The 144179-nt window shown below is 42.6% G+C and overlaps 1 protein-coding gene across 1 annotated transcript; it reads left to right on the forward strand.

Moving 5' to 3' along the window:
- Positions 1-14278: 14278 nt before the first annotated feature.
- Positions 14279-107639, forward strand: Pax3 (paired box 3). The gene is made up of 9 exons (XM_040753248.1): positions 14279-14697; positions 15847-16082; positions 17340-17469; positions 18559-18693; positions 76491-76696; positions 86587-86752; positions 87564-87778; positions 105347-105593; positions 106082-107639. Exons 1-9 carry the CDS (start codon positions 14613-14615, stop codon positions 106114-106116), a joined length of 1455 nt encoding a protein of 484 aa, XP_040609182.1. The 5' UTR covers positions 14279-14612; the 3' UTR covers positions 106117-107639.
- The last annotated feature ends 36540 nt before the right edge of the window (positions 107640-144179 follow it).

The following is a 144179-nucleotide window of genomic DNA, read 5'->3' on the forward strand; positions in this document are numbered from 1 at the left end:
AATCGTTAATATCTGTTTATTGCTAATAAGCAATATTAATGTCTTTACATTTCTGCTTTCACACAAACATGATTAAATTCAGATTGCAGGCATGCATCCTTGTTGAGGATACATCTCTCTTTCTTCCTTTGAAGTCATATTTTATTGTGCATGCTAGAGTGTGGCTTAGAAAAGTCCTACTATTGGAGCAGCCACTGTCTCTTCTCTCAGATGAGTGTCAGAAGCAACTGGAGTCAACCTAAGCTTGAAGCTATGTGGATGATTCAAGTGTGCAGGAGAGATTTTATCTGTAATTCACTAGGTCTCTTGATTGTCTGCGGAAGATAAGGTTTGTAAGGATTACCCTATCACTATTCCCTTCAAACAATTTTGATTCTGAGGTTTCTCCTCTCTTAAGTAGACCCAGCATTTGCCAAAGAGAAGCAATTTTCTTTCCGTGATAAATTTGCAACCATTCCTGATCATAAGACATTTGGGGAAGTGAGTGTTTATAATCCAATCACCAAGAATATTCCTAGGAGCCTCGGAAGAATGCACACATTTCCTTTACAAAAACAGTTGTCTTTGCATGTAAAATTGGATTATCTTTGGTTTAGAAATGCCAATTTCCAGGGGGTCCAGTGTGTGTGGGAGGGGCTGGAATGAGAAGAGAAGGGATGGAAAAGTCTTCCTAACCTATATAATATTTCAAAACAAATCCCAGCATAAACATAAAAAAGTGTCTAATCTATACAGAAAAACACTTATTTCAACAGCTATTTCAGAAGCCATGGACTGTGGTCCCCTCTGTCATTGAGTAGTCTCCATCACATATAAATTAATATTTACTTTTTATTGTTTGCTTTTGTTTTTCCGAGTCAGGGTTTCTCTGTGCATGAATTAATATTCCTATTGTGTGCTCGTTGACAAAATCATTTTTCAATCTAACTTGAGGGGTCAAGAGGGTGTTGCATCTGCTCTTAGAGTTTTCAGGAAGGAATTACAATTCCCAGTGAGAATTATAAAGCTTTTGTCTCGGGGGAAAATCTGGGAGGAGCAATCTCGGCAAGGAAATGGTTTGTCTGCAAAGGCCTCTTTTTTATGAGACACACAGAGCGACTTTATTTCTCGATGGGTTCCTTCGTACAGCTCCACACAGGTCCAGAGTTACCTGGCGGGCTGGGAGAAGTATGCGGAAGCGCCCTCCTTCAGAGGCCTCTGTTGATTGGCCCGGGGCGCGCGGTGGTATTTCTAAAGGGCGCCCCAGGTGATTTTCTAAGCTGATAAAATTGGGAGCCATATATTTCACACCTTAATGAAACGCCACTGTCTCCCTAATCTGACTTTAATGAACTCGACCCTGCCACTTTTGTTTTTTGTTTTGTTTTAAATAGAAATTCCTGGAAGGAGAGGGGCAGTACTAGAATTTAGGAAGTGGTTATAGTTTCGAACTAGAGGAGGACTATTTAATAGTTGAACCCGTTCTCTCTCTCTGTCTCTGTCTCTCTCTCTGTCTCTCTCTGTCTCTGTCTGTCTCTGTCTCTGTCTCTGTCTGTCTCTGTCTCTGTCTCTCTCTCTCTCTCTCTCTTTCTCTCTCTGTGTCGGTGTGTCGATGTGTGTGTGTGTCGGTGTCCTGTGATTATTGTAACCTAGGCTCAGTGCTTCGAAAGTGAGGCTTTTCTGAGAACTTTTCTACCCATCTTGGCGTCTGTGCTCTCACACAGACCCCGAGGAATGGAGTGATACCTATAAACAAGCAAAGATTTGGGACAATTTCTGAATAATCAGCAACGACTTTTTTTTTTTTTTTTTTTTTTTTTTTTTTTGCGTAGCCGAGGCCAGCGACAGCCAGGGGCTACATCTAGCTCCTCTGGTGCTGGGGACAGGCGCGGATTTTGGCTCCAGTTTTGGTGTCAGAGCTAGCTAGCTGGGTCTTGAAATAATCACTGGGAGAGATGTTAGGCTCCTTTATCAAGTTCCTCATGCACATCAATTCCATGCCCTTGGAACCAGGTGTAAATAGATTTGCCCTGACACAGACCAGCCTTCAGTCCCCCCAAGCAAAGCAAGCCTCTGTTTGAGTTCAGTCACCTGTCATGACTCCCGGTGGGCCTATGGACTTGGAAGAGCTTGCCCTGGATCCACAGGCGTCGTCTGCCACAATTGGAAGACCTATGGGCAGCCTTTGCAATGAAGATGCAGACTGGGGTGGAGAGTGGGAGGGGGGGTGGTTGCTGCCTTAGAGTCAGCAGGGAAGAATCCAGCATCTGGGACTGGGGTCCTCTCTGTTGTCCCACCGGGCCGGCTGCCTAAGCAGAACAGAATTCCTGACCTCTAGCAATGAAGCCTGGAATTTGCAAAGTCCCAATTTTCGGCCCACGTACAGCATTTGAGATCCAGAAAGGAGAGAACCAGGACTACTCCCAGGCTCAAAGGTACAGTCCAGAAATGGGAGAAGTGAGCCATCCATCTCAATGACCTATCTCTTCTGCAAGAGATAAAAGGAGAAGGGGAGGGAGGGAGGGAGGGAGGGAGGGAGGGAGAGAGGGATGGAGGGAGAGAGGGAGGGAGAGAGAGAGAGAGAGAGAGAGAGAGAGAGAGAGAGAGAGAGAGAGAGAGAGAGAGAGAGAGAGAGACTCATGAGACTCACGTAGCCCTAGCCTAGCTGGCTTGCTTGCTTTATGCTGGTCTACAGGTCATGTCACAGCCACCACACCAGCTTTTATTCGGTGTTGAGGGTTGAACCTGGGCCTTCCTACCTGCCAAGCAACAATTAACCAATTAAGTCACACCCCCAGCCCTGTCTAAGTGTCTTATCCCCTCAGTCACCCAGATTCCTATTTAGCTAAGATTGGTTTAGTCTCTCCCTGCCTCCACGGGGTAGCTCAGGCCTTTCCACAGCTAAGCAAGAGCTCTCTCATAGCCACACCCAGACCTTCTTTGTATAAACTTGGTTTTCAGCCTCAGGTCTCTTTGGGACATTTACCATCTTCAGGGTCTGGAGAGTATTACTATTGTTATTCTTCTTATTATTATTATGAGTAGATGGAGTTTTTAACACCTCTGGGTTCCCACCAGCCACTCCCACCCACATCTCACAGAGGTACCCAGTCTCTTTCCTTGGGTTTTCCTGCTTGGTGGAGATCTAGGGTTGTGGAATCAGCCCTTGGTGAGTGCCAGCTTCAGTTTTGTGCCTGTCCCCCTGACAACTGGGGAGCACTGGACAGCTGTCAGTTCAAAGCCAGGCTGGCCTACAAGTTCACAAGGTAGAGTTGTCAGATGGGGGTGTCTATCACCTGGGAGTCAGTGGGGGATAGAGATGGAAACCTTAGGATTTGTAAATCCCTCCTTGGTCCCCCAAAGGTGTCGGGGCTTTCATGCTGGTGCCTAGAGCTGAGGTCCTCTCTGTGCCACCTTGCTGGACAGTGATGCAGAAGCAGGTGGGGTGGTGGTGGTTAGTAGGAAGGCAACAGGTGCTCAGTGCCAATGGAGACCTCAGGAAGTCCCAATGGTATCGCTTCCCAAACCCAGAGCTCTTTGCTGCAGGGAAGCCAGAAGTCTTTGTGCAAATAGTCTTGTGCCTATTATATGTCTCATTTGCCTGTTACATGTCTCGCTAGAATTCTTGGCTAAAATGGGGTCCCCAGAGAAGCAGAAACACCTGTGTAAAATAATCAAAAAGTTTGTAGTGGCTTTACACCAGGATATGTGTTTTTAAAAGTTCACCGAGGTTAAATAAATTTCTGAATTCTTTTCTATCAAGATGAGCTCGCTTCGTGCTTTCTTGAAGCATCAAAGGCAGCCTTTGGCTGAGGGTGATGTCCTATGTTTGGGATCCCAGGAGTAGAAAGACTGAGGCAAGAGGCTGTGAGTTCTAGGCCAGCTTGGGCTACCGAGTGAGTCCCTATCATCCAACAAATAAACAAACAAACAAATAAGCAAATTTGTTGAAAATTATTTACAGCCAGAACAAGACAAACAAAGAAAGTAAAATTTTTAGGTAGCTTCCTGATTTCTGCTCTTATGGATTTGATTTGGTTGAAAATTGGGGATTTCTGGCTGTCAGTGATCTGCAACTAACTGATCTGAATTCAAAATAGTACCAGAGTTTCCTAGTTGTGTGTCTTTGGGCAGGCTTATTAGTGCCTCTGAGCGCTTTACTGCTAGTGAACTGGTCCTTTTGAGCTGTAAGTGAATTGAGAGCACTGCCAGCATCAACTATACAGCCACTAAACGTATTAGTCTTACAATTAAGTAACATTGTCGGTACATATGGATTCCTCCAGTTCTGCTGAGATGGTTAATTTGTTTGCTAGAGTAGGAAAATTGGGCAGCTGGACCAGGGAACTTTAGGCTGTCTGAGCTCCGAGGCTGCCAATGCTAGGACTTTAGACATGTCCTTTGAGTCTAATAGAATAAGACAGAAGCTGAGGCAGGATGACAGAAGAATGCAGGGGATGTGGCTTATCAGATTGTGGTACTGGAAAGGGGATGGTGACATTTTCTTCTGGAGTCCCCACTCTGACACTTCCATAATGTTTGTTTTGTTACTTTGTTTATTGTGACTCTTGACTTTTGTTGTTGTTGACACAGGGTTCATGTAGCCCAGGTTAGCCTTAAGCTCAATATGAAGCCTAGGTTAACCCAGAGCTCCTGATCCTACTATGTTGGCCTCCCGAGGGCTGGAATTATAAGTATGTGCCACTAGGCTGGGGCTCTATAACTTCTCCAAGGACAGATGTTATTCTCATGTTCCTTGTATGCTATTCACATATACTCATTTTTCCTAAGAGCCTTGTATTTCATGATTTGAGATGGCAGCATCCAACCTCTATTTATCCTTTCACTGTTTTTAAACAAAGGAACTTCTCAATCTTGAGAGTGAAACAAATTGAATCACTAAGTCAATGCTAAGTAATGTGGCTGTCGTGTTTTCCTTCCAGAAGATCCTTTCACCTAAGAGTTCTGCTGTCCCCAGCTATGCATTCCTTGGGCATACAGAGTGGGAACTGAGATGGGACTCAGTTCCCATCTCCAGATAGTGGTATGCTCTTCCAATCTGAAACAATCAGTCATCCTAGCCTGCTGACTGTGATCCTTCCAGGCTCCCTCTACCCAGTTGGGAATAATCTTCTTTCCAGTATTATTATTATTATTATTTTAGCTTTGAGCTAAAAAAAAAGATCTTGTTTTGTCCTTATCAGCCTGCTCTGACATTCTGCTCCTGAGAATTAACTCCTGGGTCTGGCTCCCATTTTCTTGGGTCCCCTAATGAAACCACACAGTTTGCTCCTGCTCTTCTGACATTTGGATCAATATTCTCTAACCCTAGGAGAATCTTGTTCAGTGTTCCAGAGATGGCCCTTTCCATTACAAAGGGTGACATTCATGTGTCTATTGTGACAGGGCTGGTGGTCGCTCTGAGACTATCTCCAGCTCTGGAGATATTACAGTGATTCCCTTTCCACAGTTTTCTGTTCTTCGGTGGATACAGAGCCAAGCTACTGGGACATCTTACTGTGTCCGGTGTTGGAGACAGAGGAGAGTGGTCCTCTTGAGGCGAACTGTCACAGTACTGAGAGTTTGGAAGCCTCTTTTCCAGCTCCCAGCGTTGTCACCTCTATCTATTCCTTCTTGGCTCCAAACTCCCCAGGCTTTTAAAAGATGCTCTGATACCCAAGCCTTTCTGGTAACAACTTGCAGGGTCCTATGTGCACTGTTCTTCCTGCCACAGATCTCTCTCCTTGTGTCTTTTCTGCTTGCCTCGAAAATCCATAAGCCAGGGGTTGATGGCTGACTCCTTAGAATGGCCATCTCCTCTAATTTTCTGGAGAGAATTTTTTGCAGTTTAGTGGATGAGAGCAACAGGTTCAGGGGGATGAGGACCTGAACACTGCATTTTATTTTCTGTCAAATAAAACCTCCATTTACAGTCAGTGGTGGCCAGGATGAGAGATGAAAATATCCGAATTTTGTGACTGCCTGTGGTTGTGGAGGCGACCTGTGAACAAATTAATTTTCCAAGGAAGGGACAGCAGCCCAAGTGTCACCTGGCCAATGAAGAGGCAGGGAAAAGGAAGGGGCTCCTAGCATGATCAGATTGGGGGTGGGGTGGTTGCTGCCCCCCATTCTGCTCCAGTCTCACCCCCCTTGTTTTTCCAGTCAGTAGTTGCTCAAAGCAGGCCACAGGGTATGTTTCTCCACAAGACACAGATACCCAAGTCTGTGGGCCAGGGTGGGGCAGCTCCTTCAGCTCCTCTAAAGACAGCTAGGCTTTTCCACTTAGAGAAGTTCCAAAAGGAACATCAGGCTGAAAGAGGAATAGTGCAAGGCCTCTAAGGACAGGGATACCCGGAGGAGGACTGTGCTGCCAAAGCTCGGCTTCATATAGTGTTTATATACCTGGAGCTTCATATAGTGTTTATGTACCCGGAGGAGGACTGTGCTGCCAAAGCTCGGCTTCATATAGTGTTTATATACCTGGAGCTTCATATAGTGTTTATGTACCCGGAGGAGGACTGTGCTGCCAAAGCTCGGCTTCATATAGTGTTTATAATTGGGTTGCAAAACCAGAGCAAAGTGTCCCTCAGAGTATAGGAATAGGGGTATTCAGGTCATACATAAGTCATCCATTGGGGCCTTGGAGGTCATTATTGGGTTTGGGCCCTGAGACCCACACACACCCTTTAATTCTTACAGAAATGGGAGACTTTCAGACTCTACAGTCTAAACTCAAGGCACCGGGAGGACATGACTTGCTAGGGTGTTGTTGATGGATGAGCAAGGAGAGGGAGGACAAGAGGCCAACTCCGGGCAGGTCAGGAGGAGTGGTCATAACAACTACTCCTTGTCAGAGCATCCTTCCATAAGCACCTAGAATCTCCGCCTTCCCAAAAGCAGAGCACCATAGGGGTGAAGTACCTGAAATTATCCCCCAGCCCCCACCCCCATCCCTGCCCCACTTCCACCCAGCTTTTTCACTAGCTACCAGAAAGCTGAGATCTTTCTCTCTGCCAAGAGCTGGAGCGCCCCTGCCTCAGCACAGGCACCTGATTCAGGCACTAACTATGTCCTTAGGGGACCAGAAGGCTTGAACATCTAAAATTCTCACTACCTCACTATTTAGGGAAGATCTCATAATTGTCCTGGGGAAGTAGACTGGACGAGGCCTTTACTTCCTCTTCCTACCAAGAGGGCCGAGCGATGATCTCCCAGGATGACAGCACTGCCAGAGTTTGGGCCCTGGGAGAATCGGACTTGTATCAGGCTCTTCTCTGCACACCAGAAGTTGGAAGACAACCGGGAGTTGCAGGAGCCAAGAGAGGACACGGATGGAGGGTGTGTATGGGCCAGGACCGCTCCCGAACGCTCCTGTGCATGCAAACAAGCAATACCCAAATAAGGGATGATCTTGGGAGGAGGCTTTTCCTTTGCCGAGGCCAGGCAGCGGGAGCCAGAGGCAGGGAGGACTCGGGTTTGTAGCAAAGGCATTCGCGCTGCTGGGTCGCTGGAGCTGACCGCCGCTGCGCTGCGGGCACAACCCGGAAAGATGAAAGCAGTGGTGACATTTCTAGTCTTCCAAAAGTGCTCTGGGAAAAGATCTGGCGTGCGCGGTACTTTCGCTTTGGGCGTGATTGATGCGAGCCGCGCTCTGAGGGCTGAGTAATTAATAAAGATTACACTCGTTTTGTCGTAATGTCTCTCTTAATTAATGGAGAAGGGGGGTCGCCGAGGGTGATTTATTTGCATTGGGAATGTTCTCTAGGCAGTGCGAGCTTGAGCTCCGCTGTGGAGGAGGCCAGTAGCACTCAAGGCTAATTGGCAATAAGTGGGTGAAGGGGTTCTCGTAGGGATCCGGGTACTCCACCTTCATTTCTTCATTTCTTCGTCCCGCTGTCTAGGAAGGTCCATTTCCGGGGCTCACCTCTAAATTCCCTCCAGACCCTGTGCTCTGGATGAGCCTCTCTTTCTTCTGAAGACGTGGCCTGCCGGGGAGGGCACTCACCAGTTCCCTGTGGAGGACACTAGCCTTTTGAGCTGCCTCCGACCCCCCCCAGAGGGCACCAGCTGGATCCCTAGCCCCACACACACCCAGAATCACCCACTTCTGGCTTTTCCTAGGTCTTTGGGAAGTATTCTGGGAGCCGAGGCCGAGGTGGATGAGCGCTGGCTCCCTTTTCCTGACGTTCAGGTTTACTCGGAAACCCACCCCCTGCGCGTTAGTGTGTCTGAGTTTCTAGGTATCCGAGTGTGGTAAGTTCACCCCAGCTCCCCCCCCCCCCCCTTACAGTTCATCTCCACCAGTCCTGGAGAAAAGGGGTTCTTTAAAAATCCTCTCTTGTTCTTAGGTCGACTCCACTCCCTCTGCAGTGGAATAAGCCAGTACTTCCAACTCTGCCGAAGGTGGCGGTGACAGAGTGGCCCCTAGAAGGGCGGCAGAGCCAGGAAGCAGCTTCAAAGGTTTCGGTAACGACTCTTCGGCCTTTATTTATGTCCCTATTAATACAATATCCATCATATGCAGATATCGATCTTTATCCTTTAAACTGATACGCTGAGAATCAATTAGCCATGCAGATTACATTTCCTACGTATCCGAATGTTAATCTTTCAGACTCAGAACCGGTGATATATATTTTTGCAGCCAGATAGTATTAGATTTCGTTTGGAAAAGAAAAGAAGAAAGAAGAAAGGCTCTCTGACGCGCATTCCTCTTGGGGCTACTTGTCTTGACTCTTGGCTCTGTGATGGGAATTGGAATACCCCTCGCAAAGCTTTATCTTTTTTTTTTAATCTGTCTCAAGAAGGGACAAGTCTTCCACAGTGACTTTAGTGATTTGCCACCACGCGGACCCCGGACAGCTATCTGCAACACGACTTTGAGAGGGCCTTGTCGGCGGCGCTTGCACGGCAGTTGCACGCGCTAAATTCTGGCGTCTCTCTGGCTGCTGCTTCGTTTCATTGTCCAAGATGGTCAGTTTTCATCTGTTCAGAGTTACGCTTGGTGTGATTCTCCTGTTCCCAAGCTCAGAATTCAAGATAATTCTGCTCTCACTCTTGCCTAGAGAAAAGAAATTGTATTTTTAAAGGGGATGAGTATTTTCCTCTGGCGGGGGCGGGGGTGAGGGTGTGAAGAAAAGTTGGAGATGGAGAAACGGTTTAAAGTCTAGATAGGAACTTAACAAGTCATGTCTATCGAGTCTGCCAACGCAGGGTGATTCTGGTTTTCGCTCCTTCTTTCCTTTCTTGCACTCTTTTTTACTTCTTTCTCGGTGTCTCCCACCTCATCTCCCCCGCCCATTTCCTCTTCTATCTATCCTCTTCACTGTAAGAAAGTCTTAGGATCTTGAAGACAGCAGTCCCTCCCTGCCTAGCTAAGTTGCCTAGTCGCTGCCTTGAACGCACTCTCTGGCTGTGAATATCTTCCAGGCAGGTGCACATGGCAGCTTCCGGTTGTCCCCTACTAGCTCCGTGCCTGCAGTGCTTTGGCCAGATCGAATCCAGCTTGGAGGCTGGAAAGCCTGCCTCCTCCACCTGTTGAGATTCCTCGGCCCAGTTGACTGCAGCGTCTCCCGCCCCAGTTTTGCCTTTAATGCCCCAGGGTTGCGGGACTTGGGCACACAAGGGCTGCCTCCAGAAGTCATGATTCCCCTGTGACTAGCGGCCAGGCTCGGCGGGGACACCCTGCACTTGAACGTTGGTTTTCGACTTTTCTCCTTTCTTGTTCCTATTAGTCAGTTGACCCTCATCCTTCGGATTGAAATCATCCAACACAAAAATCTGTGGGTCGAAGGGATCGGATCCAGAGGAGCGGCGTCAGCCCACAGCCCTGACGCCAGCACCGGGATGACTCAGAAACAGGTCTGCACTCATTCCAGCCATACGCCTGTTACCTCGCCCGCCGGCCACCTCACCACTGTTTTCCTGCTCCACCACCCAGTCAGCCTCCAGAGCCTCTAGAGCAGGATTCGCAATAGTGTCCTTATGTCCATTCTCTCTGGAACCGGAATTCCTGGGAGGGTCATTCGCCTACCTTTTTATTCAAGTCAGCAGTCCTTAGAAAGTTTGTCGACCTTGCTTCTCTGACTCACTCCTCCTAACTATTCTCCCCCGGATTTAACCTCTCCGCCTGCCTCTGCACAAAGGCAGCTTGGGCTGCTCCGGGTCCCAGTCAGTCAGTCAGCCTGTGCTCTGGCTAAGGAAAGCCCTTTCTCCTTACCCTCTAACCACGACATATCAGAGCCAGACCTACATGCACAGACAGTCACGGAATTGGATCTTTTAGAGATCAAGTCCTCCTTCTCAGTTTACTCCCATCAATGTGTGCAGAGAGGATTAATTTATTATTTTTATTAGCATTATCGTTATCATTATCATTACTTTACAAGACTCCCCTGGATGTGGTAGGTCACCATCCGTGTATACATAAAGATAAATCTTGCAAATGAACTTCTGTAAGACTAGACAAATGCAGTTTCTGCCTGTTCTGCTGGTTTTCGATTTTGCTTTAAAAAATTTCTCTTCCTCTCTTTTTCTTTCCTTTTTCCTTTTGCTTTACTCTTTCTTTCCCAGAAACCATATGTTCTTTATTGCTAACCCGCTCACCAGTTCCCTAAGGCCCTCTCTGCTACAGGGGCATGACAGGGACAAACCCTGTGGCTCACCCAGACATTTCAATGCGGCGCCCAGATCTGCATCTTGCTCCTAAATCCGAGCTCACCCTTCCTGATTTTTTGATGGAGAGAAGAGCGGCGCCAAGCTTTTGACAAGTGACTGTGGAGCTGGGATGCGAAATGACCGCCGTTGATGCTGTGGTGGCGGAGCTGCTCCGCGGGTTTAACCCATACATTCACCAGTAGCTAACACTGTTGGTCAGGAAGCTCACTGCCTGGAATCTAGAGTTTTATTTTACTCCTTTTTGTAGGACTGGGGGTTCCTCGGCAATTGTCCCACTGTATCCTGCCGCCCAGTGGCGCAGTCAAGCAACCTCGGCAATCTCTACGCGTCGTGCCCCCCCCCAAACCCCTGTAGGCCCGTTCTTGTCTCAGCGACTCTCCCACCAGATCCAGCAGAAAGATCCCTGGAGGCCTTCATCACCACTTTACTCGCCTCTCTCTAAACATTCTTTTACATAGATTGTAATTCTGGGGTAAGCAAGGTTGTCTCTGGGAGGCCTGGAGAAGCTCAAGCATGGTTCCCCCAAGTAAGGAGGATGCATAAAGAAAAGTGTCCCCATGGCCCACGCCAGCAGAAGTCATTCCAGGCCTTTGGGATGGAGATCCCCAGATTCATACCCACTTGGAACTAAGAACTAAGCATGGGCTGTCAGTCTAACCTGTGTTACCTGAAACACCTCTAAAACGTGGGGGGGGGTATAGGAGTCAAGCACAAAGTCCCCACTTGTTGCAGGGGTTAAGTTATACTGTTTTTGTACTCAAGACTCGAATTTCATTTTACAAATATGTGAATGTCAGGGATAGATGCCAGAATTATTCACAGGCTTCTTGCAGTCACTTCCCTGGACACATGTGAGGTTCGCCATGTACCTGAGGAATAGTGCTGCTGGCTTCTCCCTCCTAGAGCCTCTGCTGTCACGTACTTGTCCAATTAGTGGCTGAACTGTGGACAGATTGAGCACCTGGACTGGCTAGCCCAGCGGCTCCTAGCTGGGTAGAGACTACTGATACAGGCTGTTGAGATAGGGTGGTTTCAGCTTCCAGACACATTTGAGGGAAAAGGAAGAGGGAAGCCCAAACCAAACCGTCTAAACCTCTGGGAACCACAAATTGTCAGACAGGGGGCAGTAACCTGTGTGGGCCTCTTCCAAGTCTCGTTTGCCTGCTTTGGTTTGGCAGGGTGGGTGCCACTGTCAGGAGATCCTCAGCCAACATCACTACCTTGGCCTTCACCATGGAGCTTTGGAAATGACCTAGCTGCTGTGTCTGCTCAGTGCTCTCAAGATCCCTGGGGACTTCTGGATAGAGATGGCTTGGCCTTTATTCTTTGGTGGCATGTGAACCAGAGAGTGCTGGGCAGGGAAGGAAAAGAACCCAGTCTTTGCCTCTGCCCTTGTCCCGGTGTCCTGGTCTCTCTGCCTCTGAGAATACATTTTCCTAGCAGGTGGTTAAGTGGTTTGTGAATGTACTCTTGAACTGGCACCCATGAGCTGTTCAACTGGCAATACATAGGTGGAAATGTCCCAGAGGGCTTTCTGAACCCAGGAAGGAATCTGCAGTCACCCACTACAAACGAGTCACCATTGCTGGCTCTCTAGCAAGATCAGTCCTCGGTAGAACTGGGGTCACATCGCTGAAGCCTTGAACTGAATAACAGAGGAGACTCTGTCCCAGAGGGCTCTAACCTCAAGGAGCCATCCCTTTTCACTGAGTATGCAGCCTGAATTTACCCTCTTGAAGTTCACCTTGGGTCCCTCCTCCCCCACCAATTAAAGCTGACCTTACAAAGTACCAAACCGACTCTGGCTCAGTTATGGGGAGGCAAAAAACTTGGGAAAGTCAACGTGACCTACAAAACGAGTACCCAGACTTTGAAGGATTCCTGTCCCAGAAAAGGAAGTGAGAAAGTGTTGTCCCTTGACAAACTGAATCATTTAATATAAAACTTGGTTAAGCAGGACAGGGGAAAAATAGCTTCTGGGCTTTCCACTGTGAACTCAAATGCTCCTCCCCCAAGTGTGGGTGGGTGGGGGTGGGGTGTCCAGACATTTTCTGGAGTCCCCAGAGGTCTGTCTCGCTTGCTCCCAGGGTCAAGGAAGCCTTTTGACTTCTGGGGGGAGCACAGAGCTACCCAGCTTTTCCCCCTGGGAGTGAACTCTTAAAGGGCCAGCTCATGGAACTTTGAACAGCCAGCAGCACCCGCCCCCGCCCCCCTCCTGCTGCCACCACCGCCACCAATCTTGCCTCTTGAGTTTGCCTTAATTAGGGGGGTGGGGAAGTAGGATTGGGGGCCTGAGTTCACGTCAAAATTGTCAAAGGAGATGGGGGTAGAGGGACAGAGAGAGAGAGAGAGAGGGGTGGAGGACTCAGGGGCAGGAAAAATTCAAATATCATAAAAGGAAAAGGGGGAACTTGAAGCCCAGAAGTCATTGTTTCCTTTATTTCAAAGGGAAAAAACCTGCCCGATTCTCATCCTTTTGATTGATTAAGGCCCTGAATACCTCTGGGCCCCAGACTGACAGTCCCTGAATAGACTCAAGGGAATAAAGAGCAGTGCAGAGCGCGGGGCTGGCACTCGGGGGTGTAAAGGAGGCGAGTTCGCTGGCACTTACCAAGTTATAAATAAAAGGCTATGCACAATGGTACCTTCTCTAAGGACAGACAGTCTTTACAACACTCCTGGCGTCATATCCTGCTGGGGACACTTCAGCCCCTAGCCAAGACTTTGCTCCTTTTATTTTTCCAGCAGTTTAGTCTGAATGCCATAATAAATTCCTGAGAACAAACGCTGCAGCCGGGCAAAACTTCAACATATAGATGCATGCGCATCGGGGATCGATGCGTATGTGAGATTTAGAGTCCCGGCTTCCCAGAAAGGCTTTTAAACCAAGAAAGGGAGCTGAATCCTCCTCCCTATCTTGCAACTTCTAGTGGGGGGGGGGGGGGACTAGCCACGACTGTCTATGTTGAAGGCTACCCCACCTATCCTTTAGCCCCAGACTAAGGAAAACAAAAGGATCTTCTGGGTACATCCTGGACTCTTCGCGAGAGGAGCCGCTCTGGGAGGCTCAAATAGCAAGCCCAGGCCCAGAGAAGACCAGGGAAAAGAAAGCTAAATACATCCGGGACTCCATGTGTGTTTTTATGTGTAACCCTACCCCCACCCCCCCATGTTAGTAACCCTAAAGAGAAAGCCACAGGTGAAAAGCAGAGACACACAGAGAGAATAAGAGACAGAGCAAGCCTATCAGGGAGAGACAGACAGGAATGGAAAACCAAAGAGATCAGAGGGACGCACTCATAGAGTGATAGACACAGTGAGCCCTTCTCCATCCTCAGCCGCTCTCATCCCCAGACAGCCTCTTCCAGTTTCAGCCTGTCTACCCTTCTTTCTCGGGAAAGGGACACAGAGCTGGTCCCTCTTTGGGTCGATGGAGGCCTGGGCACTGTCAGGGATGGGAAGAGAAAGTAGCCTCTGTCGCCCAATCAGCGCCTGTCTTCGCCACCCGGACGGTCTCCTCGTCGGCCAATCGCAGCTCAGGGCTTCTGACCAAGCTTTGGGTGAAAGAACTAATAAATGCTCCCTAGTCTGGATCCCAGCACTCGGTGTCACGACGGGAGGAGACTCGGGTCGTGCTCCCGCTTCGTCACCGCCCTCCCGCCCCCGAGCTTCTTGGCTCTTTGAGCACTCTTGCCAGTGGCCCCGGCTGAGGGGCCAGACTCTCACCAAACTTGTCCGCCTTGGGTTTAGAATCCTTCATTCTAGGGACTCCTCTGGAGCGGGTGAACTTAGAGCTAGCAGCCCCCCCCCCTGCGCCCCGCCTCTCTCTCCTGCCTTCTTTTTGGGGAGGAGCTCTCCGCGATCTGGAGAGTTCCCGAGGGTCACCCACCGCATTGCGCTCCCTCTTCCGTCTGGCCTTCACCTGGATATAATTTGCGAGCGAAGCTGCCCCCAGGATGACCACGCTGGCCGGCGCTGTGCCCAGGATGATGCGGCCCGGCCCGGGGCAGAATTACCCACGCAGCGGCTTCCCGCTGGAAGGTATGTTAGGGCCTCAGCCCATCCGGATCCCGGGGCCTGGGATTGGCTGCCGCACCCCATTCCAGGTCTCCAGGGCCTTGGAGTCGTGCGTTCCCCGGAGCCTCTTCCTCCGTACTTCCCATCCTAAGGAGCAATAGTCGGGAGGGGGTCTCGCGGAGGGGAGAGAAGCCCTAGTCCACTTTCAGGCTGCAAACGCAGCACCGTACTCTACACAAACCCTCGGAGCTTGCTCGGCCTGCTCCTGACGGCTCCACTTTACCCGGCTGTTTTGGAGTTGCTGCCGTGATGAAGGTGGACAAGCTTCGCAGCAGCGGAAACAAGTTCTTTCTGTCCACGCAAAGTTACTACGAAATTGTCCCGGCTGCGCCCACTTTTCAAAAACTCCAGTTAGTTCGGCAAGAATTTTCCTGCTAGGGAAAACTGAGGTGGTCCGCCCTAATTGGAAGTTTTGGTGTTGATTGATTAGGTTCCAATCAACTCAAGAGGCATCTCGAAGTTTCGAACATGTTTGGGGATGTCTTTTGGCTTGTTTGAAGGTTTGGGTAAATTTCGGGAAGGTAGAAATTACTGCAAACCCAAACTCTATCAAACAATTTGGGAAGTAAGAGCAGTCCACAGTACAATTCAGCGTGCAAGAGCGGTAATCGCGGCCGTGGTGGTCACAACCAGGCTCACCGCCAGTTTTTTATTTCCGAGGTGTAACAGGTGATACGCGCTGTCACCCGTGTCTCCTTTCCGGATCCTCCCTGATTCTTGCCTACTACACTCTAATCTGGAAACACTAAAGACTGTCAGTGTGCTCCAGCAGGATTTAGTCCCAGTCATCGCCAGACATTCTAGGCTTCCAGTCCTCCAATTTACCGCACTCACGCCCCCACCTCCCAAAAGAGAAAACTGTGTCTCTGCAGCAAGTTATCTTGCAGCAATTACTCAATTTCCAAAAAAGATTATATGCCTCTGCAGTGGGTAATCAAACAATCATAACCGTAAGGGTCCGGGACTGGGAGTCCAAAGGCTGGTAGTTAGTGTTTGACTGTCACCGGAGGGCTGGCCGGAAGGACGCAGAGTTAGGCTCTTTCGTCTCTCTGCTGCTTTCGAGTCTTCCTAAATGATTTTCGCCTGGACCCTGTCTTTGCGTTCTCTTCCCAGTGTCCACTCCCCTCGGCCAGGGCCGGGTCAACCAGCTCGGAGGTGTATTTATCAACGGCAGGCCTCTGCCCAACCACATCCGCCACAAGATCGTGGAGATGGCCCACCACGGCATTCGGCCTTGCGTCATCTCTCGCCAGCTGCGCGTGTCCCACGGTTGCGTCTCTAAGATCTTGTGCAGGTACCAAGAGACGGGCTCCATTCGTCCTGGTGCCATTGGAGGCAGCAAGCCCAAGGTGAGCCTGGGGCCTAGTTTCCTGGACTTGGGGTCAGTGGTCCAGCAGGTGGGGAGTGGGCACTGTCTAGCAGGGAGTAAGGGGCTTTCCAAGGGAGGTACTGTACCTTCATATCTAGGAAGGAGTGATGTGTGTGTGTGTGTGTGTGTGTGTGTGTGTGTGTGTGTGTGTGTAGAGCTCAGTTGTGGTTACTGGTGGTCCTTGAAATTTGGAAAACTGCTAGCATTTCTTTGGCAAAGGAAGGTAACAGTTTTTAATGCCTGGGAGCCTTGGAGCCTTCATCAAATTATTGTAATAAACGCCTAAAGCAAGCCCACCAGTTGTTGATTTTCCCGTGTCTTCCCAACCCCCACTCACTGTACCACCTTCCTAGAATGAAGCTAAAAATCCCAATTTGGTTCTCGAATAGTTTTCTCCCAGCATTGACGCCCCTCAACCACCGCTCCCGACCGGTGCAAAATGTTTTCAAGAAGTCAAAAGTCAGGGCTATTAGTTTTCTTTATAATAAGCCTCTTGACTCCATTTTTTAAGAAGCAGTTTGGTGAGTTCCTTAAATCATGTTAGTTTTCTTTAATAAGCAACAAAGTCCCGCTCCGGAGAGGGAGGAGATTATACGAGGCCTGCCTTCTCCTTGGGTTATGCAGAGAAGCCAGTATGATTTTCTAGTTGCCAGCGGGGCAAAGTCAAATGGGCACTGATGACTCCCAAACCCAGTCTCCCTCCCTCCCCATTTTCTCTCTTAACCTGAGCGAGAATCATAGGAGTGAGTGAAAGAGACATTTTTCAAGCTATCTATGTTTGTCTAATTAAAAACAACAACAATACAACCTAGATAGATGGCCTTTGAAATCTCATCCTAATACTCCCATAGCTTAGATCTGACCTCTTTGGAACTGACCTAATTTGATTTTTCTGTGGTTCTTTCAAGCATTTTCCTTTCAGTTTCGTTTTTGTGTGGATTCGGTGGGGTTTCTAGTGGACCAGAAAATACAACCTTCACCTCCAAACTTACAATTTTTTTAAAAAAATTTAATCTGGTCCCCCTTGTATCTTCAGGCAGAAAGAAGGTCTCCAGGCTGCCCAGAATGAGAAAATTTCCGGTCTACTCTTTTCTAAACTGAATTAAAGTTCTTTGGCTAAGCAGAGGGACATTCCCAGAGTATATAGGAAGGGTCATCCGACAGGCCATGAAGCAGAGGCACCGCATCTGGTTCTTAATATTGGGTACCAACGCACCACCCGCCTATTCTCTTAAAGCAGGTGACAACGCCTGACGTGGAGAAGAAAATTGAGGAATACAAAAGAGAGAACCCGGGCATGTTCAGCTGGGAAATCCGAGACAAATTACTCAAGGACGCTGTCTGTGACCGGAACACTGTGCCCTCAGGTACTGGATCCTTTAACTTTTCCCGGAGGCGCGACCGTCAGTCTCACACTCCAACGGGCCATACCAGTCATAAAAATCTCCCCAATTATCCATCGTGGCTATTGGGAGGCTGCCCTGAAATATTTACAAGCCAGACATTCTTGATGTTTTATGGAGCACTGGGTGAACTGCTGATCGCCAGGGTGGTGGCTTTCAGGGACGACCTGAGGTTTCCCACAAAGGGATTTCTACTAAGGAGGCTGGGACGGAAACGCGGGGCACAGGCCTAATAATTATTAATATTGATGTTTCCTTCTAAAGAGAAACAAATGCTTTGGTAACTTCCACTGAAGGGAGATATCCAAGCCCTACCGGTGGAGAGTTGGCTGACACAGTAAAGGGGTGAAAATTCGACCCGGACCCGATTTCCCGGGAGTTCCAGGGTCCGTCCAACATCCTGGCAGCTGGGGAGAGGTTCCGGGGAAGACAGGCTAGCGCTGGGTCTCCGCGCGGGAAGAGTTTGTTTTTAATTAAAAGGAAACTCCCTTTTTCCCTCTGTAAGAACGATATATTTCAGAGCATGGATTTGTTTACCAGACTGGAATCTGGAAAAAATAAATCGGACAGAGTGCGTTTTCTTTTGATTTTTACAATAGGGAATGATTCTGCAGTTGAAATTCAAACCCTTTCTAGCCTCAAAACAAGTTGATTTGCAGGCGACAGGCCCTCTGGAGTTCTTCTTCCCAGGACTTTGGGGCCCAGTGTCTTCGGGTTGGGAGGAGATACGGTGAAGTTTCTTAGGGTGTTCAGAGGCCAGTAGCCGAGAGGGACAGCGGTAACAAACATTTCTCGATTCTGAATTGGAGGTGCTGCGAGATTTCCAGTTTCTAGTTCCAGTTTAATGAAAGTGTGTGTGTGGGGGGGGGGTGCTTAAGAGAAGAGAGAATGCAGTAGGACCGGGATGCCACCAGGTGCGGGACTCAGCAATGAGTCCTGGCAGGGAGTGGGTTGAGAGCCTAGGCTGGGCCTTTGAGGTCTCTTTTGGGTTCATTCCTGACTCCTCTCAAAGCCCCTCAAGCAATTGTGCTCCCTTCCTCCTCTTATCTCCAGTGAGTTCCATCAGCCGAATCCTAAGGAGTAAATTTGGAAAAGGAGAAGAAGAGGAGGCGGATCTAGAGAGGAAGGAAGCAGAGGAAAGCGAGAAAAAGACTAAACACAGCATCGACGGCATCCTGAGCGAGCGAGGTAAGGGGCCCCAGTGGGCCGTGCGCTCCTACAGCGCGAACGCTGGTTCTGAGACTTGTGGGTCTGCGCAAACGCAGACCGGCCTGGCTCATCTCATAACTCAATTCCGGCCTTGGTCACAGCTACTACTCTCGGGAAGGACATTCAAGCCAAAGACCAGAGAGGTACTTGGCATTAAACAAAAATCTTCTCTATTCTAACCTTTACTTTATTTTCCTGGTGCTCAAATCTGAGACTTCACATACAATCAGCAAGTGCTGTGCCTCCGAGCCACACTCCAATAATACTAACTCTAAGGTATTGTGAGTTTTAATCTCCATCACTTCTAGTTCCTTGGAGTTAAGAAGTCTGAAATGTGTTGCAGGTGGATACTTCCTAGATGGAAGCTAAGCTCTCTGAAGGAAATTATATGGGCTGAGACTATGGAGTTTGAAGTAGCTTTCACACTCCGGGAAAAACTGTGCGTGTGGGTGAGAATTAATAAGAATATGATTCTCCTGGACAGTGGGAGCCTAATGTTGCCCTAACCTCTGCTGCCTTCTACATGTGTGTTTGCACGTGTGTGAACATAAGCTGGCTACTTTTCAGTTGTTTTCAAATGGGATGAGGTTATAACCTGTGTGTGTCTGGCAAGTAACTGACCATGCCCAAGTGTGCTATAGGGATCTGGGTCAAAGGGATCTGTGTTCTTGAGCTCCCAGTCCTGTCCCCCTCTGTCCCCCAGGGGTACAGACCACCCACTCCTTGTTGGCTATGGCCTGTCAGCACCAAAAGAAAAATCTCCCTCCAGGGGATGGAGAATTACAGGCTGTTTCCCTATTACCTGCTTGGAGTCATCTTCAACACTAAAGGTTTACAGAAAGAAAGAACCCATTTCTACCAGGGCTTTCTGAGATGAACTAGGAGAAACTTGGCTCTAGCGCACAGATTGCTGGATCTCTCTTTTTTACCTTCATTGTGCAGCCTTGGGACAACTGTACAAAAGCTGCACACTCATATTTAGAGTTGGACGGTAGCAGCCAAGTGCCCGACTTCTAATAAACGGGAACCCAGATGCTTTAGGGCTCACATATAATCAAGAAAAGGCACCTCGAATGGAAGGGGGTTGAGCAGGGAGAACGAACATACTGCTACTTCTGTGTTTACAGCAGGGGCTTCTGTGAAGTCTGTGTAAGCCTGGACAGATGCATTTGTGGTCACCTCTGTTTTTCATTCCAGCCCTAGCTGCAGTCTAAAGGTGCTATGACAAAAGAAGGCTGAGGACCCAGGCCCAATGAGCTCCTAACGCAGAGGCTAGTAGAGTCCTTCCTTATGGGACAGGCCTTGCCGGGGGCCCATGGCTTTGCTACTTGTTGCTAGACGTGGCAGCCAGGCAGAGCAGCCCGTCCCTAGCAGCAGCAACAACCAAGGCCCAGGAGACAAAACGTCTCAAATGAGCTGGTCAAACATTTGTACAACTTTTCCAGCGTTTACAAAGAAGGCCTTCTCTACACAATCTACACTTGGAGATGAACTTGGGAGACAAAGCCTGGAGAGTCCATTGAAACTCACACTTTAGCTTGGCCCAGACAAAGCTTGGGCTCGGAGCAGCTTGATGTGAACAAAGGAAGGCAGCCTTTTTATAATTCAAGGAGAAAAGAAGAGAAAACAGCCCCACAAAGGGCCCAGAATAGACATTATGGGCTTGCAATGAGGGATGAATTATTCAATGAGCCCCAGTAGCTGCTGAGCCAGGAAGTTTTATGGACTCTCCAGCGTGGAAAAAGTGGCCATTTCACCTACAAAATGTTTCTAGTCTTTTGGGTCGCCTCGCTGGGCCGGCTGCCATTCAAGGCCAATTGCTACCATTTTTAAAAATCAGAGTGTTTCCCCCAGTGGGGGCTGTGTTCTTGAAACACACACACACACACACACACACACACACACACACACACACGCCCCTCCCTCAGAGGCTGAAGTCTAATTTAATTTGGGGTTGTCAAGGAAGACTCAGCCTGGGTCCCTCCAGTGCCTCCAGCTTCCTTTCCGGATGAACCCTGGAGGGCAAGAGGGGCCCAGATAAAGGATAGGGTAAGCTGCAGTTTGAAGTCTGGAAACCTCAAATATTCCCCTCTGTTGTTTCGGCATCAAAAGTCTCTGGCGGTTCCACTTGTAAAATAGAATGGATGTTGAGAAAGGGCTTTCTGAGTCCTGGCAAAGGGGAGGGAAAAGCTGGCGGAGGAGGGACTTTTGGGTGTCCCCACCACTGCTGTGTGCTCTTGCCAGATGGGCCTGGTACCTGCTGCTGAGATTGGCTTTCCTGGACACAAATTTGGCCTGGGGTCTGCTTGGCAGACGCTTGGATGCTGGGGGAAAGGCACCCAGACAGAGGTCAGAACCTTTACCTCCCTCCCTCCCTCCCTCCCTCCCTCCCTCCCTCCCTCCCTCCCTCCCTCCCTCCCTCCCTCTCTCTCTCTCTCTCTGTCTCTCTCCCTCTTCTGTCTCTCTCCTCTCTCTCTCTGATCCCTTTTGCCTTCACCAACTTTCCTCCTCCCTTGTCCAATCCTGCTCAGCACCAGCAGCGGCTGCGTCTACCCCTGTGCTCCAAGGGAAGCCCAGGCTCTGTACACCCCAGCTGAGTCCATCCTTCCTGCTGCAGCACAGTAGTGAAAGAAGAGGGATGTGCGGTCGGGAACCTTCCACCCTGTCCTTGGCCAGCGGTGCAGACAGAGCAGGCGCAGCCGGACCAGCGGAGTCCGAGCTCAGGCACCCCAGGCTGCGGCAGCTCAATGGGCGCCTCTGTTCCTCCCCCGGCGCAGCAGAGCGGGCCCGCGGGCGCCGCCACAATAGCCGGGGCCCCCGCTGCTGCGCCCTGCGCCAAAGCGCCGCGCCGCCCCTCCCCGCGCTTCGGCCGGCCCGCAGCTTAGCTCGCCGGGCTGCAGCCGACTCAATTGCCTCCTTTATGTCCCTCTCACTTTCATCTAGACACAGCCCGCCTCCCCCTTCTTCTCCTCTTTTTTTTTTTCTTCCCTCCCTAGCCTGAGGCTCACATTAGTGAAATTTCTGCAACCTCCCCCATTTTTTTTTCTTATTTTAAAGAAAGCCCTTAACACAAAAGCGGTGACTAATCGATAGAAACTGCTCCTTCATCATCCTCTCCTCCTCCTCCTCCCCTCCTTTTCCCTCCTCCCCCTCCCCTTCCTCCTCTTCCTCTACCTCCCAACCCCCTCCCTTTCTCTCAGCAGGGTGACGCTTTTCCTGTTTGTGAGTTTTGGGCAACATTTTTGCTTTGTGCCGTAATGGAATTACCGGACAGACGGGGACTGTAGATGGACACGCGACGGCAAGACTTTCCGCTTAAATATTTAGATGTAACGTTACAATTACGGACTTGTTGCCGTGGCTTTGAAGTGGCCGTGCGGGAGCGCAAGGGGAAAGAGGCCAGATTGCCAAATTGATGTTTTGATTGGGCCTCGAGACATGCTTTCACGGGACTCTTCCCCCCCCTTTTAAAAATAAAATCTCAAATAAGTGTGGGAAGTTTGCAACAATCGCAAGGATAAAACCGAGAGATTTCTGGCACAGGACCTCTGGGAGCCTATATTCCCTTCACCTTCCCTTTTTCTTTTGTGAAAAAAATTGCTTTTTTTATTTTCAGAAATTAAGTTTTTCTTGAGCTCGTTTTGTGTGTAAGTTCACGATCTTTACAATAATTAATGACAAATGACGTCAGATTAAAAAATGAATGTCTATAAAGACCAAAGCGGGCGGTGGGGGGGGGAGGAGTAAAGTTCTTGCAATATTTCGTTTCCAGTGGATTGTTTGAAAAGCACTCTCGGATGGAGGGAGTAGTGAGGGAAAAGCAAAACCGTTTGCTTCTTCCTTGTTGGTGGGGAAGGGAACTGGTTGGTGTGGTGGTGTGGGGTCACAGGCTGAGCCTCCCCACAGATTAAAAAAAAAAACAGGAGCAAGATCACAGATTTCTGGACCCAGATCTTTTATTACTGGTCACTTCCTGACCATTCTCAAGTCCGTTTGCCAGGACAGGAGTCTGCTCTCAACGTCATATTTAGAGCTGGAGATACATTTTAAAGTTTTGAAGGCTTTACAATTCTACTCAAGGAAAGTGTCCCATTTAAAAAAAAATGTATTGGCGATGACAGGGCCACCACACCGCAGTAACATTCCCTAGCCAGAACAATGGGGAGGTAAGGGTGGGGGGTCTGTCCTTAGCCTTTCTTTTTCCTCTTTTTTACTGGGGTAACTGCTGTATACTTACTGTGTAGCTTTATTGAAAACATACAGATTTTCTAATTAATGCACGAAATCATATGTTTATTTTGGGGTTTTGATGTGATTGTTGATAGCACCGGAACAGGAGGTAGGGGCTTCCAGTGTGTAATAATTACTGAAGGGTCATTTAAGAGTCTCCAGGGCTGAGTCATAAAACTCACCTGGGCGGTGATGTGGAACCAGAAAGTGTGCCTCCGTTCAGGCAAGTGGAATATACAGAAATCAGTCAAAGGAACAGTAGCGTTGCATTTAACTAGCGGTTTCAGCATCCATGAATATTCTGAGGACAAAACAAAACACAATCATGAGATTAAACGTTCAAGTTATACAGAAATAATTGGCCAGCAGAATGAACAGCTCAGTGACGAGTTGCCTGGCCTGGGACCCGGAAAGTTTCAGTTCAGTGGGGCCCTATGACAGGTAACTTATTTATTCACCTCAGTAAATGAAGATTAAGGAACTATTAGGGACAAGAACCTACCATGTAACTCACCAGCCACTAAACAGCAATTAAGCAGTCAGCTTGGTGTCTTATCTCACTGGCTGCTCTAGGGTTGTTTTACAACCAGGAATTAAAATCTGAAAGGGGAGTTTTCTGCAGCTCTGGCCAAATATTGATTAAGGAGCTGTTTGTTGATACCATTGTCATCCATTAAAAGGCCCTCAGTGGCCACCTTCTTTTGTGAGGTCTTCTTAACCACACAGATCAAAGCGGGGATCATTTCAATTTATCTGTCTTGGAAAATCCTCCTTTTCCTCGGAAATCTCTAAGGAGGAACCGGCCAAAGTCCCCTTCAAGAATAGGAACCGAAACCAGTTCCATGTTGTCTCCTAGAGAAGGCTCATGGGGTGTTTTTTCAATTATCCTGTGGCGATTGAGATAGTGACTTTATCAAGTTGATTCTCCTTGGAGTTGGGGGGGCGATTATCTGCTATGGAAAATTTTCTATATATGAATTTGTCACTATAATTGCCTCCCAGGATGGAGTGCTATGCAGAAAAGATACCAGATTTTTTTTAAATGTAAAATTAGATGGAGAGTATATTATGCAGAAGGCGATGAGACATGGTGGCTATATCTCTCTCTGTATGGCATTTTCATAATTTTGTGTTTATTTTTAAATCCCTGTAATACAGGTGTAGATGAGATATGTGTTCATGTATGTGCACAATGTGTGTCATAGGGGTTTATTTACAAACTGGTAACTGAGAATTAAGTTGGCCCCGGGCTTTATAAAGGCATATTTATCCTGCAAACTGTACTTCTAGAGGCATCAGAGTTGGAAGTAACAGCATAGATCTTAATACATTCGCAGATGTTGACTGCTAGGAAAAATACCTGAATTCCATCATGACTTCTGTAGTTGTTGACTTTTAGATCAGCTATTAGATTTTTGTTTGTTTAAGAATTTAGTATATTTGTATTGGTTTTTCCTTCCTTTATGACAGCAAAAAAAAGTTCTTTCAAGGGCTTTTTTGGAAATATACCATCTCTGCGCTTAATTTGCAAATTCCAACCAATTACTCTGAGGTTCTCCTATTTATACCAGAGTCAGGCTTGGGATACTTCTCTGTATGTCATGTATGTGCCACTGTGTGAGGCTTTGTGCATGCCCTTGCAGTGTGCATTTCAATTCTAAATAATGGTTTTATAAGGATTTACATTTTTATTATTTACTTTTTCTTTTTAAACAAGGTGTGTCTTGACATGTGGAACTAAGTCAATGCTGGCTATATTTATCTTATAAATATTAAAAAAATTCTACATCAGAATCCCCTATGTTAACTCATTACGAATTCATCCACCTAAATTCAAATACCTAGTGGTATAACATAGCACTAATCAATCATTAGTCTGAAATAGCTTAGGCTGCAAGTTAGAGTCAGCTTGAATATGTGACAATGACTTGCCCTTCCTGGGTCAGGTACAGCATCATTCAATCCTTTGTTGCATATTTCCAATATATATACATTTTTTTATACACACACAGAGTTGAAGCGACTTTCTCCTCTTAAATGTTAGGCTGTGTGCTCAAACATTGCCAGGGAGACTGACAGTGGATCCCAGATCTTAATACCAAGGTGAGCTTGCTGATCTGAGAATGCTTACCCCTGTCTGAGGAGCTACTCTCTTACATTCTGTTTTCCCTGAAATCCTGCAGCAAAATTGGAAATGTCATAAACTTTGCTATGTGTCATATGCAGACAGAGAAAGTGAAAGGGAACTTGCTATTCTGTCTGCAGAGGAACACCAAGGTGGAAACAGTATTGTTCCATGGCCCTCCCATGTCCTACAAGGCTTCTCAATCTTCCTAATGATGTTGTGGTGACCCCCAACCATAAAATGATTTTCATTGCTAATTTATAAGTGTAATTTTTGCTGCTGTTATGAATCATAAAGTAAATATCCGATATGCGGGTATCTGATATGGGACCCCAAAGAAAAGGTTGTTCCACCCCAAAAGGGTCACACCCCACAGGCTGAGAGCTACTTACTTACTCCCTTGTGGAAGGGAGACATGAAAATCTAGCTGAAGACAATCACACAGGTTTTATGAATTCTTATCTTCAACTCCCTGCTTTCCTTTATTCCTGGTGAAAAGGAACAGATCATTTCTGCTGTGTAAATGACCACCTCTCTCCTTTTTTTAAAGGAGAAATTGTATTGCAATAAGGAGCATCTGTATAAAATTTAGATTTGATTTGATACACTTTTCTCCCAAAAGGGAAAATGTTGAGAAGGCAAATTAGTTTATATGGCAAATAGCAAAAAAGTTTACAGCATTTAGAATTCAGTAGCAGGATTTTAAGTAAAGCAAAAGAAAGGAACACATCCCCTTTGGGTCAAAGCAACTTGATCTAAGTCATCTGAATTTTTATGTCCACCGTCTACTGAAATGACAAATGGCCTTTTCTATGGAGGCTAGAATTCATGACAGGCAGAAATCAATCTACTATGTGTCTATGTCCTTAGGCCCATTCAGTAGTTTACTGGGTACACTTTCTTATGGACTTTTAGCTGTTCAGTTCTATAGGGTCTATAGCAGCATATTAACAACCATTTCTCAATTCTAGGAGTCAATTCTTCTCGTTCTCGATCCAACCCAACAGTTTCCATTCAGAAATAGCTGATTAAAATGCTTTGCAATGAGCAAGGGAGCCTCTTGGGCACTGACCAACAAGGTTGAGGGAGGGGTTACAACGGTATCTTCAGCTTGTACCATTCATAAGATCATAGTAAAAAAATTAAAAAAATATAGATTTGTGGAAATGGGACATTTAAAAAAATAAAGTCAATAAGTATGGCTCTACGGAAGAGCTGCAGCATTGAATCTGCTTGGTCTTATGCCATTGGATAGACACCACAAGTAAATTAGGGTAGACCAGCTAAGGAAAGAAAGTTAATTGCTTAACATGGAATCCATTCCATTTAGTTTTGTTTTTATAGTGAATGTTGATACAGTCACACGTTTGCATTTAAGTGGAAAGTCAACATTTTTATTTTGTGACTTTTCTATGAGTGACATAGATACATTAAAACACAGCCGTCACATGTCTCTTTTATTTCTTAGCGTAAAGTTCTAGAACAAACATGGAGTTTGTTTGTTTATTTAATTCCTCTGATGCTAGGAACTGAACCCAAGGATTGACAATGCCGGGCAAGCATTCTATTACTCAGTGCATCTCCCTCTAGTCTTGAACGTATATCCTAAAGTTTAGCCTTCAAATGTATCATTATCATTAAGAAAATTATATTCAAAGGGTGAGTGTGTTTGTCTCTCCATTTTCATAGCTGAGTCTAATTTGAACTAAAGGAAATTAATTGGTGTAATTTATTTTATTGTAAAGAAGGTGGCAGCCTGGACAGGACAGTTTCTTGGTTTGAAGGCTGTTGGAGCACTGAGTGTTTTTGTCACGGCTGATTTAGTACTTTCCTACACGTTTTTGTGCTCTAAACGATATAATGCCCAAAGTGAAAGTGACCTTACCCAGGAATCTCTGAAATGGAGACCTAGCTCTGTTCAGGTGTGACCTCCCCAACTTCATTTTTGATCCTTTTAAGATGAAGTGGGTCAGACCAGTTTCCAAGGGGGTTTGTGAGAATAAGATGAGAAGATACTTGTGTGCAAATGATATCCACTTGTAAAACACAAAGTCCTGGTGGGGTAGGGGACACAAAACTCTGAACATACTGAGAAAGTGACCAGCCTACAGACTAGCAGATGGGCTCTGCCCAAGGGCAGATAAAAAGCTTAATTCAAGGCTTAGCAGCAACAATGAAGACCAAACACAGACACACACACACACACACACACACACACACACACACACACACACACACATACACACACACACACACACACACACATACACACACACGCTCAGCCTTCACACACAGCAACACATACACACTCCACACTCTCCACTTTCCCCAGAAACTCGAGTTCACAAGAAGCTCTTTAATAGAGCAACTTCACTGATTTCATTCAAAGGTATGAAAAATGACAACATTCTAAAACTTTCACCAAATGTCAAAGGACATTTTTAAAACTCCTTTCTCCTCCCAGGCTGTCGATTTGCTCTGTTAGATGAACTTGTTGTTTGCAAACTTTTGTTTGTTTATTTTGCCCAGTCAAAGATGGGTAAACTTCTGAGTGATCCCAATGTATTTTTGCTCCTGCAACTTGCTAACTCGTTCATGTGGTCGAGTTCCCCACTATTTCTCATTATGCCCCTCTTCAGCCTGCCCATGCTTAAATGTCCTTGCAGGTCTGCACGTGGGATTGAATGCTTTCTCAGTTCCTAGTGCACGGCTCTTCTTAAGACTGGAGCTTAGATGTGTTGAGGAGACTTTCCAAAGTAGCCATCTTAAGCTGGAGGATAAATTACAACGACCTTTTAATTTGACTTCCTTCTATTCAACCCCACCCCTAAAATGGTGGCGAGGCTGTGTGTGCGTGTGTGCTTCTCCTTGTGGGTCTTGTGTTACAGGCGTGCACTCTGAGGGAAATGAAAGTAGCTTGCACATGAGGCTCCGGGGACCCAGAGCTCCTGCCCATGTCTCTGACTTGACAGTGCAGGCCCTGGCTGCATGGAAGGCTGTTTTCTTATCCCCACATGCACTGCTCTGACCTGTCTCAGAGATAGGTCAAGCTGGGGCATGGCTGGTTTATGCAGCTGTTGCGGCTTAGGCGGCACAGCAGGCAGTCTCTGCTCCTTGGCTGGCTGGGCCCCAGAAAACTGATAAAAACTTATTGGAGAGCATGCCACCTTCCTTCTGGATGTCTCCTAGCCCCTGAAGGCTTTCAGATGCGAGGGGACTTCTTGGTTCTGTGGGTCAACTCTCAGTTCCATGAACAGGTTGAGGATCACATTCTCAACAAATCAACACTTCAAATGACATAGACTCTCTGTCAGTTTTAGCTTTCTGACCACCGTATTTATTTTGGGGTTGACAAAACACTTGCTTAGTACAAAACTCAAAAGCTGTGAATGGAAGCAGGGTGACATGTTTTCTTTGTCTGTATGTCAATCAGTACCTTTTTCCCCCTGGACACAAGCATGCAATTAATCCCCTCTCCACGCACCGCTCCTATCTCTCATGTGTGCATTTGTGTACACAATGTTTTCACCTCTTGTAGACATGGCAATCGTCTGTGTCAGCTCTCCTGTACCTCATTTTATGTTTTTTCATTTTATGCTCAGCAATCACTCTTCACCAGGGATTTCTCAGCCCTGTTTGTATAGCTGGGTAGTATTCCGTTATATTGGCAGAGGGTGATTTATTTTACCTTTAAAATGTTTCCAATGTAGCGGCACCATTTGGCACAGATGTAAGTTTATTTATACAATAAGGGGATGGCGTTTGTGATTTTGAGGGCTTTGCTGGCACTTGGGTTCTGCATGGAGAGCAAATGGCGGAGGAACCGAACGGTTGAAAGGCGGGAGGGCGTTTGCTTTGTGGGGGACACTCTCCTCAGTCACAGTCTGAGTGGGAGCTTTGAAATTACTGCTAAGAGTCGTTCCACCAATAGTGACTGACTTCTAGAATCTCCAACATTCTATTGTTTCTCCAAATGGAGCCTCTCCTAACTCTAAGCCAAATTTTTCCCCCTCTACTTATTGGTTCCTTTTAAGATTACTTTTTTTGTTTAATATTTATTTAATTTCACTCCTATCTAAAACAGTATCCTGGTGTTAGGCGTTTTGCTTACTTTTATTATAGGTAGTTTATATAATTTAAAAGCAACTTATTCTAACCATTAAGCTATAAAAGAGACATTGTCTTCCAAGGACCCCAAGCTGGGCTTGAACTAGTAAGTTATAGAACATACTGTTGTATTCTGACTTTGAGGCATGTTGACTTGGGGTTTCTGTGTTTGGTAATGGCTCACTTTTAAGGAAGTATATATCCATTCCCTTCTACTGCACAAAAGACTTGTTATATTTTCCCACATACCTTACCTCTCTCAACTCATTTTGGCCCATTTCCCCTTAAATCTGATGCTTGGGAACACAGTTGCTGAGACCCGGCTTGCCTAAATTGGGAGATAGAGTCTGAACCAAGCCAGAAAGAACTGTGCTCCAACTCTCCAAGAAAGACCAGTCACCCCCAAGTCCCAGAGATGGGGAGCAATGATAGCAGTACATATTATGAAGCAAATATTTCAAGTCACCCCTACTCAGTAACAGGCCATCCTGTGGCGGGAGAAATGAAGGGATAGGGATTGACTTCCGAACATTAGAGCCTTAACTGGGGAAAGCAAAAACCGAAAAAGAAAAACAAGATTTGTCTCTTGACTCTTCTTGTTGACATCCCAAGATGCCCAGCACAGAGTCTGTCAGCACGGGCCAGGAAGGTGTGTGATCTGCAAGCTGAGTGAGAGAAACTGCTGGCTTCCCCCTTGTCTTGCCTGTGAGATCTAAAGTGGTCAGTGAGGCAATGTAAACAGGCTTGGTGTTAGGAACAGCTGCAAGAGTAGGCAAGGATCAAAAGCAGCCTTGCCCCTCTCCCCGCCCCGCCCCGCCCGTGCATAATTTGAATCGAATAGGGCCCATACAAGTGTGGCCTCTCTTTCCTACCTGCTAGAGTATCTGGTTCCCTACTTAGGAGGGAACATCTAGGGGTGGTTAATCCGGAAAGGAAGATCCTGATGTGTTTTCATGTTGCTCGGATGTTGTTCTCAGAAGAAACTTAGACCATGTATCATAAATTATTTCAAGACCACCATGTGCAGAGTGATGGAATTCTGGATATATGACACAGTCTTACAGTGCTTTTATTTGTAATAAAGAGATGACGAACAGAGTCAGTCTCTAGAGGACTAGCTTCACAGCCCTGAGTAGCTGTCTTTTGGAAGTGTTACTTTAAAAAAAAAAGATTCTAATCTTATTTTTTTGTATATGAGTGTTTTCCTTGCTGCATGTATGCCTGATGCCTACAGAGGCCAGAAAAGGGCTCCTGATGATCTGGGACTGAAGTTGAGGATGGTTGCTGGGAACAAGTTCTTAGGGTTCATCTGTCTCTATCCCTCAGTGCAGGGGCAATAGGTACACATAGCCATGTCTGACTTTTTAAAAATAGGTACCAGGGTTTCAAACTCAGGTCCTCATGCTTACAAAGCAAGGGCTCTTACTCACTAAGCCATCTCCACACCCTTATTCCCAGAACTCCTGAATCCATTTGGGAGGGGGTTCATTTCATGATTTCTAAGTAGATGAGATCTCGGTGCCTGGAAATGTCGGCTCTGTTTTGGAATGTTTAGGACCTTCTGACATCCTGTCAGACTGTTTCTAAAAGGCCTGGCAATCCATTCCGGGAAGGAGAGCAGATGAAATGGTGGGATCCTCACAATGCCTGGGGTAGACTAGTAATCTGCCAAAGCAAAACAGGACTTGGGAGCTCATCCATTGTGGATGTGTTCCAGGTGGTGGATTGCTTGGTTTTATGCAGACAGGACACAACTATGGCATGCGTCTGTGTGCAACACAGGTTTATTACAAAGTGGTAGAAAGGCAACTTCTATAGTTTCTTACTTGAAGCCAATGGCTGCTTGTGGTCACTGGTCCTGCCAAGGTCTGAATACTTGCTGAGTGTTTGTCTGGGAGAAGAGGGCAGTGAATGACTTGGGATAGAGTGTCAGGTCAGAAATCCCAAAGAACCAGACTTCAGTGTGCCTGAACTAACTAGAGGGACCCCTCAGTATTGGGAAAACTGCCCTTAGATGGCAGATATTGCTCCAGTAGGAGGTCAGGATGGCAACTCAAACTTTCACCTATTGGGAACCAGTTTTGAGGCTTTTATCAGCTTACTCAGTGAAGGCTGGCTTCTCTGTATCTTCCCCTTGCCTGTGCTGATCTGTTTTGGGCATCCTTGAAGACAAAAACCAATGGATACTTGGGATGTAGGAGGTATCATAAGTATTCAGTAGAGTAGGGGGATATAGTTCTTGCTTGCATCAGAGAAGGTTCTTATCTCTTACCCAGTGTATCTCCTATTTGCAAAGGAGATCCAGTATATACCTTGGTCAGACAGGAGAGGAATCATTTTGTTGTTACAAATAACACACAAAACTGATTTTTTCTGCATCTTTGTTGGATAACTTTCATTATTTTATTCAATTACTATACTTTTGACTTTGTTTTGTTTTCGAGACAGGGTTTCTCTGTGTAACAGTCCTGGCTGCTTAAAATTCACTCTGTAGCCCAGACTGGCCTCAAACTCACTGAGATCCTCCTGCCTCTGTATTGGTATTAAAGGTGTGTGCCACCACTGCCTGGCCCAATTACTATAATTTAATATCACCCAGTTTAATGATTTTCCCCCTGAAATGAATACTTTCTATTTTCTAAAAGTGAAAGCCCACATTAAGAACCATGAAGAAAGACAATGACTATCTTTCACACTGACATTTCTGTACAAGGAAAATCCTTTTGGAAAAACCTTAGGAAAAAGAAAACGAACTATCAGACAGTTCTTGATAGGCAGTGATGTTCCCCTAACAAGCTTAGCTTTTTCACTGGCTTCTTTGAGAATCCCCCTGCCCTCTAACCTCCCCTAAAACATTTAAAAATGCTTTCCTTCCTCCACTGGCTTGTGGGTTGACCTTGGGTAGGGGGAGTGGTCAGTTTCGGGGCTGGTCCCTTCTCCTCCCTTCTCTCTCTTCTTTGTCTCCTACCTGCCTTCTCCTGTGAAGCCCTACCTTACACACACACACTTCCACTCATCCTGCCCTTGTTCATACAGAAACTCAACAGTTTTTGTCCTTCAGGGGTGCTGTCACTTACTTTGCAAGGGATCTTGGGACTGGCCAATTTAGCATGGAAGAGAGATGGCATTGCAGGTGTCCATGGAGGCAAGCCACTCAAGGAGGCAAGGAACAGGTTTCTGATGCCCTTCCCATCAGCCCCCAGCAGATCCTGTCTTGAATAAGTGCAGATGGAATCAGTCCAGCCAGGAGAGCCCTCTTTGCTGATGGAGAGGACCAGAAGGCAGGCTGCCCCCTGGTGAAGTCAAGTTGGCCCCAGAGAATTTTCCACTCCAGGTGCTCCATCTCCCACTCCTTTCAGGGAAGGGCCTTGGTTTCAGTGTTTGGGACCCTTGGCAAATAATGAACCCATGCAGGTTCCATAGATCAGGAGTGCACTTGTAGGGCATCTTGTTTCGAAGTGGAAAACTTTTCTTATGGGGCCACAGTGATCTGAGCTCTCACACTTTCAATGGCTCCAGGACACTTGTAGAGGTCTGAGGAGATGCATCTACCCTCCTCCAGAGGACTCTAAGATGTGAGGGGTGTTCTTCTTGGGTGTACCAGTTGAGAGGGCTCATATCCTCGAGCCTCTAGAATCTAGAGTGTAGATGTTGGGTTATGCGGTGCTGGGGACTGAACCCAGAACTTCATACATACTAGGCAGGCGTTCTACCAGCCGAGCCATATCCTCGGTTCCGGAGCCCTTGAGAACCTCAGAAGCTCATCACTTAGGAGGACACAAGCCAAGAGACTCTGAATTAAACAGCTATGCTATATTTTGTCTGTTGTAAGTTTATGTACTATTAAATTTATCATAGGTTACTTTGGATCTTAGAGTTAGTACTTAGATTCTATTGGTATTATGTGAATATTGAATTCTGTTGGTGGAATTAAGACTGTAACAGCAGTCCACCTGATAGAGGGACACTTGTCAGAGTGGGTTCTTTCTATTGGTTTTTGTTGTTGTTGGTGGTGGTTTGTTTGAGACATGCTTTTATGTTAGCTTAGGTTAGCCTTAAGTTTGCTATGTAGTGGAGAATGACCGTGAGAGCCCAGTTTTCCTGCCTTGTACCTTCAGAGTGCTGGAGATTGAACCCAGGGCTTCATGCTCGCTAGGCAAGCATTCTACCAACTGAGCCACACCCTCAGCCCCCAGAGGCAGATTCTCCACAGAGCTAACGCACTTGTTGAGTTGAACCTGTGCAAGTCCCTTTGCGTCCCTGACAGGGGCCCCCAAGATGTTTAAATCTCCTTAGATTTTTAAAAATGATGCAAAAACTAGTAAGTGATGGGTCTCCTTCTCTATATGGGCCTCTTGAGTCTCAAATGCTGTATCTGCTGCCGTCTGTCTCCAGTGAGATGACAAGCATCTGGATGTGACATGGGGACATGGCCCAGTTACACAGGAGAACAGATGAATCTCAGTGTGGATGCTATGGTTTCTCCATGTTTGCTTGAGCCTTTGAGCTTCTATTAAGGCTCTTTCTGCTGTGTGCCTTGTGTTTTTACCTCAGGGGACCAAAGTGGGAGTTAGGCAACTTATCCACGTGTCTTTCCACTACATGGCATCCTTAGCAGTCACAGAGAACCCTCACAAACAAGCAAAAGAGTCTTCACTAAGTGTAGAAGAGCAGGCAAGGAGAACCCTACTTTCTCAGGGGCTTAGTTCGACTGGTTGTGAAGGTGGCCTGAAGCACTATACAGATGCTTCTAATAAGTCTCTGGAAATATTCCTGTGGCCAGTTTGCTGCTGTGACTCTCTGGCCCTTAGTCTCTTGTCCTTTGGAGCATGCAAATACAAGACAAAGTGAAAGCCAAAGTCTTCAACTCTGGCAGGCCGTGGTGGCCACCAGCAATTCTAGTAGGCCCAGGCAGCTGTTCCAGGAAACAGTGAGGCCACAAGGAGTCCCAACATTCAGGACAAGGGTGGGCAGACCATGACTTAGGCAAGTGATTGTCCTGCCTTGTTTTGTCTTTGGGGTGGGGGCAGGATGGTTTTGGGGTGGTGAGTAGGATCAGAAGCCTAGAAGGCACATCTCTGTATGCTCCTACAGGTGGTCAGACAACCATGCCCTATCCACCCAGGGATTACATGCTTTCTTGTTCTTGCTGACTTATAGAAGAGGTTGGGAAAGTATGGGCTATTCTTTAGAGAATGCACACAATTCTGTATTTATACAAAAAAGTTACTGCCTTCTGCAGAATGGTAGTAATTTCTTCCTGTTTCCAGAGAGGGACACAGATTTCTCATCATTGACCAAATCAGAATTTGAAATGGTCTTGAAAGAGAGAAAGGGAAGGAAGGAGAGAAAGAGAAAGGAGGGGGAGAGAGGGAGGGAGAAGGGAGAAAGAGAGGGAGGGGAGGAAGAGAGTGAGTTAGAGAGAGAGAGAGAGAGAGAGAGAGAGAGAGAGAGAGGAGAGAGAGAGAATATATTAGACAAAGTGCACTTCACTTATTCTGACTGACTCCACATACTATTTCAAGTGTAGGTTAAGTAAGTAACTAACTGCCTCACATCCGGCACTGAACAGTTGTTAGAAATAGAATTGGGCAAGAAATTTTTCCTTTTGTTTTTCTATTTTTTTCTTTTCTTATTTGCCTTAAGTTGACACACAAATACACATCCAAAAATTCTTTGAAAGTCTTATCTGAGTCAATGAACGTTTTCTATACAAAATAATTTGAGAAAATTTTTGTAAAGATTCAGCAAGAAATTACTTAAAATCTGAAAACTATTTTTTCTTTTCTCTTTCTGCCTTTCTTTCAAGTTGCTGTGAGCATTTTAGAAACTTGGAAAGAACGTAAGACCTTTTCCTTTTAGACTGGAAACAACACAAGGCCCAATGTCATGGTCTATCAAGAGGAGATTTTATTAAGTTTTCCCCCTCTCTACCTTTTTACTGTTTTGTTTTTATGGAAATTTATTTCAACAGTTGACATTTAACATATGGACTTTTAAGCTGTATATTTTGAAAATGGACAGAAATTTCATTCATATATTTCAATCCTTCACCGGGAAGGCTGAATGATAAAATTAACAACACACGGTGCATTTTGAAAATGTAATATTTACATGCAAAACTTCTTAATGCATCAAATATCTCTGGTTTAAATTTTGTCGTCGTAGATTTCTTTATCTTGAGCAAGTTTGTGGGAACACATGTAAGTGAATGTTGCAGTATTTACTAAAATCTTTTGAAATCGAGTCTGAATGCTATAAAATGAGACTACCAGGAGGAGAAAATATACCCCTTATACAACCAGAATAATAAGCACTACCGTTTACCATATGAAAGAGTTTATTTCTATTTTTCTTACTGATTATCCCATACTAAGATCAAATATATTGCAATTTTGAACTCTGAATTGCAAATTAAAAAAATTTTATTTGATAAGAGTGAAAGGCAGTGCTCGACCTTTAGATTAAAGAAGAAATCTGATCTTAGCCACTTCTAGTCAATGCTTGACTCTTTTTTTTTTAAAGTAACTCCATGCAAATCAAACAATCGAATGTATTGAACTCCCTTTTCTGATCTAAAAGCAAGCCTTTTCCTTACACTGATACATGGACCAGTTTCCAGCAGGTTGTTGGGAGTTGCATTTGTGCGAGTTAGGCATAAATTTGTTTAATGTAGTTTGAACAGCAAGATAATCATATGACTTTTAAAACGACGGTGTTCATACTGCTGTGCCAAGTCTGGGGTGGTGCACGGTACTAGATCTGAGTATTTCATTTCCTTGACTTATTTTTTTCCCATGTTTTCTTAGGGAAGTGCTAGTTGAGATTCGAAGAAGAGTTGTTATTCTGTCTAACTATATAAAAACATTAAAACATTTTAGGGAATGCAAAAATACATATGCTTCAAATTAAAATATTGAGACATCTTGGATATTTTAATAACATTTTCACTCTAAAGTAGCAAAAGCAGATCTTTTCTTTTTCTTGCTTTTTCTCCTTCCTTTTGACAGGAGTTGCATTCTGATCAAAGTGATCTGAACACTTGTGGGGAGCACTTTGACTGCACAATGGTGAAGCGCTCACTCACTACCTTCTTTGCTGTTAAAGGAGTTTTTTTTTCTTTATAGGGAAGTCGCACTTTTCAAGTTATTTTTGCAATCAATTTTAAATGAAAATATAAATTTTTACCCACTAAAGAAGTCAGCAAATTCTAAAGTGATGCTGTTGGATTATGTGCTCTGGTGTGTGTGTGCGAGCCTATGTGTGTATTTCATCAAGGTCATTCATATTAATTATTTGCAAAGATTTTGTTCAATAGTTCATTTTGAATATTAGAGACTCGGAGAAAACAGACCAGCATAGTAGAACCCAGGGTGGTCAACACTTCTTCTAAATGTTCTCCAGACACCAAGGGGATCTGTATATTTTGTCTCACGAGCCTTTTTGTGAAATAGATTTCTCACATCAGATTTAAAAGACCTTCTCCACAGGAACCAGCTAAATACCTGACTCTGAATTCACCAGCAGGGCAAAAAACAATTTAGACCAGCTCCAGTTAGAATGATGGGAGCTGGTTATCGAGGGAAAAGGAATCAAGCAGTTACTTGAAGTTTCATTTTTCTTTGGCTATAGTCTCAAAATGTGTTAAATTACCTGAAGAGGCTTGTAGGTTTCTCAGAGGACACCCAAACAAATCGACAAATATGGAAAGAAAAAGAAATTATCCAGAAATGCTAGAAAGGAATATTAATTTTATGAGAATGAGTTGACTTAAAAACTAGGATGGATCAGGAGCTGATTTTTGGCATTCCTTCCTCCCCCCACATTCTTTTGTTCACTTGACACCCAACTTTTCGTACACCAGCTTTGCAGGCACCTCTGCCGTGATCACCCGACAGTATGTTCAAGGAGCCTTGAAGAGTTTCTCTAACCAGCAGCCAGAGGTTTAATTACATAGTGTCCATCCTGCCTACCTTAAGCAGCTGAAGAAATAGCTGTTGGCGTCAAGGGACTTACTGATGAACTTATGTTCTCTGGTGTTAATGAGGCAAGGGGTGTTCTTGGTGGCTAAAGAGAAAGAAAAAAATAAAAGTAGAAAAAAGAAGAAACCCCTCCCCACAACACGCCAGTCATGTGGTTATTATTACTGTTAGAAATTAAAAAGAATCATAGCCTAACAGTGTATGCTGTTCGTCTCCTGTAGAGGATGCACAGGTTGAAGAAATTATTTTGTTTATTAATTCTGCTTCCATGTTCTGTCCGGCTGGCTCAAGAGAAAGGAAAGAAAGGTGTAATTTTAAGCACACCCTGATTTGTTCTTATTACATAACAAAGGTCCATTTCTTTATCATGTTATCATTCCGTTAATAAAAATTAGCTACAATAACAGCATCAACTTTAAAACCCCTCCAAGTCCAGGGGATTTTCTTTCACAATGAACATGAATACTGTTCAGAAATACAAACAGTCAGAGGATAACTTTAGGTCTGAAAGAGAAACCTGGCGAGGGTAATTGAATAAGCCTGGGTCCCCTGACCGTGTCATGGTGAGGGCAGTCAACATGTCATAATTAGGTTTATTGAGGGCCATTCCAACAATCTGCTTCTATTCTTCCTTCCTTATTGTCCACAGCTAGGCAAATAGCCAAGGGACAAAGGAATCAAGTGCTGACAAAACATGAAAGAGGAAAAAGATTTAGCTGCTTTTATCAAAGAAACTGAGAAGGACTTTGTGTAAATAAAATAAGTGGCTGGCCATCCTGCATTTAGGCAATGCCGTTTTCATTAGAATTAATTCTTGACATATTGGAATAGTTCCAAGGAAGGATTTCTACTTCTGACAAGTTTAATTTGTAAATTAAAAACAGTTGGTTAAACATGAGCCTCCATCAACAAAACTTAACCAAAGCCATACACGGTAGAGGCCTAAGCAGGTGAAAGAGAGAATGGCTTTGAAAACAGTCTTTCCCCCAAATTATGCAAATTCTTACTATTTCATAACAAATGTTGTCCATTGAAACCTACAGCAGGATACCTGCTCCTGGAGCTTTGCAGGGACTCACATTTTCTTCCCATTTAGACTGCTTTAGTTGAAGTCAGGCTTGGACAACCTCTCCGGTGCTTGGATGAGGTGGCGGGATGGTTAGAGGAGGAAGACGTACATTTTTAAAAGGAGCAGGCCAGTAGAAGCTCAGTTTGCGTACAGACTTCCGATAATTCTGTGGTTGTTTGCAATGGAAGAGGAGGGATTTTTCCAAATGTGCCTCTGAATCCTAACTGGAATGAACCCTGGGCAATCACTGTGCAGTGGTTCTTGACTAAATAGTCAACAGGTCTTAGGTCAGGGTTATCTGCTAGGACGCACGCAAGGACTGGGACCCAGGGATGTGGAGAGAGCCAAGTCCGTATTATGAGAGGTCCAGCAAGCGCCTGGACAAGGCTTGCATTGAAATCTCAGAAAGTCTTTTACTCCAGCAGAAGCTACTTGTGAAGTCCAGAATGTTTCTGCTGCATGATTATAGCTTGCAGGTTGAGCCTGGGGGAAAGAGTATATCCTGTGGAGCTTCAGAAGCACCCCTTCCAAGCTGCAAATTGGAAGCCAGCTGGAGAAGACACAGCCATCACCAAGAATGATTTGTCCTTTGGAAGAATAAAGTTTACTTGGACATCAAACGCCCCTCAGTTTTATTGATAGTTACATCAGATTTGTTACATGATTTGGGTAACTTCCCTGAGTAGGCTATTCAGATTTACAAACTGAATCCCTCTGCACTTGAAATTTAAAAAAAAATGACTCTCTCAACTCAAAGAATCAAAAATGATGTCAGATACTGGATAAGATACTTTTAGGAAGTACAGAGCCCCATGGCTGAGAATTGTAGCTCAGCTGGTTCAGACTTGCCTAACCTGTGTGCATGAGTTTGATCACCAGCATCAGATAGATACGTTTGGTGGTACATGAGTATAATTCCAGCACTTGGGAGGTAGATTCAAGATGACCAGAAGTTCAAGGTTATCCTTACTTAGATAATTAATTGTGGGCCAGCCTGGGCTACATGAGGATCTGACTCAAAAAAAAAAAAGATTGTGATGACAGCTACAATGATGATGACAAAAATGAAGAGGAAGAAGAAGAAGAAGAAGAAGAAGAAGAAGAAGAAGAAGAAGAAGAAGAAGAAGAAGAAGAAGAAGAAGAAGAAGCAGCAAGTGCCTAGACAGATGTAATTTCTAATCAACAGCAACTCAGAATCACCATTATCAATGGCCATGTCATGTACACACAACTGTAGAGTTCTGGGCAGGCACTAAATATGTGGTCCAAATACTTTTCTTGTGTCTCATTAAGTTGGATTTGCAGCACTTTTGAGTTTGTGCCACTTGTGGATTTTGGTAGAGAAACCACAGAACATCGGTCTGCCAGCATTTACTTTTGTGTTAGTGGAACTCTGATTCTACAAGCGTCTGGGATTGAGACTGGTTTCTGTGATCAGGAGAAAGTCACTGCCCCTTCTGTGCTGGGCTCCCCAAGGAGGGAGATGGCAGTGTTTGTTCCCCTACCCCCAGACTTTATTGTGATCTGTTTGTGATCACAGACATGTGAGAAACTCCGAACAAATGGACAGTTACTATTTACTTGAGATCTGCTGCTCCTTTTAGCCTTTGCTGGAACAAGATTGCTCCCTGACTGATTGCTTTACCTTCATACTTTCTCAGAGTCTAGTTTAACAAAGATTAAGTAGCTTTTCCCCTGGTTAGTTCAAAATACACTGAACTACCTCCGTATCCTGCAAGGATGACAGCTTGTAGCTGGGGCTGGCAGTACTGTTTTAAAGCAGTACCCTGGTGCATTGCTTGCATAACACTGGGGTTGCAGAAACAGTCTTTGAGAGTCTAGATTTGGGCAAAATAAGTCCTTTGCTTTGTACAGTGTTTTGATGCTTCTTGGCTCATGTCAAAAGATTGGAAGGCCCAGCAGGGCAGGAAGAAGTTTCTTGGGATAAAATTGGAAACTTATACAGATCGGCTGACTCCCTGACATTTATTTGCTGTCCTTTCTCACTCTCTTCTGGCAACTCAGAACCAGATAGACAAGTTCATGGAAAATAGAGTCACTGAGGAAGAGATGCAGAAGGGAGCTCTCTCTCTCTCTCTCTCTCTCTTCTCTCTCTCTCTCTCTCTCTCTCTCTCTCTCTCTCTCTCTCTCTCTCTCTCTCTCCCTTGTTTCTCCTCTCCTTTAGCATAACACTGGCAAGCTGGTGTACTGGAATTTAAAATTAGCAATGTACTTTTGGGGACCAATTGAAGAGTCAGAACAAGGTCTTTCTGTGTTTGTCACATGAACTCTTTTCCCAAGGCATCTAGGGAAGGGACAAAGGTCTAGGCCTTGGTCAGTCTCAGTGTTATGTCTACAAGAGGCCGACTTGGGTGTAGTTGCGACCCCAGGATGCTGGTCCAAGCTGTGGCTAAGATTGTAATTCCCCAGGACTGGATTCCTTCCTTAATCACCAATGTCTTTAGAAGGAGAATGAGGGAGGGGAAGGGTGGCTTACTATTTCACTCTGTAATCATGATGATTTGAGTTGAATTTTACCTTACATTGACCTCTGCTGCTGTGGCTTTGTACGTGCCTTGTAAAGTTGCAACTACAGTGTTACCAGGGGATCAGGATGACAGTGTCCACTATTTTTTTTTTTTTTGCCGATTTCTTGGGAAGAAATGTAAAGCATGGTCCAAGTAGACAAACAAGCAGACAGAAATAAGTTTTAGTATTTTAGGTTCAAATTAAGTTCTCTGTATAAAAGAATCAAATGTGAATAATTTAAGCACATTTGTTAGTATCTGTATCTTGCACCTTAGGATATTTGTTATAAAAATTATCTTTCCTCAGGATTTTAGGGTCACACATTTATTTTCCCCTGGTATTACTCTTGGCACAGCATTTTAGAATGACAATACTTTCAGGCCTGTTCCTTGGAATTTCAGTGTTGATACATGGGATTAAAAATGGCGGGTGGATTTGCTAATGAATTGTAGCTTTTTGTTCTTTCTTTTGAATGGGTTTGTGAGTGGGGATTGCAGTTTGGGATTTCAGCTTATTATTTATTTTGTGTTGTCTCTGTTTGTAGACTTTTTTAAAATTTGTTTACTCTTGTTTGTTTGAACTAATCACTACTTAAGGAAAAAGCCTCTCAGCCTCCCCTTCACCAAGCCTTTAGCCATGGTGACCATTCAGGCATAAAAACGCGCTTATCTGCAAGTGAATGGCAGTTCTTTGCTTCATTAAAGCCCCTTTCTCTTTTGGCACTCGCATTGTGACCCTTTGATATTAATTCAAAGGCCAATTAAAGAATGCGGCCCATCTTTGAAGTAAGGCATTCAGGGCAAGGGTAGGGACGAACCTGGGCCTCTGATGGACTGCACATTCAACAGGGCCCTTTTCAAGGCAGTTTGAAGAGAGTCAAAGAAAATGGGCAGGAGAAGGTCAAAGAGAAAAAAGGGGCTAAAGAAACAGTCTGTATTTGTTCGGAGTATTAGCCAAGCAAACTGCAAATAGCAACAAAATGAAACAGTTAATAGAGCAGCTAGACAGAGCCATGTCAATCACTTAACTTGAACAGCCTTAGGCTTACGAGGCTCCTTCCACTGCGTTACCTAATTATCTTGGGAAAGGCAGTAGCTGGAAGTAATGGTATTGTGCGTCTTTCTGCTTACTGCCCAGAAGAGGTGATAAATACCCACTACTCTATAATTATGCAACATATATACATAAAGGAGTGGGAGGGGGTGGGAGGGCACGGGGGCCGAGGAGGCATTGAAGTCCCTAGTCATAGGTCTGAGGATGGCACATTCAAATGTTAGCAGGCCGGAGGAGAGCTTAACTCATTGCATCTGGAGCTGGCTGAAATATGTACAATCCTTAGAGGCAAACACCTTCATCCATCTAGAAAAGTTTTTTTCTAAAAAGAAAATATCCATGCTCCCATCATAGAACGCACTTGGTGAATACATCCTTTCTGCCGTCAGGGCAAAGAGATGTGGAGTGAAGTTGACGATTCAGTCTGAGCATTGCGCTGCTCACTGTGTCTGGCTTTGGGGGCAGGCAGCTGGGGAGCCCTTCTGGCAAGTGAACAGGGTTGCACAGGTGATCTAGACATGGGGGTGGGGAGGAGGAGGAGGTCTGGGGCCCTGATTGAGATCTGAATGGTGAGGATGGATATTTTTGCATTCCACTTCTATTGCTCATTATGGCAAACAAAAGGACAGCACCAACCCAGCATTGCCTTGAAAGTGTGAGTCAACAAACGGAGTTTCAAAAATGATTTCCAGACTTCCCCAGGGGTGTATGGGTAAGACAGGGGCAAAAACTGGAGTGCTCTTACAAATGTCTGCAGATAAGTCGAGTGTGTTTCTGTAATTGCAAACCGCAGCGTCTTTTAAAGAGGCCCCTGCAGACTTGCTCTGATGACTATTAAGGAATTGCTGTTTGATGTCACATTTGTGCATAATGGGTTTTGTTTGGAGGGACAGTAATAGAACAGAAGGATCTGTTATGCAGCTTTTGACAGGCTGTACCAGAACATAGCTATTAATATGAACGTCCCTGTCTTTGCAAAAATGTCAGTTACCAAAGTATATGTAACCCATCCACTGTATGCAAGAGTTTGAAATGTTCTTTTTTTTTTAAACAAAATATTCCCTATTTTCAGGTCATTCAGTGTACACTGACTGTTAAATAATGAAAACTAAGTTATGCCTCAGCTGCTTGATAGGATTGGCTAGTAAATGATCCCTCCCTCACAGTTTAACATAATCAAGGAACAGGCCTAGAAGGTGTGACAGTTCACAGCCCTATAGCTGATGAACCACTCTTGCGGGACAAGGATGACAAGATAGCCTAGGTAGTTACAAATGCTGAACAAGAAGGTACAAAATAAGGGGAAATAAAACTGTAAGACATAGGATAAGGGGCTGGAGAGATGGCTCAGAGGTTAAGAGCACTGACTGCTCTTCCAGAGGTCCTGAGTTCAATTCCCAGTAACCACATGGTGGCTGACAACCATCTACAATTCAATCTGGTGTATATGTAATAAATAAATAAATCTTTAAAAAAAAGACATGGAAACCTCCTTGTTTAGAAGAATACATTTATTTATTTATTTATTTATTTATTTATTTATCGAGTCAGGGTCTCACTATGTAGCTCTGACTGTCCTGGAACTAACTCACTGTTGTAGGCCAGACTGGTCTCAAACTCACAGAGATCTACCTACCTCTGCCTACCGAGTGCTGGGACTAAAGGCATGTACTACCATGCCTGGCTTACTCTTCTTAAATAGTAACCTAGAAGCTTTTTATTTGTGTTTTAAAAGCATATAGCTCATTTTAGTCTTTCTTTAACTTTAACCATACCCCCAGCAGTGCTGGCATTAGGCTCAGGACAGTGAGCATTCCAAGCAAGCAGTCTACCACTGCGTTATATTTCCAGCCCCCATCCTGTCCTCCTGCAACCCCCCCCCCATTTTAAAGGGTGACCGACAATCACAATATCTGGTAAGGTCAGAAGTGCCCATCTCCTCAGGACACTGGAAGTGCTCATGCACCATGCATGTCACAATCCACAATGCAAGGTGTAGTTTCCCCAGAGTTCTCCTCTGCTCCTCCCCAGCCCATTGCAAACTGCCAAATCCTTTTACTGATACCTCTGTCTCATTTCCCCCACAGGAATCTACACTGTTTGTTGTAGAGAGGGGAATCTTGGAGGAGCACTTGGTTCCTTTCTATTCCCTGTTGTATTTACCCTCCTTCCCCATCTGTTGTCTGAGAGGACGAATTCTCTTTGGGAGAGACTGAGCTCAACCGGCCTTGATATTTGTTCTGTCTGGGCTTTGGGGAGTTTGGGAGACAGTGGCTACATCTGGTTCACAGAGGACACCCATGGTCACCACACCTGCAGTTTCTACCATCTACAGCTTCAGCATCTACAGCTTCAGGGTCATGTGTTTTCACAGGGTTTAAACAAGGCAAGCCAATTCTTCCTTTCTGTAAATGGTTCACTGGAAGTGCAGGAGAAAGTTGTGGAATCTGTATGCCCTTGGGGTTTTATGGTTTTAGTGGGTCTCTCATATCAGAGTGGGAGAGGGTTTTCTCTATCTCCTACCTCCTTTGGGTGTAAGTTTATTGTTAGATCTGTCTAGTGGCCCTTCTAGTGCCAAGCAACAACAGTAACAATGTAGGTTCTTGTTCACAGCCAAGGAAACAGGATAGACAGGCTGATGACCACACCCAGTGAATGTCAGAGTGAGATGGCTGGGATACAGAAGGCAGAGTTGCCTGATTATAGAATGTGCACCACTCACTGTCACATGTCACATGATATAACTGCCTGGTGGCTTTTGGGAGGACAGTTGGCAAACCATTTTGCAAGCCCCAAATGCTCACTTTTTGAACCTGGTTTATATTTTTAAATCTACATGAATTTTAGAGTTCCCCCAAATTTTACAAGCTTCCAGCCAAATAACTCTTGGATCGCTCAGGCGCTGTCCCAAGCACTTTGAGGTTGGCCCTGCCTGTCGAGTATGGTTTTCTCGAAGGCATTCATGGAGAGTTCTAGCTGGGGAGTTGAATTCTGTGTGTGTGTGAATGACTCAGATCTACCGCAGTATCTGAGAGCTATTTGAAGTTTCACTTGCTGAGCATTGCAACACTCAGTATCTTGAAAGAACAGAAAACCTGAGCGTCAGCTAGTGATGCACAGTAGTTGCTTTAAGCTAAGGAGAGACTGGACCCAGATGCTGGTGCCCACTGTGTTAATGTAGGTGTAGGATAGCCCACGAACCCACTGGAAGTTCTGAAAGCCTGCCCCATGCCAGTTGCTGGAGAGAATAAGCATGAATGAGCTTTGTTCTCTCCCAGGGCCTGTAGCCTGGAGGGAAAGGCAATCACATGAGCATCTCATGGCAGCTTCCAGGGTTCAGTACTTTCAGAGCCCAAGGCATCATGGGAGTCCTGCGCAGCCCCCCCCCCAGCACACACAAGGACAATTTAATTTCTATTTTGCAGCAACGAGGCTCGCACCCAGGAAAGTCTCAGGTTAGTGATCTACCACTGAGCAACATTCCAGCTCTCCTTCTACTCTTCTTGCTGTGGACAAGGTTTTTCTAAGTTTCCCAGGCTAGCCTTGAACTTGAGATTCTCCCATCTCAGTCTCAGGGTAGCTCAGATTACAGGTCCACACCATCAGACTTTTTTAAAAATTTATTTATTATGAATACAACACCCTGCCTCCATGTACACATCAGAAGAGGGTACTAGATCTCATTACAGATGGTTGTGAGCCACCATGTGGTTGCTGGGAATTGAACTCATGACCTCTGGAAGAGCAGTCAGTGCTCTTAACCTCTGAGCCATCTCTCCAGCCCCACACCATCAGACTTAGTTCTTTTAATTTTTAAAAATTGGGACAAGAACATCTCCTACTGTGAGGAGACTGTGAACATTTTTGGGTTGGGAGACCCTCTGGAATTTGACAATTTAGGTCCCAGCCATGATTTGTGCTGTGTTCAAGATGCTAACTTGATCTTGGGGTTCACAAACTATTATTCCTTTTTGTTAATTACTGTGTTCTCATGGCTTTAGATTGATCTTTGGAAAAGATCATAGTGAAGTTGACTTTTTGGATTATATCATATTACAGTGAAATTCACAGAGCGTTAAGTATTGGAAAGTGAACAGCAGGCTGCCAATGTAGCTCAGGTGGCAGAGGGCTTGCCTGGCGTTAATAGAGGCCTGGTTCAGTCTCTGGCACTGTATGAACTGTGCATGGGACCATATGCCTGCAATCTCACACCAAAGAGGTGGAGGCAGGAGAATTATGAGTTTGAGGTCAGCCTGGGTCACAAGACTGTGTCTCAAGGAAACAAAACAAAAGACTTCAGCAGTTTCCAGGCATTTCATATATTCCCAGTGCTGTACACCAAGAATTCTAAGTCCAAAATATTTTTGTTACTCTTAAAACAAAACCTTGTACCATTTAATCAGTTGTTTCCCAATCCCCTGTTGGTCCCAGACAAGTACCAGTTTGTGTTGTTCATAGGGACTTAACTTCCCTGATGAACTCACAGACATAGAATCAGACAGCATGCTATCCTTTGTCATCAGTGTGATATTTCAGGCATTAACTCATGTTGGGGCCTGAATCAGCCCTTCATTACTATTTATGGCTGAGTACTATTCCATCAGAGAGTATTTACAGATTCTAAATTGATCTTTTATTCATCTGCTGGTAGACATTTGAGCTGTTGCTACTTTTGGGTTACTATGAATGCTGTTGCTGTGAACATATGTATACACGTATGCTCTAAGAAATTTTAATGTATATGAATTCCAGGAGTCACTGTCACAATCAAGACAGAGAACAGTTCCATTATGTTGCACACTACTTCCAGCCTTATGCCTGAGAAATAGCTTATTTTGTTATTTCGTTCTAAGAGTATGGTATGAAGTAAGTCATAGTATATATGACTTCCCAAGACTCACTTCTGTTCCTCAGTACCACTGCCTTGAGATCTGTCCAGGTTGTTATTGTATTAACATTCCACCCTTTTGATTGTTGGCTCGAATCTGATACACTGGGGGTATGCCCCAGTCTGTCCCTTTTGTGACCAGCTGAAGAACATGTGAATTATCTCCAGTTTGGGGTCATTTTGAGTAAAGTCACTTTGCACATCTGTGTGGAGGTTCTGTGTGAGTATACATCTTAAGAGTAAAAGCCTCAAGTCCCATGTTAACTGTTAAAAACTTGTGGATGTTTTTAACTAGCTGGGACATTTGCCTTTTACCATAACACACGGGAGCCAGGAGTTCACGGTATCAGTACCAACCCCCACTCTTCTCAATAGTTTTAGCTCTGACCCATCTGAGCTGTATATGGTGGTGTGTGGTTGTGGCTGTCCTTCATGCTTCCCAGGGGGTCCCACTGCAAAGCCTCTCCTACACTGTCTTACTGTCTCCCGAGTCATCTTTGGTGAGAACCCTGCTCCATGTTTTTGCTCTTTTTGTTGTGTTTTTATTTTTATTTTGAGACACAATCTATTGGTACCCATGCTGGCATCAAACTCACTATTTGCCCAAGGCTGACCTTGAACTCATGATCCACTGGCCTCTACCTCCCAAGTTTTGGGGTTACAGTTGTACACTCTTGTGTCCAGCTCTTTTGTTCATTTAAAAACTGTCTGTATTGCTGAGTTCTGAGAATTCTTACGTTCTCACTACAAGTTCTTCCATAGATACGTGCTTTGCAAATGTTTTTCTCTTAGTTTCTATCTTGTTTTTACATCCTTTGAACAAAAAAAGAAATCAAAGACCAGCAAGATGGCTCAGTGGGCAAAGGTGATGACTGTACAAGCAGGATGACATGGATTTGGTTTTGGAAGCCCATGGGAAGGACAGAACCAACTCCACAAAGTTGTCCTCGGACCACCACACAAATTTTGTGGCATCCATCTCTCCCATATTAGGTGCATACATAATAATAATAATAATAATAATTAAAATTTAGAAAACAAATGCAATTTCATTTTGATAAAATCTAACTTGTTGACTTTTGACTTATGGACCGTGGTTTATCTAAGCATTTTTTTTTCCTAGCCCTGGCTCCGAAGGATTTTCCTGTACAACACAGATTTCAGGTCTATGAGGCACTGCAGTTGACTGCTGAATGCAGTTAGGCATTTTCATGTGTGGCTGTCTAATTGTTCCAACACTGTGTATAGAAAGTGCTTTCCTTGTCTCACGGATTCATTCTTTCACTTTGGTCCAAATCAACCAATCTTGTTTGTGTGAGTTTGCTTCTGAGCTATGTTCTGTTCCATTGGCTCACTTCTGTCTGTCTCTGGAATCATGACTCTTCTCATTTTATTCTTGTTTGAAAATGTGTGTGTGTGTGTGTGTGTGTGCATACACATTGTTCATATGTGTGAACTTCCACTACTCTTCTTTAAAATGATGTCCACATTACTACTACTACTACTACTACTACTACTACTACTACTACTACTATTATTTTTGATAGTAATGGCTTGAGACTTTCCAAGGAGGCTAGGCTGGGCAGCCATTGAGTCCCAGAGATCCTGCTGTCTCCAGCTCCCCATCACTGGGATTACAAGAAAATGCCACCACACCCAGCTTTTTTACATGAGTTCTGCCAATGGAACTAAGGCCCTCTTGTTTGCACAGCAAACATTTCCCTAACTGAGCCATCTTCCTGATCCCTGTATTCATCTTTTCAAAATTATTTTTTGGCTATTTGCTTTTCTACCTGTGTTTTAGAGTTAGTTTATGTTTACAAAAGGTCTTCTGTGCACAATCATCTTAATTAATTAATTTTATAGTGCTGGTGAGTCAAACACAGGACCTTGCAAATGCTATGCAAATGCTATGCAAATGCTTTGTTACTGATGCCCAGTCCACAGTGTACTCACTCATTTTTAATTGGTGTGTGTGTGGGGGGGGAAGGGAGTTGTGCTACACCGCATTTGTGGAGGTCAGAGTTCTCTCCTTCTACTATGTGGGGATCCAGGATCAAACTCAGGCTTGGCAGCAAGTGTCTTTACCTGCTGAACCATCTCACTGGCCCCACAGTTTGCTTCTTAAAAAGGTGTGTTATTTTGCTTTCAAAAAGTTTGGAAATCTTTGAATTAGTGTGCTGATAAAAGGAATTTATTTATATCATCTACGAAGTTAATGAAATTATTTACCAAATTGGGGGTGTCATTCTATTAGAAATATTTCCCCATGAAACTGCTCACTTTTAGTAAAATGTTTGGCTGTAAGTTCCAAAGGCGGGGCAAAGCTGTGATATCTACACCAGAGAGAAACCTCGGATTACCACGCGTGTTTAAACCCGCTTTATTCATTTGTCATGCGGTGCTCAGAGACACTCTCTGAGAACAAGGAAGGCATACACCAAATGTTTAATGTACATTCATAAAGAACAGGTCAGCTTGCTCATGGCTTTTATACCATTTATTTAATTTATCAAGTTTTAAGCACTTGGACCCTCAAAAGCATTCGCAAATGCGCCAGGTTCTAGGGTTTCAGGGCAGCGTTCAGACTCAGCATGGTAAAGCTAGCTTATTAGGAACTCACGGAGGGAACAGGAAGGTAGGGGGTTTTGGTTTCTTTCTGCTTAAGTTAAGGAAGAAACCCAGCTGCTCTTCCGCCTCTGAGGAGGACATCTAGAGAAATGGTCAGAGAGATGGTCCAGCCATCCTTTGGGTCTGTCTGGAGCATCCTGTCCAAAATACTGCGCAAGCGATGCATGCACTAGTTAAGATTCCCTTTCCCTGCCACCTCTTCCCAAATGAATTGCTAAACTTGACCGACTGTTAAAGTTTAACAAGACAAAGTCAGTGTCACAGTTAAGAAAAGAAATCTAATTTATTATCAAGAACTCAACGAGTTAGTCTCAAATTTGGCCAAGCATCCCCCTATCCCCCAGGAAACTCTAGGCCTTCGGAAGCAGAGTGTCAGTTGCAGTAGACATATCTTGGCAGACTTCTGACAACAGGCTGATTCAGGCCGGGTGGTGACTTGCTGCGATCAGTTTGGGTACTCCCTTAAAACTGTACCTTGAAATGAACATACAAGGCTAAACTTGATTTGTTATAAAAATTCTGGCCTGAAACTGCTCTGCATTAGAAAAGATGCAATGCTGAATATATGTGGCTAAAACCTAAGCCCTTATTAATTATTTATACAAAGTCTAGATGATTTTTGTGATTAAGTATTGCTTTGCTAGAAATAATTTTTTCATCCCTCAGCTGTGATCTTAGGGTGTTGAAATGACGGTGCGTGCGGATGAGAAGTGATTGTTGCCTTTCTCTTCTCTCCTCCCGTCCTTTCCCCAAGCTTCCCTCCTCCTTTATTTCATTCATGTTTTTATTTTTGAAATGGGGGTTTCTTTGTATAGCCCTAGCTGTCCTGGAACACATTCTGTAGACCAAGCTGGCCTCCAACTCAGAGATTCGCCTGCCTCTGCCTCCTGAGTGCTGCTGGGATTAAAGATATGGCCGTCACGCTCAGCTTATTTGGTTTCTTTATTGAGAACATGCAAAAAAAATTCACACTCTGCTGCAAGCCGGCGTGTTTTGTTCTCTGGAAACTTGGGGTAGTTCTTCTAGTATAGACCTGATGATGGGGTGCAAAGGGGCGCTGCTGTCCCTGAGGATGAGAGACGTTAGGAAGGGGGCTGGCAGGGACAGAGTGCAGGAGACCATCTTGCACTTCCCTCTGAGACAGAGTGACTCTTCACAAGGAAAGAGAAAGGGTAGATTTCAACCTCTGCCCTTCTCATGCTAAGGCAAAAAACTCTGGAAATTTTTAATTTTTACCCCCTCCCCGTAAGATAAAAGAAAGCAAGAAAAAAAGATAAAATTGCTGACATCTATAGACTCAGTGCTGAGTTTGAAATGTTCCAAAAGATATGACCACTTGCAATTTTTCTCCTTTCTCTATTTAACTTCTCTGTTTGGAGCAGCAGGTATAAGCATTTTATTTTGATGTTCGTAACAGCGGTTGATTGGCCTAACACTGTACTAGATCACATATTACCTGCAAAGGGCTTATTTGCTTTGCACAGACTCTTGGTTTTACCTTTTGATCTGGATACGAAACAGGCAGAAACAGTGTGATCCCTGCCGCTGATGAAACACGAGTCCAGGAGCTAGGGCTTTCCATCCCAGAATGTATCAGGAAGTGGGGAGTGGGCTTATTCAAACAATGATGCTGTGTTGGACAAGTTCATTGCTCCCAGGTACTTGTGTGCTTGCTGTGTGTGTGTGTGTGTGTGTGTGTGTGTATTTGTTTCTAACTAGTTAGAATGGGCTTCTTCTGTTACAAGAAGACATTCTTGGAAGTCAGATCTGAACTGCTGTAAATGAGGTAACATACAGAATGCATTTTGTGTGGAAAACTTAACATACGACTGATTAAAAGCCCAAGCAAGATCCACAGATCTCAATCCTCAGGAATTCTCAGTTTGAGATTTTTATAGCTATTGTTAAGTCAGGATCACACAATCAATCTCAGATGTGATTTAACTCTAGAGTGTGTGTGTGTGTGTGTGTGTGTGCGTGTGTGTGTGTGCGTGTGTGTGTGCGTGTGTGTGTGCGTGCGTGTGTGTGTGTGCGTGTGTGTGCGTGTGTGTGTGTGTGCGTGTGTGTGTATCTCAACATTACAAGAAAGGCGATATTTAAAAACAACAAAACTGAGTTTCAGATCCACAGATTTAGAAAGATGTTCTCAGTGCCCGGTAAAACTCATATTAAAGAAATTCTTCATCTGTCCCAAATATTGTCTCTCTGCAGACAATACTCAAGATTGAGGAACCAAGTCCAGAGGGTAAAGCTTGCTGGCTAGCCAAGGAAGGAGAGTAGGCATACACTGAAGCATGTCAGTTTCCTGATTCCGGGGTCAAGCTGTTCTTCAAAGGAACAAGGCTCCTTCAGAAAAAGTGCGATTATCAAACGCCCAGGTCAAAGTTTATCTCTAGGTCAATGGAAAGGAGTGTGTATGTATGGAAGGGGGTGGGGTGGGACCATTCAAGCCCTGAATATGAGCTCTGTATTGAAATAAATTTGCAGCCAAGTATTCAGGTTAGAAAAACCCAAATTCCCCTATCAGGCTTATTAAATATTATTTAATAATATTCAGATAGAAACACTACCTTATGAGGTTTGTTAAATATTATTTAATAATAAAAACAAAAATGGTCTCATGTATAATAATCTAATAAGAGGCAATAAAAATAAAATTTCACATGCATTATATAATTTAACCCTCACCACAAGGCTGAAGTAAATAGCATTTCTATTTTACAGATGAAATTATTCAGATTTGCAAGCATGACTACCCCTTCTAAGGTTGCAGTAAAAAGGGAAAAAATATACTGGTATATTGTTCTTTCCAACACGATAGTTCCCTCTTTTAAAAAAAATTCCCCCAAACCAAAAGTGAGTGGTGTGTTATGAATTAATACTAACGTGGATTTTATTTCGGCTAGAACTGTACTTGACAAGAACTGTACAGAAATCAAGTCAGGTTTAGGATGGAAGGTTTATTTCTAGAATATTCTTCATCCTTTTGGCAATCCTTTCTTTTTTCTTGGCTTTGTCCCCTCAAAACATGCTGTGAACTGCTGAGGTCTAGATTTTTTAGTCATTGTTAAGGAAGCAAAATAATAATAATAATAATAATATTTATTTATTTATTTATTTTGGTTTTTCGAGACAGGGTTTCTCTGTGGCTTTGGAGGCTGTCCTGGAACTCGCTCTATAGACCAGGCTGGCCTCGAACTCACAGAGATCCGCCTGCCTCTGCCTCCCGAGTGCTGGAATTAAAGGCGTGCGCCACCAACGCCCGGCTCTAATTATTATTATTTTAAATAATTTTTCAGTGTTTTGAGACAGGATCTCTCTGTGTAGTCCTGGCTGTCTTGGAACTCACTCTGTACTATACTAGGCTGGCTTCAGACTCAGAGAGATCCACCTGCCTCTGCCTCCTGAGTGCTGGGATTAAAGGTGTGGGCTACCATACCTGGCCAAGGAAAACAGTTATTTTAACACATTAAAATATATCAGCCATTTGTGTCCAGCTCTAAGAACTAAAAGCAAAGGACAAACAGATTACTCGGTGAGTTGCCATGGCAACTTCAATGCCAAGTTTCAAGAGTTTCTTGTGTGCCCAGAGTGAGCTGGTCACTTACAGACATTCAAGCAGAGTACAGGCAGTTTAAAAGTATCCTAAAAAGGAAGTCATACTCCACCTTACCGTGTTTTCTTACCATAAAAGAACTTGTACTATAGCATGCCTGTAGGAATAGTCCCCATTGTACCTTTTGTATTTACTCTTCCAATCTTTTTTTAGTAAACTAAATTATTTTACAACTTCAGGCTGCATTTGCATGATGCAGGACAGCCAACATTTAGAGTCATGTGGGGTGGCCATATGTGTCATTTGAGGGGTAGAAGAGATTTAGGGGATAGCCCGTGAAATTTCAAAGCAGGAAACCATTTCTTCAATGACTGCTTTTTGCCTCAAAGTCAGGTTAGTTTTTTTTAAAACAAGCTGTATGGGGAAGCAAAGCATTCGATATAGCACATTCATTTCCGTTTGAAGATTTTTTTTTCTTTTAGAAGATGGAAATTCAAAAAACATTGAGAATTTTAAAATTGATGTTAAACAGTATTTAATTTTATATTCATGAGAAAATGAGACTTTCAGGCTACCAGTAAAGAAAAGTTAATTCCTTGCAGTAGAAAAATCAAAGAGTCTCTTGGGATGAAGGACTGTGGAGGAGGTTAGGGGGTCTTTGTGCCTGAGGGATTGTCTCTGTGGGAGTGGAGAGGGAGTGGGGAGGATCAGGAAGGGCCAGGCCTTCTCAGTGTGAGCCTGGGGGTTGAAGGAAGGACGGCCTCTAGCTAGACTTTGGAGGCCGTCCTGCTCAGCATCCAGGGATGACAGAGTGGCCAGTGAGCCAGTCACAGAGCCGCGCTGAGCTGAGTAATGCATTTCTGTGAACACAGAAAGCCCTCTTAGCAAACCCTGAAACCCCTTTGGAGGATCTCATAGCCAGCCTGTGTACCTCCTTGGAATGTGACAAGGACAGGATCTGGTACAAGCCAAAGAGAACGGACCGCACCTACCAAAATTAAGTACTAAGAACTGCAGGGAAGTAATGTGCTTGGCATGCTACTGTTATTACAGTACAAGTTTCCTAACTGCATGCTGGTGCCCCCTGTAAGACAGCTTAAGCTGATGATGGCCAGACAATCAGGGACTAAAAACTCAAGCACGCTTGGTTGGCCTGTGACCTGTGACTACTAACCCGACACCTCCCAGCCCTGATGCAGAATTCGGCCCTACATACAGCTTTTTATAAAGTTTAGATAGGCCAGTGCCTCAAGAACTGCAGGAACCTACAAGTTGTACAAGAGACTGTGAGTGAGTATATGTGTGTGTATAAGATGCTCAGAGCATCATCATGGTAGATGCTAGATAAGCCCTAGCAGCAGCAGACACTCTTCTCTGTGGTCCTTGTTTAAAAACACTATTTCTAGGGGTCAGGAAGGGAGGGAGATCACTCAGTGGATGAAGGCACTTTCCTCCAGGCCCAATGACCTGAGTTCAGTCCCCACGATCCACACGGTGGAAGGTGAAAACGAACTCCCACAAGTTGCCTTCTGATCTCTACATATGTGCCACGTGTGCCAACACTTACTCCAACACAATATAAATGGCCAGTAAATGAATAGATATTACATAGAAGTAGCACATCAATAAAGCTCTCAAATTCACCCTCTAGCAGCCCCAGCGAGCCACAATGTTCTCTTGTATCATGAGTAAAAATGGTGGAGATGTCAGTTTTAGGGAAAGATCCAAGAGGAGTCAGAGTGGGAAAGTTAGATTTCCAAAGGCCTTCCTGGTCACCCAAAAGATGCTGAGTTCCAGCTGCCATGGTGATTTTATATGTCTAAAACATTGGGTGATGCTGATCGCAGGAGAAACATGTCCGAACACACGCCACAAAACCCACATAAGCATCAGGTTAGAAATGAGTGCAACAGCAAGTCCCCATGCCCTCTGAGGCAAATAACATCTACATATACAAGATGGGATCAGAAACCCAAGTACTATCTGGCTGTCTATGGAACAGGTCTGGTTAAAAATCTGAAACTCACTATTAGGGTGGAAAACTATTTGCAATTGCCATTTCCTAGAAACTGACTGCTGGAATAAAAAAAATGATATTGACCATACTATGGGCTATATTCAGCTCAGTTTTTTTTTTGTCATTGCTCTGCACAGAACTGGATATGAAATAGGAATGAAGAAAATTGGTGAACAGATGAATTTGAATTTAGAGAAAAGTTGTGCAATGGAGTCAAGGAACAGCTCAACCCTTCCTCACTCTAGTCTTTTGGAACTGAAAATGTATGCTTTACATTGTGTCTGACATATGTTTCTGTGTCCTGCTCCCTAGACTCTGGGTATAGCACGGAGAGCTTGTTTCCTTGACATTTTGGACTGTGTCTCATCTAGGTCATTCACATATGTAGAAGCTTGGTTAGCACATAGTTGCAGATGCTAAATCATACCCTAAAATGTCTATAGGGTTCGACAAGGTTAAATTACTAATGTCAACCCAGAATATATACTTGATACTTCAATTCTATAATTTACTTTATTTTACATCTGTGGTACTTGGCATTTTTCAAAGGCTATTCCTAACCCAGGAAAGCAATTTCTCACGATTACCAGTGGGTTGTTATTACTCCTCAGAGCTGGGGAATCTGGGAGCCATGTAGTTTAGGCAGCTTGCCCAGCTCACTGTCTGGGTCGAGAATAGAATCCTGGGAATAGAGTCACAGTTCCTCCTTGCTTGCGTCCTCTAACTTTTTTGTTTACTGAAGAGGTAAATTTGCTGGCCCGACAGTTGTTGTTTGGTTAGAAATGATGGAAGTACCATATGGAACACCAGGGTATAACATTAAGGAGGGAGGTGACAACTTTAGCCTGGTATTTCTGGGGGGTGTAGCTCGTGGTCTATGCAAACGCCAGTGAGTTTTTGGCCTTGAACTCCAAGATAATCCAAGGTTCAGATGCAAAGAAGCTAGCATGAAGTTGAAGAAATCACAGCACCACAGACCCCACACCACCTAGAGATGTATTGTTGAGCTGAAGGACCCCATTTTCATCCTCCTTGTGAACTGAGTGATAGTGCCAATCTCAGATATAATTCATTCTAGAATTAAGTTTGGTACTGGCTTAATTAAATTGAGTAACACCATAGAGACTTACCCCTTCATGGGAGAAAAATCCAAGCTGACTCTAGTTTCATTTATGCTAGAACACAGTGGCAGCAAGGACAGAGACTTTTTAAATCTCTATACCCACTGGAGAAAGTTTCGGGAATGTGAAGGAGGGAATGTGAGCCCATGTCTTGCCTGCTGTCAGATGATGGTAGCAGGATGGGCTTCTGCAGTGACAGGGAGTGTGAATAACTCTGGGATTCATAAATCCCTAGGAAGAGAGATTTGATATCAGTTTTTACTTCTATTATATGATAGCTGTATACCTATATGAGTCTCATTGTTTACATTTCTAAATGAGGAATGATCCTAATGTTGGTTTGAAGATTACGTGAAGGTAAGTAGTGAAGGTATATGGCATGATTCATGGAGCTTAATAAGCACTCAAAATATTGCCATCCTGTAGACTAGGCAAATGTTTTTCATCAAGGCCTATAGAGTGAATATTTTTGGGCACTCTTGTCTCTGTCCTCTTAGAACTATATAGCTGTACTGCTGTAGCACATGGTCATGAACAGGTGTGACTGTCTGTCAGTGGGTTTTAAAAAAGACACTAAGGTTTGATAGATTAGAGTTATTTTCTCTTGACAGTTTAAATATGTAAGAACCATTCTTGGGTGGGTGATATGTCATAACAAGAAGTGGTTCATGATTGTCTGACCTGTGTTATACACTTTAACTTGTTTAACTCAAAAGTACTATTTGGTTTCCTGGTAGCATATTCATGTTCCAGGTGATGGTTGTCAGTTCTGTTGGTCACCTCTGGCTTTATACTACAGCAATCTCAGAAAGCCCCTGGGAGCTCATATGGGTACCCATAGACTTCTTCCTGCCTGCCTTCTTCCTTCCTGCCATACAGTGAAAGGTTGGAATAGATGGCTGGAATGCAACATTCTCAAGGTGGCCAGGCACCTCAGGATTTCTATGGTCAATGTATTTTATTCAGATAACAAGTTAGAACTGCTAAGGTATGTGAAAATGGATTGTCTGCCAGCTTAGATGCATGGTGACACAGCTCCTGCCAATCTGTGCATTGTAGGGCCTGACATCTAATCTAAGAATAAATCCACATCTTCAGATGCAAGTCAAGGAGACCTAGAAGGTCACATTTAGTAAGTGTAACTCTAAAGTCGCCGTGTTAGAATCAGTCATCCATTTAACCAAGAGTAATGTGCTGTCTTGTAATTTTCTAATTGCCCCGTTTCCTCTTTGTTAGTTTCTAGGGTATTATGTCTGGTCTATGTCTGATGGTATTTTTTCATAATAACTTCCCAAGCTCATGTGGTGTAAATATTTCTTATGCAAGATGGTGGTGAAGGGTTGTCATTCATAGAATTTTCCACAGTGTTAGTGATCACAGTTGTTTTAGCACCCAGGGCATTGTGCAAGCATGCTGAGTACTTGTTCTATGAGTGAGGCATATCCCCAGTCTTCATTTATTTTCAAGTTTGGGGGGTTGATAGCATTTCACTTTTAGATACAAAAGAATTATATGTACTCGTTGGCATGTTGAATTTACTCTGTTATTACAAAAGTAACACAAATTCATTACAGAAAACAGCAACAGCAATAAAAAGACCAAACCAGAACTTTTCCATGGCTCATTTTAGCTATACCTCACTCTCCCTACATTCCTCCCCTCCCTCTATCTCCCCTCTTTCTCCTTTCCTTCAGAGATATTATATTACTATGTTGTCCCTGATGGCTCTGAGCCTCTGAGCTAGATAGTTATGATTATGGTTTTCCTTAGTTATGATAATAAGATAAGTTACATATAAAACTTTAGACTTACAAAGATAGGATAGATGATAAAATATTTTCTTTGAATTTTTTCCCAATGTTAATACAGTAAATATTATAAATATAATTCTTGCTTAATAAATGTTTTGTTATATACAATTTTACTATGTTAAAGTTAAAACCTTCCTTTTTATTTAGACAGAAAAGAGGAGATAGTGGGGGGATGTCCTTTTGTATGCTGTGAATGTATGTTTCTCTTATTGGTTGATGAATAAAACTGTTTTGGCTAATGGACAGGCAGGATTTAGCCAGGTGGGAAATTTTCCAGAGAGGCCCAAGGAACACTGAGAAAGTTTGCCTGGGGGAATCAGTCCCAAGGGGGTTATTCTAAGAAAGCACCATTATACCTAAGGGTTCTTTACACTATTCCCAATTCCCACACTCTTTTCTAAGGCTATATAAGGCAATGTAGCTTCCCAGATTTCAATAGTTCTATGAATTATCCATAGTTTATGTGGTTTCATTATTCATGTGCTAAGATGTAAAATTTGATTTTAGAAGAACAGCAGAAGAAACCTTTCATATGGAAGACTCTAGGACAGTTATAACCCTGACTTCTGTATCTGTCCTTTGGCGGTGGAGTTCAGGAGAGCATTTCTGCCATTCTTTTTGTTTAGGGACATTTTATACTATGTTCATGGCACAGGGACTTGATTTACTTGGGGAACTATATGATTTCACCAGAGGTGGAATTACTATGAAGAAATGTCAAGGCGGGAGAGATGGCTCAGTGGGTAAGGGCACTGGACATTTTTCAAAAGGGCCAGGGTTAGATTTCCAGTACCGACCCGGTAACTGCCATCCTGGGAAATCCAATGCCCTCTTCTGGCCCATTTGGGCACCTGTAATGTACACAGACATATAAGTAAATGCATTTAAAAAAAGGAAATGTCAGGGGTTTTCCTGGGCCAATGTTCCTTCTGGACCCATGCAAAGGCCTCTCACAATGTGCTACATTGTCATAGACCTTTGGACAGTATGCCAAAGGAATCTAGTTTTGTTTTCTTTTCATTGTTTTGCTTTTATTTAGTGACAGAGTTCTGCTAGATCATTCAGATGGTGACGCTGAGCCAGATGCCAGTTATCACCTCCTTGAAAAGGTATCCACAAATCATAAAAACTTTAGCTACCCACAAAATATGGATCCCTTTCTGATACTAGATTGGAGCTTTCTTAATCTCTTTTGAAATAGAAGAAGACATATATCTTTGTTGACAGATATGTAGTATATTAGAGGTTGAAGCAAAAACCATCCTTAAAATCCCACACTGAAGATGAGAATGAGACAAGGAACAATTTACTCCAGGGAAGAGTTGCTAGGTTGGGGGAGAAGTGCTTCAGTTGGTTTCTTCCTCTGTAAAAAGAAAGTAACAAGTCTGAGACACAGAGAGGCAAGTGTCTCAAGTAAGTTACATCTCACTCACTCCAGTGATTTAAAAAAAAAAAAAGATCTCATAGCCCAGGCTGGCCTCAAACTTGCTAGGTAGCCTAAAAAGATATTGAATCGGTTTCTGCTTCCCAAATGCTGAGATTACAGGCATTCACCACATTTAGCGCCTCGTGTTTGTATTTTCTGTCCTGTAGGAAGGTTCATGCAACTCCTCTTTAGTAGTAAATGATGTTTGTTGATTTGTTCTCCCAGTGCATACTATTATCACTAATAGCCACCTGGTTGTGGTGGTGGTGGGGACGTATCTTTTGTGAATATTAGAGTTTAGGAGGAGACACACTTACATTTCCCCCCTCAGCTAACTACTGAAACTGAGAAGAGCGTCTTGATTTATAACCTGGGCTGCCTCTAAAATGAACTGGAACCCTGGAGAGATTGGAGTAGAATGTACTTGAGTGACTTATCATCTTTTCTGATGCCACATGATGCCATCAGCCAGTCTCTCTTCCGGGAATTCACTGGCACTGTACGTCAAAACAGCCAGCGGGCTGGAGAGATGGCTCAGCGGTTAAGAGCACTGGCTGCTCTTCCAGAGGACCCAGGTTTGTTTTCCAGCTCCCACAAGCCAGCTCACAAGTGTCTGTAACTCCAGTTCCAAGGGCTCTAACACCTTCACATCAATACACATAAAATAAAAATGAAATAAATTATTTAAAAAACAACAACAGGAAACTCGGTTCTGTATAGCCATTTTTCTCAGAATGACCTCATTTGCAAAACTATTCAACTGGTAAGCAAGGAGCCAAGTTCCCTTCAAACCTGCTTTTAGGAAAGCAGTACTCTTTGCCTTCTTTTGATTGGTCTCTAAGCCTCTGAATTGCTTTGCTGGCCCCTGACTGATTGACTCTTGAAAATGAATCTAGTACCCCTGGGACACACAGCCAACCCTGTACAAATTCAAGGAAGTGGCCCATCAGAGAAATGAACCCGGTGGCATCAAGAGTTGACATGTAAGTTTTAGTCACAGTTCAATAAGGAAGGAAAGTTGGCAGACACTTGGGGAGTACTAATGTTCTTGGCAGTGCCAGGAAGGGAGACAGGGAGCATGGAAAGAGGGAAGAGGAGAGGAGGCAGGGGGGAGGGGAGGATAAGGGGTGGTCCTTAAATAGTTGGTTCAGGTAAGCTGGACCTAGACTTTCAGGGCTACATATGGCATTGTGTAAAGATAGGAAGAAAGAAACCCTGCACTAGGGAAACAGTGAAACAGATTATGAGCCACAAGATGTGATCAAGCTTTGGTCTTTGGGACAATCACGCATGAGCTTCTGGAAATGTGTTTGTTCTAGTCCGCTGATAAATTAAAACCATATCAAAGTTTTTTCTACATGTTTAATTTTGTGGTAATACAAGTACTCTATGTTTTAAAGCTTCTATGCGCATATATCGATTTTAGTCCTTATAAAATTGGTTATTAATGATTATTATTTGACCATAGATGGGACTTGAATGGAAAAAAAAAACTGGTTGATACAAAGTAATAAATGGATCCAAAATCATTTCTGGTAGAGTTTTGAGTGAAGATTGTTTTTGTAACTCTGACATCTAGCTGACTTGTGGAGACTTTGGGCAAGCCTTTTTTTTTTAAAGTACATCAAGTGTCTAATTCATTTTAAAAACCAGGATGAGAACTTCTAGCTCACAAAGCTCTATGAAGATCTAAAGGTGAGTGAAGCTTTAGATGTCAGAAACAATAGCCACATATAAAGGTTAGTTCTTAAAATGATTGAAACGCTGGTAGTTTGGGGCCCAGTGCAATGTAATGTACTTCAGTGTATTTCCTTAAGTTTTGTGGTATATGTGGGGTGGGGGTGGGGTTCTTTGGTGGGAGGAGTTAGTTACCACCGCAGATTGGAAAATAGAAGTCAATTCACCAACAGGTCTAAGAAAAACACTGATTTGACCTTGAGGCAAGCTGGAAACAGCTAGATATTAGAATCAGAAGGCCTGGGTGGGAGACTTTGCCACTGACGAGCCAGGAGAGAGGGATCTTTCCACCCACCAAAACTCCATGTTGTGGTTTTGTTTATACTTTCGGGAGAGGTCTTGACACCCCTTGAAGTGATTTTTAAAGTTCTAAGACAGGCAACTTTCAGGATAAAACAGGAGTGTCCTGAGAAAGCTGGGGAAAGCAGTTTTAAATAGTGGCTGGCCGGGGTTTTCCTCCTGCCGGTTAATTATGTTGCTAATTATCAGGGCTGTTGTCTTCCTTCACCTCAGTTGGCTGTTCCTCCCCAGTCAGTGGGCACAGGCTCACACACAGGCGCTCACACTCTTCCTGTTCTGGCTCCTTCTCTACTGAAGAAGAAAGCACCTCAAGAGCACTCCTCCCACTTAATTGCAGCCTGCTAGCAATGGGGGGTGGGGAAGGATGGCCATTATTGACAGCCACCTCTGATGACTCAGGCCTTTGGCAAATGTTCTTAAAGTTGTGGCCTGTGCCTAGGGAGGGCAGAAGGAGAGGCAAGTAAGAAGGGATTCAGTGCTCGCTTGGATGGACTCCATGCCTCATTATATAAACGTATTTATTATAGCCCTCATACGGGGATGAGGACATAGTCCACTGGTACATTGGCTGCAGCTGGAGGTGATGGGCGTATATGAAAACAGTGCCTCAGACCCCAAAACTCAGCTTAAAATTTCAATATTAACAGCCACCGGACACTTCTTTGGTTATTACTAAAATAACAAAGGCAAATTCTTTGGTTGGAAGAATTGTGTTTGTTTCATAACTTGCCCCTTAGCAAGAAAGTTTTTTAAAAAAAACTTATGTTATTAATAATATACACAAAACAGAGGAGGAGGATGAAACGTAGTAGTTTAGTCTGACCCCATGTAAAGATGGCTCTGTTATCCCTCCACCCACACATCCATCTACATAATTTAATCGTCTAGTTTAAAATCAATATTGGTTGTTTTAGATGCTGCCACTGCTGTTTCTGATTTTCAGACACTACCTGGATTGTCTTCTGTAATGCTTTTTGTTAAGAGCCCGGAAACAGGAACAGTGAAACAACATAATTGATAATTTTGCTTGAGATGCTCTTTGGTTTCTTTGTTGTTGTAGTCCTCCCTCCACTCCCCCTCCCAGGAGTTTGTCTGTGTAGCCCTGGCTGTCCTGGAACTTGCTCTGTAGTCAGGCTGGCCTCAAAATCACAGAGACGGGCCTGTCTCTGCCACCCAAGTGCTGGGATTATTTAAAGGTGTGAGACTCTTACTGGCAGTGAAGTATGATATGACTGGAAGGTGAATCATAAGACTAGAATGTAAAGGGCACCACACAACAGTGTCTTTGGATGCTGGCTTCTATCCTGATATGTCCCTGGGTGACTGTAGTCAAGTCACTAGAGGCTATTGGTGAGAGGGATGGGTAGCACCATTTTGGGACCAAGATATATCAGTCTCTCATAGAGATCCTAGTTCTTTGGAACATGCTATGCTAACCCAAAAAGTTGTTCTTAGAAAAGATGGAGGAAAAAAAGATGGCTGTGGTCAGTCTCCTGACTCCGAAACCACTTATTTATTTACTTACTTATTTATTGTTTACTAGAAAGAAAAATTTACTCTTTTTTCCCCACCTCTCTGCCCCTCTTCTACTTTCTCTCCCTATTCTCTTCTTCCCTCCCTCCCTCCCTCCCTCCTCCTCTTTTTCCCTCTCTCTCTCTCCCTCCTTCCCTCTCTCCCTTTCTTACTTCCTGCTTCTGTGTTTTGCTTTTCATTTCCTGCTGGTTCTACAAGATGTTTCCTAAAAAGGCAACAGAGATGGAAATGAACTTGCCAGTGTCACTCATAAAAATTTTGCTACTTACAGAGTCTTGACTCCACTCCACTTTCTGGAGCTGGGTACCTGACCTATTCACAGTGGCTGTGGTGGCTAGTCAGACGATCAGATAGAAATCGATCAAAACTGCTTCATTTTGCCCCTATTGCTGTTTCACTAGACATAAGATGAAAACTTGTCTCAAGCAAAACTAAAAAAAAAAAGCACACTCAAAACTAAACATAACAGCGACCTGCCCAATAACACAGCCACCACCAAAACCTAAAGCTCCTCCCTGTAAAGACCCAAACACATGCCACCATAAAAGGAATTATGCCCAGTTTGTTTTAGGCTGCTTGCTTTCTTTTTGTTGAGTTTAGGCTTCTTGTCCTGGAGTATCTGGGCACTGGGATTTACTCCTCTTCCTAGCTTCATTAATATTGAAGCCTGAAGTGCAGGTGTCTACCCCATGTCAAGTGGATTTGACAAAGCTTGGCTTCCATTTTGTATGTATGAATGAGGCGAGCTGGCTTTGGTGGCCGCACGGTTTGGTTGACGAAGGCTGGGTCTTCAGAAGGGGAAATGTCACTAGACTGAACAGTTCAAAAGAGTGCTTCATTTTGCCCCTATTGCTGTTTCCATAGACATCAGATGAAAACTTGGTCTCAAACAAGCACAGATAAGATTGTGTTTATTTCACAATCTTGGGAACCCCTCACAAGCTGTCAAAGTTCTGCTCTCATTTTTCTGTCTTGGGATCTAGGAAAGGTCTTTCTTCATGCTGTTCACCCTCCCCTGGAGGGAGTAAGGGAGGGCATCAGAAAGGGGTGAGGATGCCAAGAAGGGAGTGAGGGGACTGGCTGAGGATTCACCATGTAGGAAACTTGTCTCTGTGCATTTTTTGTTTGTGTTTTCACAAACTCTCCATCCCTGATAGCCAGCCTTTGAAACTGGTACTCTAAACTCTATCTTACTGATAAGAAAACTAGTTCAGAGAGCTAAGAAGCTACCTCCGTGTTATACCAGAGGAGGCTCAGTGGGTATTTGAACTACCCTGGCTTTGCCCTGAGTAGTTAAGGTTGCCACTACAGCATGGAGAATCCCTTATTCGGAGCCTTGACTGTTGTTTGGAGACAAAGGGAAGACAACATTTCAAGGCAGCCATTCCTACTTTGAACTGTTTACAAAGTCCTTCGCTTTACCCATTTTGTAGTCTGACTGGCTTGCCTAGTCTTCTGAAGAGCCCTTTGGTGGGCTATGACACCAGTCTGGAAACCCATATCCTTACTGGACTAGGACACTTTCCTGAGACACAGGAGGGGACCACTGCATCTCTTTACTTCCGATGGGTTATCCCTCCCTCTCTGCACCTATGGAAGTGTTTCCCTTACAGTGCAGAACCCAGGCATTATTTCGGATGATGACCTGGATGTTGTTATTAATTCCTCTGCCACAGAGGATTAAGCCAAACTTCGCTGTTTTCTCCAGGAAAAAGAAAAAGTTTCCTTTTTCATTTATGTTCGGTTATTGCATCTTGCTATTTTCAAACACGCAATAATTGACCCAGATAAGATTCAGATTTTCAAAACAAGCTTCCTGTGCCTACTGCCCTTTCTTCTTTACAGAACCCAAGAGAAAACGAAAAGCCAAGAGTCAATCTTAAAATGCCATATGGGATGTGTCAGTTACAGCAAGGGCATATTATTTTGATCTCTGTATTAAGGATCTTAGGCTCACAAAATCTAAAGCTCTGTTATTTAATAAACAGTGTATCTAAGTTTTTCAGCCTTGAGAGGACTGTTTCATCTCTGTTGCCCCAGGGCATGGCTCCGCTTTCTCTTCTCTCTACTCTTTCTTTGGCCCTGGGGAAGGATGCTAGGAAAGGTATTTCACTTTTTGAGTTTAGATTCCATAAATTATTCATAGTCACATCCCTGGTACTAAGGATATCAGCCACATCGTAAACATCCAATAAATGTTTGTTGAGTGATGTGTGATTTGGGGGTGACCCTGTTTGCTCGGCAGAAGGGGATGGCCTCGGGGCTTCTTAGGAGGCTTCTGCAGTTTTGTGAAAGCTACGTGTTACAGTTTAGTTCACTTACTTATTATCTTCTTACTTTGCACAGCTCTCTGGCGCACAAAGCTCTAGAGTAGTATTTAACTTTCTCCTTAAGTCTGTCTTTCTTCTAGTTTTCAAACATCTTGTGTCATGCTAATCCTGGCCAAGCTTACGTGTGGATCAGGCTGTGGGGTTTTGTGTGCCTTTGGGTAGTCTTGTCTTAATAAGGGCTGGCAAAAGCATTCTTTTGTTTTCTACCCCCTGAATGGGTCTCTGTGTAACTTGTTACCTAGTCTATATATGGAGCCTTTGTTTATTTGATAGCTTTAAAGCAATTTATGCACACAAACAGCAAAAGCATTTGACAGTGGAAAATAGGAACGAAGGCCCGGCTTGCTTTTGTCTTTGTCAGTTTGCCCTTGGCCTTATTGAACACACTGTGTCTTATTTAAAGTTCTGTAAACATAACTTAGGTTTAATTTTCATAGTCAAGAGTTCTTGCTTAGCAACTGTGTTTAACACAATTTACACACACACACACACACACACACACACACACACCAACCCCTGCTGAACTTACCCCTCACCTTTCCTGTTCATGTTTTCACAACTGATTTCTAGGGTTCACTACCAGGAAGGGAAAAAAAAAAGACTTTGGCCCCATTCCTTTTCTGTAGCTCCTTCCTGACTCAAATGACAAAGCCAAGCAGGCCTCACATTAGGGTATCCAAGTTTCTCACCCTCGACCTCATCTTTTCTCATCTGTATCTTGGGGATGACAAAGATAAAGGAAAGTTTGCACAGAGGATCTGGCTGTGAGCATGGCAGGCTAGGACCAGATATCGAGGAGCCAGTTTGCCCATCTTGGTGAAGAAACAGTCACAAAAAGTTTTTGAGACCCATGCTCTGCCTCTGGTTAACCACTTTACAGTGTGATCTATGGCTTTGGAGGTAAATTGTCCTACATGACAAGGAATGAACCACACTTGGACCGAAAAAAATATGGTTTCAATTCGGCCGCAGTAACAAAAACAAAAGCTAAATCCCCCTTTGAAACGGGTCCTTTGCGACATGGATTTTCTTTTCCTATGGTGGAGAAATATATATATATATATATATATATATAAAGAAAGTGCGTTTGGAAAACTCATGCATCTAGAAGTGATTGTTTTCTCCTTCTATCATCAGTGAAGTTACTGGTTATCAGTCCGAGATGAGAACATTTCTAATATCCACAGTTTTTTTTTTAAAGGTTTCAATGGATTCCAGATATGCTGCAACTGAATGGAGCGTGGCTGTGTGTTTAACATCAGGGAGTTTAGTGCTTCATTTGTGGCACCTTAGAAATTCGTATTTATCCGTGAGAGATAAAAATGCCCGCCGTTCCAATGATTTGTAGTGTGCCTCCCCCTTTCCCGAATAAATTCGGTTGAATATGTACGGGTTGTCACATTTTCGTCAGCCATAGCTGCACCAAGCTGTGCTGACAAAATGTCCCGACATAATTGTTGATCAGCATTGTCATTTTAAGCATGAAACAGTTTAGCTAATGATTTATCTCTTACAACGCAGCACTCGGGGCAGCTGTACGAGTCATCTCTTTAGCAAATCAAGTAATTTCTTTAACAAAATGTTAAGCACAGATGGGCCGTAAGCTGTCAGTTAACTATTCTCGAGCCTGCATCTGCCGGCTTTCAATGCACTGTTTTACGCATCCATCCAGTCACTTAGCTGCAGCTCAGTGAAAAGCTGAACCCACTCTGATTGGCAAATAAAATGTTCATTTGTCTCTTCTTCCTATTGTTTTGTTTTGGTAACACATGTCAGCAGCTCAATTACCCAGTTCATTAACAGCTCCCAAAGGACACGATGGCCAGCCTGTGATAAGAGGGCAATTGTGGCCCATATGGCCAATAATGGCCTCTTTCTTGGCAATTGTAAACAGAAGTCACTTGGCCCTTTGCCTTTCAGAAGTACCGTTTTCCTGTTCCCCGTCAGTGTGCAAATTACCTTTCTTAGCTAGAACAGGCTAGCTGTGCTCTGGGAGCCTGCATGCCTGGTGCTGCCCCAGCTCTCAGGTTTAATTATGACTGACTTTTAAGCTCTTGAGGGGAAAGTTCTTATCGTGGGAGACTATTCTTGGAAAGCTGTTAGCCGATTAATTGGTTAACTAATCAGTTTTCCTAATTGAATAGCAACACATTTTCTTGGAGGGATTTAGTCTCTTTTTTTTTTTTTTTCTCTTCGAAAGGCTGTAGTGGCAGTTACCATAGAGTTTTAAAAGCTGTGTGTGTGTGTGTGTGTGTGTGTGTATTTAAAGCATATAGAAGTCATTTGTGGGTGTGTGTGGAGGTAGTTCGATAATGTTGTTAAAGAAATTTACACACACACACACACACACACACACACACACACACACTCCACGTCCCTCGAGACAAAGGATCTCAGAAGTCATTGGGTTAATTTGGGTCAGTGTCAGTGTCTCCTAAACCAATAAAGAATTTTCCCTTGCTTTGAACTCTTGAAAGGAAGTACTTACACAGGTACAGGTTGACTAGTTGTCGCTCCCCTCAGCAAAATGTCACTTTAAGGGCATTTTCAATGATTAAAAATAGCTCGTAGCAGAGCCCCACAGATGCATGAACAAATTGAGGGGGACATAAACCTTTCTATCCGGCAGCGTTGTGACAGAAAGCCACTTGAGTGTCTAATGGGCAGGCGTTAACTGATGGTGGAGACTGCCACCTAGAGAAAGGTGTCTCAGGCACCTCAAATGAAAATCAGGTCAGGAAACCTTAGGATGCAGGTGTGTTTGGAGTTGAGCAGCTCAGAGCCTCTGAGGCACGTGGCCTTCCTGCTAGTCTATTTGCTAGCCCTTATCTTAAGTAAACACCCAAGGGCTCATGTTGTGCATTTGAAATCTCTCCCTGTGAGGGGAGAAGAGGCCTTCCTGGACCCATGCTCATCGAGGCATATTCATAACCAATCTGTACTTTCCTCCCAGGGCAGCGGGCACTGAGGGAGTTGTTGAGTGTCAGGGTCTATTTGTGTTATTTTGATTAGCCCCAACCTGGCAGGAGCTTATTTTCCTTCTAATGACCTCATGCTGTGAGGCGACAGCTTCGAAGGGAAGTGCTTGGGTCTGAGGGGAAGGGGAATCCAGGAACATTTCTGTATACTGAAAGACGAGGGACCAGGCAGGACCTGGGTAAGTAAGGAAATGCAGGGTCTTAATTAGATTTAAGTGTTCTTGAAAGTATCTTTCCTCGAGAAAGCCCTGCACAGCCTTGTCAGAAACAGCTCAAATCCACCCACTCCCCAAATGCAAACTTGCCAAGAATCCTTTTGTTATGGTATTTGGGATGGAAGTAATAGATGATATTAAAAACAAAACAACAACCATTAATCCCCGTATCCAAACTATCGATTGGATCATTAAATCATCTCTCTTTGTCTATCAGCTGAGAAAACTGCAGTCACTCATAAAGATGGACTGGCTGGAAAGAAGTATGGGGAGGAGTCGAGAGGTTAATGGGGAGTGAAAATAATCAAAATACATTCTATTAATGTGTAGAAATATATTTGACCTGTTATGTGTAATTAATATAAGCTAAGAGAAACTTTGGAAAATCAGTTATTTGAGTCTCAGAATAGGATAAGAATTCTCTAAAGAATGATTTTTTGCTTGGTAGCTTGTTAAATCACATACCGGTCTTAGTTCTTCTTTGGGTTTTGTGGTAAATCTTTGGTTTGCTCCTGTCAGAGGTATGCTTCTTTTATTTTCTTGACATATGTACAGTTTAAAAACAACGTCCTGGTTTACTTTGTAGCTTGTGAATTAATGTGGAAGAGATGCCTGCAGGTGCCTGCCCAAGTCTCTGAACTGGCTTGGATTAACCCCTACTGTGCATCCATTTCAAACTCCCCCTCCTCCCTCTCTAGGAAAAAAAAAAGAGAAAGAAAAACACCCAACCTCTTCTTTCTCATCCACTCCGGTTTTCTTTGTGTCTCCTGCACCCTGCCAGGCAGGTGTCAGAACCCTGAATGAGGGTAAATGCCCCGTTGATGGATTCCACAGATGGAGCGTGGAAATCGCTAGAATAGGACTCAGCCACAGGCCATTTCTTGGGATCCAACAAAAGCCTCCAAATAAGTCAACAAAAATCTCAAAGATCACAAAGGGAAAATGTCATTTGTCATTTACTCTGGGTCCGTGAGGGAGTATCAGTCTTGCTTCGTTCCTGACTTTCACCCGAGGAAACACAGGAGAGGTCATTCACGTCTCTCTCAGTGTACAGGGGCTACTGCAGATCTGAAAACCGCTTGCTGGCCCACGGAGCCGCAAAACTCAAAGCACCGGAGACTCTGCAGTCAGCCAAGGGGCTGTTAGCAAAGTTGGAGCCAGTCTGCTAAAGACTGCAGAATACACCATAGTCGCCTTCAGACACAGTGTGAAATAGTTCAGGAAGGATTCTTGTTTTTATCTTGTCCTTTATCAGTGGACTAAAAAAGGGACAAGTTTCATCCTGAAAGAAGAATGCGGGGGTCTGGTCTGGGGCCATCTTAGGGACATAAAGGATGACTAGAAAGCTGGGCCCCCAGAAATATCCCCACCTTCTCCCTTGTCTGTAAATCCCATTGTATTATATCTAGGGCAAACCTAGAGTTTAAATGGCTGTCATGTTTTGAGTCTTTAATTATTCAAATAAAAGGGCTTGCTGGGAAGAATGACAGTGTGCCAAATGCATGCCTGTGAATTACTTTGTTTCTGCATCTTTTTTTCCTGTCTCCCATCTCTGAATTATATTTGTCTGGAAACCAATAATTAGGGAATTCCACGTGACTAAATCCCTATAAAATTGAGGCAAGATTTCATGTATAATAGTGTTAACTAGGGTGAAATATTTCCCGAGGCTACTGAAGAGGTCACTAGGGGTTAAGGGACAAAGACACACTCTCTAATTCTCTAATTCCGTCTTTAATTAAACTTCATGGTTAGGCCACTGGTGGTAATACTTTCGCCTTCTCTTCCTGGTTTGATTTGTTTCTGCAGGAAGAATTTGTCTTCCTGTGGGGTGTGATGGTTGTCTCATTCTTCCATTCTTTTTTAGTAATGACACTCATTTGCCCAAGTTCAACCTTAAGAGTTCATGTGAAATCAACGGGATAACTGAAAATTCTCCTCTGAAAGCATAAAATTAGCTGGAGGTAGACAAAGACAGTGGATTTCTAAAAATGCTAAGTTGAAACAGCCAGTTGCCCAGGGAAGGTTATGCTTTCCAAAAGTCCTGGTTTTTTATTTGTTTGTTTTGCTGACTATAGCTGCCCCTATAGATTTCAAATTCTTTATTCTTTCACTTTTCTTTTGAAGGACTGTACAGCTCTTGATAGCCTTTCACCAAGTTCATAATAATAATAATAATAATGATAATAATAATAATAAACCTCCCTGAAGACTGTAATAAAGATATAAAACGAATAATCCCTTCAACTGGTTGTGGCCAGTGCTGGCTTCTAACCTGGCCCTGGAGTTAGGCCCAGGAAGGGGTTTGTGATGGCTCTTAACGGAGACTGCAAGGTTAAACTGTTTTCATCTTACATCTATTCAGTATCTTGGCAAAATGGGCTTGCTTCTTAAGAATTTTATTGTTTTTAAAAAACTAGACCTTGACCTTTGAAAGAACTCAGTAAAGTTCCACTGAATGGCATTCCACCAGGAAGATCAGTGCAGTCATACCTTTCCTGTAAACTTTGGTTTGTTTCAGGGAGTTTGAAAACCAGAGAAATGGTAACAAAAGTGGCCATTAGCTAAATGATTGACACCCGAGTTGCTATTTTGGTTCTTTTCTGCTGTGCCTCTTCAAAAGGACGTGTGTGTGTGTGTGTGTGTGTGTGTGTGTGTGTGTGTGTGTGTGTGTGTGCGCGCGCGCGTGCTTATTTGGTACACACCAACTGACAAGACACAGAGCAAAGTGTGTCTTCTAAAGTCACACAGGCCTGGGTCAAATCTTTAGCTGTGTGAACTGAGTAATCCTGGGGTCCTCAGTTTCATTTGCTGTACTCAAGGCTGAGACATCTAAGCGAACCGATGTGAAAGTCAGAGGATGGATTGGGGAGGGATATTGAAAACAGAGGGAAAAAATTCATAGATGACATCAGGGTGGGGATTAAAAAAATCTGTGAGTTGTGTTAAAGGTCAAAACCATAGCATTTTCATTTTTGACTGTGCAATGCACACTGATGTGTATTTTTTAAATGAGAGCTATTCTGAAATTTGAACACTGAAAACAATCTCTTTAATGAGTCATAGAGCAAAATTTGCATGTGAAGATATCAGTGAGATTATATAGAATCTAATTTGTAGAGCATAGGAAGGTTTTGCTGAGATGTTTACCTGTCTAGTCCCCAAGTCTCTCTCTCTCTGTATGTGTATATATATCACACATGCAGACACCCACACACACTACACACATGCACATACACAGACAAACATCACACACACAGACACACACATGGACACAGACACAGACACAGGCACACACAAATAGACACACACATACAGACACACATAGAATATTCAGGAAAACCCTATAATTTCTATAAAGCTGCATTAAAAAGGCTTGTTTTCCTTTCCATATTGCATGAAGGACACCTTATACAGTTCATTCTACTAGCTTGAGTAACACAGAATATGGTTAATACATGAGTTACAAGGAAATGGTCTCTGTGTGCTGAAAAATTGGGACTTAAAGTTGAGATTTGCTCTTGGTGAAAAATGAATGATCCAAATTCACTCAATTACTGGGAGTTAGATTCTGTACAAATATTAAGTTTCATTTCTATTGAGTGATAGAAGAAATAGTAGTGTTCCATCTTAGAAAGCTAGATTTTCCTAGCTGGTCAATTAACCTTGGATTGCTGACTACACATATTTTAAAGCCCACATCCTTCTGGGTTTACAGATGGGGAGAAGTTACAATTAACTTGTAAAATTGTGGCTTTGTATTGCTAAAAATTATCAGTTGGTTCAAATAATTTTCCAGTAGAGAAATCAGGGATTGTTTTTCTCTCAGTCTCCTGGAATGCTATCTAGAACTTTCCACCGTTTCTTAGTGTTCAGAAGCAAAAGTAGCCATTTGCTAGTTCATTAGAGAATTTTATTTGTGGTAGAAAGATTTTCCTGTTGAATTAAAAAAATTCTGAGTCTTTTATTTGCTTCCTTGAGGTGATTCCTGAACACACACACAGACACAGACACACATGCAGACCCTCACAGATACAGACACACATCTCCCAATCTTCTTTTGAAAAAAATTAATAATTATTCCCAAGACACATACAAGTATACAAATGCTTAGAAAAACTTTGAAAGTATTTTTTAAGAACTTATAGACCCACCCAAACGGGCAAACAGAGAGCAGCAGACTCTCCATCTTAGAGAAGTAGATTAGCAGAGAAATCAGTATTAGGAAAAAAAAATTGAAAATTTGTCATGCACTTTCATTATTTCAACTTGCAATTATCAAGCACCTACTGTGTGCCAAGTCCTCAGCATGAGCAAGTTAGGGAGAAGGCCTTGACTACACAGAGTTTATTTGCTGGGGATATTGATCGTTAGGTACAGCATGGTGGTCTTGACCCTCAGGATTAATTCTTGCTGTTACTTATAAATACAACCACTCTTTTTCTTCAGAAACCAGAGATGATTTTGATTAATTGACCTGACAGTGCATAGCACATCATATTTACTTGGGGGAATTTGATAACCCCAGAGAGTCCCCGAGGAAAACACGAAAATTTCCACATACCTTTTTCCTAATGGGATCATAGTAGAGTGTGATGGTGAGGGTTTAGGGTTCTCACAGGCAGAGGAAGCTTCTGGAAAGACTTTTATCTCTTGTTGACCCTTTTACCCACAGAAAGAGAAATCAGGGCAACAGAAATCTGGAATGGGAAAGGAAAATGGTCCGTGAAAATGAATTGTCTCCTTGAGGAATAGGCGATTTGTTTCTCCAGGAGTGTAGTATTTACAATTTAAACATACATATGAAAACATGATGACTGCGAATAACATGTGACAGGAAGTATTTTATATACTTGGAAATTTTGAGAGGTAAAGAGATAATATGGAGTATTTGCTAGAAGTTGTTCTTCGATTGCTATGACCTGAGATTGGGTCAGATATTCAAAGGGCTTAGTTCCAACTACTGAATCCCAAAATGCCAACCTGTGTTTCTCGGAGACCTCTGAGTGATTCTCCTGGTCCATACTCCCGAGAAACACTGTTCTAAAACTGGGTACAAATCATTGCTTTGCTGTTTGTCTCACTTTTATCAAGTAGATGTTCACATAGGTTTTTATTGGGGTAACACATGACTGTTTTATTTTTCATGTTGCTTTAAAACATTATCACAGTTAAAGGAAGTCAGTTTTTAAAGTTAATGCCTAAAATAGGATCTATCTCAAATGAAACAATCTTATATTAAATTAGGTGAGGGTAAGTTGAAAAAACATACACATGACATAACACACACTAAATGCACTGTGTATGTATGTTTTGTTTTTATGTGAAGTGCTTTTGTTTACAGGTGCATCTTCTTAGATTTTCATATTGGGTGGCTAATTTGCTGCTTCTTTATTTCAAATCTTTAGGTGTGCATCAAATATAGAATTATTAAAATAATAGAAAACTTATAACTACACCAAGGGATTTACTTCACCTCCTGGGAAGTTTATAATTTGTGCTAAAATTCTGTTGGATAGAATTAGGATTGATCATAAGAAATTAGAAGCACTGGGGACAGGCGGAGGGCTCCAAGGTCTGACAACTTGAGTTTGATCTTCAGGACCCACATGGTGGATGGAGAAAACTGACTCCCAAAAGTTGGCCTCTGACTTCCTTATGTGTGCTGTTGCTCTAACTCTCTTTTCCCCAACTCCAAATACATAAAATTATAAAAAAATAAAAAGAGGCCGGGAGTTGGTGGCGCATGCCTTTAATCCCTGCACTCGGGAGGCTGAGGCAGGTGTAACTGTGTGAGTTCTAGGCCAGCCTGGTCTACAGAGTGAGTTCCAGGACAGCCTCCAAAACAATACAGAGAAACCCTGTCTCAAAAAACCAAAATAAATGAATAAATAAAAATAAAAAGAGCTAAGATCAGTAACTTGGAATGATAGTATATACTTATAATTCCAACTGTCTGGAAGCTGAGGCAGGAATATTATGAATTGGATGCCAGCTTGGACTACACATTGCATTTGAAGCTAGCTTTGGCGGAGTAGTTGAACCCTATGTCAAAGCAACAACACTAACAAAATTAGAAGTGTAGAACACATGATATTTTCTTATTGTCTGATCCTACCAGCCTGAGTTGCAAATAAATTACTTTGATGTTTATAAAAATTATCTTCGTTGTTTGTATATATGGTTGTGTGTGCATGCATGCATCTGTGTATGTGTGTATTTGCATACTTACATGTCACGTGCGTATGTGGAGGTCAGAGGACAACTTTGTAGAATCACTTTTCTCCTTTCATGTTGACGTGGGTCTTGGAGATCAAACTCAGGCTGTCAGGCTTGTGTGGCAAGTGCCTTTAGCCACTGGACCATCTCGGCACCCCAACCTTGATGATGACATGAAGAAGCTGCAGGTTTTCCGCTGGTGTGCCCGTTGCTACAGCACATCTCAATCCCTTCTCCGAAGGCCCCCAGCTCTTTGGGGGATATTTGAATGTGCTCAGGAGCAAAGCCACTGTGTCTCAGACTCTGTCCCTTGTCCACTGTCTGGTAAGGGCAGCTCTCCTGCTCAGTGTCCTAGTCTTGCATGTCTTTGGATCACAGAAGCTTCTCTCCAGAGATTAACCGGTGCTCGGTTATGGGAATGGATAATTTGCTATGGAGGCACTAACACTTTTAGTGGATACAAGGAGAATCCTGTACTGTCTCTTTCCCCATCAACTGATGGCCTAGAAATGGCACCACTGGTGTCCCACACTTTTCAAGCCCTTCTTGTAGCTTCTTCCTTTCAGAATTCAGATCTTGCTTTTATGGGAGAAGTGGATTGTTCATTCCATTTCTGTTTCACTCTCTGGTCCCCACTTCTTTTTCTAGTCACCTGCATATTAAATTGTAAATCTTTACCCCACCCCCACTAATATAAAAAACACATAGGTTGCTTGGAAAAGAGTCACAGTAGGGTCAGCTTCAGGGTCTTTGGTCCTGTGCAGTCGTGCAGGGTCCTGAGAAGGCTCTAAGCACTGGTTAATGCTCTCCTGAAATTTGGAATAACTTTTGAACAAGGGCCTACCCTTCCCTTTTTGCCCTGGGCTCCTGAAGTCAGGCAGCTAATCCAGACTGCTACCCTGCCTCAGCAGAGACTCAGGCTTTGAAATTCTCTATAGGGTTGCTTCACCAGGCAGCGTCTCCCTTTTGGATTAATTTTTTAGATTACCATTAACAAACAGAAATTCTCTTTAAAGCGTTTCCCAGTGTCTGGCAATGAGAGTTACTGATATTTTTTATATATAGGATCATTGAAGCCTATAGTATATGGGAATCCTGCAATAGTTTGCTATTACTCATTATTTTTAGATACCAAATCAATTTTAAAGTGTTTCTAATAACAACTTTTCGAACATAAAGGCTAATAGTGTATTATTTTAAAATTAAAATTTAAAGCTAGCATACAAAATAATGGGTTTCATTATGGCATTTTTCTTTTTCTTTTTAAATATTCTTATTTTTATTTTGTGTGCATTGGTGTTTTACCTGCATGTATGTCTGTGTGAGGGTGTTAGATCTTGGAGTTACAGACAGTTGTGAGTTGCCTTGTGGATGCTGGGAATTAAACCCAGGTCCTCTGGAAGAGCAGACTGGGCTCTTAACCACTGAGCCAACTCTTCAGCTCCCATTATGGCATTTTCCAGACAAACATGTTGTTAATCTCTCATTTGTTCTCCTCCACCATTAGTAAGAATTTATCAGAAAACAAATTAAAAGCTGGATATGGTGGCACACATCTGAAATCCCAGTCCTTGGATAGAATGAGGCAAGATTTTAAGTTCAAGGCCAGCCTGGGCTACGTAGGGAGACCATGTTTCATCTATTACATAGACAGATGTTAAGCGAGGGCTGTGGAAACAGAACAAGACAAATCCTTGTTGAGCTCAGAATAACAGATACCCAGGAGGGGTTTCTGCATGGAGACAGAGTACGGGAGGGTCCTACATATCATTTAATAGACCTATAGTGTTATGTGGAGGGGCTTGGTGTCCCTGAGGTGACAGTAAGGAAAGTACTTCAGACTTGCAGTCGCTGCGGCTGAGGAGACTTGCTTTTTGATTTAATTTTACCATGTTTTGTTTCCCCTGCTGTGTTTTTAGCCTCAGCGCCTCAGTCGGACGAAGGCTCCGACATTGACTCTGAACCTGATTTACCCCTCAAGAGGAAGCAGCGCAGGAGTAGGACCACCTTCACTGCCGAGCAGCTAGAGGAACTGGAACGTGCTTTCGAGAGAACCCACTACCCAGACATTTACACCAGGGAGGAGCTGGCCCAGAGGGCGAAGCTTACAGAGGCCCGTGTGCAGGTACGGATGCCCAGATGTCAGAGACTTCCTCAGATCTAGGGGGTGACCCACCCTCCCCAACCCCCTACCGCGTGTGTGCAGGAGTCTCCTCTTGGGAAACATTTCTGTTGTTTGGTGATGGGTTCTCACTAAGTAGCCCAGGATGGTGTGGACTCTTAAACCTCCTGCCTCAGCCTCTTGAGTGCTGGGCTTATATAGAGAGATACAACACAACACACCTGAAAAGTGTTTGAGATAAAAAACAAAACAACAACAACAACAAAACACTAGCATCAGTGCTTAGAGTGAACGCATATCTGCAGGCTTCAGTTATTGCTACAAGGTTACATTTTTGGCACACAGAAGTTCATGTCATTCCTGTGCACTCATCCTTGTAGTATCCTGATTGTGTACCCAGAAACTATGTGACTGTTGAGGGTGATCCCAGATTAACAGCAAACATATTTTGAGTGGTTATTTTGCACCAGGCACTATTTTAAGTCTTGCATTTCACGTGGATTAACTCATAAATCATCGCTAAAACCATTGGTTGACATAGTTACTATCCCCAATCTATTGATAAGGAAGCAGCAATGTCAGCTAGTTAAATAATTACCTAAGCTAGCATTGCTGCCTGCTAGCACAGAAACCACCGGATCTCTCATGCTTCGTCAGTCGCCTTTCCATTAGGAAAATGTGCAGAAGTGCGTAGGGTAGTCCTTCCATTTACAGATTATACAGTTTGGAAGCAATTATATTATTTTCAGATCATTGTGATATCTGATTTTGGACATCAACTTGGCACATCTAGGAAGAGGGATATGTCCAATTGAGGAATTGCCTCTATCAGATTGGTCTATGGGTATGTCTGTGGCACATTATCTTGATTGCTAATTGTTGTAGGAATCTAGCCACTGTGGATGGTGCCATCCCTAGGCAAGTGGTCCTAGGTTGTTCAAGAAAACAGGTTGGGCATGAGCCAGAGGCATTAAGCCAGTAAGCAGTGTTCTTCCGTGGTCCCTACTTCAGCTCTTGTCTCCAAGCCCATGCCTTGGCTTCCTTGAGTGCATGATGGACTGTAAAGCATGAATGAATAAGTCTTTTCCTCCCCAAATTTTTGGTTGTGATTATCATGGCAACACAAAGAAAATTAGGACAATCATATCTAATACTCTTTCATTTTTTTACATGACTCTGTGTGTATGTGTGTGAGTGATGTGTGCTTGTGTGATGTGTCTGGGTATGTGGTGTGTTTGTGTGGTGTGCTTGTGTATGTGGTGTATATGTCGTGTGTGTGTAGTGTGTGTGGTGTATGTGTATGTGGTATGTGTGATTGTGTGGTGTGTATGTGTGGTGTGAATGCATGTGTGTTTGTGTGCTATGTGGTGTGTGTTCTGTGTGGTGTGTGTGCTGTGTGCTGTGTGTGTGTGTGTGTTCTGTGAGTGTGTGTCACATGTGGAGGTCAGAGGACAACTTGTGGGATTCAGTTTATCTTTCCTCCGTGTGGGTTCTAGGGATTGAACTCATATCAAGCTTGGTTTCAAGCACCTTTAGCCAGCTGAGTCATTTTTCAAGCCCTGAGTTATCTTTTGAACTCTTAGGTGAGCTTCTAGAAGGGGTTATTTAAGTTACTACATCTCTCTTGAGTGTTTTCATAACCGGTGGTGAACTTTCACTTCAATTTTTGGGTACATTACCAAGACTAAGGTATTTCCAGAATGCCTTGTCATCCCAGAAGTTGATTTTCTCTATCTGGAAGTGCCATGTGACACTGGCATTTCATGGTCAAAGTCAGGCTGGTACTTTGGCCATGAGCTACCCAGCTGTTGACACAACACTTTCACCTATGCACTACATTACTTGTCTATTGAAACAGCGTCTTCAGCTGCTGAGTCTAGGGAGTGGAATTGCTTTACTTAGCCTTCCATATGATCTGTCATCCCAGAACAGTCAAGGAGTAAAGAGATGGACTAGTAGTTCTCTCCAGGAACTACTAGTCCAATAGGGATAATGAAGTCACCACACAAATAATCATAACAAACAAACAAACAAGCAAACAAGGCAGATGTGTCAAGTACAGATAGAAATGCATCATGTGGGTAGAGATAAAGAAAAGATGAGATCTTGGAGAAAATAAGAAAAATACCAAATATTTATCGGTCAGAGCCAGGGAGGGGAACATATTAATCCTAGGGCACAACAAAGGGACAAAGTTTGAAGTACCTGGGCTGCATGTGAGATGACCACTCAGTTTTCCATCCAGGCATTCTGGAGAGACCAGGGACTAGTCTCTTCTGGTTGGAGCATCAACAGAGGAAGGGCAGAAGAAGGGATGGGTGCAGAGCCAGGCCTAGGGTATCCTGTGAAGGCTTAGCTGTCATGCTATCTGGCTTACATTCACAAAGAACACTGGGGTCTGTGGCAAGTAGATCATGGCGTTGGCAAGGATGGGATGATGGTGAAAGTATTCTGTGGCAGAAGGTAGGCAGCTGTCATGTAAGCCAGAGGTGGGTTGGAAGGGTGAAGGGAAGAGTCAGGGACATACCAGGCTTCTCGAGACTGATAATTTAACATTGGAAGTATTAAACTGGGGAGATTGCTCAGTGGTTAAGGCACTTGCTGAGCAAGCATGAGGTCTATAGCCAGGATCCCCAGAACTCATGTAGATGCTGTTGGGTATGGTGGCATGTCTAGAATTTCAGCCCCAGAGGGAGGAGACAGGGCATCACCACAGAAAGCTGGTTGGCACCAGACTAGTCCTATTGACCAGCTTTTCAACTGAGAGATATTACCTCAGTGAATAAAGCAGAAGAGATTGAAGACGATTCGGAACATTAGTGTTGAACTTTCACATGACTTCTCCATGTGAAACACACACACACACACACACACACTGAGACAGAGAGAGAGAGACAGAAAGAGAGACAGAGAATGGGATGGTTGAATTGCACAGGAGACAAACCATGACCGTGACCAGGATGCTTTTACTCTGTATCCTAGTGAAACGGGTTGAGGGCATCAATAGTTCTCTTATGCTGTAATACTATAACCACAGATATAACGTGCATCAAGAGTCATATCACATCTATTTTGCTTCTGTTATTGTGATTGCCCCACTTAAATGCAAGATGAGATCCAGTGATTTCCCATTTAGCTCTTGCGCTTCATGAAGAGTGAAAATCTGAAGCATGCTCATCCTTGTTGTATCTCATTCTTGCCTTTGTTAAAAACGAAGGAGGAGACAGAATAAGTTTCAAACCCACATAGCTTGTACAGTCCCCAACATTCTCATCTGGCTCAGTGAAGTCCAGAGCACAATAATAATAGCCTATTAACTTTCAGAGGACATGGGATCAAACCAATAAAGAGTGGTTTATATATTTCTATATGGTCACCTCCCCTCCAAAGCAGGGCCCTCATTAAAGTAACAGCTGTCTTAATGTGGCTTTAACCCGGTGACTCTTTACATTCCTTATGGCTTCTTTAGTTCCCTTGAGACACATCATGTCTTGCACCAGGCTATGATCTATAGCCTAACAAATTCCCTAGAACAACCAGCATATGGATCTTTTACTTAACCCAGCAGGAAAAAGAAGCAAGCAGTTAATCACTGATTAAAATGCCAGCATAAAATGCTGGAGTCCTTGGGAAGAGCTGGGAAAGCGGTAGCTAAGTCAACTCACTTTGAATGATAGCCAGAGAGTGTGAGTTACTTTAATTTGGGGGCACCTGGGAGAAACCAAACCTCAAACCCTCAAAGCCCAAACCATGTCTACATTTCGTGTTTTAGACCTTTGAGGAAAAATATTTCCAGTCTCTTCTGGATAGAGATGAAACTAAACCTACGATAACTTAGGTCTTTTCAGGGTTGCATAGAAATTCATTTGGACACTTGTGTTCCTCGCTGCCAGATCTGAGCACACAGCAAGCTAAGGTTCTCTGTTGTGCAGCAAAGGCTCTGTCTAGAAATAATGTCAGAAGAAGAGGAAGAAGGAAAGAGGAATCAGAAAAAAAGAAAAACAAAAACAAAGACAGAGTATTTGCTGCATTCTTTGGGTAGATGTTCAAAAGCAAACAATGGGAACATGAAGGTTTTATTGAGACAGAATTACTTGCAAATATTTATGGCATGCAACATGTTAGTATTTCATCTCAGAAAGAAGTAGGCGAGTTTCTTACTGTCAAGAGGAGAGAAGACATGAAGGACAGGTAACCGTGGAAACAGCATCTGACCAGGAGATAGGAGGTGTCATTTTTGGTCCCAGTTTGCCAAGAGTGTCTTGTTTGTGTATGCACGTGTGTCTGTCATCTGTCTGTCTGCTTAGACAAATTTTAGCTTTGGACAGTGTCTCAGGATTTCATATTTTCAAATATCATCTCCCCCATATCCCTGAACTGAAAGCTACCGTTCAGTGGTTATGAGCACTCGGTACCCTTGCAGGGGACCCCGATTCAGTCCTCAATATGTACATGGCAGCTCATTACCGTCTCTAACTCCAGTCTCAGGTGATTCAGGGCCGTTTTTTGACTTCTTGGACACCAGGCACACGTGCGGTGCACAGATATACAGGCAGGCAAAATATCCATGCAATACATAAAATAAAACAAAATAAGAAAAAGGAAAAAAACCCTATTAGGCAACAAGATCTTGCAGAACCTTCTGCAGTAGAAGTTTGGGATTCCTAGAAGAGCCCAAAGGAGTCTTAAAGTCACCTAACACATCTTTACAGTTTAGAAGGTAGGATAGGTATAGAAAACCCTGACTCCTGAATGTAACAAAATTATAGTCACCTGCCACTTTCGCAAGGATCTTCCTCTTGATGCGAGAAGATGCATGTGACTGGGCTTGGATGTGTCCATGGACCTGTGACACGTGTGATGACATGGCTGTCCTCCTCCTCTGCCTGCTCTCCCTCCATATGTAGGATGGGAGGGAGGCCTGGGGAGAACTGGCACTGGAAGGAGATGGGAGTGAATGAGAGGAACCAGCAGCATGTCCTGAAGTTACCTACTTGGCCTACACTCTCCTTGGCCTGGTAACAGTACACATCACAGAAGCTAGTGTTCAGTGAAGCATTTTACAATCCAGTGGAATTCTCTTTCAAATGATGGAGTATTATGCTTTCCTTCCCATTTTTCAAGTTGCATTTGAAATAACCCATCTGGAATAATGTAGGTTAGTCTGCCTTTGAGGACAAACCAAAAATGTGAACAAGTATTTTATTGATGGGTAAAATTAGGCTCACACCATGGGACAATTAGCACTAATCCATGAAACTTGGAAGCAAATTTGACCTAAGCCACCATTCAAGTCAAGCTGGCTCTCAATTATTTGAGGTGTTCTGTGGGCACTTCTCTGTTTACTCATTGGCACAAAAGGCTTTGGCTGTTGACTGCAGAGTGAAGGACACCCAAGCCAGGCTTTAATTAGGTTTTTTCACAAGAGTCCACATGAGCTTTTAATTTAATAGTATTTATTGAATGTTTAATATCTCCTAAACATCCTTTTAAGTGCTTTGTCACATGCTTGCAGTAGTTTTATGTATTTCTCATTTAGCAAATGAGAGCCAGAACTCCACAGACACTAAGCAAAGTGTTCAAGGTCAAAGCGATGGCAGGAAGGGAGCTGGGGTTTGATTTTTGACTGGTCAGCACGGTGCCTAGCTGAATAAAAAGCATTCCTGCATTTTCACTGTGGGAGTACTAACTCTCTCTACCCCAAGCCCACACTCAAGGATGAGTCTGAGCAAGTTGGTTACTTTACTCATGGAGGGAAATTTTATGAAAATTGCATTCTTATTTTGAAACCCATTATCCTTTTCATCTCATAGTTATCATGATGTTATAGGGAACTTTTTGAATGGTTTCAGTTTTACCCCAATAACTGCTGGATGCCTTAATATTATAGGAATCCACATGAAAGATCATTTTTAAACAAGTTTATTGACAGGTAAGATGAGTCAGGCTGCTATTCATCAATTGAAATAAAAGCTTTGGAGGAATATTTAATGTATTTGATATTATACAGACAATTACAGGCAATTAACTGTACATGATAGTAGACTATCAAGCAATGTATGCCTCCTGCTATCACTTGCTTAGCATGTTAGCAGTGATGGGAAAGCCAGAAGAGGTGATGTGGAGAGAATAAAATTACATTGACTTTTAGATTATAGAATTATACTTAACAGACAGTAGCTGATTTTGTAAACCTTGTTGTTTCTGCCTTATTGGCAAGGGCTTCTTGGAACAGCAAAGCTAGTTTGTTTCTGTTGCTCCGGTTACTCTTTTCAAAATATGGAGAAATATCTTCAATTTTTTTATGTGTGTGAGTATTTTGCTGTGTGAATGTCTGTGTACCACGCGAGCATCTGTGCATGAGGAGCCCAGAAAAGGGGTTTGTATTCCCTACAATTGGAATTGCAAACAGTTGTGAGCTATCACATGGGTACTGGGAATTAAACACGGGTCCTCTGCAAGAGCAGCCAGTGCTGTTAACTGCTTAGCCCCTAATAAGACAACATTTCTAATCATTGTAACAAAGTCATAAATTCTCTTGTCCTGTTGGGGATGGAACCATTCTGGGTTATGCATTCACACGATACAGTAGATTATGTGTTGATTGCCTGTTAGGAATTGATAATTCAATGCTGAGCTACAGGAGGCATCTGAGTAGAGGGATTGTTTTTCTTCTTCAGTTAAGTATAGGGTGATGACCACATTCCAGTATCCCAAAGTTGGTCAACAAAGGCATTTAAAATGAAGGTCATTTCAAGGGCAACTTTTCTTTTTCCAAGTGGAAATTGAAGACGCTTCCTGAGTTTCGAAACAGGAAGCAAAGGCTAAATCTCATTTTCAGCACAGTGTGTTTTTCCTTTAGTGATGCATCTGACTGGCATGGGTGGGTCTGGAAGCACCGAGGTTGGCATTGGCTAGATCATTAGAAACCTCTGATGAAGAGGCCAGAGACAAGCAGGTCAGTCCTCCTGGGCCTGCTTTTCTCTAGAAAGAGCTTGGATATAGGGAGCTTCAGTTTAAACGTTAGGATTATTTCTTTGGAAACTCCCAACTTCCTGTTGAAAGTTTATTTTTTTAGTAAAGGTTTGCTTCTCAACTATTTTTCTTGATTTTTTTTTATTGTAATGCTTGAATTTGAACCCGAGACATTTTACAAGCTAGGAAAATTCTTTACCGTTGAGGTATACCCCTAGTTCCTTCCTGTCAGTTGTGTTCTTTTTTAAGTTGTAGCTATAACAGGTACTATACAACAAACATAAACTTTTAAAAATAAACCTCTCATGGGTTTATGCTGTATCTCTAGTATTTACTAGTATCAGTTTGGAGAAATAAAATGAGAACAAACTTCAAATCCGTCGCCACTTAGTTTGGATTCTGTCTTTTGAGGGTAATTGTGGAAAGGGGTGAGGTTTGTTCATCAATTTGAGCAAAGATGACCTCTATGTTTCTTTTTTATTTTCTTTTTTTCCCCTAGACAGGGTTTTTCTGTGTAACAACTTTGACTGTCCTGGAACTTGCTTTGTAGACTAAACTGACCTTGAACTCACAGAGATCCACCTACCGCTGCTGGAATTAAAGGTGTGCTATCACACCTGGCTTTAGACTTCTTTACAACTTTGGTCTATGGCATTGGTAGAATGCTCTTAGACACTGTGGTATGCTGAGCTTCATGGCCATAGACGACCCTGGTCAGTCCAACCTGGCTTATTTATCCAAAGGTTATAGAAAGAAGGCAATGGGTAGAGATCTGGGCAACAGGCTTCAGCAATATGCAAGTGCAGATTTCTGAGTGCTTTATGGAGGGTGCACTGGAATTCAGGGTGGTGTCTATGTGAACGAAGTCACCTCAGGGCATCTAGGAGTTTTCTTCTTCCAGGATAGCACAGAAATCTGGAACTCTGTGGCGTGCAGTTGATTTTAAGTAAGTGATGGATCAACCTTCCTTGAACCAGAAGGGTCTTTCGAACTTGTCTCTTTATCATGTAAAGTCTGATTACAGTGGGTGGTAGGGTAAGTACTTGCAGGCATGAATTCTCACCCCTAGGCTTTTCCACTAATACAGAGGATGCCAAGCTCTGCCTTGCTTTTCTTCCCATTTCACCAGTGGCAATGTATTAAATGAAGTGAATCACTAACTCAATTACTTATCAATATGGGAAGATACTGGATTATCTTATTTTCCCCTTGGAAACATAAGGAATATTAAAAGGTAATATTTGGGGCTGGTGAGACGGCTCAGTGGGTAAAGGTGCTTGTCACCAAGCATGATGACTGAGGATGTGGGTTCACGCTCTGGAACGCATAGAGTGGAGGGCATGGACTCTTGCAGGTTATGGCCAAAGTATGTTCTAGGCAAGGACTTTTCCAGCTGAATTCTCTTTTCTTAGTCAGGCTGGTCACATCTTTATATTCACTACTGTGACCTCTATCAGGAGAGATACTCCTTATGACAATTACATCAAACTTTTTTCTTTTTTTTTTAATTTTTACATCCAACTTTTAAAATGAGCAGAAACTTTGTCCTCACTCTAAAGTTTTTCTGATACCTTAGCTTCCTAAAACAGAGCTTCTGTGTCCTATGAGCAATTCTTCTGGGCTCTGTGAAGGAGACTGCCTGAATGCCACACTCCCATTGCATCCCCTCCACCCCTTTGACTGCAAATGCTATGTGTTCCTCTGTGTTAGGTTTCAGGGAACTTTCTATAAAAATGATGAAGTTTTTGGTTGGTAGGAATCTTCTCTTGTGGTGTGGTAAATACTATGTGTGCACCCTGGAAAATTTACTCCAAGTTTTACATTTTGGTTATGCAGATTTAAATCATAGTTGGGCACGATCTTGAAGCATAATAAAAACCTGTATAACACCATTCAACACGGCAGACATTCAGTTAGATTTCTGGTTGGTAGCCTTTTCTGTTCTCCATTGACACACACGAGGAGCAGGGCTTTGAATTACTGAAAGATAGATTAATCTCCAACAGATTTTTCTGAACATAGTTGATTAGTATAATGTTCAGCACAGAGCATACCAGTACAGAATATATTGCAAAATGCTTTCCTTTTTTCTTTGAAGCTCTTCATCAGCAGCTATTGTAATTGAGATGAGTGTGATGTCTCATACTTTGAAAAATATGGTAAAATGGCTCTACTTGTATGAATTTGTGTTCAATGTGACTATCTAGAACAGTGGTTCTCAATGTGTGGGTTGTGACCTCTATGGGGGGGGGTCAAATGACCTTTTCATAAAGTTTGCCTAAGATCACCAGAAAGCACAGATATTTACACTATGATTCACAACAGTAGCAAAATTACAGTTATGAAGTAACAGCGAAAATAATTTTATGGTTGGGGGTCACCACAACATAACGAACTGTTGTATTAAAGTGTCCCAGCATTAGGAAGGATGAGAACTACTGCTCTAGGACCTATACTTACACTGATTATAGATATACAGAAATAGACTGATATGAATATAAAGCCTAAGGCTTGGTGTATATAATTGGCAAGGTCAAATTTAGGACATGAGCCATATTTGTGTATGTGGGGGTGTTCAAACGCCTCATGGACTTCCTGGAAGGCTATGATATGAGTGTGCAATGGCATTGGTGGCAGTAGTAAGGAATGCTTACTGTCCTGAGCCCTGCTTAGCAGTCTCAGCCCAGGGCCATTATCAGCTTTACTGATGCAAGTCCGCATAGGGTCCCTGCAGCCCCCTTCTTGACCCCTGACATTTAACTCTTCTTTCACCCCAACATATTACAGAAGACAGAGGGCTCTTGGTTGTATTTGCCCTGTCAGTAAGGGGCCTTTAATCTGTTTTAGCATGAAAAATTCATTAAGAATGTACTATTATTTCATCAGTGAAATCCTCAAATTTTAAATTAAATCCATAGGTCTGGTTTAGCAACCGCCGTGCAAGATGGAGGAAGCAAGCTGGGGCCAATCAACTGATGGCTTTCAACCATCTCATTCCGGGGGGATTCCCTCCCACCGCCATGCCGACCCTGCCAACATACCAGCTGTCGGAGACCTCTTACCAGCCCACGTCTATTCCACAAGGTATCTAGGAAGGAAAACAGGGTGATAAAGGTGTAACTCCCAATCGCTTCCCGTGGGCTGATTCACACAGTTAATTCTGCCTGAGATGCTGACATTGATGCTGTTGGTGTGCCAACCATGTGACATCAGTTCTCCCTGGACATATCTACCATGCCTCAGAAGTAGTATGTGCTATATTTGAATTTCTTTAGATAAAATGTGCTGTGATGAAACACTATTTCAGTGTTTAAAAAAACAAAAGAAACATGGGATCCCCCCACTCGCCTTTTGTTAAAACCTGAGCACTATATTTATATTCCTGGTTGCACTCAACTGAAGTTCAAGGGTCATAACTAGTTGCAATAGTAATTCAGGGCACGCAAGCTTTGGTAAAGTCATAATGTGTTAGGGCAAGAGGGAAATGGGATAATGTTAAATTGTAAGACTATTTCAGGGTTGTTCAAGACAGTGTTTTCAACATTCTAAACTCTGATGTTCTATTCATGCATTAATGCTTTAAGAGTATATTTGATGAGAAATTTGGTACCTGTAGTGATAATATTGTGTTCACTACGCAACTTGGCTTGTTAGTATTGCTAGTGTAGTATCTCTGTGTGTGACCTGGGAGTTTATGACAAGATAGATAGATATAACTTATTGGTTGGGTGGTTTTACAACTGAATAGTAAGAAATGCACTTGGAGTTCTCATAGTATCTGACCAAATGGGTAACTACTATTGGGAACTTTTGTATTGAACTTGCTCTGTTGGCCTATCAGAGAGCATCATGGTCTAACAGAAAGCATCATCGTTGGTCCTCTTCTTTGTTTCAGCTGTGTCAGATCCCAGCAGCACTGTTCATAGACCTCAACCGCTTCCTCCGAGCACGGTACACCAAAGCAGTATTCCTTCGAACCCAGACAGCAGTTCTGCCTACTGCCTCCCTAGCACCAGGCATGGATTTTCAAGCTATACAGACAGCTTTGTGCCTCCGTCGGGGCCCTCCAACCCCATGAACCCCGCCATTGGCAATGGCCTTTCACCTCAGGTCAGTCCTGTGTTTCTAGATAGATGATTTGCCGTTACCAGAACCAAATAGCCAATTCCCCGAGGCAGTGGTGTAATGAATTGCCAAATGTAAACCATAATGTATTCTTTATACAAGCCACATGATTTCAGTTTTCGGGTTTCCTTTCTTTCTTCCCTTTCTACTGGAGGCTTCAAAAGTTATAGCTTAGACTTAAAATTCAAGTGACTTCTAATGCAATCATGGAGACTCTGTGTTTATACTTAGCTGTCAAGGCGTTTGTCATATGTCTTCCTTGTCCTTAGCTCTGAGTTTTGGTTGAAAGCCTTCAGACTTGCCAGGGTTTCTTTTCTTTTGGCTTTTGTTTGTTTGTTTCAAATGGTGTTTGGTCAGCTGACAGAATTTTGAGGAAAAAAAATCCTCATCAGAAAACACCAATGCTCTGGCATAACAATTGGAGCGGAAGCAGCAATTTTTGTGTAGAGAGAGAGAAAGGGAAGTGAAGAAGGGGAGGGGGAAAAGGGAAGGAGGGAAGTGGGTAAGTAGAAAAGGGAGGAGGAGAGGAAGGGAGAAAAGGAGGGAGGGGGGAGGGAGGGAGGGAGAGAGGGAGGGAGGGAGGGAGGGAGAGAGAGAGAGAGAGAGAGAGAGAGAGAGAGAGAGAGAGAGAGAGAGAGAGAGAGAGAGAGAGAGAGAGAGAGAGAGAGAGAGAGAGAGACCCAGCTGAAGACTGCAGAACCTGGAATGAATGAGTTATAAGAACACAAATTAGGAGAATTGCTAGTCTTTGGGACTATATAAATATTTGGACGTTGTAATTGTTTTTCTAATTTGCATTGGACTATGAGTTTTTCTTGGGGGATTGCATTAATAAATTGCCCTGATAATTGCATGTCAGAAGGATGGTTAAATTTCCTACATGTGGCATCTGTCTGAACTTGACATTATTAGCAGTTGTTTAAATACAGATAGCTTGATTTTATTAGAGAGAGAGAGCAGTTGGCCCAGGTGGCAAGGAGAGCCACCCACTAAATTTGGAGAAATGTCACAAAGGGATTGCAATCTATAATTGCAATCGAGGATCTCTTTGGGGCCGAGAGTGAGAATTTTAACAGCTTTATCTTTTCTCTACCTCTTTTCTCCTCTTGCTGGCTAGAAAAACAGAGAGAAGCTCAGAATGACACAGATGAAAAGTGAAAAGACAATTATACTCAATTACACACTAATCACGGGCTATCACCGCTGCCTAAGCACTGAGAGAGGATTCTAATAGGCAGAAAATGAGATTTTAATGGCACAAAGGGTGGCCAAAATAACGACTCATATATCTTTGCCTTCCCCGGCTTCTTCAACTGGTGGTGTGCATCTTCGGAGTGGAGCTCTTGGGCTCTGTGTAATGGTGATAACTCTGAGCAGCTGAGGAGTTCAAAGCCACAGGAGTTGAAAAGACTGGATGGCAAAGGCAATGAAATAAACATTTCCGCCTCCAGGCAAAAGTTCATAAATCCTTTTTTGTAACAGTAAATGTAATTAAGTTTTATAGATTCCTATAGCACATCCTGGGCTTAAAAAAATGTAAGAGGTGGCTTTAAGCCTCAGCAGGAAAATAACAACATGAAAACAATGGAAGCCTTCCTATAGGACTCCTTTGATTTCCAAGTCCTGGCATTTGGGGATGCGATTTTACATGACAATGACAGGCTTCCACTAAAAGAGCCAGCTTTGTAGCACTCATTTATAACCCTCATTCCCTGGGTAGAAACTTCTTCCAGAGTTTAGAAGCAGCATGGAAAGGTTCAGCAAGTTTTAACATCAGCCAGTCACTAAGGGGCCAGAAAACAGCTTTTTAGTTTCTACTCATCTACTTTATTTTCTGTGCTCTGGTGTTTTGCCTGCATGTACGTCTGTGTGAGGGTGTCAGAGTCCCTCCATAGGCGTTACAGGCAGGTGTGAGCTGTCATGTGTGTGCTGGGAACTGAACCCAGGTCATCTGGAAGAACAGCCAGTGCTCTTAACCACTGAACCACCCCACTGAGAACAACTTTTTATGGATGAATTTCTTGGAAAGTTTCCACGGGAGTAACGTGTGACCCGAACTGCTTCTGTGAGCGGCAGGATTCCATCAGAAGGTCTAAGAACCTTATTTTCTTGAGTCGTATTGAAAATAGCACAAACTCGAATTCTGTATTTGAAATGGTTAGTTTTTTGCACACAGTGGTCTGGGAATAATGTTATAGCAGTATTACTTAAGATGATGTGTCAGAAGTTGATCTTCCAGCCACCAAAGCCCATCTTCAAGACAACTGTCAGTTCTCAACTGTCAGTGACTTCAGAGTTGGTGCCAGGATGGGGTCCTTTCATATCTAGCGATGGAAAAATCTCGTAGGCAACTTCCCCTTGTGTTTCTTTATTTCATCTTACATACTATTTCAGTTTCGTTCTTAACCTTTGTGAATAGTATATTTTGTGTTTCGACTGTAGACCAGTAGAGTTCCATCCTGTTTTAGTTCTTACTGCCTTCCCAAAGAGCCAGAAAAGAGAGAATAGTGTCCCTCATGAGACAGGGAGTGAGTGGATCTGCATCATCCAAACACATTTATAAAATAAGGAGGAGAAAATGGAGACTAGAACTCAGATTCCTACACCCCTTTGGACTAATTGCATCTCAACAATGCCTCTGTTGAGGTAAAAGATGCCTACAGTGGTTTTGGTTGTTTGGCTTTATTAGAAACCAGTATAAAGAAAGTTATGACAAACCCAATTCTAACAACTTGGTTCAGCTGAACCTGAAGTGAAAATAAAAAGACAGCTATGACTGTAGCTTCTGCTTTGCAGAGACCACATTATTGATGTACTGATCGGATCATTTGATTCTAAAAACAGAATTGGGTGATTGTCACTTTTCTTATTTGCCTGTCTCTTTCCTACTCCTTCCAACTCTGTTTTGTCACCTGTTGAGCAGGCAATCCAGGGCAGGACCCATCGTTTGGAACCCACCATTAGTGTAAGGGAGTTGGAATTAGAACCCGGGATTCCTGGCGATTGGGTTAGGATCTAGTCTATTACTGAGTAGAAAGGAAGAACACTTTGAAACAAAGCAGAGACAGGATTAGTCACATTTGGAAATATTAATAGAGACTGGTTTCCTAAGCTTTTTATTTTATTTTTTCAGTCCTGGGGATTGAATTTAGGTTTTGGTTTTAGATTTATTCATCTTATTTCATGTGCATGAGTGTTTTCCCTGCATAGATGTATACGCACCACTGTATTCCTCGTATTTGCAGAGGTCTGAAGAGGGTGTTGGAACTGGAGTAACAGACATTGGTGTGTCACCATGTGGGTGCTGAAATCTGAACCCAGGTCCTCTGCAAGAGCAGTCAGAGCTCGCAACTTCTGAGTCTTCTCTCCAGTTCCTGAATTTATGCTTTAAGTTAGGTTAATTTACAATTTTTTATAAGCCTGACTGATTTTCATTCATCTTTTAATTTCTACCAGTAATAAAAACATTCCACGTTGACTGTATAGTTTTTTTAGGACAACCACTCATGATTTTTTGGTACATTGACTTTGAGTTCTTTTTGCATCTGAAGGCCTTTCTAAAAATTGAGATAGATGGTAGTATATAGATTTTCCATCTGATGGAATGTCCTTTTGAATTATTGTGGCCAATTCATTGCAGCTTTCTTCGGTAGAATCTATTTGGCATATTTCAAATATTTGTGTGTTTTATTTGACATTTTCTTCAGTATCACCGATGTTGGCCCATTGTACTATTCAAACTGGTAGGGAGTAACAGAATGTATGAGAAACAATGTACAATGGGGTTTTCTAGTATTTTGTTTGTTTTTTGTTTCATTGCTTTTTTTTTCTCTCTTGATATAAGGTTTCACTCTATACCAGGTGGGCCTGGGACTTGTAGCAATCTTTCTACCTTAGTCTTTTATTACTGGAAATGCAGGTATGAGCCACTATGATTGGTTTATTTCTAGTTTTTTGATAAGGAATTGATAGACACATCATTCGCCAAATGATACCCACCCTTTTTATTCTTCTTTGAACACGAGTCACACATTTTTGTTACTAGTCTCTGCCACTGTCCTTGACCTGCTTGTTTTGGGAGCCTAGTCAAATGGTTTCACAAATGGAGGGCTGGCCTCTCATTTGCTAGCAAAGGCTGGATCTGTCAGGACACTTGAGGCAAGATTCTCAGAGATGGACAGGGGCAGGGCAGGTTAAAACCTCAATATTTCCTGCCTTTTGCATAGCTGTCTGACATATTTAACCTTTCCAGGAGATGGGGATCAGAATGAGGCTCCAGTATGCCTTGAGAAGACCACCCAACTCACCCTAGTAAGAACTTTCCCTGGCAGCAGCATCCTTCTTTTGAAGGGCTATATATATTCTCTTGCTGCAAGAACAATACAGAATTCATACAGAGAGAGACACTAGTTTCAGTATGTTACACACATGTGGTCAAAACAGAGGACACTGACTTGGAAGTTGGATTGCAAGGAAATATTACTATACACTCAAGACACGAGGCTTATTAACGTGTGGCCCATGTTCTTTTAATTAGCTTTCCTTTGCATGAAATACTACCCTGAACGCTTCCCCACCCCCAAAACACACATAGCCAACACCCCCAACATGGGCAATTAGATTAACAAACTTGCATAATTTCATGCTCCACCTCCACCTATTCCTATAAACTTTGCAGTATTTGTCGGCAGCTTCCAACAAGCTCTTGAGTGAAATGCTCTATCACTAGGTTACAGGGGGTCTGGGGAGATTCTCTGTGGCTCTGTCATCTATGAAAATGGGCCAACTTGGCAGCATTTAGGGCTCATCAGCAATTGCAAATGATTCTTCAAATGTTTTGGGTTTGGTAAAACCTAAAACACATTCTTGCCAAGCACTTTTTCTCCTTAATTTTTCAAACTGTGTATTTCAGGGAACATTTGATCCATATGGTTTTGATTCATTTACTCTTATATCATTGAGGGGTTTTCCCCCTTTGGAGCCATTTGATATGGAAGAAGCTTTCCTAAGCTCAGTTTAAAGCCCCTTCCTCCTGAAAAGGAGGAAGTCCTGTTTGCAACTTCAGAGGCCATAAATTCTGAGACCCACTCAATCCAGAAACACTCAAAACTACATTTGGTATAAATCTGGTCATTTATGAGCACATTTTATGTTAGGAGCAGACAGGCAGGGCTTCATTCTCGCTTATGAGTGAAACCAATGACAAAATAAGAAAATAGGCTTAAATTAGCAAAAATAAAAAATAAAAGAAGAAGGTTTTGTTTTAGAGAACATTTAACTGTTACTAACAAATTCTGAGGTCAAAGTTACACACAGAGGCTGCCTTTCAAATTTTGTCCGGGTCTTGGGTAAGATGTAATCAAATAACCAGTACACCTGTCCTGTTTTACTGCTAATCTACCAAGGGAAAAATTCTCATAAAGAATTGTCCACCAGCTTGAAAATGCTCGAATGTCCTTTTGGCACTCAGCACCTCCGGAAGAAAGGGTTGGTCTGTGGATCTCATCAGATCTGTTGATCATCCATCTCGGTCTGGTTGGACTGTCACACATTTGCAGTGTTAAGATCCCAGGCCTGAAACATAACCAGAAAGAGTGACTGGATCTCCACACTAATGTGGTGGCGATTGACGGTGTAAGATGCCAGAATCGACTTCTGTTCTCATTCACACTTCACAAAAGGAAGACTTTTCCTCAAATACCCATCCAGTTGCTTTTAAAGAAGAATATTAAAATTGAGATTATTAGTGTGTAATGTATGTAAATTGCATATTTGGTGTCAGCTATGCTTATTAGGCAGTTTCTCCATTTCATGCATATGTGGATTTGACTATCATGGTCCCATTTCAAATTAGATTTCAATCACTCAGTACAGTTTCTTTTGACAAACATTTGTTAATGCTGAAGCTTATTAAGGTGAAGCAGCTAAGGGTTAATATGTATACCTTAAAGTCAAGACTGCTTTTGATTTTGCTTGTGTTTTTCTTTTGACCACAGAGTTAATTATGATCTCACATTCTTTAGCTGCAAGGCAGGATGGTGGTGGTGGCTTGTTCTTAAGATATAAGGACTTATTATATGGATAGTCTACGGCCATTAAGATAAACTATTAAAAATAGTTACAATGGGTGCTTCTCTATGGAAGTTTTTGTGCTCCCCCCCGATTTTTTTCTGGACATTTTTGGTACACATTCGGAAGCTATATGAGGCTATTATTATTGATAAACCATTTATTTTGTGCATTTGACACACAGCTTGCTGATCCAGTGCTGTACTCCCAGCTTACCTTTTATTGCTTCCAAGAAGCAGACAGACAGGTGGTCTGCCACACTAACCCAGTTCCCTAAGGAGCAACTTCCTTCCTTCACACTCTCCAGAAACTCATCCGTGGAAGAAAGAGGGGTGATTTTGATTAAAGAGATTTGTTGGGTGTCAAACAAAGCTGGGATGGAGACATGTTCCGTATGAAAGTGGCTGTCTTGCCAAAGCCCCACATCTTTCTGGTTCTTCTCTAAAGCAGCCCATGAGCTCATTCCCAGGGCTTGAGAAGCACCATATGTTTACGAAGACTCAAGGCTGTTTATGATCATAAACGAGCCTGTTTCAGCTACATCAGAAGAGCTCTGGGTCATTTGTGTATTTCCAGCAGGCCGTATTCTGCTGGGGGCTGAGGGGCATCCTCTCCATAGTGAATGTATTGCTGTGAATGTCTTTGTTGAATCCATATAGGCTACCACTGACTGGTGCCTTGAACATTGCTCTACAGGCTGAGGTCCCTACCCTTAAAAACTTGAGGAGCACCCTGGCTTATGTTGACTCTAGTTGAGGCCTCTGGACTTATGTAGATTAGGACAGTTGTGAGAATAACAACGAGTTGGCCCAAATCTCCTTTTCATAGATGGAGATGACATGGCAGCCAACGACAGTATCCTGAACCAATGATCCCCAAGAGAGCCATAGGCAAGCCTTTTCTGCTGAATTCATTTTTGTGTCTGCCGAGCTGATTTCGATAGCAATTCTGTCAGCTCTGTCCTTCTGTACATTAGACAAATTAGACAATGGCCTGTGGTCTTTTAGGCTCATTTGAATTCCTCTAGCCACTGAAGAGGAAAAGAAAAATTGAGTGTGATTGCTTAGTTTATAGCTAAACTACGAGAATAAAAAGTTTGTCTTTGTAGTCAGCAGCATACAGACGAGCCATGCTTAGTTCTCGCAGAAGGCCTATGGTCTGAATCAACCCTTTATATGCGGTTGGAATGCGATGTAAAGCTTTTAATTTATTACTGCATTTGCAAGATGGCAATATCTAGAGAAATCTGAATACTTGCATATTTATTCAATTATGGGCTGAATGTATGCTCTGTGTTGCAAACACAGAAGACCTGATTCAGTCATTAGTTGTGTACTGTTTTTTGTTTTTGTTTTTTTTTTCTCTTTCCCCTAAAGAATCTGTCTGGGTTTCATCAGAGGTGTATATTTTTCAGTGTAGAGTACAATATTTAAAAATTGCTGTTGGCATTCAGCTTGAGGCTGGTAAACTAGAATTTCTGAAACTGGTGATTACAATGTCGCAGTGACCAAGGGAAGGGTAGCAAGCTGGGAGAACTTTTACTGATGGAAAATGTATCTCTCTCTCTCTCTCTCTCTCTCTCTCTCTCTCTCTCTCTCTCTCTCTCTCTCTCTCTCTCTCTCTCTCTCGGTACTGTGTGGTCCTTCAATACATGTAGAGAATGTGCAGTGCCTGGATCAGGGTAATTTGTTTTCTGACACTTCAACATACAATTTCTTTGGACCTGGAACATCCAGCTTTGAAATATTCAGCTAATTGTTGACAACTGTAATTGTCCTACTGTGCTCTAGGACATTCTGTTACTTTTTATACCAAATTGGACCTGTGGACTCATAACCCATCTTCTCTGCTCCCCTGTGTCCCCCTATTCTTTCTCCCATACCTTTCTGGAAATGCTATTCTGTTCTTTTTCCCTTTTAGATGAACTTTTGAGCTTCCACATGAAGTTGAGAATGTGGGGAGTTGGGCTTCTTCCACTTAACATAGGAGACTGTGCATCTGGGAGATGGGCAGACGGCTCAGTTGGTCAAGGGCCTGCTGTACAAGCGTGTGGACCTGCCTTAAGAGCTAGGCACACAGCATGTGCCTGTAGTTCCAGTGCTGGGGAAGTGAAGACTAAAGGACCCCTGGGGCTTGTGGCCATGCAGACAGTCTAGTTGAATCTGTGAGCTTCAGGTCCCATGAGTGATTATGTCTCAATAATAAGGTGGAGAGGGACTGAGGAAGACACTCAACAGCAACCTCTGGTCTCTACATGTGTGAGAACACACTTGCATCCACATACCATGTGCATTCATGTGTGCATTCACATACAGTGTGCTTTGTGGGATCACAAGTTAGTATTTCTAGACTGAAGGGATTTTTTTTTGTTATGAGACACTGTGTAGCCAATCCTTAGTGCTGAACTAACAGTGGTGTCTTTTAAAGAAATGATGGTTCTTTTTTTTCCTTTCTCACAAAATACTCATGTGTCATCGAAACAGCTTGTACTTACAAAGTTCTAGTTCATCTATTATAATCTGTTCTGAGATTCATACATGGCCCCAGTGGAGCTGGTCTCCTGCCTGTGCCTCTGTGGACCAACCCCTCCTCAGGTCAACTCTTCTCTGATTCTCAAGCAGGATTTCTTATTTTAGCCTCTGTGAATGCCACAGGACTACATTTATAAGTTGTTGGATAGCAAACTGTCAACGTTTAAAGGAACATTTCCTAGGAAGGGATGAGTGATTGATGACACAGGTGGAGACCAAACTCATGGTCCATTTATCTTTAAACGGTTCACTTTTGCACAGGTGAATAAGTGTTTTTAGTTAATGTCAGACGTGCCATCTACCTCCCCACGTTCACAGTCCTCTATGTAAGAACTTGGGGGTGGGTAGGAAGATGACTACTTTTAAAGAAAAGGCTAAAAACTGCTTTCTAACATTTAGTTAGGGCATATAAAGAGACAAAGGGAAGAAAGAGGTCCTTGCTAGTCAATTGACTGCGGCTTGGATTCGGATCTAGACAGAATCCAAGATTGAAACCACTAGATTGCAAAGCTAGTCTATCTTGTCTGAGCTCTGGAAGGAGGGAAAATTTTAGGGAGAAGGGATTGCACCATATCCCACTTCCTTACTTGGAGAAGCTGAACTTGAGCTCATTGCAAGGAGGCAGTGTGGGTTTCTAGTTTATTGGAATCTATTTGTGAGTCTCAGACGGAGCTATGTAGACAGTTAGGGTTGGGTGAAGTGAAGTTTGCAAAGATGCTTATCAGGGTGGATCTTCTCTACAGTTCCTTAAATGCAGGTTTAGCTTACAGGAAATTAGAGAGAAATTCCAAAATAGCATCTCATTAACGCACAGAAGGATGCCTGAACATAGAGATTTTCTTTTCTATAGTTAGAATCCTGAGTCCCAAAGGGTCAATTAGCATTTAGCAAACATATCCTGAAGCAGTCACAGGCCAAAGCTGATGTATGTTTGATTTTCCACAGTCATGTTTGCAGACAGGTTGCTGAAGTGGTCATGGGGTTGAGTGCACACTCTTTAGAGGCTACTGTGATTGTGAGAAAGTTCCTGAAATGAGAAGTGTTAACAGCAGGTAATGCCATTCCTTGTGGAAAGAGTTCGGGACTCTGCGTTAAGTGATGAATGAGGGTGTCTGACCCACATCTGTTTTGCATTAGAATGGAACATTGCCCTGACATCCTCAGGAACATTTGTCAAGATTCCCTGGACAGAGCTTCTGTAAATTACATGGTGCGAATGTGTCAGGGTCAGATAAGAGGATATCATTAACTTCCCAAGTTTACTTAGGGCTCTGTCAGCCCACCGTAATATGCTACGGGCCAACAAATTTTCCTTGAGCTATTTTGTTATATTTTTCATTCATAGAAGGAAAAAATGTGTGCCTTTCCCCCCAATATTGAAGTGTTCCTTTCTTATAAATCATATTAATTATAGACATGGTCCCAAAGCATATTAAATGCAGGCATGCGTAAATGAATTAAAACATATGAGAATATTATGTCCAGGGTGGGTCTGACATGGTCCAGTATCTGTTGTGTTTAGCAAGCACACTTTTTCATCTAGGTAGACTGATTCTTCTTAGTGGAATGTATCTACTTATTGATGATTGGTAAACATGGCATGACAGTTCATCATTGTTTAGAAGGAAACTAGATACACACATATGCACACGTGTGTGTATGTACCTCTTGCACATTCTTTCTAGGCTATTTGCCTTTATAGTTTATTCATTAGTCCTTAAAGGAATTTGCATGGCTGAGAATGTAGCTCAGTGGCTGAGTGCTTGCCTAGCAAATCTGAGGCAGTTGGTTCAATCCCTAACCCAAGGCTTGATCCCAAGCCCTTCAAAGTCAAAACAACAACAACAGAACCAACAATAATAACAACCATAAAAACAATAAATAGTGCATGGCTGTCAACTTAATAACCTAGCTCTACTGAGAAAACAGGTACTGGAAATAACTCGGAAACTGGATGTGATTTCCGTGTTCAGTCTTGGGAGAGAAGTTAGAGTTTAGTGGGGACAGTTCTTATTGTGCACTTTGCAAATAACACTCGGAAGTCTGTGCAGCATGGAGCCACATGTGTCTGGCACTCCTTTTCCTTTTCACCCAGCATTAAACATCAATACTTGTAACACGTGAGTTAAAATTTAAGAAATAGGACCCCGGTAGCTAGGCAGCTTGCATGCTTCTCTCTCTGGTTATTTAAAAGTCCCTCTAGCCCTTTGCCTAACTCTCATGATGGGTGAGAAGGTCACCACACAGACCTCAAGAGAAACTCCTGCCTGTAGGCAACTTCCCTCTTTCTTACAGCTTTCAAACAGACAGGACCCCAAATCTAATTATTTAGATGCTAATCAGTTGCAGGATAATTCCTAAGGCATTGGAATCGGAAGATGTTTTCAGAGAAGTGTGCATCATTGAAAATTGAGGTTTTTCAACCTCAAAGGTATACTTGTTAAGATTTAACCATTAATGGACTCCAGGGATACCTGTGTTGGCAAAAGGCATTCAATAGACATTTGATTTTTTTTTGTTTGACTTTGGAAATAAATCACAACTAAAAATTGTATGGTCAGTAGGCTTTGGTGGGTAGGGTAGAAGGATTAACAAACTCGACAGCTGAACAACCCTGTGTATCATATACAACTAATTTTCCCGAAGTTTTTTTTAAAATTAACTAAATGTGTGGTGTTAAGTGCTAAATCTGAAGAACATCTGATTACTTGAGAACAAGAAGGAGAATGAAGACAGGAACATGGATTCCTCCTAAGGCGAAAAGAAGCGCCTAAGCATACCCTCTAATTTGCTTAGTCATTTTGATTTCTGATAAGCTCCGAGCAAAGCCATAATGTTTGTGCCAAGGCAAATATTTTCCAGACACATCGTTTTCAATGTAAATCTTAATTTGGCCCATAGTTGCTTTTTTTGTCTTTTATATTTAATCTTACAATAGGGAAATTAATTCAAGAGAAATGCGGCATGAATCAGTCGTAAAGAGTTGGTCTTTCCTGAGCCGTGTAATCTTCCAATCAAGATGTAAACAACCTATTCAGAAGCCCGAAACTTGAGAAGGAGCTGGAAGAGATCTTCAGAAAGTGTCTCTAATAAAGCGGGCGACTGCGAGAGTGGGCTGAGGAAGTGTGAGCGCCGAACTGCAAGCTTTCGCATTTGTTTTTAAAGGTCACCTGTAACACTGGCTGCAGGCAGAGCCCAGGCAGCCCTGCAGGGGCCGTTCCCAAATGTGCTCAGCACAGTATTTTGTTCAGATACCTTGATTAAGCGCTTTCTGTAGCTGTGCCTGTGGGATGGCTCAGAGTAAAGGTGTTTGCCACCAAGGCTCGTGACTTGAATTCGATCCCCAGGATGGACATGTGGGAAGGAGTTAGAACTGACTTCAGTTTGTCATCTGAACTTCATTGTCATGCTATGGCACATTCCCATCACCCCACGCCATACATGTGCACGTTCCTGCATGTACATGTGCACACACACACATAGATGTATTTGTATATATAGACTCCAGAACAGTCAGAGACCTTCATCTTTTCCCAACAGGACAGAACTTTTATTTAGGGAAATCCCTCTTCCTCCTTGTCAATGTCCTTCGCTTACCTGTCATTTCCTAAAAATGTGGTCAGCATCTGGGAGGCAGAATGGAGTAGCTTTGAAATTGTTTTCTTTGAAATTTATTTTTGAAAACAAAGCAAATGTGCTCCCCACATACCCATTTTTTAAAAAGCCAGCCTTGTAGTAGGCATAGACTATTAATGGTAAAAGGGAGGAGTACAGGGATTTTATTTTAGGCTTTGAACAATTCATTGCTGCAGGAAAGCAATGGGAGAAAGGCTGCTGATGTTCTTGGAGAGAGACTAGACTGTGTGGCGTTCCATGACTGTTGGGGGAGGGCTAAGAAGCCTATTTACTGACTTCTTGTGCATAAAGAGATGTTTCCATAGTTTCCTTTGAGCTGCATGAAGCATAAAATAGCTTTTAAAGAGACATACTTAAAAGTGTAACAGGACCCTTCCTCAGAGATTTGAGGTTTTTGAATTATGTCAAGGGAAAGTAATGCCGTTTCTATTGATATGCTCACCTCCCCCACAGATTTCTCTTTTAGCTTTTAAATGACAGGTTATTAAGACGGTGTGTTTGCATTCTTTAAAATATGAATTACTGAGACAGCCGGGCAGTGGTGGCACATGCCTTTAATCCTAGCACCTGGGAAGTAGAGGCAGGCAGATCATTGTGAGTTCAAGGTCAGCCTGGTCTACAGAGCAAGACCAGGACAGCCAAGGCTACACAAAGAAATTGTCTTGGTTGGAAAAACCAACACACCATCTTGTTGAGGCAGAACTAAGGCACCTTTTCAACCCCCACACCCCTGTGTCTAGACTGAGCAAGATATCTCTCCATAGAGAATGGGCTTCACTAAGTCAGTTTGTGCATTAGTGTTAGACCTTGAACCCACTGCCAGTGGCCTCATATGTTGTCCCAGTCACACCATTGTCACCTATATTAAGGCAGTGTAGCTCGGCCATGTGCAGGTTCCCTGTTTGTCAGATGTGAGTCAGTGATCTCTCACTAGCTCAGGTCAGCTGATTCTGTGGGTTTCCCCATCATGATCTTGACTCCTTTGTTCATATTAACCCTCCTCCCTCACTTTGATTGTACTCCGGGAGCTTGGCCCATTGGTTAGTTGTGGATTTCTGCATCTGCTTCCATCTGTTTCTGGAAGAGGGTTTCTAACAGTGGACTTCCTATGGGAGGCCTTACCCTCTCTGAGGAGCAGATGGGAGGTGTGGGGGTGGGAGTGGGGAGAGTGGGAGGGCACGAGGGAGGGAACTGGGATTGGAATGTATAAAAACAAAAACTTCTTAAAAAAAAAAAGGAAAAACCAACCAACCAACACACACACACACACACACACACACACACACACACTCGTGCGCGAATTGAGACAAATAACATTATAATTTATTAGTCTTTCTTCCTCTTTCCCCCTCTCTCTCTCCTCCCCCTCCTCTTGGTTTTCCTTCTTTTTGAGAACAGGTTCTTTAGGTAGTTTAGACTATTGTAATCTTGCAGTCTTCCTGCCTTCTGAGAGCTGAGATTGCAGTCTTCCTGCCTTCTGAGAGCTGAGATTTTAGGCCTATGTTACCACTCTCTGCTTTCCAGTCCTTAAGATATGAGGGTCACAGTGAAAATAAACATTTGTGTCATAATTCCACTCTATTGGGCTACATCAGGAAATGAAAGGGACTGGGGAAATTGGTTTCAAGTTTTTTTTCTTTCTTCCTTAACACCAGTCACAGGGCTGTGGGCTAAAGACTTTCCTAAGGGAGAAGCTGTTAATTTAGTCTTCGTGCGTTCGTTTAAGACAAGATCTCACTAGGTAGTGTTGGCTGTCCTGAAACACCCTATGTAGACCAGGCTGTTTTTGAACTCATAGAGATCTACTTGCCTCTTACTCCAGAGTATTGGGACTACAGGGGTGTGCTTCTCCACTCTGCAAAAACTTAGACTCTTAAAGGTCACCTATGCATTGTCTGGAATACAGCTCTATTTTCTCTATCTTCCAGTAGCTATCTCTCAAATTCTTAGAGTGAAATTTTGTTCTAATTTTTTTTCTAACACAAATGCTGCAAAAGGTTGCAGCATGAGTAGGATCATAAGCTGAATTTTTGGCTAATTATTGTTTCTCATTGTTTAAGACCAGATACACTTTTAATCCCAGCATATGGAAGACAGAGGCAGCTGGAGAGTTCAAGACCAACCTGGTCTACATCGTGAGCTCCAGGACAACTAGGCTATATGGAGAGATCCTGTCTCAAACAAACATACAAACAAACAGAAAAAGAAAAAAAGTCTCCCATTTTGTTTCCTTCCCCTTGGAAAAAAATTATTAGTTTCCTTCAAAGTTATGCAACAAGAAAGTTTATTACAGAAGTATATTTGTATAGTTCATGGAAACCCCACACTCCTCAGCTTTTGTATTGTGACTGTACCTAAATATCCCATATCTCCCTTCAAGTCACATATGGTGAACTGAATATTAAGAAAATATCTTCACGAAGCATACTATTCATTTAAAATTTAATTCCTTTTTACTCGATAACACTGGGTATTTTCTTTTCAGGAGTGATAGAGTCAAAATTGTCTTTCCCATGTGCTTATTTAACTTACCAGAGCTTATATACAGCACATAAACGCCCCTCCCCCATCCTTTCCCTTGTCACTACTCTTTCCTTAAGAAAAATCACATCTTCCCCTTGTTTGTTTGTCCTGTCTGCTCTTTTCCTCAGGCCAGCTCACGTACTTCTTGAGTTGAAGGCAGTGTACTCCTTGTTTCACATATTCTAGGCTGGCCTCAAAGTCGCTGTGTGGCAGAGACTGGCCTTAAACTCCCGATTCTTCTGCCTCCGCCTCCCAAGTGCCGGGATTACAGGCATGAGTCCACTACCTACACCCAGCTGAAGATTATATTTTAAAGACTTTAAAAATAGACACTCCTAATCTGGACTGAAATAAAGTATTTTGTAAATTAGTGAATCAACAAAAGTTGATAAACTTTCCAAGTACTCACTGTGAAATTGTCTATACAAGCTCAAAAAGGATGGAGGGAGGAGGGGGAGAGGAAGAAGAAGAGGAGAGGAGAGGAGGAAGATGAAGAAGAGGAGGATCCATAGAGGTAGTAAGCATCCAGGAGAAAACTTAAATACATTCCTAGTTACATTCAAAAAATTCAAGTGAAATGAACTCAACAGTGTTGGACAGGATCCCACTGGTGGCTGTGCCCTAGTGACTGTTTTCCTGAAGCTGCTGGCCTACTGATTTTTACTTCATGTTGTCAAGGTCACTTGCTTGCAATCCCTAATAAAGCTATTTTTGGCTACTTATGATTAAATTTTTGATTAGACTTTTTCTTTTTGCATATCTTGCCATATAGCTCCAACAAATTTTGATCCCTGGGATGGCTTTCAAAATTTGGACTTCCTGTGTTACTTTGCCTGCCTTCTAGTATGAGTTCCTATTAGTAGTTGAAAGGCAGGGATGGTATCTTGTGACCCACTGAAAGTGGATCCGTCTAAAATGTTATTAAGATCTTGTTTACTTCTAAGGTTATGCAAACTTGCCCCAAAGGAAGCTATGGGATCTTGTCCTCCAGTCTGAGTAAGAAAGCTTTACGGGGGTGCCTGACTAGCTTCCAACACCACTGTGATAGAGCCCTTAGATCCAGGAGTCCGTTGCCGGAATTGCCTGTCTGTAAATGTAACTTTGTGCTTAGCACAGAGGAACTGTGGTCTGGGTTTATTTCTGCAGGACCTTATGCAGTTGTGGGCTGCCTCACTTAAATACTTTTTTTTAGTAGGACTGATTTTCTTTGGGGAGGTGTTCTTCTGCAATTACTTTTTTGGGAAAAGTCACTTTCTCTCCTGTGGACATTTTCTAGTTTTGAATTATTTATCAACTGACATTCCATGAAGAAAGGCTTGGGAGGACCAGCGCATATGAGTTTGGGAGAAGCTTCGTGGGTCTGACCTGAGGGCTTTTGCTCTGTGGTTACTATTTGTTATAGTGTCTTCTTCTCTGGGGTCATTTACAACCCTAAAAACACCCCCTCTCCCCGTGTATCCTTTTCAACAATTCTTACATGTAAAATGTGAGTCTGAGAAGGAAGAAATGGGTAGATAATAGAAGCAAGCCCTTGTAGGATCGTTTGATCTGCTTTGACTTTTTGAGACAAGGTCACGAGTTATAGCACAGGTCAGCCTCCAGCTCAAGGCAACTCTTTTGCCTTAGCTGCTGAGTGCTTGCATTGTAGACCTTGGCCACCATGTCTGCCTGCTTGAAGAATCTTTGGCTTCCAAGCAGTGTGAGGGTGGGAAGGTGTGTCACAAATCAAAGAGGAAAAGTGAGATTGTGTGGTGAGCATAATGAAGGAAGCATAAGGGAACCCTGGAGAGGGGGAATGATCTCTAGGTGATGATTGATGGACCAAAGAGAAGCTATTCTGAGAGGGAAATGTTGAAAAATCACATGGACATTTCAGGGTACATGCCCAAAAACTTGACAGATTCATTACTTTTTTTGTTTTTTACAGAGGTCAATCTCAAGGATTTCTCTCTGTCAGGCAAGCACTTTACCACAGAGTTACATCTCCAGTCCCATCTTTTAATTTACACATACACACATATAGATGCATACACCTATACACATTATAAATATGCACACATATACACATGAACACATGCAATATATACACACACACATATACATACATATACACACATGAACACGTACATAAAAGTATACAATTGTGCACACATGTATACATATACATAGACACATGTACACACATATACATATATACATGTACAGGTACACGTATGTGCATACACATACACTCACATATGTACAAGTGACTTTTTAATTGCTTGCCTGGGATTGTAACTGTGTGGTAGAATGCTTGCTTAGCATGTATAAGTCCCTGAGTCCAATCTCCAGAAACACATGCGCACATATGTACACATGCAAGCGCATGTACACACACACACACATACACACACACACACACAATCACTTGGGTGTCCAGATGTACTATATTAGGAGTTTTTCTGTGTAGACTGATATAATGTCTCCCTCTCTGTGTCACTTCTTTACTTTTCTTTGAAATTCCAGTCTGATGTTATCACAGCGGACATGGTGTAATATCTCCTTTTCTGTCTTCCTCCTCTCCTTCTTCCTTTTCCTTCTCCCTCCCCTTCCTTTTTCTGAAACTACAGTCAGATGTTATCTTTGAGGTGAGGTCATGTGGCTGCCACTTTGAATAGAGGTCAAAGTGCTCAGAACACTCCTCAGCGGATCTGTAAAGACATAAAAGTTGCCCTTTCAAGACCTTTCGATGGTTCTGGGCTGCCATCTGTTTCTGCCCACACTTTAACTTCTTCCAATCTGCCTGTTATTGCAGGTAATGGGACTTCTGACCAACCACGGTGGGGTACCGCACCAGCCTCAGACCGACTATGCTCTCTCCCCTCTCACTGGGGGCCTGGAACCCACGACCACGGTGTCAGCCAGCTGCAGTCAGAGACTGGAACATATGAAGAATGTGGACAGCCTGCCCACATCTCAGCCCTATTGTCCCCCCACCTATAGCACCACAGGCTACAGTATGGACCCTGTCACAGGCTACCAGTATGGGCAGTATGGACAAAGTAAGCCTTGGACGTTCTAGGGGGTAGTTCCTCCTGGAAGGGAGAGAGATCACTCTTGTCTTCGGAAGGGGACTGAAGGCATGAGTAAGCCTTTCATCCCAGCATCAGATTTGTGGCAAAGCCAGCTGACTGCTACAGCTCAGGCTCCCTTGTGTAATTATTTTCTTAACTGATGTCAATAACATCTTGCAGTTATTAATTGCTGGGACGTAAAGCCGGATTGTCAGTAGGTAAAACACAGAGGTTGGCCAAAATGAAATAACCTCTGGCATTAGAAACACATGTTCTTAATGAGGTCAGCGCCAGGATCGTATGGGGATAAGCCCGGGACACAGAGTTGTGTCAAACTTGTCTCAGGAATAAAAATATTAGTCTCGATCCTTTGATACCGTGGTATTAAATATGACATTGTCAGCCTGTAGCTGATCTTGCCCCTAACTGTGAATTGTCCCAGCATGACCTAAAAAGCTGCGTGTGTTTCCTTACAGGTGCCTTTCATTATCTCAAGCCAGATATTGCGTAAGTGAACTGTCCACTTGGAGCTAAACTGGCCCTGTTTCCGGCCTCCACAGACTAGACATGAAGAATCTTCTCAGAAACAAAACAAAACAAAACAAAACAAAAAAACAAACAAAAATAAATAAATAAAATAAAAAATCAGCCTTTGGGGGAGGTGGAGACAAAAGAAAACAATGGATTTTCTTTCTCCAGTAGTTGGTTTCAGATTCTTTGAACTAATTGGACAAAGGCAGTGGAGATGAGGAAGACCCACAGCTATAAAACGTACCATTTTAAGGCAGTGATGTAACCTGGCTACATATCAAAATGTCCCCAACTCTTTGTTATTGATCAAGAAGCTAAAACATTGCATTTGTGTGTGTGTGTGTGAGAGAGAGAGAGTGTGTGGTGTGTGCACATGAGAGAGAGACAGAGAGAGATGTCCCCATATATCACAACTGAATTCTTGAAATTGAACAGGTTTGATGTCCAAGGCTGCCCAAGTTTATCACATTCACACTGCTTTCGTAATGAATTGGGAATGGAGGAATCCTTGACTTTGACACACTGGAACCTGATATGAAAATCAACACCACCATTTCATAGGAAGCCAGACTAGATGTGAAGGATCTCCCCAATAAATTATTACCATACCCTCGTTTGTAACTTAGTTGTCAATCAATGTCCCAGATATGCCTTGTAAAAGGATGTGGGATGAGGAGGAAAATCGTGTTTTCTGCTGTGGGGATGGATGGATGGTGTTTCCTTCCCAAGACACATTCATTTGGAAGCCAGTCTGGGTGGGGGGAAGGGCATGATGGAGAAGAAGTGTCATCGCCTATCACCTCTCTGCTTCTCAGCGTGCAATACTGTGTACCTCACCGATGCTTTGGCCATGGCCAAGGTGATAGTAATGAAATAAGAACTATATTTTTGCAGGCGTTTTTATTTTTGCAGCCTGTAACTCATCATGGTAGAATGCAGTGATTACTTGTTCATTGCCAAATCACCAGTGCCCTGACCTGCTTGCTCCTTTTGCTCAGAGACCACGCCCAAGATTTATGCTTTCTACAGTGATGCCGTTTACATTCGCCTCTTTTCTACGAAAGGCAGGGCGAGAACAGAAATGTCCACGTGGCTCTCTTGTACTTTTAAATTATACAATGATACCTAATATTAAAGGATGATAGGGAACAGAGGTTTACATACATTTACGGGGTGACAGTTAGGATGTCAATAAATCTGTATTTTGAAATGTTAAGAGGAAAAAGGTGGGAGGTGCTGTTATTTATTTCTTTCTGTTCCTGGAACCATGAATGAGATAGGCACAAATACATTCCCTTTAGACTTAAGAACAATGAGGTAGTTCATTAGTGGGACTAGACATAGACCTGAGCTATTTTATATGTTGGGCGAGGGTGATGGAACAGGAGACATAGTATCTTTGTGTTGCAGCCCCAGCCAACAATGATGTGTTGTAAAAATGTCTTTCATGTAAAAAGTGCAGTAAATATTTACTATTTATAATGAATAAACAGTTAATGAAAATGTGTCCCCAATTTTTTTGAAACTGGTGACTGTAGAACAAATCAGAAAGATGCCCAAGGGGAACACCTCCTGCTGGTCCCTTGTTAACAGGACTGTGACACAGACAAAAAAGTTATATATAGACACAAGATGCCGTTGTAAACAAAAGACTTTTAGCAGCTCCTTTTATCCTTGGAAGAAATTGGCACTGCTCGTTTCTTTTATTGTTTTCCTTTCTGTCTCCTTCCATGGTATTTCCCACTTCTCCTCCCTTCCTCCCTCCTTCCCACATTTATGCCATGAGAGTCTAGATATGTCAGCCATAACTAGACATTGCTATTGTGACAGCACAAAGTGATGAGGCAGAGGGGTGAATGTGTTGTTTCAATACATCCTGACAATTATTATTATGAGGGAGTTAATCACAACATCCATGGAAGCTCTTATATTGAATTATTCCTCCCAATGTCTCATGTAATGCCATTTCACATGTGCAACAGCCATATATGGCCAGAAATTGCTGGATTGGGTAACATTGCTGTAGAACATTCTGCAAATTTCCTGCAGAGAGAGTTCTGTCGGTCAGCTGACCTAAAGCAAGTAGGATTTCAAGCATCCCAAAGATTTGATATACAGTGGGTAAAAATTTCCAAATTAAAAAAAATCCCTATTCTCTTTTTAGCTTCCACTTGTCCTTTTGATACACCGTGTTGTTCTTTTTTTCCTGACAGTTATCTTTTCAAAAAATAATGAAGTCGTAGGGAAGGATGATAATTGTCACTGAATGCTTAACTTTGATCAGTTCTCACAGAAATTCTGTGAGGTAGACGCCATTAGCCCTACTTACAGATGAGTGGATTCATGCCCAGAGTTGTTAAATAGTTGGGCCACACCACATGTAAGACCAGCAGACACAGAGCTCAGTGACTACCAAACATTGTGGTGAAAGCTCTATAATTTTACTTCGCCAAATGCAGCCTCAAATGCCCATTTCATTATGTCAACCTATTCTTGTGCCAAACCCAAGTTGAAAACAGGCATCAAAAAAAGTAATTCATTCTCAATGCACAAAAAAACGTGCTGCCAGGACTCGGATTTCACAACAGAAGCTGCCCTTCCCGGAGCCCTTTGCTTTCTGCCTCTCAACCTTAGGACCTGCCTTGTGGGGTCTGGCTGTCTTTCTGATATCTTTCTTTATGCCCTTCTCTTATTTCTGGATGTCTCCGAAGCTATTGCTCTGCTGGCGGCTCTCATGTTCAAAGTTGCTATAGATCTTTCTTCCCCTCATTTTTATTTTCATCTACTCAATCTCCCGGAAAATGAACACCTGACTTCTCCCCTGGGCTGGAGTCTCTACTCTTATCTTCTGGGACCAGAGACAGAGAGGACTCTGAACCCTTGACATTTAACCAAGCTTGACCCTGCTTATCTGTGACATTCCCTCTTGATCATGATATCATTCACATGCATTTGAAGGCTAAGAATGAAAACTACAAATCAGAATTAAAGATTGTGAAATTGTAGTCATCCTGTGATCATCCATAAGCAGCTTCACTAGTAATAGGCATCATATTTCACAAATATATTCTTCTTCTAATTAATTCAATTTGGAGGTACACACACACACACAGACACATTGAAGCACAATCGAAAGGAATGCTTATTTATACTGGCATACAGAAGCAAGGTAATGGACAAGGCCACTGGTTCATGGTTGTGAGTTTATAAGTGGAGGAGAGGATGGGTGAATGAGTGATCTGTGTGGACCAGGCATGGAAGAATCTGTTCTCACATTGCATCACTTAGAGTCAAAATTAGTTCATAGAACCAGAAACAGGGTTTCTATAGAAGGAAACTGACTCTGGGGATAAAGAATTGGGCCTCAGTTATTCCAAGTGAATGTTTTTTTGGTGTGCAACCACTCATGATTAAACAGAGCTAACGTTACACAAGAAACAGCACTAGTGCCAGGAGGCAGGACTTTTGATAGACTCTGGCTGTGGACAAGCATTGATGTCCGTGAAGGTTAGCACTGGATGAGAAGTGTGAGGGAGATGGGAGAGATAGGGTTTGCCTGGTGCTTCTCACTGAACAGTGGGGATCTAAACCACACTTACCTTTTCCATGAGCACTCTCAGTATTGCTGAACACTGCATCTCAGGAGCTCAGCACCAAGTCTCACCCATAATAGTCACCCAAACCCACTTGCTGAATAAATAAGTGAAGAATGAAGAGTGACTCTCCTGTTCTTTTCTACTTGATCTTCAGCCAAGGGGAAATTTGGCTCATGCAGGATCAACAGCTCAAGGATGGATTGGTACAAAGATCAAGGGAAGAAGTGGGAGACAGGGCACTAATGAGTCAGTAGATGCTCTGTTATAGCATTTCTGATGGACATTGAGGGTACTAGGAGGAAATTTGTTGGCTTTACCACCGAGAAGCTTAGAATTTAAGTGGAAAAATTCAATTGGCTCAGTTGGTTTATTGTTTAGACAAGTGGTTCTATTCGGACTGAGTGGTATAGTAATCTGTGGAATTGAAAGAAACACACACACACACACACACGCGTGGAAGGAGAGAGAGACACACACACACACACAGAGACAGAGAGAGAGACACACACAGAGAGAGACACACACAGAGAGCTACCCATAGGTTCATCTTTGACTACAGTGAAGCCTTGAAGCCTCACCCACATCTGACCAGGTACATTTACCCTGGCACACCTGATATGGTAAAGTCACTTTGGAATATGAAGACACATGAATCTTACCTTCTTCATTTCTCCTCTTAAGTCAGAAAGCATGATCTGGAGATTCAAATGGTCAGGATGGTGCCTGAGATGTGTGGTAGAGTTAGATGGCCGAGGGAGCCAATCTTTCACACCACAGCCTTTTCAGCAAGAAGCTTACAAAGCTTATTCCTTAGATACGAGTCCTGCTTGGCTTCTTTTCCATGAGGTGTAGGGGTATCTGGTTCACGAGATTCTTGTGACTCCATGGTATTCTGGAGAGCTCTGAGTACACAATTGTTGTGTTAACCTGGCTCCCCAACCCCATGTAGCCCATGGCTCATACAATGCCTGAGCCTCCCGAAGGATCCTGCCCATGCTGGGTCATTTTACTAGTTGAGTGCTATGGGAGACAGACAGTGGCTTCTATTTCCCAATTATTGATCAATATGCTGTGTATTTACTGAGCTCCTAATCAATGCTGGGAGGTGGGGCTTCAATACAAAAAAGACAGTTCCTGCTGTCAGAAGATTCCAGGGTAGAATGAGCCAGGTCATTAAGAGGGACTCACATGGAAGGGGAAATAGTTAAGATCTCCTGGGTAAACTTGGAGGAGAGAATAGAAGAAAGGGGATGGGGGATGGGGACATGAGGGACTGAGAAGACCAAGTTGAGGGAGGGATGGAGGGGGAGAGCAATGAAAGAGATATCTTGATAGAGGAAGCCATTATGGGGTTAGGAAGAAATCTGGTGCTAGAGAAATTCCCAGGAATCCACAAGGATGACTCCAGTTAAGACTCCTAGCAATAGTGGAGAGGGTACCTGAAGGGGCCTTCCCCTTTAATCAGATTAGTGACGACCCTAATCGTCATCACAGAACCTACATCCAGTAACTGATGGAAGCAGATTCAGTGACCCACAGCCAAGCACTGGGCTGAGCTCTTGGAGCCTGGTTGAAGAGAGGGAGGAGGAATCATATGAACAAGGGTGGGGAGGTCAAGATCATAATGAGGAAACCACAGAGACAGTTGACCTGAGCTAATGGGCGCTCATGGATTATGGACTGATAGTTGGGGAACCTGCATGGAACCAAACTAGGCCCTCTGAATGTGGGTGATAGCTATGTGGTGTGATCTGTTAGTGGGGGGCCTGGCAGTCGGACCAGGACCTATCTCGGGTATATTAACTGGCTTTTTGGAGCCCATCCCTACGGTGGGATACCTTGCTCAGCCTTGATGGAGGGTCCTGCCTCAATGTGGTATGCCAGACTTTGTTGACTCCCCAAAGAAGGAAGACCTTACCTCCTCTGAAGAGTGGACAGGGGTGGGAAGGGGGAAAGTGGGGGGGGACAGGAGAAGGGGAGGGAAGGGAAACTGGAGTTAGTATGTAAAATGAAAAAAATTATAAAAAAGTAAGCCAGATTAGTCAAAGTAATTGGGACACAAAGTAATACATGAGCAATAGCTTATATGGGGAACCAAGGGGAAACTAAAACTCCACCAGACACTGGAATGCTTTTCAGAGAAACTGTTCTTGAGGCTGGATCTCTAAGAGTAAATCAGAAAGGACTTGGGCAGGTGCAGTGACAAAGGACAGGATCTGTTTTTACATCCAGCCAGCTTCTGCATCTCCAGACAAAGAAAACCAGGGAAATCAGACAGGGGCTGAGCCTTCCATACTCGCTAGGAAGGGGAGTCTATAGCCAGAGTGCTGTGAAAATCCATAGTGGCTCAGACTCTTAGGATCTCAGATAAGGTAAGGTGGGGTGCCTCTTTCCTAATGAATCTACTTTGATCCAAAGGGCAGACAGTGATACAGGAGGAAGGAACATATATGTGTGTGCTATCATTATCGCCATCCTAAGATGAGATGTAACACTGACTCATCATGGACCAGCTGCACTTTCATTGATGAGGAACTCTGCTGGAGCTTTCCAAGCTGCACCCTGTCACCCCTGGCATTTGCTTGCAACAATGCAATGTCCTTCCTCACCTCTTGCTCCAGGTTGATCAACATAAGCCATCCTTACCAATTATCTAGTTGTGGAGACTTGCCTGTCAGCCTTTATACTCAATACTCAATCTTGCCGAGTTAAGATAAAGTTTTCTTTCTTTCTTTCTTTCTTTCTTTCTTTCTTTCTTTCTTTCTTTCTTTCTTTCTTTCTTTCTTTCTTTCTTTCTTTCTTTCCTTCCTTCCTTCCTTCTCTCCTTCCTTCCTTTATCTTTATTTTTTTTGAAGTACAACTTTACATTTTCTTTTGGAACAAACTGTACCTGTCTTCACTGCTCATGCATGCTAGCAGTCTCTAGCTTGTATAATAGGAAAGGAAACTCAAGGGCATATAGTTGTATATAGATATGACAAGAAGCAGTTTTGGATATTGAAAGCTTTCTTTTTTTCCTTAGGTGTTTTATATTTCAGATTATATTAACTTGGAAGATGTCAATCCCATGTGTATGGGCTTGAAAGCATAGACTTCCATGGAAGAGTAGATATCTGCTCATGGGGGTCAATCCATTTTTAGAAACACAGGTTCAAGTTGAGAGTCCCTGAAGAAGCAGTTGATCCTGGGAACTATTAGTCAGGGTTCCATTTAAAAAAAATACAGATTCTGGCAAAAAAAAAAAAACCACCACACACTAAAACAAAACAAACTTGAATTGAGCATCTCAATATATAGGTTATTCACAAATGTGGAGGGTACAGGGGAACCACAAAAGGTTGTATAGCAACCTGGTCACAATAGGAGAGTGACTGTCCCTAGGGAGGGTGAGCAAGGGAGGGAGGGATGCAGAGACGGGTGGATGGATGGAGAGTCGTCCCTAAAGGAGGAATGCAGACATCTCAAGGAGGCCTCAAGAAGAGGGATTCAGGGGCTGAAGAGAGGGCTCAGCAGTTGAGAGCACTGGCTACTCTTCTAGAGGTTCTGGGTTCAGTTTCCAGCACCCATAACCGTCAACAACTATAGACTCATGGGATCTGATGCCCTCTTCTGGTGTGCAGAACTACATGCAGACAAAACATCCATATACATAAATACTTCTAAAAAAAAACTGTTCACAACATTAAAAAGAAGAAGAGGAGGAGGAAGAGGATGGGGAAGGATGTAGGGGAAAGAAATTCCCACCCAAAGTTTCCTGCCCTCTTTTGCTAGGGTCTTTATTGGTGGGGTCTGATCAGAAGTAGAAGGCATCGGAATCAAACATTTTATCCCACATCAGTATCCCACATGGAGAGCAGGAAAGGATAGGGAAGGGGTCTGGTCTCAGGGTTGAAGTCTTCTGTTTTGCAATCTGAATGTGTTTGCTCCTCTTTCTCCTAATCCTTTCATATTCAATTTTATTATGGAATTGTCAAGTTGCCGGACTTATTTCTTCAATGGGATAAAATTGTTGCCGTTTATGTTTGGCTATTGTGCAGCCCATGTGTAATTCTTTAAAACTTATTATTTATTTGTTCTTTTGATTAGCATATGAAATATTCAGGTTTAGGTTTCATTATGGGATTTTCAAACACTGCTTTTAGATGGTCCTCCTCCCCACTTCTCCCATCCCCTTGCCTCCCATACCCTCCAACTATGTAGCCTCTGTTCCATTTTCATGTTCATATTACATGTTTTCTATTACCCTCCACTGCTTATGGTCCCATTTCTATTTCCATGACCCATAGAACCACAATCACACCCACAAACATATATAAACATTAAAAGGCAGGATATGCCTATGACAGAGAGCCCCAGACATGGCACAGTATACCTTCAGTATAGTAGATGTGTTTGTTTTCAGTTGCAATCCATCTAAACACGAAGTTCTGTACTCTGTGCTTTAGTTATTAAGGCTTTCTGATACTGTGATATAAATGGTATCTTAACATATAAATGGTATCTTGACAAAAGCACAAAAGGCATTTATTTAGGACTTGGTTAATTCACTACATCTGTTTTAGGTTCTGGATGTTGGAGAGAGAGAGAAAAAATTACATCATGTATCATAGTTCCTATATTCAAACAGCTCTGATCTATGGACGGATTTATAATATAATTTGTAAGACCACTTGATGAAAGCTAAATTTTAGTTTACTTTTGTACTAACAACGAAGAAAGGACTCATTAGAAAATTAACAGTGAAACATTATATAGAAAATACTGAGCCTGTTTAACAAAATCAGGTTTGCAAAAATCACAAAAACAGTCACTAATAAATGAAGTTACATAATAATTGTAATTATTTCAGACGAGTCTGTATCTGTCTATAAGGGCATTCAGACATTTCTATTTACCAATACAACCCTCATTGGTAGCTTAAATTACTTTATATTTGATAACAATAAGGCTTTTTTCTTTATAAAAGCTCCATAAATTTGATTTTATTTCAATAATAAGAAAGCAACGACCACAATCTGTCATTGCAGCTTAGGTGTAGAATCCAGCATAAGAAAGAATGAAGTAGGGAATGCCTGATACATGTGCAAGGCAACCTGACCTACTAGAAAGTTCCAATCCAGTCAGTTCTACACAGTGGGACCCTGTCTCAGAAACGCCAGGACTAAAACTAAAAAACAAACAAACAAACAAAAAACCACAAAAAGCTTCCAAAGATGATAGTCTTATTTTGAAGAAAGCTTAACAAATGTTATTCTACTTGTGTTAGGGACACTGAAAGGTTTTTTTTTCATTCTTTAGCAAAATATACTCATGAGCTTTTAGAAGTGTGTGTGTGTGCATGTTGTGGATGTGCATGCATGTGTACCTGCACATGTGTGCAGAATCTAGAGATTAATGTTTTCTTCAGTAACTCTCCACTTTAGAGATATGGTCTCTCTTTATAGTCATGGTCTCTCACTGAATCTGGAGTTCACGGCTTGGCTAGACTGGTTGGCCAGGGATCTACTTGTGTCTGTCACTCCAGTGCTAGGATTACAGACATGCACTACCTCACTTAGCTTTTTAGTGGGTTCTGGGAAGTTGAACTTGGCCCTTGCACAGTGAGTATTTTACCTACTGATTCATCTTCCCAACTCACACTTCAAATGTTTTGCTTTTTATGAAAAAAATGTAGAAAGAAGCAAAATTGCTACTTATGACTGTTCTTACATCACAGTATCATTTCTTTATGTGCCCACTATAATTTTTAATAGTTTTGGTTACTTTCATTATTTAGTATAAATTAATAGGCTTCTATGTGTCCTGTTTCTTCCATTTGCTCAAAACTGTGGTCTTCTCACAAAGTCCAAAACAGGAAACAGTAATTTCTTAAACACCAAACCTAGCATGTGCACAAGAGTGCACACACACACACACACACACACACACACACACACACCCTGCCACACGTGTATAAATGAGTATTTTGTTTAAGCTCCCATTTCAAACATTTCTTTCTTTCTTTCTTTGCCTTTATTCTCACATTGAATGCTAGAAATGGTATCCTGTGGTTTAGCACAATGATTCCACAGGTATTTTCATATTGGTGGACTCTTTAGAAAACCAGGTTTCAGTTAGACTGTATCTCTAGTCAGCTCTAACTTTTATTGTTTATTGTTGCCAGAACTTTCCTTGCTTATTATGTTCATAAAAGAAACTGGCTTTCTGAGTTTCATGAGGCATTGTGTACCATTACTTACTGTTTTAAGAGGACAACTTACTGTTGGTTTTTAGGATAGTTTCAGCTAGCTGGGATTGCTCAGTCTGAACATTACCCATAGCCCCACTTTAACTGTAGAAGAGGGAATGGGGAAGCGGGTAGGGATGGAGGTAAGCCATGATGATGGTAGAAAGGGATGTCCAAATTGCACTGAAATCACTGACAAATTGGCATCAGTTGTCCATTTGACACAGTGGTGGGGATGCTGTGATGGAGATATTTGCAGATGTCAACATTTACCCCTTATACCAAGGGATTCCTCAGCACTGTCTACTGTGTTACAGGTTCACACACCAGTTCAACATCTATAATTAGGAATGACATCTTCTTGGAGTTTCAATATCATTTGATTTCTAATTAAATGTGAACCCTAAGAGTCCATGACGTAGTTAGTGGTTCAGGGATGATCCTTTCCTTTCAGTGAGTGAATGACAGAATAATGAACATACATGTAAGTTAATATTTAAACGCCACCTCGACAGTTCCTGAGTCTGAACTAGAGACCGTGATCCAAAAATGTATGGAAACATGTTGGATGGTGATAGGTGAGATGCCACAAGCTTCTTATGCTGAGAGTACTGCACCAGGTGGTTATTCCATTGTAAATGTGAAGGCTTTGCCACCGAAGCATTCTAAGGAGGTAGCAGATTCAGGATTAGGAAATGACTCCGATCTTGTGCTTCAGCTGTAAAATGCTTCTGATGAGCTCATGTGTTTGACTCCTCGGTCCCCAGCTGATGGATCTGTTTTGGGGGATTGTGGAGCCTTCAGGAAGTGTATCTCACTGGAGGAAGGAGAGAAGACCCATGGATTACAACCCAGTCCCTCTACTTCTTATTCTGTGGAGATAGAGTTGAACCCAGATCCTCTGGAAGAAGAGCCAGAGTTCTTAACCACTGAGCAATCTCTGCAACTCCCATAATAACAATATAATGCACTTCTATAAATAATAATTCCTTCATGCTGCTGAAGGAGCTGTATATATGATTTCCATACCTTCACAGCAACTCAGACATGTAGCAATACTGAAACATCCTAGAGGACTCCTAAAGCCACACGACAAGCTTTGATGGTTCAGAAGATGGAATCTCACAAGCTCCCACTGTCTTAAAGACATATCTTCCTAGCTCCTGTGTTTTTCACCTTCCCTATTCTTTCATACATTATAGCTAAAAAAAAATAACAAACAGAATGAAAGTTAGAGCAGTGAGTGAGATTGGTGTTCCCTGGTCTACAGGACATAGGTGCCTTTAATGGGGAATTGAAGTCACTATGGAGAGTGCAGTCAGTGGGTTTAACTGAAGTCAGAATGAAGTCAGTCAGAGAGTCAAGGCAGGAAATGATTGGAGCAGTTTAAAGGAAGACAAAGAGGGCTCAGACAAGTACCACAGGGCAAGAAAAAGGACTTGTGAGATACTTGGAAGTAAGCTGATGGGCATCAGTGTTGATGGACTGGCTGTGCAGAGCGAGGGCAAAGAGAAACACAGAGTAGTTTTCAGGGTTCTCACTTGGGCGGTGGACTTGGTGGAGAATTTCCTAATCACGTTATACAAAATAGATGAGAAAGTAGATAGAGTGAGGGCATTGTTCTCTTTGTGGCATTATGTAGAGATTTTGAAGCAACTTGGGGATTCCCCAGGGAAGTGGTATAATAATAGTGATGAGATAAACATAGCTGAGTGTTTATCTCATATCTAATGAGAGATATCTAATGCTTGGCCTAAGAGATCTGGTTGTCAGTCAGAAGACTGGAGAAACAAAGCAGGTATTTACAGACTCTTGGAACATGGCAGAGACTTTATCCATATTCTAAGGGAGAAGGGGATGGTTTGATGCACAGATGATGGCTGTGGCATGAACTGTGTCATTCAAAAAGGCATGAACAAATTCTATTTCCTGATATTTGCAACTGTGACCCTGCCGTGGAAAGAATCTTTATAAATGTCACTAAGATGTTTTGGCAGCAGTCTTGGTTTCTGGCTTCTGAAGCTAGAGTGGATAAAGACAGCTACAAACGAATAAGGGATGAGCCTGTGGCTAGCATTGCTGAATGATGGAAGAAATAGAGTACAAAGAGAGAAAAATGGGATCTGCTTGATGGATCAAGGAAGATTTACAAGGAAGGAGAAGAAAGGAGCCTAGGAAACAGATTTCCCAGGAAGAGGGCATAGCATACTTGGTGGCTGGATTTGAGATGCAGTTTTGCTTGTTTGAGATACTGAACTTAGGACCTTGTTTCTGGTCTGTTTGAAATTGGCCAAGCTGTGTTATGCTAGGTTTCCCTGGAGGCCACAGTCTGGAGCTTGATTTTATGTGAGATGGGAAATTGATGGCTTCCAAGTAGAAGAGAGGCATCTGTCTTCCATCCTTCATAGATGATAGCACTAGGGGGATTGGAAATACCAGGCAGTTGGCTCTAGGAGACTTGACCTGCATGTGTTGGCTCTAGAATCAGTCAGACATGGGTTTGTTCTCTGGTTTATCTGTTGTTAATTGACATATTCTGCTAGCCAGTAACTTCTCTGAGCTGCCACTTTTCAAATCAAGTAGAAACTGAGAGAGTAATCTCATCTTCTAGGATGATAAAATTAATTGGGATAATTTGAAGTGTTTCAAAAGAGTTTTAGAACATTTAGTGAGACTCTCAAAAGAAGTTGATTTTTCTTTCCTTATTCATTGTTTATTCATCTCAATCATAGTTTCTCCTCCCTCTTCTCCTTCTATTCCCTCCACCCACCCCCTCTCTGTCCTTCCCTCTCAATCCATTCCTCCTCTGTTTCTGTTCAGAACGAGGGTAAGCCTCCCATGGGTGTCAACCAAGCAGATACCATGCTCCTTAATGAGGAATAGTATGAAGCATCGAGGCCAATATTCTGGTGACAACAAGAGAAAACAAGATTTCTTGACATTCACTCATAAATGGCAAACTTACTTTTTCATAATAATGAAATATTAAAATTGGAAAACATACAAATCTAGAAATATGAAACAAATTCTTAAGAAAGAGCTATGACCCATACAGAACTGCTGAAATTCTGTTTTTTTTTCCCCTTCGTTACACGTGGGATAGGGTTGTCTGACTTTACCTACTTGTTAGGATGCTAAAAGGAAACAAAGCCCTGTTTGTGGGATGTTTTAAAACAGGAACTAAATACTGGTATCCTCCTTCGGAATGGCTAGCCATTCAAATTCTCAAACCTGTTACTATATTAGGGAAGGGGAACAAAGTCACATTTATCAGTAGAAGTTACACATCTTAAGAAATGCTGCCTTAAGCTGGGTGGTGGTGGCATATACCTTTAGTCCCAGCACTTGGGAGACAGATGTAGGTGGGTCTCTGTGAGTTCGAGGCCAACCTGGTCTACAGAGCTGCACAGAGAACCCCTGTCTCAGAAAAAGGAAAAGAAAAGAAAAAGAAAAAGAAACCCTTCCTTAGAATGAAATACTCTCTGTGCTAAATCATCACTTGTGGAGAGTGTGGACTAAGGCAATCTATTAACGTCGGGCTCTGTCATTATCCATTTGAATAGGTACTGGCTTCTTCTTGTGTAAGTAGTTCAGAGTGGGTTTCTGAAGATGTTCAGGCATGGAAGGAGTTGGCATAGCATCGTGTAAAGCTACAGAGTCCAAATGACTGATATCATCCCACAGGAAATCAACATCTGGACATCTGTGTTCCAGTCTTTGGAAATGCATTATCCAGTTTCTCAGTCTGTGTCACGAATAGGAAAGACGTTCAGAGAAGACACATCCCACTTGACCTTTGCTGAATGTTTTAATAAAGTTAGCTTCATACAGAGCTATGAACCAGCAACTGCTGATAAAACAGGCTTGGGGCTTGTCTCTTTCAGATCCTCTGTCCTTTGCAAGGGCTTCACAGACTTATTAACTCTTTCATGTTCTCATAATTGGTGGCATTAGGCCCTGGGGCCATATTGGCAGCTCGGGAATTGGGATCTGTTACAATGAAGATCCTAAATTTCCTAGGTTTCCATCCCCTTTCAGCGCGCGTCTTGATATCTTTGTCTGTATAATTAGGCAAATGTGTTTTCAATTGCTTTTATGTGTGCACACATTTCACCCCTTTTACTGTTATCTTGATGGATGTTTTATGGGATAACTTTTCAATTGGGGGGCCTCCTCTACTTACAGAGGTGCCAACTTTTGCTTCTGCATCCACTTAGGCCTCTATCGTTTCCATCTGCAGGTGTAACTGAATATGACCCTCCGCTTTCGGGAGGAAGCCTGGGCCTCCTGGGTTTTCTGAGAACTTTATTATCCTACCCTTTCACCCACGGTTACTTATTCTTTCGTGGTGTTATTCTGATTTAAAATGAAATATAGATCTATTTGCAACAATTTGGAGACTACAGGAACGTTTCAAGAAACTTCTTTGTGGTTTTAGAGCCAGTAGGAGAGCCGCCATCATCTGCTGCAGTGACTTCTTCCCAGAGGCCTCTCTGGCCCTCCAGGCCCATCATGCATCTGGCTCTTCCCAGCCATATCATGACACTCGGATTGTGTGGGAGTGCTGCATCCTTACTTGTTATAATCTTACTAATTTATTGGCTTATGGGAGAGTAAGATCTCATCTGACACGTTTTTAAAAAGTATTTATTTTTAATGTGTGCATGTATATGTATATGAGTGTGTCTGAATGTCTATGTACTTAATGTGCACCACATGCTTTCAAGAGCCCGCAGAGGTCAGAAGAGAGCATCAGATCACCTAAAACTGGAGTTACAGGAGGTTGTAAGTTGCCTTGTGGATTGGGACATGAACCTGGATCTTCTACAAGAACAGTAAGTGCTCTTAGCCATGGAGACATTCTCTCCAGCTCCTTGTCTATCATATTTAATAGTACTTCCTCTGTATTTATAATGGCAGAGGACATATTAGGTGCTCGGTCACTACTTGCTTAATGAATAAATACGTTTATCATTTTAAAGCACATTAAACGTTTGGAAATGTGGAAAAATTTTAATATAATTTGTGTTGTATTTCTCTTTATTGCCAGAATTGTTCTGTGTTTCATCAGCTAAGATGTCTGGAAAATCCTATCAGAGTAAGCAAGCCAGCATCATAGTGGTGCTAGACATAGTGGTGCTGTCTCTACATGTGTGGTGCTTTTAGGACAACTATGCTCATCAGAGTAACTCAGTACTCTGGCTAGGGAAGCTTTATGCTAACATCTGTATTTCAGTGTGACTGGCGTAGGAGGAGGGAATGTAGTAAGTTGGGTAGAGTTTTTAAAACTTCAGTCCAGACATGCTTAGGAGCACATCTGCTTGCCTTTTATAGACCAAAGCAAATCCCACAAGCTAAAAGGGGGAAATGCACCCCCAGCTCACAGCAGGGAGAATCGGGATTTGCATGAACGGTAGCTCCCATGACTACCACACAGCTTAAGAGCACATTAGGGAAATGATGAAAATTAATTTTATTTTATAGTGTTGATCTGTTTTATCTGTCTACAAGGATCCCTATACCAGGCTCTGCTCAACATGGTCTCTTCATATGCAAACAGATGTGGCATGTGTGTTAGCTATACCTGTATGTACTCCCTTCCCCTTTTTTGCTACTCAGAATACTAAGTAAATGCTAGTCTTTCTGGTTTTCCTGTTGGGTTGTTTTATTTCTGCATAGTACATGTGGGAGAACTTTCTGTATTATATCTGTAGTTTTTCCATGTTAGTGTTTATCTATAAAATGTACTATAATTCACATGGCCATTTCCTTTCTGAGAGAGAAGCAGGGTGCTGGCGATCTCTTCCTTTGATGAACAAGGCAGACAGCTTCTTAGATGAAGCTGTTGTGATATAATGTAACGAGAACTAGCTTGGCTTCAGAAAGATTTCCTTGGTAATCCAAAATCCCACTGATTAGCTGAACAAGCAACTCATGAAACCTCATGAGCCTTGGTTTTTCTCAGTGATAAAATGGTGCTATTGGCTCATCCTTCCTAGGGCTGTCAGGAGAACTGAATGACAATACTTTTCTTACAATCTAATGGCTGGTTGATAAATTTGCTATGTGGATGTTTGGAGGGATTGAATTTGAATATAGGGCTTGTAACATGAAAATTGTTATGATAGGAAACAGTAGTGACAAGTACTCAAGTGTTTGGAGACAGAGTTTCTTTCATGTCTTCCTGTATTTTCAACCTTTAAAATATCTATTTATTTATTTATTTTTAGTTTCTTAGATTTTCAAGACAAGGGGTTCTTAGTAGCTATCGAGCCAGTCCTGGTACTTGCTCTGTAGACAAGGCTGGCCTAGAACTCATGGACATCTACCTGCCTCTGCCTCCCGAGTGCTGGGATTAAAGGGGTGCCCCACCACCACCCTACCTAGTTTTTAGTTTTAATGACATATATTTGTGTGTGGGCATGCACACATGAGTGCAGTGTGCTCAGAGTTCAAAGGGGACATCGGATCCCCTGGAGGTGGAATTGCAGGCGGCTGAGGCTGCCTGATGTGGATGCTGAGAAAAGAGCCCAGGTCCCTCTGCAAGAGTGTGTGCCCTTGACCACTGAGAAAAAAGCCCAGGTCCCTCTGCAAGAGTGTGTGCCCTGGACCACTAGCCGTCTCCCCAGCGTCTTCATTCCGTCTTCTGTTTTCACTTCACCTGAATTTTAAAGAAGAAAATTGTGCTTTATTAATTTCATGATCTTAGCTTAAAAGCACAAAATAATTCTATCATGAGGGACCTTGGGTACACACACACACACACACACACACACACACACACACACACACAATGGAAAAAGTGGTGTAAAATCTCTGAGCCTAGCATTCGCTTATGACTTAAGGTTTAACACGATCATTTCCACTTCCTAATCCGTAACTGAAAATTATCCACTGGAAAGTCAAATGGGAAGCAGATAAGCAAGTATCCAGTATTCGTTGCCAATACTTGTATTCATCATGCTTTTGCTGTTATTTGCATATACATTATGGTAACCATATGGCTTTAGGTTTTTATTTCTGTAGATTTTGCTAACTGTATGGATCTATCCTAGTCTATATTTTCATCCTATTCTGTTCCATTCCACTAACTTTTCATTAAAAGAAATCTGGTCATGATGCTTGTATTAATTTTATGACCTATTAAATGGGCCAAGATACATGGTTTGAAAAATATTGTCTTAAAATTTTTCTTCTTGTTTTGACCATGAAGATCATGGCATTGATCACATTTGCACATCTACCAGAATGACACACTTTGCTTTTGTTTATACCTCATTGGCCAGAGCAAGCTGCATAGTCACCGTGACGCAGCCCTAGACTGCAGGATCCAATAAAGTGTTTTAAGATTACTGTACCTCCCTCAGAAGTCTTTTTCCTGTCTTTGTGACAAATTGTTTCTAAGTGGGTTAGTCCCCATCAGAGCAAATGCTACCCTCACTTGTTTAGTTGAGCAGGTCCTGACTCTTTTGTCTCATTTCCATGCGACACATTAGCATTATGTTCTACTGACTTTGCGTTAAAATGTGCACCTTGAGGCTAATCACCTCTAATCACTTCTGCTGTTGATACTCCATTCTAGCCAGAACCCTGTCTTTCTTAGAGTTCCCTTTAGTGCTTCCTGAAAGGGATCGGCTCCCACTCTTGCCCCTGCCGGCCTCCACCTAGTCTGTTTCCCCGCACAGCAGCCAGAGTGATCCTTTCAAATATAGGTTACATCTTGCAAGTCATGGCCTTAGTTGATTTGTATGACTTTCTCTTCCAGACTGTGGTTTGAGATCTGTGTGTGTATGTTGAGCGGTGGATGAGTGCATGCACACCTAGGGACATGCCAGTCTGTGACTCACCAGGAGTTTTCTTAGTCTAGGTTGCAGTATCTGCAAATGCCCTTTGATCTCATCAGCGCCCCCTCCCCCCAGCTTCTCGGTCTTTTGTTCTAATCTCTCTGGATTCTTCACCGTTTCTTAATACTCTAAGCACTTCCAATTACCTTTGTATACTTTCTTCTATGTTATGGTGAATTGAATCTAGGGCCTCACACACGGTAGGTGTGTGCTCTATCTCTGAGCTGTCTTCCCAGTCCTGCAATGTCTACTCTTTTTTCATGTTTGTCCTCCCTAAAACATTTATTCCCAGTTACTCTGCAACCTTCTTTTCCCAATTGGCAGGAAAGCCTTCCCTCACTCCATCCTTTTTGTCATCTTCAGTGATCCTGTGGGCTGGTTCAAATTATTAAATTCTAGAACAAAGGATTCTTAAAAATATGTATGGGAAAAGTATATACATTGTATCCTTTTGACTCTTTATTATACACAGAATATTGATTCTATCCGATTGTCACCAAACCCAAAAGAGGCATTAAGAAAAAAAAGATGTGAGTCTGCACATTTCTGTCTAGTTCCCCCAAGTTGAGGGTATCCGTTCTTTCACTTATGTACATGTAAGCATACCCAACATGTCATTCTTTAGTATTTTATTCACTAACACATTGCATACATCTTGATACACCATATTGCAAAGATTGGCAGGTAATTTCCTCTTGCACTGTTTCTGCTTAGATATGAACAGATTGGCATCAATTCTTTGTCCTTGCATGTTGCTGTCGACATTTCTATGGGACAGGTTCCCCTGGAAGTAGAACTCCCATGGAAAGAAACTTTATTTTCATTGGATGTGCCTAACTAAGCTGCCTTCCATCTCTCTTCAACATTTGGCCACTGACCGCCTCCCCCAGCTATTCCATGGAGGGCATACAAGATGGACACTGCGGGAGGTAAAGTAACTGTTTATAGAGGCACTTGCAGAAGCAGACAGCCTGTGCCTTTTGACCACTGACAAAGGGGAGCAATTAATACAAAATTCATGTGCTTTCTCTGGATGGTACTCTATTTTCTTTTCAGAGAAATCTGAATAAAAATACAAACACCCGTGAGTCAGTATGAAGTTTTGCCTCTTTAATAGCTGAAGGAGCAAATGAGGTGCTGTTCAATGTGTTTTAAAGTTCTATGAGATGGAATGGTGGTTCCATATAGCCCTGTAAGCTCAGCAGAGGTCATGGTAAGTGTCTCTTGGAGCATCCAAATGGTAGAGTCACATGGGTATTTTTAAAAAATAACCCTAGAAGACGTATAGCGCAGTATCTGGACTTTCATTGAACTTCTTTTAGCTTCCATGCAGTGCAGTAGTTTCTAATCCTCTCTTATTATGACTTCTCTTCCACGAGTTGTTATTTTACTGCCTTTTCTTTTTAGTGCCTCTAAGTTATGTGATTTTTTTAATTGTTTTTTTCAAGCAGCAAATACTTGGTCATCAAAAAGATCAACTGCTAAAAAGGTAGCAAAAATTTCACTTTCAAATGGACTGGAGAAAAAAAAATAGAACAAAGTCAGACTCTAATGAAAATATGTGAATGAGGAGAAAAAAAACCCATAAAGAAAAAAAAAAAAAACAGAAGAATAGGGGCCCTCCCTTAGTAGTGTGGCATTTGGCTAGCATGTCTGCAGCTCTGGATTATAGCTCCAGCACCCCCAGACCTCCATACTCACAATTTTTAAAAAGAGTAGAGAAAGAAAAAGAAGCTGTTAATTCACCATGAATGACCTAAACAACACATACAACACTGAACAGAGGCTATCTTCCACTCGAAGATGTGCCGCATTAACTTTACCATGTTGGTTAATAAATATAAGCCACACCACTTTGTGTATCTTGAAGAGCATTTCAGTTTAATGCTTCACATCAAAAGGGTATAGTAAGAAAAGCCTGAAGCCACCATTAAATGGCTAAGGCTCGGCTATCTGGTTTTATCTTATCAGAGATCTAACCTCACAACCCAGGGCACTGATCACATGAATCCAAGAAGAGGGGGGTGGATTTCAGGAGTTCATTATTCCTCACTATAGTCTCTTAGACTGTTTGTGTTTTGTTTTTCCCTCCATGAACAAACGAATAACTGGGTTCTAGAAGACCGAGGGGGTGCTGCACACAACACGGGACTCCCAGTAACTATTGTTTCTATCTGATTTTGCTCAAATTCATCAGGGAAAATTAACCTTGGCAGCTTATTCAGTGACTAAATCTTGATATTTTTCTGGCTTAATTCATAACATAACTGTAAGCTATTGCCCTGTGTTTATATTTCCCATCCATTTCTCACATTTCCAAAGCATGCCGATATGTGATCCGGGCAGTTTAGCTACCATAATTGGCATTTTTCTTGGGCCGAAAGGAAACAAACTCCTCATCCACCATACTTTTTTAATTTCTGAAAAACAACAAGTAACATGGTTAATCCCCCTTTTTGATCTTTTTTCCTTTTGAATTTTCCTTATATTCGTTCCCTCTTTTAATCTTTTACTCTCTTTTTAATCTTACCATTCTGCCCCACCCCATTTATTTGACTTCTCATTATGTATTGCTTTAAAAGAATTGGTCCAGTCTATGGAAGTTGGTCTTTAGAGTCTGTTCAAAGACCCATTATCCACATTTAGAAGCCTTGCTATTTCTTTAAAGAATTTCATTGTGGCATTTGCAAACTGCTTTTCACAGTATTAATAGAATGTAAATCTTGTTGACAAAATATGTGATTAAATTGTGTCTTGCAATAAGAAGTTTTAGAAAAGAATTTTCATTTTCTGCATACACGAGTAAGATGGGTTATCTTAAACTGTAAAATTCACAACGAATTTAATCATTCACATTATTTTTCATTCAGAAGTGTCTATATATGCATTTTTCTTTAAGTGTTGTTGCCAGACTTTGTGATGGTGAGGGTGGGGGCAGTTCAGCCTAGCTTCAGATGCCAGTATTTTTTAAGAGTTGATCTTCGCATCCTTCTCATATGATTTTGAGATTTGCATCATGGATTGTTCGTGTAATTTGGTAGACTTTCAGCTCTCGTAGCTAAAGGTTTGAGAAAAGTGAAAAAAATCGGAGAAATTGCACATGAAAACATGTATTCAGGCTTCTCCCATAACTTGAAAGTCTTCTTTACAGTGAATTGCCCATTTCCTTTATAAGGCACATTTCAAAACATATCCTACAATATTCAGCTGCTGGTCTAATATTACGCTTTTCTCTTTCATCTTTCTTTTTACTACAAATCCTTAATGACAAATGCAGGCGGGTCAATGATACTGGTTTACCTTGCTCTAGCATGTGAATTAGTCATCAGACAATCAGTTCAAGGGTCAGGCTTAGAGAAACAGTACCAAGTGAGCGACACGCGGGTCGCAGAAGTGTGCCCCACTTCAAAGGGGACATGCTTGGCTACGAGGACCAGGGTCACAGGCAGGAGCAGCTGGGATTGTCGTTGGCTCAAAAATGGAGGGTGTGTGTGCTTTGAGTGTGTTTGTCATTGTGGTAAGGTTTCACTACTGAGTAAAACAACAATTAACTTAGGAATGGCTTTGCTGGTAAAAGACAATAACAGATTAGGATCTATGGGAGATCAGGCATCTAATAGCAAGTGAGGGGGCATGATTTAGGATGAACTATCCCCAACCCCCAAACCAAAACCAAACTGAATCAACCAAACAAGCAAAACAAAAATCCCAAAAGTAAAAACCAAAAAATAAGAGAAAGGGAACAAACACCAAACCCTGACATTCTTCCAGATGGTCAACTTGCGCAGGACAGTGGGGGATTTTAGCATTCGAACAACCAATAACAGGCTCGCCTTTCCTTTCTTTGTGAGTAAAACTGGACTATGGGCTTGCCTGCTCAGGAACGGAAATGCAAATAGGAAATTTTGAGTCCATTTTGAAGATTTTAGAACATGATTTTTGTACTTTCTATTTTTCCAAGGGGGTCGGGGGAATTTGAGATTCGAGTTTTCTTTGAAAATTATCTACATGTAAGACCAATTGGTCATTTTAAACTTTACCACTTTTCTGGTGAGACATTTGGAGTCAGTCTGCGTGTTACTCTGTTACTAAAATATGTTTCAAGTAAGGTCGTAAAGAGCACTCAAATGTGTTTTTGGTCTGCAGGGTATTTTAGTTTCAGTTTGAAAACTGAAACTTTGTCTTAGGGTTCTTAGGATGTGAGAACATACCCTTCTCCCAGTCAACTAAGTAGGAGTCAGGGAGTGAGAAGAAAAGTCCCACAGGGAAAGACGCTCAGATGAAGTCACTCTTGCTCTTGAGGGAAGCTATACCATGGATAAGAAAATCAAACCAGGGAATCTTTCAGTACTTCTACTGGAAAGAAAATGGGAAAGACAAGTAAAAAATGCAGCAGAAGAGAGAAAACCCCAAATCCAAACCATATGATGATGTCTATTTCTTGGTTTGCTTTGTCATGTTGCTTTACTCTTCCCGGCACCAAGTGTCTTGTCGGGTTATGGTTGCTCCGAGAAAGCCATTTCAAAGAAAACTATTTTTTAAACTGAGAGTTTAATAAGAATAAGCACTGAGACAAGAATGTGACCCGTTCATGACAGAGAACTATTGCTTTGAGGAGGGAAGGGTTCTTTGAACTCCAAAACAAATATGCGGGTGCTAATGTGGGTGCTAAGTATGCATTGAAGTCCCTTGCCTATGTTAGAGGGATGTGAACACCTTACTTAACTAAGTCCAGCCTGATAAGGCAAAATTATTGTCTAAATGCAGGTGATATCTGAAGTCAAAGAAACAAAGATCAACTTTAAAAAGCCAAACAAAACCAGACTTGACTTACTTGTGCTGGCCCTTTAGCAGCGGCCTGACCTGTGTGGTTTCCCCCTTGATTTTGTAAGTTGGAAAAGACTGAATTGGAGCTAACTTACCACTAATTTATCATGGGGCACTAGTGATATTTCTTTTGGATTATGATCTTTTAAATTACAGGCAGGAAAAGAGGGAAAAACAACTTAAGCCAGGAGTGTGAATCGTTCGAAAGAATTTGTCACTTCTGATATTATCTGGCCTCAAAGACCATGGATCTCTTTTTGCTTTCATTGGGAATTAACTCAGAGTCTGTGCAGAGCAGCAAGTCATGTTTTAACCTTCCTGTGAGCGAATACTACAGAATATGGAAATGTATCAATTCCCTCCTTGTCCCTCTCCTCCCCCCAATTGAATTCATATGCAATGGGAAAATTATTAGCTCAACATCTGCAGAACATAATTACAGTGCTGTGTTCTAGCCTTTCATGGGAAGCAGGGAGTTGAAGGCTGTTGAAGGCTGACATTTTTCCTTTCCGTGATTTGGAACTATTCATGAATCTTCTAACACGAGAACTGCCCTGATTTTCATTGGTTGTCATTTAATGATACAAGTTATTCTTATGAATATACAAAAGTATATTTTCAATATAAATTAAGCCAATGCAAAGGCAAGGCACATTTAATATGTATTTATTCGCAATGTCTTTGATTTTTTTTTGGTTTAATTATTTCAGTGGAGCAAATGTTTATGTCCCTTCAAAATAAATGTTGAAGTCCTGAGGAAACAGTATTAGAATGTGGGGAAGTGTTTTGGCCAAAAGGACAGGCCATCATGGTAGGTAGGACTAATAACCTTACTAAAGAGATACCAGAGAGGAGCCCATCCCCCCTTACAGAGAGGACATGTGTATCAACCCAGGGTGGGGCTTTACCAGAGATGCTGTCTGTTGGTGTTCTCATCCTGGACTTCATATCCTTCAGGACATCAAGAAGCATTCTTGCTATTTAAAGCCAGTCAGCTAATTGCATTTCGGTTATAATATCCCAAATGTACAAAGACAATGACTTCTTTGAGACTGGCAACCAATCAAAAGATCCACTGTGGTTGTTTCCAACATAACTTGTTTGTGTGTCAGTTTTGAAGAAGTTGTGAGAATCACACTTGATCTGAACAAACCTTACATTTTAGACATTTATAAATATAGAGGACTCCCCTTCCTGTTGGTGAAGCTATCCCTAGCTTTCTTATTGTTTGGGTCCAGTTTTGCCACAGCTGGACTATATATATATATATATATATATATATATATATATATATATATATACACATATATATATATCACACACATACATATATACACAAGTAACATATATAAATACATATTTGTGTATACACACTCACAAACATAAATATGTATATATATATACAAATATACACAAGCCACCTATATACACACATATATGTGTATGCACACATATAATGTTTGTTAGTTATTTACTATGAGTCAGATACTCTCCTGGGATCCAGAGAGACAGAGATGTGTGAAATAGACAGTATTATCCTTGTGAAGTCTGCATTCTAAGGCAGGAGACAGAAAAGACATGGCTGCCATGTTGAGTTACAAAGATGAAAAGAAAATTACAAGCCAAGAGTAGGCTGGCAGGGTTTTTGTAAAGGAGTAGTTAGACCTAGTGCACCTGCAAAGGGGAGATATGATCTGCTAGAATAGAAAGGATTTGTATAGATATATGATGATCTGGGGAAGAAGATGCTAGACAAACGGACCAGAAGCCATGGAAAAGTGAAGAACAGAATAAATATAAGTAGAGGATAAGGGGAGAGACAATAATAGATAGGGAGTTTGGAAAAATCCAGATCACACAAGGTTTTTTGGGACAATCAGAACATTGGATTGTATTCAAGCATTAAAGGAAGGTGCTGGAGCATTCTGAATTTTGGAAGGCAGCTGTGCTCACCTGCGTACCACCAACAAAGCATCCTTTTGGTTTTTGTTTCTAAGAGCTTGTTCTGGTCATTGTGGGGAAATGTACTAGTGACTGAGAGAGACTGCGACTTCCCAGCTTTGGCCCAGGAAGACGTTTTTCAGACAGCTCTGCTCAGTCAGTCATCTGGATCAGTTCTGCCCACAGCCCCAAATTCAGCTTAGTTAATTTTAGTGTGAGCTGGAGAACTGTACAGTCGTCCACATTAATGACAAGTCTTATTTTAGTGCACAAATGATTACTTATTCCTTTAAAGCAATACACTATAGTGAGTTAGATTTTCAGTGCATCTTAGATACTCGTGTTTCAGATGTGGAGAATTCATCTGGAGAAGGGGGAGGCAAACGAGATAAGCTCTGACGGATGAATAGCCGAAAACCAACTTATGAGGGGTTCCTAACAAATGCATCCATTTATTGTTACAGAAAAAGATGCTACAAACTTCAGTTGGCCCTGTTATTTTTATTAGCACAGGTAAAATCCCTATGGAAAATAATAGAAAATGCTGTTTGCAAAACCTTCTTGCACTGTTTTATCATAAGGATTCTAGGACAGCTCTTCTGGAGGATGCAGAAGATTTAGAATTAGAATATCATAAATATTCATTTGCTTTTTCCCACATTACCCACACAAAGGTCTCATAAGAACAGCACTAATGAAGCGTTTGCCAATTCTAATTACTGAAAAGTTATTTTTATGTTTTAGAATATTCTGGTTTTAGTCTCCCACATTTTCACTGTGAGAACACAGACACTTGCGTGGCCATCTTTCTCTCATTGGATTTGGTCTTATTAGCCTGTGTCCTGTAAATTGTAGCACCCCCAGGCCCCAGGCTGAGGTTTCTAGCAGATTCTCCAGGAGGAGCTCATGGGGTTTATCTTCCCTCAGTTGTTGGTAACAGTGTTTCTGTTCTCCTTATACTTGAAACCTAGGCTTGCAGGATGTAGATACTTAGCCCATACTCTTTCCTCTTTGGGGACATTAAATATGTCAGTCTGTTTTCTTGTCCCAAAAAATGTCTCTGCTGAAAACTCTGAAGATAATCTAATTTCCTCTCTCTTAAAAGTCGCATGCCTTGTGGCTCACACACCACTCAGGAGTCTTTTCCTTTAAGCACTAGACATTTTACTAGGATGGACATGGAGTGGTTGCTCTTGCTTTAATAGTCTCATGTTCCTGGGGGCTCTTACAGCTACTCTATAGCAGGAAAGTTTGCAGAATTATAAAGTATTCATTCCATCCCCCTATTTCAGTTTTCTTCTCTAGGGCTTTTTTGTTTGTTTCTTTAAAAACTTTTAAAGCTTTCATTTCATTTTCCTGATTCACATAAAAAACTTTTCCCTTCTACTTCTCTTAAAGGGTTTTTGTTGTATTACTGAGTCTTGTGTTCATCTAGTTTAGTTGCCGTTTCTAAAATGATTCTTTTAATAAAAGATTTATTTATTATATACACAGTGTTCTGCCTGTTTGCAGGCCAGAAGAGGACACCAGATCTCATTATAGATGGTTGTGAGTCACCATGTGGTTTTGGGAATTGAACTGAGGACTTTAAGAAGAGCAGCCAGTGCTCATAACCTCTGAGCCCTCTCCAGCCCTCTGAAATGATTCTTTACCATTACTTTTCTCTTGAATTCTGTTGCATTTCTTCTGAGACTCCACAATGCTGAGCTTTCGTGTTGAAAGGTTTTTTCTTTCTTTCTGTGTTTTGATCTGCAGGCACGGCAGCCTTGTTTCTTCTTTTCTCTTGTTACAGTTTTATATGGGGCCTTACCTTTGTGATATTTCATTATTCATTTTTGAGTGAATTTCACTTTCCTGAAATCTTACGAGATACCAGTTCAAAGGGCACACCAGCATCCAAAACTCCCTTCCCTTTAGTTTTCTGCAAATCGAAAACAGGGGAGCTTCTTTTTCCATATTTTCTGGAATTTTCTTTCCCACCCCACTTTTATCTGAAGCATCTCTTTTCCTCATCTCTCCTGTCCCTATTTTGTCCAGTCTTAGCTGGCTTCCTAGCATGTTGCTCTTTGACATGGACTCAGTCCTCAATGGTGACTTGGTGGCCTTGTTTTGCAGGTGTTCAGGGGATACCTTAGGACCAAGCTCTTACAGCTGTTTGGACATCAAACTTGTTGTACTGACAGCTGGAGTATATATGACCCTATCCAGCTATTGATTTTAAGGTTCCTTTTAAAAATTACACCTAATTAACCAGCTAATTGTGTGTGTGTGTGTGTGTGTGTGTGTGTGTGTGTTCTGTGGTATAGGTAAAATCAGAGGGCCACTTGTAGGGGTCAGTTCTTGCTTTCCATCATTGCACTTAAGTTGCTAGACACCTTTTTTGGCTGAGCCATCTTACTGGCCCTGGGCTGTTGATTTTGCACAGGGAGTGTTTTCCTCTGCTTGGGCTTTTCATTTTGGGTTTGGTAGATGCTCTCTTGCTTCCCTTGCTTTCATTCATGCAGGAATCAAGAAGACGCAGGGGTAGGGCACGGTGGTCATTTGGGCCCATTTGTTTATATTTTGGGGGTTTATAAGACTAAAAGTTTACTTTTATTTTTAGAAATTGAGACACAATTTATGTAACATGAAGTTAAAAATTTAAAGTGTCTAATTCAGGTCACTTAGTGTGTTTATGGTGCCACGGCTGCTGCTTCTATCTGATTCTGAGGTATTTCATCAATCAGAAAGTAAACTCTGTAACTCTTCAACAGCCTTTTTCTGTTCCCCCTTGACTTCTGCCTCTGGCCACTACTGATTTATCTTTTCTATCTGTGGATTTACCCATTTTGGTCATTTCATATAAATGGACTTATGCATATGTAACCTTATGTGCCTGATTTCTTTCTCTTAATATTCCCAAAGTTCTTCCAATCTATAGCACCTCTTTATTCTTTTTATGCCCAGAGTAATACTCCATTTTTGGTGTATATACCATAGTTTGTGTATGTATGTATTGTTCAATGGGCTTTGGCTCTTGCTTTCTAGTCACTATCTTTGTTTGTGTTTAGGGATTTAGGGAGAGCCTAAGCTTGCTGCCAACACTTTAGCGATCTTCTGATGTCAGTCTAAGCACTTTTTACTTGAGACTTCAAAAAACTAGGGGGAAGGAAGAGAACTAGATGGTATATAGAAGGAAAGGCCCCTCCCCCCACTTTCTTTGGAGGTTCTGGTGTGGCCTCCTTTGGTCTCATTGCAAAACTTTTCCTTGAATCCCTGTAAGGTTTCTATCACTACCCACCCTTTTTCCATTCGCTTCAGCCAGTTGCGGAAAGTTCCAGTGCTCCAGAACCCAGCTACTGTGACACCACCCTTTTCTTCTGTTTGATGCTCAGGTTTCCTCTACGTTCTGCCGTAGTCCAATCTCCCTGTGGGAACAGCAGCAGAGGTACGTTTGCAGTGATTATGTGCTCGTCATATCGGCCGTGCTCTTGAGCAAGCTCTCAGCATAGCAATGATGTGACACAGGAGCCTCTCTGTCCCTCTTGCTGTGTCCCCTTGACTGATGCCTGGCTTTGACGGGCTGCCTTCACACCAAGCCCGGATAGGTATACTTGTGTATTGGGGTTTTCCTGGAGTTTTGTTTTGAAACAGAGCTCCACACTGTATTTCCAGCTTTCCTAGAAATGACTGTGTATCCCAGGCTAGTCTTGAAAATCATGACAATCCTCCTCCTGCCTTGGCCTTCTGAGTGCTGGGATTACAAGACAGGCATTCTAGTGTGAGGGATGAACTGAAGGGTTGTTCTGCAAGGGAATGAGATGGCAAACAAAAGCCAGGTGGGAGGCGTTTGGGCTCTAGTCCCACACAGAACCCTCCTGTGTGAATGCTATGAGTTGGCTTACTATAATACCCTCCAGTGTCAATGCTATGAGTTGGCTTACTATAAGGCGCTGATAACTAGACATTTTGGGTGCAGTGTCTCTCCACTGACTAAACATAAATTTCAAGGCTTCGAGCCTTAGTCTGCTAGTACAAAAGGAGGCGCCAGCTAGACATGGCACCCATTGTACCTATGGCATGTCCAACCTGGGTTTGCATGCCAAGTATTTCCATGTCTTATGAATATGTAAATTTTAGATGTTCTTGTCCTATACATATAACACCAATTGATTCACTGTATAAACCACACACACAGAAGCATGTACACCTGTATATGTGCATACCTGCAATCTGTGTTGAGCACGTGTTTGTGTTTCCAGAAAAGCATGCCCATTTATGAGTAGTCCCTTTACTATCACACTTTGGTCCATTTTACAAGGTAAGAAGAGGGGTAGGTAGCAGTTCATTCAGTTGGGGCAGGGGTGAGGCAGAGTTTGACCACTGGGAATAGTGTCTATGATTCTTCTAGAAAGATGTCCCTAGGATACTTGTTTGTCTATAGCTAGAGATGGGATAAGGGAGTTGTGTTCTTTCCCAAAAATGGTGGATGGGTGTAGGGAGTGTGTTGGTTGGTTTTTGTCAAATTGCGACAAACCTGAACATACTTGGGAAGAGAGAATCTCAACTGAGGAATTGCCTACATCAGATTGGCCTGAAGAGATGCAGATGGGATATAGACATCCTAATTCCCTCAAATTACTTACCACTTACATGCAGTAACTGTTTGCCCATGAATTGCTATGTATGGAATCTGATGTCAACTTTCTAAATGAATGAAAAAAACAAGACAGGGAGGAGCAGGAGAGAAGGAGGAGGGGGAGGAGGAAGGAAGAGGAAGATGTCAACGGCATAGTTTCTTCCTTTCATTTCCTACTTTGAAAGGACTGTCACAACCTCTTTGTTTCCTTCCCCAGCTTGGGCCCTGCAGGCAGACAGTGGAGGGTAATTTTAGAAGAGAAGGCCAAGACCCAGGGGGTCACAACCTACAGCTTCTATAAGTGAAGAGCTTCTATTTTGAGAGGGCATGTTTGCTATGTTCCCTAGTTATCTGTGGATCTGACTGTGCGTGGTGCCATCACTGGCATCTTCCACATGGTCCTACTGGGTGTCTTGGGATAACTTGCCAGTCTCTTTCTGCATTTCTGTCTTCCTTGTCCTCTGTCAATCCAGGATATTTGGTTTACAGATATGCTTTTTCATTGGAGTCTGTTGACAGTGACTTTGGCTTTGTGTTGTTTTATTTCCATTCAGCACCAATCCTGATTTTTTTTCAGTTCTGGAAGGGACCTGTTTGAACCAGAAAGCTCTTGGTGGGAGGCGCCGTCTGTGTAATTCTTCCCCCTTCCTACTTCTTGGGTCCAAGTTTTAAGTGTGAGCAGGCAGGAGTCATCCTCCATAATAGGAAACCAGCTCACACTTTCTTTAATTGACTCTTGAGGTCTGAATCTAGCTGAAATTAAAAACTGTCATCATTTAGGAAATACTAATGGTCAAAAATGTTTTAATTCAGCATGAAACTGAGATAGAATGTGTACTTTCATGGGCTCTTGGGAAAAGGTGCTTTTTTTTTTTTTAAACAAATAAATAAGAAAGAGGCCTCCCTCAGAGCCCTCACAGTGGCTCCTAGGAATCGACTTCAACCATGTGATGTGAGATAACTTTTCAAAGAATAGGTCCATTTAGGCAACGAGAGGATCCTCTTTCCCACAGCCAGAAAGACTGCATAGACCTTCTGATCACATGCCTTTGTAAACACATTTCACGGCTAAGTGTGTGTGTGTGTGTGGGGGCAGGGTGGTGTGGGCAGGATCTGAGTGGATACAGTTTTTCTTAGCTGAAAGCTGCCAAGACGTCGAACTTATTTCTGACCATGGTTTGAGAACTGTCCTAGGGTACCTTCTCTCTTCTCTGAAGAGCAAAATGGCAACTCTGGTTGGTCGTCACTTTACACGATGAGCTGCCCAAATTGAAAATCACAAGACAGCTACTCTGAGACAGACAGTGCTCTGTGGAGGGCTGGAGTGAAGTCTAGGTTTCTCAGGCTGTGGGGCAGAACTGGTAGATCCTTCCTCACATAAGAGAAGTAATTGTGTTCAGCGTAAGGCAGGTCTGCTGAGGAGAATGGGATTTCTTTGGGTGTTGGATAAGGTTTCACTCAATTGGGATTCAAAGTCAGCGTCCCTGCTCATCAAATCAATTGTCAGTGTTCATCTGTAAAAGCCATTCTTAGTTTACAAAAGCAGGCAGCAGGCTGGACCTGACTTGCAAGCCATATGCTATCCTGGGTAGTATGAATTTATTTCTGCTGCCTGAGAAGATGCAGCAAAAGATGGGAGTGTCTGTGTTCAAAATGTCTATGCATAAAATCAAAGTTTCCTTCCACCAATCATGGAGTCTGGCCTTCTCTTCTGCAGTAGGCGCATCGATCCGACTGCTCCTTTCTCAGAGGCATCGGCCTTGGGTTGGACATACTAAGGCATACCTGTCTCCGTAGTCACATAGCAACCGCTTACCAGGTGCTGCAATGCCGTGCAGAGGAAGGTCCTCATCTGACATGGACTTACCTTGAGCGAACAGTTAATCTTCACTGAACCAGAGCATCACACATTCAACAAGGCCCTTTGCACTAACCATCACACATCTTTCCCCAAAAGAAGTCCCGGCCTATTTCTTTTTAAAATTTTTCTTAATATTTGGGCAATTTTGCATATATGCTATACATACTAACCAGTCTCACCTCCTGCATGTGTATCACACGTGTTTCCCCTCCCCAGAAATCCCTCTCATATGATGCCTATTTCTTTAAAAATTGTTATTTTAAATATTGTGTAGGTAGAGGCCAGAAGAAGATGTCAGATCCCCTGGAGCTGTGGTTCTCAACCTTCCTAATGATGCAACCCTTAAATACAATTCCCTATGTTGTGGTGATCTCCAACCACATAATTATTTTCGCTGCTGCTTCATAACTGTATTTTTCCTGTTGTTATGAATTGTAATGTAAATATCTGATATGTATGATATCTGACATTCAACACCTGTGAAAGGGTTGTTTGACACCCTCCCCCAAAGAGGCCACAACCAATAGGTTGAGAACCACTGTCCTGGAGTTAGTTATAGGTGACTATGAGTCACCTGGCATGGGTTTTGGGAACTGAACTCAGGTCCTTTGCAAGAACAGTACAGGCTCTTAACCACTGAGTCACCTCTCGAGCCTACACGACTTATTTCTACCCTCATTTTACAAATAGGAGATGAGAACTAGAATAATGGGTAATGAATGTTGGACCCTTATTACAAGTCTCATTCTAGGCACTTCTCATGAGCTGCTTTATCCAGCCACGTCCAACTGTATTTGGTACTATTGTTTTCATTTTATAGGTGTGAAATGTGAACAAAAGATACAGGAGCTGCTAGGGTTTCATAGTAGGTACAAAACTGAGCTGGGTGGGATTCAGTTCAGGGAGCTGACACCATCGATATTACGCTTTTGTTAATCTTAGAAAATTACATGCCCAAGAACACACAGAGTGTAAATGCTCAAACCTGGCTTCCAGCTTCACGAGTCTGACTCTGCACCTTTTTACTCCTGTCTATACTCTTGGTCCTCCAGTCTTGTTGTTTGTCTGGGCTCATCTGTCATCAACAGATGAGTTGGATACAAGGCAAAGGAAGATGCTGTGAGACTGGCTTGCCAGATGAACTTGGAGGAGGTGATGGAGCCCCTTTTGTAGAGGGAGATTACACTGAAGGTATGCGCTTTCATGGAAAGATGCCTCAGCTCTAGGATTGGCTAACCCCCTTTCCTGGTTCACTCTGGGCAAACAACCTCTCTAATAATCAATTCCATCCTATGTAGACTGGACCAAGCAACATTTCTCTTAAAAAAGACTTAGTGAGAAAGTACTTGAAAGTTCTTATCTCCCCTGGTCCTTAGGTCTCTGGGTCTCTTTGACTGTTTAATCACATACTAATTTAGAGATCTGTGTTCATCTTTTCTGTCTTCCCTACAAGGCTGACTGGAGAGCTCTGGTCTTTGCTTTCTGTAATAGGCCCTCCAAATAGGGTTACTGGGTGATTTTATCTAGCAACGTCCTAAGACCTGTGGGAAAAATTTGAAATTTGGCGATACAAATGATGGAAATGCCCCCCCCTTTACTTTTGATTTGGTTCACACGTTTCCAGCCTGCAGAATAAAATCTACTGCCTTTGAATTCCTCTGCTATTGCCCAATGTATTGGGAGAACAGTTTTCTTTGAGCTGTGTGCTGCTGTGGTAAAACTGCAGATATGATTCCAGCATCGCTGGTGCAGCCTGGCTGATTAAAGGAAAATGCCATAGTGAATTGAAAGATATTTTAACCACTATATCTAATTACAAAGAAGAACATGTTACTTACCCAAATCTGAATGTGTTCTATAGTAAAAAAAAAAAACAAGGGCAATTAACAATCAAACAAGCAACTGCTTCCCTGACAGGCAGATGACACAACCCAGGAGTTGGAAAATGCAAAGAGCTCTCTCGTGATGAGGAAAGCTGAGAGGGTCCTTCCAGCTGTAAGGTAAGAGCCAGGGGGCTGATGACTTGTGGTTAAAAGGGTAGGGTGGCATTCAGGAAGCCAAGGAATCTCTGTGCTTGCATTTGTGTGGATGAAGCAATGTCCTGTCTATCTTTAAAATGGCTAAAACAAGTATTTATGAACTCTCAGATACTTGACTTAGAAGATATCTTTCCCTGCTGTGTAATTTACTCAGAAGTAGGTTAGCTGTTGTTTTGTGAAATGCATACCTAAGGAAGTACATTTCTTTGCTGTATTATCTTATATTTAAAATTTCACAGTCTTGTCCCTGGGCTATCCCACAGGGACTCGTGTGGCTCAAAAAGTTAATATCCATAAAATACCATAAACTCTAGGGATAAAATGTCCCAGAGATGTTATATACATTTTCTAATACACACAGTGCTTTCCTGGAATAGATACTAAGAAATGTTCTCTGTCTCCAAACCATGCACTGCCATGTTCTCCAGGAATGATGCTTCTAAGTGCTAGAAGGGGGAATGAACTCATCAGTTCCCTAGGGAAAGCATCCTTGCTATACTGTAGTCTCTGGAGATAGGGCGTGTGCACAATGACCTTGACACTGGCATGGTTTTCTTGACTTGAGAGCCCAGTTTGTTAAGCATGACATGTAGACAAAATGCCTGAAGAAGTGCTTAAGATGTAAAATCCTGGGCCACATCACAGATATTCTGAATCGGCAGTTCTGAGGTGAAATTCTAGAATTTCCATCTGCAATCAAGCACCGCAATGGCCCAGGTGCTGGCTTCTCACACACTGCATTTCAAGACACACTTATCTGGAGTATTAGCTGCTTTCTTCCCTCACTTTACCTGAGAACCCCATTACTAAATGCTCACATTTCCCAATACTTGCTTGTATATACATATATTTACAAATGGTATAGCTGATCCAGTGTCTCCTATGCACACACTTTCTACATTGTACAACATACAAAAGAATGGAAATGATGCACATTAGAATGTTCTCAAGAAGAAGCAAGTAGTACTTTATGATCTTGGAAGGTCGGAGCTGGGATGCAACATCATGGGAGAATTTGAGATCCTGGTTTAACCACAGAACAAACAAACAAAAAGATTTAAATGCTATTTGTGGATTATTGTAACTTCTTTGTTCTCATCGATGTAGCAATGCAGTTCATTCTTACTCTTTACTGTGAGTTGTATTTGCATAGAGCAATGGGAACACACACCTTCCATATTTTAAGCAGTCATTTGAAAGTCTATCTCCAAGTTCAGTTTACTTGGTAGCCGCAATAATTCATTTCGTAGCTGAAAGTAATACTTTCCAAAGAGTCATCAATTCGAGTGAAAAAGAAAAAAAAACTATACCCACAGTGGTGCTTTCTGCACTCTGAGACTCCTCTAGAAATCCACCCGTCAGTCATGCAACATTTTAACTGGAATTTGCCTGGACAGTCTTTGTGTTCTCTGATGTCATTTAGCTTTCTTTTCAGAACAATCAGGCCAGGGGTTTGGGATGTAGCTAAGTGATCCCCATCATAGCATGGACTGGGCATGGTGATGTGTATCTGTCAACTGCATCTGGGGAAAGGAGCAGGGGACATCAGAAGTTTATGGTCATCCTTAGCTACTTACCTAGTTGGAGGTCAGCCTGGATTACGTGAAATCCCGTCTTAAAATAGCATCAACAAAAATCCTGTCTCAAAAACAGCATTAGATTATAAAACTTTTAGCACCCGACTTAAAATACTACCATCTGGATGGTTTCAAGAGACTAGAAAGTTCTTTCCCAGATTCAGTTGCCTGGAACTGAAGTTTTATAGTGATGTATAGTTTTCCTTTCTTCCAGTCACACATCAGGGGAAGCATTTCTGAACTTTTGTTTTCAAATATGTGAAATTTAAAGCTTGAGTTAATTTCTGAGATCAATCCCCTATTTAAATTGCTGATAAATTATAACCATTCTTTGAAAGAATTAGATGAAATTTGAATGTGCATATAGGAAGAGAAATATAGACACCAGGCGGGTATCATAGACCCAAGAGCTAATCACCATTGAAACAGAGGTGAGGGGAAAGTTGGGAACACTGCTGTTGGTATAAAATATAAATATGTAATTTTTTAAGCCTGGAGAATTTAAAAATCATTTAATTAAAATGTGTCTAAGGAAGTTCTTCAGTACCTAAACACTTTATTGCTATTGCAACCTTAAGACAAAATTTGATGAGCCTTCTTATAATAAAAGTGTTATCTTTAATAATCTCTTTTTAGTTTCTGGGATTGTAATGTAATTACATCATTACACTCTTCCGTTTCCCCCCTCCAAATCCTCTTAGATGCCCCTCCGTCTCCTTTGAATGTATGATCAGTACACATGATACTTGTATGTATGTTTCTGGGGCTGGCCTTTTGGTATTGGATAACCAACTGGTGTGCTGTGCTGGGGAGACGACTTCTTCCACTCAGCATTCCTTAGTTTGCCTGTAGCTCTTTGTGTAGAGCTGAGACCTCATAGGCTTTCCACCTCCAGCCCACGTTAGCTCGTGTATAGGTGTTTTCCTTGTTCTAGTCATGCTTTAAAGAAAGTGTTTTGGCCATTTAATTTTTATTTCTTTTGTACGTGTTATCTTTTGGAAAGGTTATCTCCTTGGATAGTGATCCGAGAAACATTGTGTATTCCTGGCTTTCAGTTCCTTGTTGCAATAGCCAATAGCTCTGGTATGAGTTTCAAGTACAATGATATCTCTGTAATCTTAGCCTACAATTGTTTGTGCCAGCAAAAGATTCTGTTTTGCATGTGTATCTTTCACTATTGCACAAGAGACCTCCAACGTGGCTTCAGAACCTTTTCCATTAAGTCCAGAGGAATCTTGGCGAGCCCTGAATGCTAGACAGAAGTGTTCAAAAAGTGCTGAAGAAAAAAAATTCAGCTTGGATTTTGTGTTCTTAAGGAACAGGATTCAAATGTCATGCTAATCATGATGATTGAACTCTGTCATTAGACAATATTTGAGATTTTAGACAGTATCCTAGCACATGCCACTTACATTGGCGAGGTCACTCGGGGTATAGATAAAGACAAATAGTTTGATGAGTTTTAATAATGATTAATTTGTTTGGTTATCCCTTTGGCTGATTACATGTTCTTTGTGTTTACTGATAAGATACTGAAGAGCGTGTGCTGGGGACAGGAAAAAACTCTGTCCTGTCACTTGTGTTATCTTCAAGGCATACTTTCTCTGTCATACGCTGCTCAGTTCATGTGTCCCCTTTGTTACATGGCTCAGTTAAGACCAGATGATTTACTATCTTTAACTGCTTAGTCTGGACCATGTAAACTGCCAGATTTCCCAAGATGCTGCCTGTAAATGAAGGTAGTAAGAAAGGGCAGGGGCTATTGCCAAGCCGGAGTGCCAGGAGGCTTCTGCTGCCTACTCGGATACTACAGGGTACTGAGTCACATTTACCATGGCACACAGGCTGAGACCTCTAGACATCAACTCATATATTAGTAAAGCACAATTTATCTCTTCTAATAGTTCAAAACAGAATGCCCAAATATGTCTTGCTCTACCCCAGTAATCACTTTGAGTGTCTCCTAAGAGGCTTCCCAACATTCTAGAAATGGTAGTGTAGAAGATGAGTAGGCGCAGATCTCACAGTGTCCGGACAGATGATGCAAGGTGCTCAGTTATGACCTGTGGAGGCTAACCTGGGCCTGGGATGCTATCCTGAGACACATCAGACGACACTTGTAAAATCTTCATGTGTACGCCCATGCTTGCCTTGGTCCACCCAAGCACACACATTCTCCCCATTTTAATCATGACTTAGGGGAATTAATTTACATGACTAGTGAGTCCCACACATGCAAGGCCACCTATTATATCCATGGCTGTGAGATACAGCTTCAAGGGTTCACAGTAGGTGTTGGTGAAATATTTGTGGGATGAATGCAAGAAAGAGCAATCAAGACAGTTTGTGGATTGGTCGATGACTGGCGAGTCATTCTTTTTTCTACTGCAGTATTTCTTACCTGGGCATTCATTTGACTATGCTGTATTGCAGGTGCATTTGTAAACTATTGAATCAAATGGCAGCGAGAGGGCATATACTCTGATCATAGAGGCCCCTTTTGAGTGCTTCCACACTAGAAGGGCTGCTAAGTACTCTGTAGGTGTTTAATTTACACAACCCCACAAAGGAGATCCCACACGCTACATTTTACAACAAAAAGAAGCCTAGAAAATTGAATAGCTTGCTGGTACTGATACTGGTCTGTGTCCTAGAACTGAAGTGTTTAAAACTGACTTTAAAATGATGTGAATTGAAACTACTTGGGGGGAATAAAATATCAAGAGGTTTCTCTTGCTTTGCAAATCTACATTTGCCAACAGCGTATGTCTTCTTAGGTCCATTGTTCTAAAATTCTTTTCCAGCCTCAGGCTATGTTGCCTGTGGGCTGCCTTCTGTAGCTACCCAGAGAGAATGAGGTCTGATATCTTTTAGCTTGAATTTTTCTATGTGTGTGAAATCAAACAATTTGTTTCTTTCTTAGGGAACATTTCAAAGTTATATTTGGGTTTGTAGGCAGCACCTTCTGTTTAAAAAACAAAAGTTCACCCTTTATTTAATGTGTTAATCAAGCAGTGGCTCCATTAGCCCTAAAGAAGCAATCTCGAAGCTGTGTGAAGGCTTGTGGGAGAACATGAAGTTATATTTTACTAGAGATTTCTATCTCAAAACGTGTGTATTAGAGATCCCAAATCTGCCTAAAGATAGTTTTAGTTTAGAGCATGAACCTTTACTCATGAGATCATTTTGTGTTTGGTATGCTATAAGAATTTCATGGAGGAAAAATGCCATTTTCTGCTTCTGAAGTCCTGCATTATACAATTTTTTTCTCAATATAAGCACCCTAGTTCATTTTTGCAGGGTGGAGGTGGGGGAATGTCTTAGGTGTTTTACCCTTCACCTCCTCAAAATGGGAAATCATCTGTGAGCTTTAAGAGTGTCGCTGTGGAAATTACTCATCGTCAGAGAATTTCATGCTAATAACCACAGTCACATTCCAGGTCAATTAAGTGTGCTCGGATTGCTGCAGCCCGCTCACTCTGTACCTTCCATTAGCCCATTAGCACTATGTGTC

This window comes from Mesocricetus auratus, unplaced genomic scaffold (genome assembly GCF_017639785.1).
Source record: "Mesocricetus auratus isolate SY011 unplaced genomic scaffold, BCM_Maur_2.0 Super-Scaffold_100010, whole genome shotgun sequence".
Classification (NCBI taxonomy): domain Eukaryota; kingdom Metazoa; phylum Chordata; class Mammalia; order Rodentia; family Cricetidae; genus Mesocricetus; species Mesocricetus auratus.

Coding starts and splice junctions, on each gene's coding strand:
- Pax3 (XM_040753248.1), top strand. CDS start 14,613: ATGACCACGCTGGCCGGCGCTGTGCCCAGGATGATGCGGCCCGGCCCG. Junction 14,698..15,846: donor CAGCGGCTTCCCGCTGGAAG/GTATGTTAGGGC, acceptor TTCTCTTCCCAG/TGTCCACTCCCCTCGGCCAG. Junction 86,753..87,563: donor GCCCACGTCTATTCCACAAG/GTATCTAGGAAG, acceptor TCTTTGTTTCAG/CTGTGTCAGATCCCAGCAGC.